At 40.4% G+C, this 144,179-nt stretch overlaps 2 protein-coding genes across 10 annotated transcripts; one reads left to right on the top strand and one right to left on the bottom strand.

Annotated features, from left to right (window-relative positions):
* Positions 37,686-49,175, bottom strand: ATP6V1G3 (ATPase H+ transporting V1 subunit G3). Its single transcript, XM_021405155.1, has 3 exons — positions 48,980-49,175; positions 41,485-41,585; positions 37,686-38,284 (listed from the first exon to the last, which is right to left on the bottom strand). The coding sequence occupies exons 1-3, from the start codon at positions 49,059-49,061 to the stop codon at positions 38,111-38,113; spliced, it is 357 nt and encodes a 118-aa protein (XP_021260830.1). The 5' UTR covers positions 49,062-49,175; the 3' UTR covers positions 37,686-38,110.
* PTPRC (protein tyrosine phosphatase, receptor type C) lies at positions 52,669-135,904 on the top strand. Of its 9 annotated transcripts, XM_021405142.1 has the most exons (35): positions 52,669-52,706; positions 54,208-54,350; positions 57,533-57,620; positions 72,601-72,707; positions 73,030-73,147; positions 104,464-104,559; positions 104,925-104,945; positions 105,358-105,495; positions 106,270-106,356; positions 107,181-107,213; positions 107,979-108,191; positions 108,681-108,803; positions 110,160-110,312; positions 111,145-111,276; positions 112,984-113,139; positions 115,690-115,895; positions 116,773-116,833; positions 119,436-119,544; positions 120,742-120,773; positions 122,538-122,653; positions 123,197-123,287; positions 123,383-123,459; positions 123,680-123,716; positions 124,334-124,431; positions 125,360-125,485; positions 126,879-127,036; positions 128,393-128,528; positions 129,224-129,373; positions 129,732-129,822; positions 130,831-130,964; positions 131,811-131,945; positions 132,262-132,384; positions 132,811-132,989; positions 133,652-133,787; positions 134,533-135,904. In XM_021405142.1, the coding sequence occupies exons 5-35, from the start codon at positions 73,081-73,083 to the stop codon at positions 134,800-134,802; spliced, it is 3,684 nt and encodes a 1,227-aa protein (XP_021260817.1). In that variant the 5' UTR covers positions 52,669-52,706; positions 54,208-54,350; positions 57,533-57,620; positions 72,601-72,707; positions 73,030-73,080; the 3' UTR covers positions 134,803-135,904. The 9 variants fall into 9 exon arrangements, with proteins under 9 accessions (XP_021260817.1, XP_021260822.1, XP_021260818.1 ...); XM_021405143.1 differs by lacking the exons at positions 52,669-52,706; positions 54,208-54,350; positions 57,533-57,620; positions 72,601-72,707 and adding an exon at positions 72,772-72,944 and having other exon boundaries at positions 104,467-104,559; XM_021405144.1 differs by lacking the exons at positions 52,669-52,706; positions 54,208-54,350; positions 57,533-57,620; positions 72,601-72,707 and adding an exon at positions 72,772-72,944 and having other exon boundaries at positions 122,571-122,653.

Here is a 144,179-nt window from a genome sequence, read left to right as displayed (position 1 = left end):
CATGTGCCAAAATTAGCAAACACAACTGGGTATTTTATGATGTCTTGGCTGCATAGTCTTCCTGAAGGAAAATCTATGATACCCATTCAAAGCATCACTAGTACCCTCAGCTCCCCGCTACATCTTGCCCCACAGCACGAGGTGGGTGTCCTATCGAACTTGATTTTCCATGTTCTCTGTGCATTTGGGATATCTCTTTTGTTCCATTTTCAGCCCACACGCTGACACAGCTCTCTCCCTCTCTCGCTCTCTTTCCCTTACGCTGTTGTTTAAGCATGCTGTAAACTTACTCATTCCCTAAAGGCAAGAGCAGCTATCTGAGCAACACTTTGTCAGCATAATACATTTACAGAATGCATATTTATGAACCTTTGAGCCTTTATTGTTCCAGAGGGCAAATAAAAAACATGAAAAGTAGCAATATAGTGTTTCAAAGGTCCCTCAAGGAAAACAAAAGTAGTTGGAAATAAATTTAGGAAAAAAAAAAAGTTCTTTTCCAGAAGAGAACCTTGAATTAGCACATACAAAATACAGGCTGGTTAAGACTATTTCTTTCTTCCATCTATTCCGGACTCTCCTAATCCAACTTTTGAGAAATTTTAAGCTTGAGAAATGCTTTCAACCTTTAGAAAATAGCATAAATGAAATAGATGAGACATAAATAGTAATAAACCAGAGATAGTTAAAGCAGCATGCTTTGCTCAATCATATTAAAATAAATTCAGCTTTTAAATGGAAATGATCGCTCTCCTTAGAAGCTGTGAGATCACTGTGGTATGTGCAACAAAATTACTGCACATAAAAGGTAGCTGGAGGAAGCTGAAAATTGATAAGATGCTCTAATTGTTGTTATTTTAATTGACTCTGGGTTCTTATTAACTTTACTGTGTATACCTCAAGTTTTTAAATGAATGAGTTGCTGCTCATTATTGCTGATAATAATGTAAAGCTGGTTATCCAGTGTTGGTATTCTTAGATGTATCCGTTAGCTCAATTACAATTAAAGAGTTGTTATGCCAGTGTTCTTGAATCATACAGCCTCAAAATTAAAAAAAAATATGGTGCTTTCTCCCTGCCAGGACAGCCCTCTGTTTTAAAATGGGAGATGTGAGCATGGCTGCCTGCAGCTTCCATCCCAAGCACAAACTGAAGGGTGGCCAACAGCAGAGTGCGCAAGAATTTGGCTTGACAGAAACTGGAAGTACTAAGACAAGGGAAATAGCTCCAGCAAGCAGAAGAAAATGGAGTCAAGTTCCTAATGGTCAAAAAAAAAAATGTAGCAAGTGCTGCCTTTTACTTCTACCGCAGTGGAGCTGTAGGGATTTGTACATTTTTCTTCTGGGATGAGAGTTTCTAATTGTGTTTTCTGCTACAAGGCCCTGAAAGCAGCGTGTGCAGTAGGGAGAATTCAGCCGGACTTGATCTCTGTTATTCTCTTGGTCCATGGAGAGCCATAGAGCTCCTGCGTGTGGAGCAGTGCTGAGCCCTCCTGCCAGGAGCAGGCTCAAAGCCTCTGCCGAAAGGCACTGGGCAGGACAGGAAGCTTTGTGTCCTGAATCTGCTGTGGTTTCACTGGTGAAGTGCCCTCCAAAAGGGATGGTGGGTTCTTGGCAGGATCAGTTGTCCTTGCTGCCTGCAGGCATGCTCTTAAACCTAAGGAGAGATGTCCCAGCATGCTGTACAGCTCACTTTGCTGCGTGTGTGAGCTCTGAGCTAGGGGCTGGCTGTTTTCTCAGGGGTATTGGATCCATTCTAGTGGCCCACCAGGAAAAAGGGAGATTGCTCCCAGGTAGGAACTCAGTGCTGCACAGGGCACGGTGCTCACATGGGGAGGGAGCACCTGAACGCTTTGAGCAGTTTAGTTTCTATGTATTTGGTGAAGTTATTCTAAGTAAGTTTGTGGACGATAGTGAACTAGGAGGAGCTGCTGCCTCCCTTGAGGGAAGAGAGGCCTTGCAGAGAGATTTCAACAGATCAGAGGGTTGGCGATTACTAACCACATGAAGTTTAACAAGAGCAAGCGCCAGTCGTGCCGTGGAGAGCACCAGGCCCAGCACTGCCACCCGCTGAGGGAAGGGGTTTTCCCGCTCTGCTTTGCGCTGTGCGGCCTTGCCTTGAGCGGTGGGTGCAGTGTGGGTACTACAGTGTAAGGGGAACGTAAAACTATTAGAGAACGTCCAAAGAGGGGCTACGGAGATGGAGAATGGTCTGGAGGACAAGGTGTGCGTGGAGCAGCTGAGGCCCCTGGGTTTGCTCAGCCCAGAGCAGAGGAGCTGAGGGGAGGCCTCATGATGGCTGCAGCTCCTCACAGGGAGCAGAGGGCAGTGCTGAGCTCTGCTCTCTGGGGACAGCGACAGGGGCTGAGGGAATGGCATGGAGCTGTGTCAGGAGGATCTGGTGTGGATTAGGGGAAGGTTCTGCACCTGAGGGTGGTGGGCATGGCCCCGAGTGCTAGAGTTCAAGGAGCATCTGGTCACTGCTCTCAAACATAGAGTTTGGATTTTGGGTGGTGCTGTGTGGAGCCAGGTGTTGGAGTTCCTGATCTTTGTGGTTCCCTTCCAACCGGGGATATTCTAGGATTTATAAATATGCTCCAAGCAAATGCTTGATATCCAAAGTGCACTTCTTTAGAAATCTGGGAAGCAGAGAGTGATGCATTTGCCCATCCCCTCTGCAAGGCCTCTGATGCCCACCTGTGCTGTGCAGTCAGTGATGGTGCCCAGGACGTTTGCAGGCCTACCCTGTAAGCATTGTTTCACTGGAGATCATTACATGAGTAGAATTTGCTGTAGAGGGCAGGTGAAGCTGTGAGAAAGCAGGATGGCTTGGGAGGCAGCGGGGCAGAGGGAGGTGCAGGGCACGAGGGCTATGGGGTGCTGCTGTATTTCTCAGGTTGCTGAGGATCTCAAAGCAGAGACGTTGATCAAATCCTTGGCAGCCCTGTGGTCCCCACTGATACCTCACCATGTCTGAAATGGGCCAAGCAGTGCTCGCTATCCCCAGGCTTCATGTGGGGAACAGAGGAGGCAGTAATAGGGAATGAGGGGAAGCCCTCGGCACGCATCTTTGGAAACAAGGTCTTGTCAGCCATCAGTGCTACAAACACAGCCCAGCTCCAGAAGGACAATGCGACACAGGAAGCTGAAGTGAGGTGAGTGCTTGGTTCCTGTTGTGCAAATTCCTATAGGCCCTGTTAAAAAAAAACGTATGTATAGAAAGCCCTAAACCCTGGCCATGGTGCTTCAGTGTGCAATGAGAGCGGGAACTCTGCTTTTTACTCCTACTCTCATTGCTGCTTGTCCAACTCAGGACTGTGCCTGTTCTTAGCAAAAGTGGAGGCTCTTGAAGAAGTGCTGTAAACAGACAGGTTTTCCTACCACTGTGAAAATCATCTGAAGTCAGAGATAATTTAATGAAAAAAGAGCAAAAACTCAGCTTTCTGATTCCCGGCCTTCTAAATAGCTTTTCAAAGCTTGTTTTACCATTGTGAAATCAAACATAGATTATTTACATTTTTGACTCATTGTGAGAAAGGCTAATGTGTGAAGAGACCTTCAATTCTAAACAAAACCAGTCATGGCTACGCTGCCACTTGTAAGTTCCCTACACCAACAAAAGTGATGGGGTGCAAGTATCAGGCATTCTAGATTGAAGCAGGACAAATCTGAAAGTATTTTAATCCCCCCAAAAAACAGCGAGTGATGTTAATAATCAGTATTTTAAATCTAGTGAAAGGAAAAATCTGTAGGAGTCTTTCTTTCACTAGGAGTTGTACAGTGCAGTTTTAGAGTTCCAGATGATGTGAGGTTTAGTTATAAAAAGAGGTCTCTAGCCCAAAAAAATGAAAATGAAACATTTTCTATTTTTTAGATGTGAATTAAAGAAATTAAAGAGTTGTCATCATCTTTATAATTACATTTTTGCAAAAAAAAAAAACTGGCAAAAATATGGAAAAACTGTGTTACTTGCAAGTATCTGGGGATCCTTCGTATTATACGGAGTGGGTCTATTTCTCTAAATTTTGTTCAAATTTGATTTAAATAATCAAATTAATATCTTGAATACTGTGCTGGAAAACAAGTTTTCTGAGGGTCAGGTCCAAAAAGCTAGGGCCAAGAAGCAGAAACAGCAAAATTTTGCAATGCATTAAGCTGGGACAAGCCAGGGCCTTTTAATTTACCCAGTATTTGTTTTGAGGGCTGCTATGCTCTGACCGTATTTAGAAGTTTAACATTAGCGTTAGATCTAGGAGAAAGGCATTGACTGATAGATCAGAGCAGGAGCTTCCCAATGCTCCCTAATGTGGCTGTGTGTCAGGTTGGTTGTCGCACTGGCTGTGTCTGGGAGCTGCTGAGCAGCTCAGTGCCCGGCCATCAGCCTGCTGCGTGCCATGCCTTGTGCCTCCCTTCTGCTCTCCACTTCTGCCTGGGCCACCGAGCTGAAAAGTGAACTTCATCAGCAGAGCATTTCCTGCATCCAGCCCCTGCCAAAAGCCTTTTTCCTTTAAAAAGAGTGAGTTTCTCTCTGCTCGTAATTTAGCAGTGCATTAGTGGCTTTGTTGCATGAAAATACGTAATTGAGAGGTTGGTATCTGAGTTAGGCCAAGCCCTAGAGCTGCCTGAGTAATTAGCCTGTGTGCTCGTTGTGCGTTACGTGTTCCTCTCTGAGGCTGCTCGGAAGAACTGGGACCTGCCCAGCATTAGCAAGGGTTTGCTGGAGGCTGCATGCCAGATCAAAGGCAAAAAAAAAGCAAAAAGAAAATTAGTGATGAGACAACATCTTTGTTTGAAACGAACCGTGCCATTTTTGCTGACGACATGGTAATACGAGATAGTAAGAACCTAAGGTTTTAATGATATTACACACCTAAGATATTAAAGAGTCCATAAAAGCGTGTCTTGTCCTATAAAACCATTTTCCTAGCGATGCTGGTACCAAAATAAATGACAGCCTTGAGTGCTTGTCAGCTCGGTGGTCTCCGTCCTCTGGAGTGCAGCTGGAACTGCCGCCCTGGGAGGGTGATTATTGCCAACAGTCTCTGCTGTGCATCTCCCTTTTTTTTTTGCCTTCTTTTTCCCCTCATTAGGTCAGTGGCTGCCTTTTTGTCTCCTTCCTTCTCATTTTTGTGCTGTAGGGATAAGTATTCAATGGACTGAAGAAACATAAGGAAGGGCATCGGTAATCCTGACTAATGTCCCCAGAGTACCACCGACAGGATAGACTTCTTCTGTGCTAGGAGATTTTAGGGAATTAGTGTTAAATTATTGTTGGTCGTGCATCTTCTTTTTGTTCAAGTTGGGTTAAAAATAATTATGAAGATTAGCATTTGTGTTTGGGGGGCTGTTACTAATTCAGCTACTTAAAAGCGGAATGAGTTCTGTTAGAGGGACAAAAGCCTTTAGTTGAAGGCGCTCTGTGATCGGGTCAGTAATACCGCCCATAGGCTACACCAGGAGCATCGTGCTGCTTGCTTAATAATTAAATGAGCTCCTCATTTCAGTTGCAGTATCCACCATAAGCTAAACCCAGTGAGCCCACCAGCTGTGTACTTGCTCACAGAAAGTTACCACTATGATGTTGTACTGAATTTCTCCCAGTCATCCCAGTCTTATTAACGCCTCAGTGTGGCATAAAGCTTCATTCATTATTCATAATAATCCAGTCGGAGGGCACTCTGAGACCTGATAAATTCTCACCTAAATGACAACAGCTGACAGGGCCTAGGGTTTTATAGCCCTTCTCTTGCCATAGCAAGGTGCTGTGGGCAAAGGTCCAGAATGATCCTCTACTAATGACCAGTGTGATATATGAGCAGCTGCTGATTTTCTGACACAAAGTCTACTCTGCTGAGCATCCAACCCGCCAGCCATGAGTAGTGGAAGAATATCTGACAGGCGATATACTTCAAGAACAGGTCACAAAAAAAATCTGACTCAAGTGGGAGGGAATAAAAGGGTTAATCCTGTGCTGGAGCACTGCAGTATCAACAATAACAAAAAATATCCTGGGGGCAAAAAAAAAAATCAGAAGTCTGTAAATTCTGGCCGTGCTGATGTGGAAATGAGCATGCGATCCTTATTTCTGAAAACTCTTCCTTTCTGGCACCCAGAGGGTTGAATAATCATGACTTTAGAAGCCTGTAAATTGCTTCATAAAAATCAATAATCATCTGCTGAAGGATATTAATTGCACTTTCTCACAAAGGGAAAAAGCTTCATAATATTTTACTGGTTTTTAATGGGCTCTTTGATACCGTAGGAGGTAAGTGAAAAGCCTCTTTCTTTTGTTCAGGCACAAACCTAGCCTTTCAAAGGAGCGTATGTACCTATGAGCTTTAACTTCTCCCTTGTGGTGTGGGCTCAAATTAAAAGCAGGTGGAGGCCTTTTATTTTGCCCTTCTGTTTTACATTCAACAGTGATTGATTCTCCATTATATCATCTTGCTTTCCCTAAGTAATATTGATAAATTTATATTGTATCTGGTGTTTGACTGCCATGCAAATTGAGGGGTTAATTCTGGAAGTTTGAGTTGGAGTTTCATTTTCCTGCTATACCTCCAAGTGCTTGCGAAAGATTCGGGACTGACAGTGCAAAGTCTGGTATCTTTTGCGTGTTAAAATAAGTGTAGCAAGTGCTTATTTTTCAGCGTGCTTCATCCTTGCTTTTGTAGAATGAACCTTTAGTGCTCTTTAAGGGTGCTGCTGTTGTATTTCCCACATCCATGGTATGTTCAGTCTAGGCCAAGAAGATAAAGTTATTCTGCACATGGGCTTTGCTCATCGTGAATTTCTGTTCACTCCATCTAGCACCACTCAAGTGGCAACAACAGTCAGCTTTGGCTTGAAATCATGGAGAGATGGAGGAGAAAAAGTGGCCATTGCATGACTTGAATTGAAGGTCAGAAATTAGATTTTTGTTGCTGTGTTCTGACCCTAGTCTTTCTGAGTGTAGCACCACAGTAACGAAGAAAGCCACAAGATCAGTGAGTACCTCTTCCCTCCTGCTGATGCTATCTTGTTAATTAACAGAAAAATGAACTCTGCCCGGTTCCTGGATGGTATCAGGCACCAGATAAAAGTCAGGTTGGTGGAGGTGAGCCAAGTCCTACGCCAGTTTTTATGGTCGCCTTGTGTACAGTACTTCGGGGCTGTCAGAGTACTTCAGGACTTACCAGCGACTGGAGGAAAGCAGAGTGTACTGCAGGCAAGGCAACCTTAAGAAAAGAAAAAAAAATAGACTGCTTAGGTCCCTGGTGCTAAAACCTCCTGCTTTCAGTGAATCCTACCAACTCTAGAGATAAAATTTAATACTTGCTTTGTGTGGGGACCACTTCGGGATGCATTAGTTCACTCTACATGCTGTGTAGAAACCTTGACCAAATGGAGACAGGGCCATCTAAAACTGGCTGCTGAGAAGCTCTTGAGGCACTTAGAACCTTTGGGGCCCCAAACCCCTTCCCAACTACATCCATGTTCTAGGGCTGCAATGCTGGGACATGCTTTTGGGGACTGGACTTTGAGGTCTGATGGCCACAGAAATTCTCGATTTACTGGAACGATAGGAAGGCTTTATTTTCATGTCTGAAGTCATGCTAACGGCCTTATTCGGACTTATTTTGAGAACAAGGATTTCGGTTAAAAGTGACACAGCCTATTTACAAAAGAGATGTGCCTGAACTATATGAAACCTAAACATATTCCAGACAAGTTTAGGCTTTGTTATGTGCAAGAGCTGTGGGTGAAGGCATTCCCGGAATCAGCTATGGTTGCCAGAGTGACCTGTGGCTGTAACCAAAACATTAGTCACTCTCACTGGCTTCCTGTTGGCTTCCTCAGACACTTCTTCCTTCTTTCCATTTTTTTTCCTGTAGAAATAAACAAGATTTAACATTTTCTTTGGGTGACCCAGACCAGTCAGAATATCAGCCTACTGAACGCAGCCTGACATAAAATTTGTCAGCCAGCTGTTGGATTTTGTAGTCCTCCTCTGTTGTCTTCACCAGTGCCCTTTTGTTTTGGTTCCTTCTCATTGCTGCTGCCCTGGTGGAATGCAGTTGGCCAATGAGTTCTTGCTTTGAGCAAGAGAGTGATGTGGAAGTGTTATAACGGTGTGGTGTTTTGCTTGTTGAGGTAGAATAGAAAGATATGTCACTGATACTCATGGGCAAAGTGAATACCCTAGTTGAATACTGCTGAGCATGTTAGATTGTCTCAAAGCTGGCAAACCCTTACTGAGATGTCCATCATTCAGTCATCTCCTAAGGGTCTGACAACTGCCCTTTTTGATGCTGGAGTTACTATTAAAAATAGTAGGAGACAAAATATGGAATCGTTCTACAAATGACCTAAAAAGCTTTGCAAAAAATAATTTTAGCAGAAGTTGAAACTGACTTTTAAGTCCATTAATGGTAGCCCATGAGTTTGAAAATTAAGTTGTGTATTCGGATGCGAACATTTAATTTAATATCTTTAAAAACATTGCCCTAAGAACTTAAGTTTTCATATGAAGTAATTTCATAAAAATCAGTGAATTAGTGAAGAAGAGGAACATAGACACACCAGAGGTGTTCTCAGAAAGAGAAGGCACTTCCATCTTTAATGCTGTCTTCAGGGCAGAGATTTCTGTCCCACCCTGGAGGCACCGCATGTACTGTGATGCGGGAAATATCTGACTGTAATTCTCTTGTTCTTTAGTTGGAGCCAGGATCTGACTTATGGTGGGAATCCCTGCAGAGATTTAATGGTAAATATTTAACAAGGAGAACTCTGCTTTCCTTCTATAATCTCATATTTTGTAAACTGATTAATTTAATAAGGAAAACAACGTTTCCATTTGGCCTCAGCTCCTCACAACTGGGACTTCTGTTCCTCAGCTGTTTCCATTCCAGGGCTCTCCCAGTAGGCAGTTTGCTTTGCCTCCAAGTGGAAAACAATTTATTTGACAGGAAGCAAGCCTCACAGCTAGTCCTCTCATGATTAAAGGGACAAAAAGAACTATTTTAACAAGTTGTAGGTAGTATTTTTAATTTTGTTCAGCTGTAGAGCTCCTGCAAGAGTAGTTAGTCATCTAATGCAGTTCATGATTTGGCCACAAAATCAATTGTAACGCAGTGGTTCCCACCTTGACATGTTGGTAGTAAACTTGAACAAGTGCCATGTAGGATCTCATGGCATTGCATGACTGCTCATCTTCATTTAAACTGAAGCATTTGAGTGAGATTGGCATGCCATAAAGAGTTGGAGTGTTTCTGGGTGTCCCCAGCTCTCCCTTTCCATATACTCTCTGTGTGGATTTTTGAAGACATTGTTTCCTTTGCTCCAGCCTCCTCATCTTGGTAGCTAAGAGCTGTATCTAGTTAAGAGACTAGAGAAATTCTTGGCGCTTGTAGATTGTTTCTGCTGTTTAAATGAACAGATTTGTTGTTTTCTGAGAAGTCGTTGCACAATTTGCACGCACAAGCTCCACCAAAGATGAGCATTGTAAGCAGGACAAGCATCACGTCGCTTCCAGCTTGCAGTGAACTGTTTAAGCCCAAGTTCCTGCCCTCAGCTGGCGTGGGCACATGGGTACCCGTGCACAGGAAGCTTACATGGACACCAGTGGATGCTTCAGCACAGGTAAGCAAATTGGTCACGTACAGGTCACAATATACCTAGCAAATTCTGTGTTCTTCTCTACTGTCTGGAAGAAAATGCAGAATAAAAATAGAATTCAGTAGAATTGCAGTAGGTTGACAGCCGGTCAATCCAAATGGGTACTTTCGTGACTCTTGGTCATTACCAGAGATGGGATTGCTTGCAGTAGACTGTGCAGTGTCATGAAGTGTGACTATCTATCTGGACAGCTGGATACAGAGATGACTCACTTTGGTGCTTTTGGGAGGAGTTGTGTTATTTTCTGTAGTGCAGTACCACACAGCATTGTGATTGCAGAGCTGTGTTTTTCGTGTGGTGGGTGAATGGGGACTTTTCATTTCACATTCTGGGAGATAAAAAGAAAGAAGTGTTTTTTGACAGTTCAGTGGTTTGTCTCCAGGCACATTGGGTGCTGATTTTCATTGCAGTACATCAAGGCAACTGTCTGATCTACAATCCAAACAGAAATCCCTTCAACAACAAACCACTAATATCACATGTAGTTCCAGTTGTTCACACTTTCTTGTGCTCTGTCTTTCCATTAAATCTCACTTCCCAAATCCACTGCCTTGGGCTAACAGTTTGTAACAAAGCTCAATCTCTAAAACATCGTATATAAATGGAGAGAAAAGGATTGTAAAAGAGAAAGATGAAAACATATACTACTCCAGCTCCCGCACTCTGAGTCCCTCATGAGGTTCCCAGTCCATCAGGCGGTGAGGAGGGCGTGTGGTCCATCATGTCTGCCAGCCGAAGGATGCGGCATTGCTGCTGGCGATTGATCCACAGAAACCTATCCCTGCTGTTGTGCCACACTGAGGGCCCTCTTCCTCGTCTGCTTTCCCCTGTAACTGAAAAATTAAGCAGTGAATGTTTTTATTGAGATTGGAGGAGTGAAAATAATACCGGTGTATGTGCATAGTGGGGAATTTTTGTGCTTATCCCAACCCTACGTCCTTCATCTTTATTTAAGGTTGTAAATTAGGGCAAGGAGGATATTTGCTCTCATCTAGCACTTCAGATTTAAAAGGAGTGGGATCTGTAGGGATTATCAGCTTGTAACAATATACATTTATACAATGAAACTGAATTACTCAGAAGACAAAAGAAGTGGTTGCTTGAGATACAGCATGCACATTTTGCATCGCTGTGTACATTCATGTGTTACACCCTGGGGCACATCCCAGGCAAGTGCTGCACTGAGCGCGGGAATCTTGCGTGTTCCAGAGCAGCAATCTTCACTGTGAGCATTGTTTCCAGTAATGTGGTGTGCAGTAAGCCTACCCTCTTGCATCCATAAGGGTACTCACGAAATGCAGTATGGCTAAGTACGGCCTGTGCTTTGTCTGGCTGACTAGAGCTGCATTTGGGAATCTGAGAATGGGAAAGGAAGTGTCCTGTGGTAATTTGGACTCCCTCGGAGTAGGGTGAGAAATACAGAAGCAAGCAGTCTTTAGGGCACCAGTTTAAGTTTGTTCCAAGTCAGCCATAGCGATGCGTGCTTTGGTGTCCATTGGCCAAAGTGTGTGCTTATTTCCAAGTAATTTGCTGAATCAGAACTGTAGGCAGTGTCCAGCCATTGATTCCATAATGAACAATGCAAAAACAGGAAGTTAGGCAATTTTGAGGGTTTTTCTTTGTAGGAAACTTCGCATTTTTATGGGGTTTTCATTTTAAAATCTCAGCAGGCTAAGTTACAGCGATTAATTAAATTTTACAGCTACTTTGTGTACTAAGTAAACACCGCATTATTATTTTTTGCTTCAATAAAGAGCAAATGTGGGGTACAGAGAGGAAAGGATTTTGAAATGTGGCCGATCAGCTGGGGGATTTTTAATCCCTGTTCTGACGCCTGGTAGGATCAGCATTGCTCTTTTGATAATCAGCCTCACATGGATGGTTTCATCTTCAGTGTACTGTGAATCAGAGGTGAATTCCTAGAAGACAACAGAGACAGAGGTAAATCCAACCCAGAGAAGAGCAAAGTCATGTTATAAATTCACCACAATATTTAGTTTGATTTCTTGGGTCCTGTTCTCCCTAAAATGACCACATTTTGGAGCATGCTGTAATCAGCATGACTATTTAGCCCCAAGGATACAGGCATGAGTGGCAGACGTTGGGGAGACCTTTGTGCTGTGTTGAACGTGGTCTGTACCTGTAGATAACCTGTCCTTGCTGGCTGCTAAGGAGAAAGGGCCAGTCCTTTATGTTCCTTGGAGGCAGTGTCTTTCTCCCATGCATGAGAGCTCCCACGCAGTGCGTGGATGGAGGAGGGACAGAGGCATCTTTCAGCTCAGCAGATCCTAGGTATAGAAGTCCTTGAGTAGTGTGCGCTCTTTGCATCTCAGAGAAAAGATAGCAGAATTTAAATTAATAATAACAGTAAGATGCAGAAGGAGGATAGTGAATATTTCCTAAATAGAACTGATTTTTTTTTTCCATAGCCTTTTTTTTTTTTTCAGATGACGATAAAAGGTGAGAACACTCTTCTAGTTATGGGGTCAGTTCCTGTGCTTTATGCTGATTAGTTAAAGAAACAGCAGATATTTTAAATAAGCATTATGATTCTGGATTGAGTTGGAAGGGACCCTTAAAGGACATCTAGTCCATCCCCCCTGCAATGAACAGGGACACCTACTGCTCCATCCGGTGCTCAGAACCCCATCCAGCCTGACCTTGAGTGTCTCCAGGGACAGGGCATCCACCACCTATCTGGGCAGTCAGTTCCGGTGCATCACCACTCTTACCATGAAAAAAACTTTTTCCTGATATCCAGTGTAAATCTCCTCTCTTCTAGTTTGAAACCACTTCGCCTTGTCCTGTCACAACAGACCCTGCTAAAGAGTCTGTCTCCTTCCTTCTTACAGCCCCCCCCCCTTTAGATACTGAAATGATATCAGAAGTTTGCATGGATGCACAAAAAGTCTGGGTGCAGTGGTGGGAGAAAACTTTTACTAAGGGCTGTTAAATGAAAGGGCACAAGGGCGGTTAGAACCTGGCATTCTACCAGATAGGGTGGTTCTTTACGTACGTAGGTAACATCCTGTACTTTGCAATGGACTCTGTAAAGTCCTTGCCTCCGTGGGGATAGAGTCTTAATTTCAGCCTCATTTTTGCAAGGAACAACTTGAACTGAACCTGCACAATAGTTGGTCTAGAGTAGCTTTATTTTTTTTATTTGCTACTTGCCATCCCCTCCTGCAGGCTCTGTCTGTGGAAAATGTTAAAAAAAAAAAAAAAGAAGAAGACAGGGAAGGTTCTGCCCCAACACGTGCTCTTAGTTGAGCTGCAAGAATCTTTGATTGCCTGTAGACACCTCTCTGGCTGTGGTCAGCTGTTGGCCAGCAACTTTGCGCAGCAAATTGTCACCCCCGGTGCTGCCCCAGAATGTTCCTGTTCTGCAGGTGGCATTTTCCTCTGCCAGCTGAAGGGAAGCCTGGCACAGCCTGCTGCGCTGCAGGAGCATGTCCTGGCTGGAAGCTCTTCTGGCATTATTTGCATGAAGCTCACTGGAACAACGTACCTGTCATAGATGGTGGTTTCTGTGAAACTCTGTCATGTCTGTTCGTACCCAGGCCAGCCTGGCCTCAGCAGCGTGCCTGAAGGCTTGTTTTCCCCACGTTGTTTGACTTTGAAGTACTTCCAAAAAGATCCATGTGCTGTGCCGGAGGAAAAGCATTTGGAATGACGGAAAAAGGATTTTGAAGTGCATAAGAAAGGTGAGACCTTTATCATTGCTGAGTGCAGCTTTGTCGGCAAGCAGAAAGCTGTTTATATTCCATGTTTGGGTGGTTCTCGCGGTTGATTGTAGGATATGGTTCTCAAAGTGGCTGCCTCCTGTGCTGGGTAGGTACAGGATTCCGTCCGTCTTCCCTGCGGGTGTGCTTAGGGGCTGAGCGTGGAGAGGTACGATTGCCTTTATGCGGCCATGGGATTTTTGGATCCGGGTTTCCCGGGCAGCTCCAGGAATGCCATGCCAAACCTTTTCACTTGCTTTGAATGGGCTTTGGCTGCTCTGAGCCTGGCGCATGGTGCCATCTGCCCAGCTTGTTGCACGTGAGAGGGTATAGAGCCGCTCTGGGAAAAAGGGGCATATGGAAAAGGATAACTGGTGAATCCCAAGACAGAGAAGTCACGGGAAACCACCTAATTACCAGCACTTAATAACTGGCGAATCAACAGTGAGGAGCATGGTTCTGAGGTCCCGTGGCATAAATGCGTGATTACGTTAACGCCCCGCTGCTACCAGGATGCTTTTGTGTGCTCAGGGCTTTCTCTGTTATTGCTAGAGGCCTTCAAATCCCAGATAGTCAAAATCTCTATTCAGTGCTGCCTGCTGGGCATTTAACAAGGGTCCTTGTAAGGGGATGCGGTACAAGCACAAACATGAATGCAGAGTGCAGGGGCCAGTGCAGCACGGCGGACTGCGGGGCGGCCGAATGCAGGCAGCCCCAGAAAGGCAGGGAAGAACAGACAATGACCCTCGTGCCTCTGGGCATTGCTTCAAAAGGTGTCAGCACCAATTAAATTGCAAAGGCTCCACCAGCTTCTGAAAAGTTATGGAGGCAATGACAGAAAGCATGTAATCCAAGGGCCCGTGCACAGCTCCTGCCTGTGTGGGACCTGATGGCAGAGCTGCACTGGCATGGGTAGCCCTGTGAGTGCTCGTGTGGGGCTGGCTGGGGTAGAGGCACCCTGCAGCCGAGCATCCCCCAGCCTGAGGTTGATAAGGCTGAGAGCTGCATGCAGTGTCTTCCCCGGTAACCGTGCTTTCTGTGGGATCTGAACATTTCTATTACAATAAATCTATTTAATGCTAATTAAAACTAGGAATTCACATTGGTGCTTTAGTCATACAGTGGACTCCTGAAGCATTGTTACGGCTATTTGAGTGGCTGAGTGATGTTGATATTAAGTCATCTTCATAGATATATGCAGCAAATCAGAGTGATTCATCTTTTTGTCCTGTCAGTGCTAAATGTGGTACTTTGCCAATTCCAACTTGCTACTGTAATACATTGTTTAATGAAAAATTGGCTTGGGAGGAGGAATCAGAGCTGGAAGGTTTGGGAGACTTCTTGCAGGCATCAGTGACAAAGCTTACGGTGTGCCACTGCCTTTTGGGAAGCCTTGTCCAGAAATGCAAGCACCTTGGTTGACCATAATATTAAAGTAACAGTGGAGATGCCTGACATACATTCATCTTTCTGGAGATACTTTTTTTCTCAGACTAAATGTCCGGAAAGTATTGTTTGTTATCATTTGTCTACAACTTTCCTCATTCCTCAATGTTCTGATGCCTTTGGGAACCCAACGAACACCTTCTGGCAAGGAAATGTCAGAAATATTCGTTTTGTCTGAGTATCAGCTCAATTCAGCAAATACAATCTCAAATGCTCAAGTACTTGAAGAAAAGAACTCTGTCTGTGGTAGTGCTGAGCCCATGTGCTTGCTGCCCTTGGTGACCAGCTGCCGGTGGGAGCTGGGCCCCAGCTCTTTGTAGGGAGACTTCTAGGATTTGTGGAGGAGTTGGAGGAGTTCTGGGGGCTGGCGCCTGAGGTGCTGCCTGCTCTTGGAAAGGAGGTGATGGTTTCCCTAATCCTAATCAGGTGAGAGGCAGCAAACAAGGGTGGGAGACCTACATGTGCTTGCCTCCTGGAAATAGGAGCGTGTTTGTTGATGAGTATTTCTCCATAGATAATGAAGAAAGGAGAAGCTGTGCTGTGCTTTGTGTTGGGAATGGAAGGGAGCGGCTGTGCTGGAGCTGCCACGTCTGCACTCAGCAGAAGTGCTGCTGCGAGGTGCTCCCCGTGGCTGCAACTCAATCAGAAGTGAGAGTGATGGGAGAGTCAGGCCAGCTGCAGCTCTGCACCAATTCCATTCTGGGCTTTTGTCAGCTGGGGCTGGGGAGCTGCCTGGTGGGAGCGAAGAAGCACTTTTTTTTTTTTCCCCTACCCTTAAAAAGGGCTATTGCAAATGGTTGTACTTCGTGCAAATAGGCTGAACGCCTCCCTGGTGTTCTGCAGTGGCCAAAAGCCAATGAGGCCACAAGCAGGGCTAGGTGCTGCTGGGATGCAGGGATGGTGCCAGCGCTGCAGCTCATGCTTGAGCTGCCCGTATGCAGCTCATAGCAACCTCCCCCAGTGTGCAGCAGGCAGGGATTAGTGTGCAGAAAGCTGCCTGATCGTGGCACGGAAAATGAGCAAGGTTTTGCTTTGGGCTGGAGGAGGCTTCCTCAGTGTAATGCTGCTCTGCTTCTTACAAATTCATTTTTCATGTGAAACAAAAGAGCTCAAAAATAAGATATCTCCATGCTGTGTATCCCCATTGCTCTATAAAACATACACATTGGAGAATAGGGGGAGTAACCTTGGTTCTAAGTAAACAGCACAATCAGCAGTGCCCGTTTGCACGCACCGAAATGATTTGTGCAAACAGAAGGAGAAAAGAGGGGGTGATTTCAAGCAGAGAAAACCAGCATTTGCTTCTTTAAAGAGATATCACAGTGCAGGCATTTCTCTAGATGTAGCCCAGTCCCTGCATGTCCCTCAGCCCGTGGGAGGAGGAACACACTCCATTCTGTGCTGCGTAGGGCAAGCGGGCCCTTGGCTCCTGTGGGTCGTGTCGACACTGCCCTGTGCAGCACAGGGAGATGGGACGCGGCCAAGTGCAGTAAGGGCTGTCACTTCGGGGACCGCCCACTCGAACAACAACCTCATCGTTTTTCTTAGGAAATGATCTGAGACAAAATATTGAATTATTTAGAGTACCGCTGGGAGAGGGAATTGATTCCTTGCTGTATCAGAGAGAAATAGCTGCTCTTTTGAGGCTTGATCCAAAGCCTGGAGAAGTCAATGAGAATCTTTCCATTTAGATGATGCTTATTCACTCATTAACTATTTCTCTTTAGCTGGAACAAAACATTACATCCTTTCTTTGCAGGATGCTCCATTTGTATGTAAGAGAGAAAAACATTGTCCCATTCTCTTGAATATAAAATCACTTATGGCACATTGAAATAAGTAGCGAACAGCTTTTTAACATGACTGAAAGTCGGATTTAGCCTCTATGCATATGAAATTCTTGTGGGATGTACGCAGCTGCCTGTGTGAGTGCTTCATATATGAACTTGTGAAGCTCTCGCATTTATTTTCAAGTAATTGCTTTTTGTTGTTTTTGGTGGAAAAAAAAAAGGATGTCCTACTTGTTACAGACTTTCACATATGTTTTGTACTCTTTGCTGCTGAAGAGCACCCAAGACGCTTTCCATCATTATGAACACCTGTTCCATTGCTGTGAGTGTTGAGGTTCACCTTGGGCAGTGTGGAAATTTCCCATTGTAATGCTGAGTCTTAAGGAAGTAGCTGAGCTAGGCAGGACTGCTGCATATGACAGCAGCTTTTCCAAAAACTTCTTGTAAAAAAAGAGAAGTTATTTCTTGAATGTCCAGCTCGTATTGCTTCCTTTTGTCCTGCTGTGTGTGTTTAAACATACGTTAGCCTCTAAAACACAGCACAGCTGCTATATGCGTGTTCACAAAGGAGCCTTAGACCTGATCGTTAATCCATTCTGTTTGTCATCTTTGTGACTCAAAGACTGACCTAACCTGAATTATAGCAGCAAGGTGAATAACAGAGAGTGCCACGCTTCGCTTGTGACCTGTCGGGTTGTGTCTGTGTCGCGAGCAAGGTGAATCCATTGCTTTCCACCCACAGCAGTGCTGCTTCTGAGCTCTTGCTAGATGGTTCTGAAGCTGAGGGAAGTATCGCTTAGTATAATGTTGGTTAAGAGATGACCATTCTGATGCATGGCTCGGTGCTGAGCCTGAGGGGCCTAGATATACGTGCCAGTTTTGATCTTTGCATCCCAGCAGCCAAACTCCCCTCAGCAGGTGGCAGAGCTGCCCTGGCGTGTACCAGCCAGCCAGCACTGCGGGATGGGGACTGGCTGGTGCAGCTCTCTGTGGAAGAGAGACGGTGCCTGGAATCACGTGCTGTGTAACCAGTGGTAAACCGCAAACCTTTGTGTAGCTCCCTATTAGATAGGTTTTCTTGTCATGCACTGTTTTTCATTAGAGCAGTTTTTTCACTTTAATAATTGAATGTTTCAGTACATTTCCCTTTTTATCTTGAAGAAAATGTTTTCAGCTATATAATTATCCACTCATCCGGAGGGACTCTAAACAGCAAATTTATACTACTCTCAGTGTTGTGATTCAGAAAATGGGCTGTATCAAATGGTAAACGTATCAAAATGTTGAGAAATGATGAAAGCAGGATGAGCTTATCAAGCAGGGATGGGGTACTGTGTGAATTACCACCTGCAAGGGCTCCTGCTTTGGGAGCCATCTCCACCATCAAATGCAGGTGAAGAGTTAGGGACCCCTTAATGGAGGAGGAAGGGAAAAGAAAGGAAATAATGTTTCTTTTACAATTGGATGCCTGCCTACAAGTAGACTAATGGAAAGACCAGACTGGGCTGAGGTTATTTTTGTTTTTAAGCTGACTGAGGTAAGAGTTGAAAGGAAAGCAGCAGAGTGTGGTTTCAGAAAAATGCCACTCAATTTCATAGCCAGAGGGTTCCTGTCAGGGAAGAGGAGAAATAATGGCTTATATAAAACTCTGAAATTGTATAAATATTTACTAATACTGAAATATCGGACAAAATTGATCACCGAATTGGTAAAAGGAGCAAATTTAAGCCTTGGTACATGTTCTACTGAAGGCAATCTGATTGCTTCTATTGATTTTGGGAAGGATGAGAGCAATCAAGATGTTGTCGAAGATTTTGAACAAGAAACCAAGAGATTGCAGCTAGCAACCCTTCCAACTCTGCAGTAACAGGGCAAGCCACTGAGGCTGTCCTATCAGGAGGCTTTGAGAAATTCTCATCGCCATTTGCGGGGAAATTTATCAGCTCCGTTGTCAGCGGGCTGCATCCCTCAGCTGGGAGTTATCCGAGAGCTCGTTTCATTGTTCGAATGGGATTTGGTCCTGCAAAAGTTGGATTGTATCTTGTTAGTAGGTTATAAACTTGCTGATATTTTATCAGTTTGCCAACATGCAGGAAGAGTATTCTTGAGGCAAACTGAATAATCTTTGAGAAGGATAACTAGTAGTTGAAAACCCAAACTTGCTGAGATGTGGTTACTTACATGAGGGAAGTGAGCGGGATATAAACTGTTAATCGGCACAGTAATACTGAAGATGTTTAATTCTTTAAAAGAACTGAATGCTTTTGTAGAAAATTCTGTAGACTTGGAGAAGATTATTTCTCTCAACAGTGCATGCTTTTTGATTGGTCTTTAAATTTAGAACTTGCTGGCAGGAGTCTGATTTCTGTAGTTGCTTAAATCCGCTTTCTGTTTAAGTAGGCAATAGTTTAGCAGATCCGTAAGAATAGAGTTGAATTCCACGAACAAGGACAAGAGCAGTTACTTCAGAGACTGCTGGATTTATTTTCCTGTCCCATTCCTGTGTAAGCTATCTCTTTCTCTTGCTTGTTCCTCCTTGCATTGCAGTAGAGATTAAGGAAAGCAGAAAACAAGGTGAGGAATATGGTCTTGAAAGCAGACTTTATTCTGAGGCATTTTATTAATTTTGATTTATTATTGCCTTGAAATATGAAGGTAGTAAGGTGACAAGACCTTAAAAAACAGACAGATGACAAAAAAACACGGCAAGGTTGTGTGCACAGACAGCTAGTAAAGAGTCCAAGTGCGCTTACTGAGAACCGTCAGGGCAGGCTGAGACTGAATCAGCTCAGTCATCCCGGCTCTGCTGAGATGCTTCCTTGTGTAAGAGCTTGCAGAACTGGGTCACTGATCAGTCTCCTGATGGCACAAAGGCAGCTCCCTGATTCTTTTGCTTGCAGAACTTCTTCCAAAATAAGAAGTTCAGGACATTCAGCACAGTTAAAAAATAAAAATAAAAAAATATGTCGTTAATTGATATTTTAATAAATATTGTAGAAAAGAAAGATGATATTAGACCCATGCATCCCTTTATTTGCCTGTATCATAGACTTTACAGAAAAAAAAAGTGATGAGCCCTGGCTACGTGCCCATCCTGTCAACCATAAATAGTTTTTTTTTGTTATCAATTTGTAAGCTTAAATATTTAGCAAATGAGCTGAAAATTAGGTACTTATGTTACTAGTGACTGCTCTCCATTTAAAAATGGGAAGATGAGAATCTAACGGATTTTTTTAATTGCAATTTGTTTTTTGAAGTGTTTCTCCCCATATTTGTAGAAATTAACTTCTTTTGGTTACCATTCTGATTTTAAAAGGAAGTAGTACTATAGTGGGTGCAGTTACTTACCTTTAGTTCCTTTCCACATGGAGTTAATTTTTCCTAGCAAGGATTCTTTCATAAAGATGTAAATACATCTGTAATAGGCAAAGCCATAATGATGCAGCTTTTTTTGCGTAGAGAAAATTACATGGGAGAGGTTTAAATAATCTCCTCGAAGGGGCATTTGATGCTTCACGATTAACAGTCATGCTTTTACCTGCAAACAGTGGTTATTTTTCTGAATTGAGGTCATCGCGAAAACAATTTTTGCTCAGTCATCCCTTTATTGTCTGATATGCAGTCATTGTCATTATAATCTACAGTTAATTAAGGGTAGTCCAGTGTTGAGATAACTTGGTCTTGGAAGGTATTTCATAATTATGAATGTGCATATATCCCACCTCCCATCTTTGGCAGGCTCAGCCTAAAATTTTCATCATTATTTGTTGATGAATAATATTGCAATTAGGTTGGGTCAACACTGCTGGACCCTCTGCAGTTTTCAAAAATAGGACTAAGATTTTTTTTTGCTGCTGGAGTCCATTTCTGGAAAGAGAGCTAGATCATTAGCGGGCGGAAAATGGCATGGCTGCTTTGAAAACAATTTTCACTAATTGATTAGCTGGCTGATTCAGTTTCCAGTCTTGGCTCTCACTTGTACCAGATGCAATATTATCTCTCAATATAACTCATGGTTGGTTAAATTTTACTGAAATTATATCCCTATGAAATTTCTATTTGTGCTACAGGCTCAGTATTTATCTATCTTATTAAAAACTAAAATAAAGTGGGGCAATCCCACATTCAAGTGGGAAGTGTCCTATTTTTGGTCTCCATGCCAACTCTCTGGAGAAGTGTCTACTATTTTGTACCATCATTATGAGTACATTCTCTTGTTGCCGATAATAAACCTGCTCTCCTTTCTGTCGTCCCTGTCTATTCATTTAAAGATAGTTTCATTTTTACAACACTATTGTTATTCTCACCAGCTTGGCAACCCTGGGATAATAGCATAAATCAGTAAATTATTATTTTTGTTTAAGGCATTTCTAATTTTTAATTAAAAAGAGAAGTCAGACTCTTGCTGATCACCTGCAGGATTGTGACTCTCCATGGTTACCTGTCACTCAAAGAGATCTAGCTCTGAGGAATGCTAATTAGCACTGTTAAAGCACTGGTAATTGAACTGTGGAGACAGCCTGCAGAAGGAGGCGGTTTGCATTCAGCACTGCTTTGCCATTTAAATGGACTAGTACAGTCATGAAGGTACGCGGGATAAAAGTGGAAAAAAGCACTCAGGCTGTAATTTTTCATTTTGACTTCAAAGTTGTTTACCAGTGCGTTTCCTAGAAACTAGTACCTGAACCAAAAACGTGTCATGCTTAGCAGCTTCACTGACAACCTAAGTCTAAAAAGTGCACAATGCCCTCCCTTCATCTCTCACTTTTCTTGTTGCCTGGAACAGCCACTTGTAGCAATGGAGCTTAAAATGCAGCCAGGATGACCCACACTGCTCCCTGTTTGTTGCTGAGATTCTAAGCAGGGCATTAAAGAAGGAGAGAGCAGGAAGTTTAAAATAAGCTGCCGAAAAACCCTAAAGGAAAATTGTGTTCACGCTACAGATGATGACTCTTTTTCCAGATATTTATCTGACTGCCTGTGCTGTGATATCCACATGCCCTGGAATAACACGCTTCCCATCGTAGTATTTTACAGGTTTGCCAAGGTGAGGCTGCAAGTCTCTTGGTGCAGCAGAGAAACCTGAGCCTTGTGTTGCAAGGGCAGCTTTCTTGTCTGGCACCTTCAGATAGGCTTGAATTTTCTCAGAAGATAAATACATAGCAACTCCTCGAGATGTAATACATTTTGAGAATATTTTGCACAAGGAGGCACCCCAACAGTGAGGTAGCCATGTCACGCTGATCTAATATGGCTTTGTCATCTCTTTGTGCAATCTATTTTCCCATTGTACTGTTTTATGTCTCTATTTGTTTTCTGTGCCTTCAAAGGACTGCATATTTATTTTGCTTGGTAAATATGAGTAATCTCTTTCACTTTCTCCAATATGAAGTTAGTTACCTCAGTTCTTAGACTGTGGTGTGACAGTCTCTTGTCACAGGTACGTTTAGATACTGTGAGAATAATGAGTACTGTTTTTAGAAGTTATTGATCAGGTAAAAAATGAACTGTGGATTTTTCTGTTCATGAGATTTGTGTGCGTTTTTTAGTATCTGCAAGGTCATCAATTGATCATTTGATTATGCAGAATGAACATTTGCAGCGTGTGTCATCTGTATGTTATTAAGCTGTGGATATCTGAGAGAGATGCTAACTTGAGCATTTCAGGATACTGATGACTTCTTATGTTAAAATGCAAATGTACGATAAAGCATAGAGCACTGACTATTATCTTGACCAATGAACTAAAGCAGAAATATCTTTTATTTTAAGTGCAATGCTCCATCTATTCTTATTGGATAAAGTTCTGGCTCAAAAGTTCAGTGAATCCAGGATTTCAGGCAGTCATTGCAGTGTACAAGGCTCCTAGTGTTAGATGGGTAGCACACAAGCAGTGTCATTGTGTATTTCTATTCTAGTGTTTATTTAACCCAAACTGTTCCTTTGTGAGATGCTTCCAGTGTTTTTTTGTTTTGTTCTTAGTGCTTAATGAGAAGCAGTATGGATGGAAATCAGTCAATTGTTTCATCCTCCTGAAGGATCATGAGTTGAAAGTTAAGATCACAGAATCGTAGAATTGTAGAATGATTTGAGTTGAAATGTACCTTAAATACAATCTCATTTTCCATCCAACCTGGCCTTCCAGGGAGAAGGGATCCACCTCAGGATACTTCTGGATTATGGGTATTTGTATTATATACTTGTATACGTATATAACGTTATCTGGTAATTCTGATTTAGGGAACTGTGCTATTGAATTTCCTCCTCACTTCATTACTGCATCCTTTCCCATCAGGTATATTTCCTTTCCTGTCTCCACGTTTGCATGTGTCAGCGGTGAGCGTGGTGCTGCTCTTCTCAGCAGCCTTTTGCAGGACACATTGTCTCTTCCAGCCTCCAGGACCACGTAGCCTGTCCTGGTTATGGGGAGAAGGACACAAACTCTTGCTTTTTCTTTTTAATATCATTTACGTTTTCTATTATTCAAAAATGCTAGGGGGAAAAATAGCATCCTAATGTGTACTCTGGAGTTGTATGACACATCGCTGGTGTTTAAACTGAATTGCCTCACACCAGTGCCTTGGGAGCGCTGGATTTTTTTTCCTTTATTTGCATGCTGGGTTTCAAGGGGTACCATCTTTCTCTTGTTTATGTCAAGCTGTTATCTGTTTAGCCTTTATGTTGCTTGTGGTCTTTACCAGGAGCGGGGAGCTGTAGCGGGTGCTGGATTGGAGTCTCCAGAAACACGTGGGCTCCGTGGCCCTGTGGCTGGCTGGGAGGTGCTCTGTGAAACAGAGGTTTCTGCAGCAGCCCACCGCATCCCAGAGCATCAGCACAACTCCTAGGTGGTGGTGAGCATTTCAATACACAGTGTGATTTTTGAGACAGCACTGACCTGTCAGCAAGTATGTTATAAGGAGGCTTAAACCGTGTGTGTCCCACTCACCTAGCAGGGTAAGATGCTGTTCTAAGGTCTAAGGACATCTGAGACGTCCTGCCACCATAGTGCATCTCTGGAGCACTGTAACATGTTGTGACAAAAGAGAAATCTTCCTCTGGGGCTTCAGAGGAAGTTTCATTCAAATGTGTCTTCATTCTTTCTCACCTGTCTCTGGAGAATTACATTGGTTAGATTCACACAGAAAAGAGCTCAGTTTTGCTAGTTATCTCTAAATATGCAAACCTATTGCAAGTGTCAGGATCAGATATGCTGAGCGAAAGGAGACCTATTTGTGTGGGGTATGTGGCAGGGTGTATCACGGGAGCGAGAGATGTTTTATTTTAGTCAGCATTAAGGAGAAAATGTATCAGAGTTGGGGAAATTACACACGGACTATGAAATTGGCATTTCTCCTTTCTCAGCAGAAAAAATCTTGGTGTTACCAACAGGCACGAAGGGAATAAGAGGTGACTTATCTGGTGTCACTCAACATGTGAAAACCAGATGCTGATTGTTTTGTCTGTGTTCCATTTGTTAGCCCACGCTGCTTGAAACACTGCCTACTAACAGAGAAGCAGAGGGAAAAAATAGCTGGTGATACATTATTAGCATCTGCAGAAAAGTGTTTCACTTATTACAAGTTGTTCACAAAGAATTATTTCCTTTTATGATTATGCCAGTGTAATAATTATATTGCATTCAAGGCTACTTAAACTGATCTGCAAATATTTCAGTGGTAGAGAATTGCATCAGTATGGCTGCAGAGGCTTAATGCTCAGTTACAGCCATATAACCGCATCATTAAATCTCTCCTATAGCCCATAGACGAGCAGAGTAGTATAGGTTCCCTGTAATCACACACATCTCAGAGTGCTGGCTTGCTTCCTGTGCCAATGACATTTAAATTTGGATTTGTAGTACTGTAGGATGCGTAGACACTCAAAACATCGCATGGCTCAATTCCATCTGTGCTGCACTGGGTATGGTTGGGTGTAGTGTTTAATGAATTGGACCAAGAAAATGCATACAATATGCTGTTAAAAAAAAAAATTAGTTTGAAGGCACAGCTGGCTGTAAACGACCAGTGATTTTCAGTATTTTTTATATCAGACTTGCCCTCTTTTAGCGTAAGGATTGCAGTGCATCCATTTCAATCTTGAAAGCGTAGAAGACCCTGGAGACTGGGTCGTTTGCTCAAGTAATCTAAGGTTGCTCCGTTCTTGTCTGTGCAGTTTTGCTGTACCGTCACCTGATAATATTTTCCTTCTGTGACATAAGACCTACAAATTCCTTCTACTGCTGCAAGTGAGCAATAAGTAATCATACTGTTGGAAAAAAAAAAAAAGCTTAATAAAAACACTAAGAAACCTTTCTCTGCTAACTGTAAACAAATTAGGTTTGCTTACGTATATTGTGAGTATATTTATATTCTCTTATCAGTGGAGTTAGAAACAGTTTGAGATGAACTATTCTTGAATGTAGGTACAGGGCTCCACTTGTCTGCAGCGTGTAGCCACACCGCACTGGTGCAGCCTTTGCAGAGCAGCTCAGCTCTCTCGGTGGCATCCTGCTGACACCTGGCAGGCTCCAGGGAGGCATTAGCCTCTGAGGCTATTGCCTCCCATGCCAACCTGATGTAGCTTGTCATCCTGCTCTTACTTAGTCTGCTCCAGCAGAGAGGAGAAAGTGCAGAACTTAGGACAGACTCATCCTTTCACTGCTGCTTTTTGGGAGCTTAATGCCATACGTTTACCCATGGTGCTGGGTCAATACACCCTGATGGGTAATTAGCTGGAGCTGTCACGCAGCCCAAGTTTATCATAGAGCACTGGGCGTTGTGTGCTGCAGCAAGGGTGCTGTTGACCTTGTGTGCTACCTGCTGCAGTGTGTGATGCTGTGTGCGGTGTGCTGGGAGAGGAGGCCAGCCCCACCCTCTCGCTGTTTTGTCTCCCAGGAGCTTCCCTGGGGCCTCATCCCTTACTGAAGTCAGCAGGAAGAAAGCTGTGACTTCAGTGGGTGTTGGACCATGTGCAGCTTCTCTGTGCAGGGATATTTTGTTGTTCTTCCTGTGCTATTACAGCCAATCTTGCTGCACCACCTTTAACGTTGAGAAATCTAGCTTTTAGATTTGAATATTATGTTTCCTCTTCCAATTATTAAACCTTTCTTCAAATAAGCTTGGAAACTAATTTGCAGTTGTTTCCCTGGAGCTCTCGCACTGGTGGTGGGACAAGGAGCTTTATGTCAAAGAAAGATGTCTACCTCCTGCACAAGGCTTGAATAGAAAATGGTAATAAAACACTTCTTAGAATGCATTTCACAGTTTATCCTTAGTGTGAATTGCTTCTTACACCGTGAACTTTTTGGACTGTAGGGCCGAGAGTTTTCCTTCAAGCCTGTCCTGGGGTACCAGCAATAAAGGTCTTGGAGGGGAGACGGCAAAGCTTCTGCTCCAAACTCCAGAGAATGTGAAAATGGAGCTCTAATGAGGACATCTGTCCTGTGATGGCTTTCTGAGCAAAGCAACAAACTGGCCGTACTCTTGTTGAGCATGAGAAGTCCTTAGGGGATGCTAATGTGGCATGTACTCACTTCCTGGTTAACTGCACCTGCTGAAAAAGCTTTTTTGTTCTGGAGATCTTATGAATTGCTCCAGTCTGAAGGATTACATTACAGAGCAGTTCATGAGTATGGCATTTCCTGGAGCATATTTAAAGAAATATGGTGCAAGTGCATATAGTGGCATACAGTCTTCAGCCTTCCTGTTAATGAAATATTACCAAAAACAGAACACCTCTACCGAAGAGGGGAAAAAAAAAAAAAGCAAAAAAAAAAAGCAACAAAAATCTAGTAAGGGTCTGTGAGACATCTAAGATGGGATATTTCATAATGTGCACTGTGTCAGTATAATATTCTTTGCTTCTGAGTTTTGAATTTAAATCGTTGTTACACAGCTGCATATTTTCTAGGTTGGTAGTAGCATTAGCTCAAGGTTAAATCTAAAGAGTTTGATGCTTCTTTGCAAGGAATTGCAGAATTTTGTTAGCCTGAAGATTATCTGGAACTCCATGGTTACGCAGCTGGAAGACATTCTTTCCTCTCAGGTTGAATCCAGCAGGCTCTGGGGCTCACCTGTGGTATAACTCCTACAGTCATGTGAGTGTACTTACAACGTCTGGCTGCACTACAGCCCAGTCAAACTTTGAAGAAGATTATTTCTATTGTACCAGTGGATGCATGCACATTTGTTTGTATCTTCTGTGAATGGTGGGATGCACTCGCGTTTGGGTCTGCTGCCAGCTGGCTTCTTTCCTCGTTGTGCCTTGTGGAGTCCTGTAAAGCAATGTAATTTCAAATGGTGAGTGAAGGGGAGAGGTGTGGGTTTAGCTCTGCTTCTAAGGGCTGCTCAGCAGCACTTACAGTGAGATCAGTCATGGCTACCCTGTAATAACACAGAAGCTGTCTAAACAATGGCCAGCTGCAGGTGCACATAAAATCAGGAATATCAGCAGTTCTGAGAACTGGAGAGTGATGCTGAAGGCCTGCCCACTGTGGAAGGGGCAGGATGGTGGCAGCTCTGTGCTTCCCTTTTGGAAGCAGCAGCCACAAGGAGCCACATGCTCTGGGCATCCCAAGGATGTATTTCGATCATTAGCTTTTCTCACTAAGTGAAATTCCTAACTGTATATTGCTAATATACTGCAGCACAAATAATGTTCATTTCTCTAAGCCGTGATGAAGAGAATAGTTTTCCCCTTTTAAACAGCTAGCTTTGAAAAGTCCAACTTGAAGCTGAGAGAAAATTGTATTGAAAAATCTGCCTGATGAGGAAGAAAGTCTCCGGAGAAACAATCCTGTATTGATAACAAATGTGAATGAATTGCATAAATTTGTTGGTATTGTTGCTGGCCCTTTCCTCCCTGCCATTGGACTGTGTAATGCCAACCCTTGTTTTTGTCTGAGCTGAGCAGCAGTTGCAGGTTGCTGTATTTCAGACTGATTTTCAAGCAGCTTGTTGTTTTTGTTTCATAACTTCGCTGCGTGGCCTGAGGTGCTGCTCAGCGTTCCCTGGCCCAGCTCTGTCCCCACCTGTGGTGAACGTGGCTATGCAGGTGCTCGGGCTGCAGCTGAGGCCACGTCTCTCAGGTGAAAATCCTGTCTCTCACTGCCACCCTCTCAGGCAAAAAAAAAAAAAAAAATTACCAGTCCGTGTAAACTGGAGAAGCAGCCTGAGGAAAGGGTGGTCATGCCCTAAGCAGTCGTAACAGCAGGCTGAGAAGCAGGCGTGCAGCCGGGTGCCTGGCTGTGGGCCCTGCTGTCCTGCAGCTGTGTCCGCAGGCTGCCCCTCAGCCAGTGGCTGCCAGGGTTCCCCAGGGACAGCTCTGGGCCCTCCTGCGTGCCCCTAGCAGGTGTTGCAGAGAAGCCTGGACTGTCCCAGCCTCTGGGGAGAGTCCTTCCTTGATTCAATGCTGTCATTTAATCTCCACTGTCCCACCTTTTTCCTGAGACTATGGCTTCTGACAGTGCAGTTGCTGCCATCTCAGGCCCTCTCACATCTTGCTCCAGGGACAGACAACAGACAGCCCTTCTCACCCTACCAGCGGGGCCTTTGTGCTGTGCCATTACTGAGCACTGACTGGAGGCAAAACCCAAGCTGGTGTTGCTCATGCTCAGTCAATGGTGTCACAACCAATGGTGCTGGTAATTCCCAAGCTGTGTCTATTGAGGAGTCTGGGAAAGCAGTGAGGGATGGCCAGGTAGAGAAATGGCTTGTGAACCCTGAGAGGACAGATGCATGGCACCTCCTCCACGGCCTGAGACCAGGCAGCTCCATGCTGTGGGAGGTAGGCTCCTCTTTTCCCTCCCGTGCTGCTTTGCTCTCTGTCTTCAAACATCACTTCTTGCCGTGGTTGGGACTGTTGTCTGAACTCTTCTTCTCTGTGGGCAGTATTTCCGTGCTTCATGTGGTAGAGCTATTGCTTCTCAGAGCAGTGCTTCTATTGCTGCAGGTTTAAATTACTGCTCATTGAGAGCAGAATACATGGAGCTGGAGGTCCATAGCGTTGAAGTTGTTACAATGCTTAGATGATGACCACACGTACTAGTTACTGATCCTACAAATTTCACTGAGGTGATTTGTGCTGCTGAAGGCAATGTGGGGAGAAATTCTAACATGCAGCAAAAGAAAGAAACCTTAAGTAACAGATGGGTGGACAGGATTTTCACACTCACTGTTCATATGTACGGGCATGGAGAGCCCACGTTCGAGGCGGTAGATTTTTGATGGGGCTGAGCACATCCTGCATGTCTCTGTCATGCTCTTGTGCACAGTACTCTATGCTGAGCACTTGCCAGCAAAGCCCTACAGCAACAGGGTGGGTATGGGGAGGTGCCAGGCAAGTGCCTCTGGCAAACCAGTTGTCCCATGGCACTGGTTTGGGTGAGCATGGCCAGGCCGGGAGCAAAGGGACAGCCGGGTGGGCCAAGCTGCTCCTCTGCTCACAGCTTGCCTCCTGGCTGACAGGCACTGCTGTGGTAAGGGCTGGCCTCGTGCGGTGCTCCTTGGGGTCAAAGGGCACTGCTGAACAGCATGGTAAGGGCTGTCTCTACAATTCCAGGTAGAAGTGTTGCAGTTTGTGCAGCAGAAAGTGGCTTATCAACTTTTCTCCACTTCTCTGTAGTCAGCCTTACAGTTGCCAGCAAGCTGTGGTTAGCTCACGCAAATGCTGCAGTATCGGGGCTAATGGAGAAGCCCCAGGTGAGGTCAACCTGTGGGGCCGGAGCTCCATCCTGCCTGCCAGCCTCTGACTCCTTCCAGCGAGGGGAGACCTGCTCTAGTGGTGCCGCTGTTCAGAGCTTGAGAGGACGGAGAAAAGGTTATCTTTTTTGTTATTAATCTCACAGAAAGTCACGAGGCAATGTAGGTCAGTGACAAGGGAAGCTGGGGACGCGTTAGGCGTAGCTGCTGATTGTGTCTCAGTGCATAACGCAGCGTGCTCCGCAGACTTTTTATTTTTTTGGAAGGGTGACATGAGGGGAAGGTGCACCTTCCAAATTTAATTCCTGATCTTTTATGTGTCAGATTGGGTGTATGCTCTTTCGCTGGGATGAAATTTTACTTCTTTCTGGCCTTCGTCCTGTATGATGAATTCATGGTGCCATCTACTGAGTAGAGACGGAATTAGCGCTGCGATATAGTCAGGAAGGGAATTCACTGTAGGCTTGATTTTAAGAGAAAATTTAACTCTGTGATTAAACGACAGCTGTAAAACGTGGAAAGTACCAAATATTTAGGGTTTATTATTATTATTTATAACTTGGAAGATTTCAGGCCCTCTAAATCACACTGAGCACTTAGGGGCTCTGTGACCCTTTCTGAAAGAGACTGAACAGGAATGGTGCTATTGAAATCTCATCCCATGTGTACAGCAGAGCCCCACACATTCTCCTTTCTCCACATGCTTAGAGGCTTTTTTACTCCTCTGCCACTCAAAATCAGAAATAGTTTTCAAAAGTCTTTGGAGCTTTTTGGAAAAGTGGAAAATTGTATTTTTTGTTCTTAAAAAGTAGGAGTAACAGCAACAAAAGGATCAAGATTTTATGTTTTGAATTTGTTTGTGAATCAGAAAAATAATGAAATCAGCACTGTTACCCAATCTGATCACATGGCCAATTCTGCAATTAAAACAGCCAAACAAATGGTTGGTGAGGAGGAAAGACTGATCTCAGCTGTCTTCACAGATGCTATTTCTGAATTTCAGTTTTCAGAAGACCCCAAACATTTTTGTCCAGAAAGTAAGTAAATAATTCACTGGTTTTGCAAGTGGAGATGATCTCTGCTCCTGCAGATCTCTCCTCCAGCTTTAACTGCTGTCTCATGCTATTATTGTCTCATACTATTCTGTGTTGACTGCTCCTTCTATCCCAAACTATCTTTTTCTTGCAAAGCATTCTGCTCCTCAGCTTCCCATCCCCAAGCAGATGCATAGCATCACCAACCTGAGAATTGGGCAGTCAACCTGGGTGGAAGGCTAAGGGGCTTGAGTTAGAGATCCAGCACATCTTTATCCCCAGGTGGCACTTCCCTTATGAAGAATTCTCCATGAGGAGTGAGGAACAGAAAGTGTGTGGAAAAAATGCAAGCAAGTAGAAACACCTTTAAAAAATATATGAGTACTTCACTGAATGCAAAACAGCTGAAAGGCTTAACTGAGATACACTGGCTTTGCTTCTGAAATATCTAGTTCATTTTCCTTCAGAAGAAATTCAAAATGTAGCCTAAATGCAAACAATTTCCACATACAGCTTTAAAGCACAGCCCCTTTTCTGTTCTCTTTCTCTAAGCACAGTGATTGCCTGTAATAGCTTGCCGGTGTTCCTGAGGTTAATAGATAAAATAGATAAGAGATAATAGTGTTTCGTGTAGTGGCGCTTTAGGGAATACTGTGAATATTGAGGTAATTGGGAAGTCTGCAAGAAGGGGGGTCACTGAAGAGGAGTCAAGCTAAGATTAGAAAAGCTGAGCTGCAGAACTCGGGAATACTTGATAAAGGTCAGAACTGGAGGCCATTGGATCACTCTCTCTTGAAATACCGAGTCAAATAAAAAAAGACAAGGGCAGAACTAGAACAGTACCCTTATTTCCAACATCTAATTATTTATAGACATTGTTATTTTATTAACATTAGGCAGGAGTAGTGGAAAAGCAGTAGACTGTCCCCTTCTTTAAGTATATGGTGGATTAGTCTGTCTGCCAATGGTGCAATGGTATGCTTAGGGACGAACATGCTGTAATTAAGCACGATACGTTATAGGTTTGCTGAGGAATAATTTTTATGGTTTCCAGCCCTGAGTGAGTAATTAGTCTCAGCTTTGTTCAGCCTATTAGAGGCAGATGATAGAGAGCTGTCTACAAGTTCAGAACTGGCTCAGATTGTGCTATAGATGGACAGCCAGTGTTAATATGAAGAGGGTTTGGAAGTTGGAGGCTCATAATTTGTAATCTGGGTCAGACCTGTTTTCATTAAAAACAGTGCCTGATCAATTTGATGTCAGTTAACATTTCCAGCCTTTCAGAATGAATTACAAAAGATTAAGATGGTTTTAAGTGCACTGATGATAGTGCTCTGACATCTGTGCTTCTGTGGTGCAGTAGACGTGTATTTTCAGGAATGACCCCGTGAAAGGGAGTTGAATTCAGTATCCTGGGTTACAGAGGGACGATTTCAAGTCTGTTAGTTATGGCAGCACCTCTATGTGATCTTTGGAAAACAGTCCTTCTCTGCCTCATGAATGTATTAGAAAAAATCCACAAAAAATACAGCACTGCTGAGGTCAGCAAAAGCAACTGCAGTGCAGAGGAGCTGAATATTACCCCTCTAAAATTTATTTAGGGCATTAGCTGGCGGTTTTAAGTCAAGTACTGAACCTCTTGCCAACCCGTGTCATTGCAGTGGACTTCCTTTAGTTGATAAGTCTCCGTTAAGATTGCTCTTTGAATTCCCAACTCTTTCACAGAGACGCTGAATTCTGAACTCCAGTAGTAGCCTATAAGGTCAGCAAACGCTTGTGCATGTACTACTAATATTTTTGCTGTGCAAACATTTGTAACTGTATCAGTGCCAATTTATTGGATGACTTCTGAACTTTGTTGCTGTTAGTACTCTGCGAGACTCCAGGCTCACAAGAGCAGCAAAGCGGAAGCGAGGCAGTGTAACATAAACTCAGACATGCTTGTTATGTTATGCACCTTCGGGCTGGTCCTCACCTCTCATAGACCCGAGGTTTACAAGGCAAAGGAATAGTTAAGAGTTGGAACAAGTCGCAAGGGGGTGAGAAAACAAAGAGGCTCATTAAACTTTATGCCTGCATCTCACCTATAAACAGCCAAGTACAGTTTTTGTTAGTGCTTTGAATTTTAATTACATGCTGCCTTGGCTAGTGCACGTCTAATCTCATCTTTTTCCAGCTGATATTAGAGAAATAATCTCAAGTTCAATTTAAAAACTGCACAAGATTTTGGGAAAAGCTGGAGTATGTTTGTATGTAGGATACGTGTTTGCTCACCATTTAAAGGAAAGGAAAGATATTTTCACTCCAAAGCCAATCAGGGACTCAACTTTACTATCCACAAAGTAATTAATATCACATTAGTAAATATGACTGCATTCCGTGTTTGCTGACGAGTCCACATGGTTCTGTGTAGAACATATTTTCTCTAGAATATGGCATCTTTCTTAACCACCAAAGAGTATAAATATTGGTCTTAGTGCTTGAGCTAATCATCTCAAACAAGTGAATCACAATTTTAAAGCACCATGCTGTACTGTGGAATTATTAAATTTCTGTATAGATCAAAGCTGTGACAAATATTCATGTTACATTGACCAGGGTCGTATCATTCTTTTCAGTTTAAACAACCAGTATCCTGGGGAGCACTGCATTGTGTTCTGGGGTAAGTTCTGCTTCTTAGTTATTCTCATTTGAAAATAATCCAGCACCGTCATCTAAAGCTTGATCTGACTGGAAAAAAAAATCATGGAAGTTTTCTCAGAACAAGTTAGTTTTATTAAGACTCACTGTGGCTTTGAGATTTGCTTTAATTCTGTGTTGTACTCTGCAGCCAGTTTCATTGACGGCATGCTCTGCTGTTTTGGAAGTTCAAACAGCTGCATATGAGCCCAGCAACAATAGTGACTATGGACATCGTTGCTTTTCTTGTGCCTTGTCAGTCTAGCAATCCCCTCCAGCACAAGGTGTTTCTCTTAATGATTCCAGGTTCCAATGTGAGAAACAGCACTGAGGAGCAGCAAAAGTCCCTGGGCATTCTGGAGCAGCAATACCTGTGAAGTACCTGAGCTGTATGTAGATGCAGAGCTCAGAAAAAGATAGCACAAAAATGAGTTGATTGCTGCTCTGTTGGTATTACCCGACTCGTGCTCATTTACAGCAGCTGACAGTTTCATCTAAGATGTTTTTCTTACCACGGTTCTACATAGCCTATCGTGGTATTTAATTTTAACCAAACTAGCTGTCTTTGGAGAAAAATTTCAGTATTTCTAAAAGCAGTATGGAAATTCAATAAGAAGATGGAGTCTGGTATGCTTGTAAATAAATAAAGTGTTTGGGGCAAGAGAAGACTTTCAGGAATTGCCCTGGGTCAGGTAATTCAGTTGTGGAGTTGTAGCCTATCTTTCTTGAAAGCAGTGAGGAATCTCAGTAAGTTAATAAGCTTGCAAGTAATCAGATTTTCCACATGCAGTCATGTCCTGTAAGTGCAATAGAGTGTATTAATAGTACTCCGATGTAACATTTTCCAAGTGTTTTGTAGTAATACTGGTTGGGTCATGTACTTCCAACAAGCGCTAACATTCCTCAGGGAAGACTCAGAGTTTGAAGTGCCTTATTCTGCCATAAAATGAGGAATAATCAAATCTGTGAAGGACAGGCCTCTGTGAGCTTGGCAGGAATATATGACACTTGTGTATTGTATAGTAGGCATTTCCTCTTTTCCTTCGATGAGCTGGAGGAAACCATTGTGAAGTAAATTTATTGTATACATGAAGAAGAGCATAACATGACAAAGTGTTCATGTTTCTTGCTTAATTGCCATTTACCTGTAGTGCATTCCTGGAACAGAACAGGGCTGGAATTGCTGCTCTCACACCAAAATTTTTGCCGGGCTTAGACCACCTCTGCCCACTGCCTACACTTCGTGATAGCATGCTTTGATGGTGCTCTGCTGACAGGCAGCAGGTTTCCATGGCAAGAACATGGCTGGAGAGATGGAATTCTTCATAAAAGCTCTTCAGGTGTTTTCCGAGACTCTGTTTTCAGAGATATTAATGAAAAAGAAATTACCAAGCGAGAATGTCGTCTATTTATGACTTTCTGTTACGCCACTTGTTGACATTATACCACTTCATGTGGGAATTGCATTGCTGCATGTCAGGTACAAGTTCATCAGAGTGCTGCAAAGGCTGGGGACTCCCTGGAACCTGCAGGGCCTCCAGCATGGGGGACAGCAGGCTGGGGATGGCAGCCAGGCCCTGACCCACCTCCCAGCACGGACATACAGCCCTGTGCTTGGGCTGGGGGTGAGCTGGGACCGTGAACCATGGGAGGAGTCAAATGCTGAGGGGAAAGGGCTGTTGCAGGCACCACCTAACTGATGTTGCGTTAAACCTCAAGGCTTGTTCCACTCAGTGGTGATCTCTATAGTCATTTGTGGTCATCTGTGGTAGGTAACTGATGATACAGAGTGTGCAGCTTTACATTCTGTTTATTTATTTGAAATGCATTTTAGAGTATTTTTAAATTAAACCTCATTTCTGTTTTTTCTTTGCATGGAATGAGTGTTTGCCATTGTTCTGAATACTTGAATGTTGCGTACGAGATATTTTGTGCCCTTGTAAATTCAGCAGACGTTTTCTTGGCTCCTCAATATTCCATTGATGTAACTCTTCATTTAAAAAAGAAACTTGTTTAACTTGCCAACTTGTTTAAAGTCTACTTTTGCCTTTACCTCTGCACAGCTAAAAGTGGCAATGCAACCACCCTGTCCCCATCCAGAAGTAGGACTGAATGTAGTAACTCTGTGCAAATGCACGGAGGGCTCAAAGCTCAGATTTCTCTCTCAATAGCACGCAACTAATCATAATGTGTGGTAGCTCTTCATAGTGGCCATAGTTCAATAAAATCACATCCAGAAAGCTTAAGCACTTTAGACCCAATTTACCTCTCAGGTATGAGGGATAGAGAGGCTATGGGTAGGTCATTGCTGTGATCGCAGTGTGACTGTGTGAGAGCTGGCATTGACCAGGCTGGTTCGGCTGGCATGAGCAGCCACATTTGGGCTTCACAGAGCCTGAAGCTGTTTGATTGCTTTAACTGTTCCCTGTTTTTCAGATGAGTTTTTTAGTGTAATTGGCCATGCCGACTTTAATAAAGCAGGCAGAGTGGGTCTGGAGGAGAGATGTGTGCATGCAAAGCTGCATCTTCCCCTGTAGACAGGCTGTCTCCTGCTGCTAGTGGCCTCTGCTGTGCCACATGCTTGTGTTTTCGGTCAAGGAGCTGCATTCATGGGAAGATGTGTTTTAGAGAAGATGTGTATGTGGCCATTAGAACCACAAGGGTACAGAACAGCCTTGAAAGGAGGACAGAAGCTTCACAAGAGGAGCAGCTGGTGACAGGGCAGATTTTCACAAGAATGGGAGAAAGGAAGCATGTCATAAGTAGGTGATCACTGGTGGAAAGCATGCTGAGGTAGTCCAGGAGGGCAAGTGGAGCAGTGCTGATTACATCAACAAGTGCTTGAGGAGATCAGTGTCCACCTTGGGTAGTGCTAACAGAGGTCCATGCTGTACAGTGCTACCTGGGCTGGCAGTTAAACATTCAGGTGGAGAAAAAGACAGCTGAAAAATTTAAGAAATAGCTTCTCCTGCCCCCCAAATGTTGGTACAGCTGCGTAAGACAGGAAGAGGGTAAGGAATCAAAGGAAAGTAATTTCTTTGCTATCTAGTGATGTCCCCCCACTGCAGAATCACTGCAGGATCTTGTGCCTGCTTTCTTGCCACGGGAGTAATTTTAATATTAGATCATCCAAGAAAAGCAGAAAGTAATGCCCCCTAATTATGTTGAGGTTTCCTACTGTTACTCATTCCGCACCTCAAAGCTTTTGTTTTTCAAATAAATTCTCTGTTCTACTCCTGTCTCTGCTTTGGCTTAGCCAAATTTGGAATCAGCGTGCCGGTCACTAACTTCCTCCATTTTGGAAAAGTCAGGGCATTTGTCAGTAACTGCTAAGGGGTCGAGCCTAAGCCATTCATCCTGACACTGAGTATTCCTTCTGTGTGGAGGATACTTCCTTGGTGTGTGGAGTTCAGGCTGTGTTTTGGCTTACACTGTTTCCCTTCAAAATGTTCACTTTTCAGTATTCATTTAATTTCACGGAAGACGTATGCTTCACATCTGAGCACCACGCTGGGACTGCGGCCTCAGTGCAGGCTGGAGGTGTGTGTGCCGAGGCCATTCTGGCTGCCCCATGCCTGTAGAAGGGTGCAGTGCTGGCTCTGGCTCCTGGACTGGGGCTCCTTCATCGCCTCAGTATGTCAAACCCAATCACAACTTGATTCAAAGCACTCCTAAGTAAATGAGCCTTTCAGCTGATGTCAATAGGATTTCTAGTCTCTTTCCCACTCCCCCTTATCCTTGTGTTGTCTCCAGAGAATATAATCAAGCACGGGAGCTTGTAACAATCAGGGCTGTGAGACTGTGTAGCATCAGGCACAGCCTTGAGGAGTCACATTTGCTGACATTAAGTTGACTACAGCTTAATGGTCATTTTACACATGACAGCATGTCAGCTGTGTGAACCTCCCTGGAACAAGAGATTGCCTATGACTGGCTGCTGTGAAATTGAAATGATTTGTCTGTGTCTATGTGGAGTGAAAATCGTGGCTATTGTTTGCTAGTCCTTGCAATTTCTCAAGCTTGTTTTCTAATTCAGTGTAATTTTGTAGTGAAGACAAGGCATATGTGGGGATCACAATGCAGGTGTGTGCCAACCCCCCCCCCCCCCCCAACCACTCCATCAGCGCCTTCCTTCGGCCTGACGTCAGATTTAATGGGCTTCACCTTAGAATCAACCAGACCATACTGCATTTTCCTAACTTCTGAAAAAATTATTTGAAGGTAAATCTGTGCCATTGTGGAGAGAAGTGTCACTCAATGTCTCTTAAGGTAAGTGAGCCCTGACCGACTGAATTTCCATGAACTCCTTGTGGATTAGAGGACTAGTTAGTGTAGCAGAGTTAGAGTCTAAGCTAATGGATTTCTGTGCTTTTGGTGTAACTGTATAGGTAACGATGGGCATGCTAGAGTGCACCTTGAACCAAGGCAAATTTATAAACAATGATTGGTGCTGTTGTCATTTTTCAGACTTAAAAAACCTATTATAAAGCCTGTGAGTTATTTAAACTACAGGATGATACTTTGAATATGGCTTTTTGAACATAATTCTGTCCAAGATATCTATATTTTGCTTTAAATTAGGATTAAAAAAATTAAGTGTTCTGTCCTCCTATTTTTACCGAAAACCAACAGTTCCTGTATATTCCATAACCTGACTGCTATATATGTTACAGGCTAAATAGAAATGCTTTTTATTTTTTGTGATATTCTATTTCACATGACGTGAAGTACACTAAAGATTGGGATAAACAGACATTATGCAACAACCTATCTAGTACAGAGCATTTTATATGAAAAAAGAGACTTCCACTGAAAAGCTGCTGGTGTCAAATAATCATTTCTTCTGCAGTTATTGACTTGCACCGCTTCAAATGACAGGGGCTTGGCTACCAACAGGGAACACTATTCCAACAAACGCTTGTGAAACCCTGCATAGTTCTTGTCACATCAGAAACCTTTGTGGAACTGTGCACTCTTGGCTTTAGTGTTCTCTCTCACACATTCAGAAACAATAAAGGAGGAAATATCTGTGGTTATGAAGAAACAAGGCTACTTTTTACAACCATCCTTCCCTAGATATAGTTGGTCTTAAGCTGCATATCTGAAGTTGGGGTGGACTTCGGGCTTGACATCATATATCATGTTCAAAAGCTTTTTCATCATGCTCTCCTTGTTCTTCTGGTAGCTGCTGGTGAGGTTTCGGACGGTTTCTGTTGTTTGCTCTTCTATTTGAGCAGAGAGGTTACCTTGGGAGCCCATTACCTGAAAAAGCAGAAGCCCTCTAAGCAAAATAGGCGTTATGCATGACTATGTTTATTGTACTTCTCTTTATCATCTAGCATAAACATAATGCAAACACATCACACTGTTTTCTAACAGTAAGGGTATGATCTAGGTTGAACCGTACACATGAAAACAGGATTAAAGGCAACTCTTTCATATGCTCATTAGCAATGGGAATCTCCCATGTAATGCAAATTTCCCAGCTCCCTGTGGGAACGGTGCTGTACGTGTTTTGTCTTTTAACCACTCATTTTAATTTTTTTCTGTTTTAATGACTAGTCAACTAAGTTTTAGCACTAATGTGCTTCATTTGGCCTCACTCAGAACGAATGTGAGCGCAGCTAAGGAGCAAAACATGGGAAAGCCTTCCTGAAACTGCATTATTAGAGTTTCAGAGTATTTGAAATGTCTTCAGCAGCTACTGATGTATAACCCTCAACAGGCCTCAGACAAGGTCTTTTAATGTTACATTTTCTTATCTGGCAAAATACCAGACAGCTTCTGGCACAGTTAATATCAGGACATTCGCTTAGAATTTAATTGACTCTACACTCGCTGAACATTTTAGCAAGGTTATGTTATAAACAGATGCACACATTCCAAATCTGTGGCTTTGTTCCTCCTCCCCCACTGCTCCAACATCCCTTGCATTCTTCCCTTATGGAAAAGTCCTTCAGATACTGAGAAAGAAATTTGTTTTCAGCTAGAGAATTCCATGGGGAAGAGCGGAAGATGTTTCTGCACACAGAGTAAGAAAGTAATAAATAACATATTCTTCTTGTTCCTGCAACAGTTCTCTGGGGTGGACTAGCAGCTGGACTAACCTGCGATGGTAGTAGGGGTACCTAGAGGATGACCTCAAACAAGGGAGGAGTCATTAGCTTTATTTTCCATGTGATTTCAGCCCAACTTAGTACTTGAAAGAAGGAGAGGCGGCTGAACTATGATCTCCTTTTGCACAAATCACATTTGCAATTATTGGTACCTGGCAATGTAGTAAGAAGTTTGTCTGCAATCCAGATATAAAACATTTTCTGATTTGGAAGAAATACAGGATGTAGACACGATAGTAAACACTGGGAAAAGATTATCATTTTCTATAGTAACTATTTTTAGCTGGCATTCTATTTTAGCTTTTAGACAAGTTGTAAGGGCCTCATGTGGGAAAGATTGTACAGCTTAAACCAGATTTATGAAGCTGATTTTTTCCACTGGGGAAAATAACTTTCTAGAGATCCCAGATGGCTGCATGTTATCCAGCTACTAAATATTTTTGCAAAACCTCAAGGAGAGTATTATAATAAGAAGAGCTTCTTTAAACTGGGAACCTGCTCTCCTGGTTTGTGCTAATACTAACCTGAGATGGTTGATTCTTTCTCTTATTTTTGATTTTTTTATTTTCCACCCGCTTCTGAATTTGAAGTTCTTTCTCTTGTCAGGATCCAGGCAATGTTCTGCTTAGTTAGTTTGTGATTTCTTCTGGCCTTGACAGTCTGTCCCTCATTTTGCCCATACTGGTTTTATGTTAATGTCATTCCAAAGTTGCCAAAGCATTGCCCTGTCTTTAAAAGCACAGATTTGGAGCGAGTGTTCACATCAGCAGAGTTCAATGACCTCAGACCCTGAGTGCAACACCATGAGCACTGTCAAAACCAATTTGGGCTCTGGGCTTAAATTTTTATGTCTTTAAAAAAAAAAAATCATTTAAAAAATTGCTGTTCGTTGCTCTAACCTCATATTAATTGTTAATTTTTATTTGTCTTTGTTCATTCTGGACTGATGTAGAACATCTCAGGGTACAAGAAAAATTACCCCAGTAAGGATACAGCAACACACAGTAAGACGAGAAACAGCATTAAATGAGACTGACAAAAATTGTATTGCGGTCTGAATACCTGAGCCAGCAAACTGAGCAGGGTGTCAGACCTTCTTGGGTTAGTTGGAACTCCTCACTGCCTTCCAAGTGCAGGTTAAAAGCGATGACATTGCTCTGGGGTAGGTAAATGTTCAGCATAATGGGGCCGGGGAACATGAGGTAGGACTGCGATGATCTTGGACAGCATGTTGTCATTTAAGGAGCAATGTGTGCTCTGGCCTGCTTGTGTAACACGCTCGCTTGTCAAACAATGGCCTTTGCTTGTATCTTGAGTTTTGTTTGTGATGAAAATATTGAGTGCACCAAAGCAAGGGTTTTTTCTCCTCTGCTATGTCAGACCTAAACCAAGAAGTTTGATTTGGTTGAAAAGTTGAAGACGTTTTAAATGCATTTTTACTTTGTTACGACCAGTAAAAATCCGAAGTTGTTTGTATAAGACAACTCCACCTGGGATGGCAGGGTGGTGGTGTGTCCGGGGGCTGACAGTGCATACTGGAGACTTGGTGTGAATATTCTAAAACTTTTCATCTCTGCTGGAAAAGGTATTATGTGAAATGTAGCTGAAATAAGAGATTTATACAGCAGTTTTTATTTGACCTCCTTGGCTTTTTTGTTGTTGTTGCTGCTTTTGAACACAGAGTTTTCTTGCCTTTGTACAAAACAAGCAGGGAGGAAACAAGAACAAAACCATAAGAGGAAGGTTGCCAAGCAAAAAGAGAATGGTTTGTGAAACTTTATGAAAATGGCAGAGATGACAGCAAGGTGCCATAAATGTATGATATGAACTGCAATTCAGATATGAAAATATCATCCAGACAGTTGTTACTAGGAAGATGTGAAAAACCCCAAAGCTTGGATGATTTCGGTTCATCAAAGATGCAGTGTTTTATGCATTTAAAAAGCTAAAGTGGAACAGAAATAGAAAGAGGGGTTTTTAACTCTTCGCTATTACTGAAACATCTACCTTACTTCAACCTCCAGTTTCAGGGCAGAAACAAGGTCTTTCTGGAATTAAAGGAGAACCTAAATGTATTGTTGCTTAAGGGAGATAATGCTTTCAAAAGGGCCAATGTGAACCAAATAGAGAATCTGTACAATTTTAGTGGTTAAAATCCACGATATCAGGTACAAATGCATTCCAAGCCTGAGAAAAAGTCAAAATGAAGTATGTGCACATCACGGGTGAGGCCCGTGTGACAGGTGTGTTTAATCAGCGTGGCTAGATTAGTTTGTGGGAGTGCCCACATCCTGCTCCTTCAAACAGTTTGGTTTACTGCAAAAGCCCATACAGGTCTTAACTTACGTTCATTTGCTTGTTCCTGAATTCCTTCTCCCTCTGCAACCGGTAATGGTCTATCTCAGCTATGGCTTCTTCTTTGGCCTGCTTCAGTCTCTTTCCCTTTCCTAACAGAGGAAAGAAACATAGATTTACTTGACAACTGTCAACATTATCCCAAAAGGTGCATCTCTAACATAAGAGGTACTTTACATGGGCAGAAGTTTCCTGGACAAAGTTTTGAGTTAAGTGAACAGCAGTGTCATTTGCACAGAATTGGCAGAAGAGCTGGAGGGATGTAGTAGGGCTCTTTTGAAGTGAAAGCACCCGTTTTCTGAGATCAGCTCCATGCATGAAAGCACGCATCTAAATTAAAAGCTTGCTGGTTTGCTAACAACAGAAGTCCTTTTGCAACTATGCATTTTCTCATAACACAAGTGATTTTTTTCATCACAGCTTTGTGTTTAAATAAATATCTATCTTCCCTTCATCAGCAATAGTAGCAGCCAGATAACAGATTTTAGTTGTCAGTGATTGGAAAAGACATTATTTTGTAAGATTTTCTGCATTGATTGGCTGCCAGGATCCCTTCATCCCACACCAACTGGGTTCTGTTTAGAGCTGGCAGGTTTCCAAAGTGCTGCAAGATACATCTTAACCACTACCAAACTGAGCTGCAACCTCCAGGCTCTGTCCTCTTTGCCCCCACCCTTTTTCCTGAACATCTGTTAAATGCAGAGGTGAGTGATTAAGAGAAAAAGGGGGCTGATGGTATTCTCTACTAATGTGCAGAAAACATGGAAGTTATTGTAAAGTCTTTTTTTTTTCTTTTAAATAAGATGATGATCCTTAAAATGGCATTTTAGGCTATAGTGAAAACTAGGCTTTTCCTCCTGAGAAGACTTGTGTTTACAAGCTTAATTTTGTTTTAGGTAAATACTAAGGGTATGTAAAATGAAACCCAGGTAAATCATTGCCGGAGCAGGTAAAAGGCACAGCCCGGGTCTCACAGGGATGTTAGGTCAAGGATGAAAGTAGAAGGATTGATGGGCATGTGATACTTCATTCTTTAGACAAAGGAAGTATTGAGCATCTTGTAACAATGCCATGGTTACTCATTGCTGTCTGCATGCTTTGCATGTAGAAACTTGGAGAAGTTGGGTGGATCTTGACAGGACTCTGCTATGCTCTTTTGTGCGGAAAATGTCACTCACCGATAGGGCAGCAGTCCTATTGTATTGAAAGTTGACGCATTACATTTAAGACTGCTGGGCTGATGCTGATTTTTTTTTTTGTCTCTTTCTGCTGTACAGCTAGAACGTAAAGGGTGGGAGAGGATACGCTTGCTCCAGTGGCTAGGAAATCCTCTGCTTTGTTGCATAAATGAGGATAACACCAAACTGGACAACTGAACATGGTTCCTTAATCTGATGCATGAAATGCCCTTTTATTAATTTACTGTAGCCACCTACTTGATGTCACTGAGCAATATCAATACTTTCAGAAAGCTTTTGGTTTGTTTTTAAATCTTCAAGTAAAAAAGTTGAAAACAGTATCTTCTTGGGAAGCCTAAAGAACATTCTCCAACTAAGCTGGAGAGCTGCGCATTCCAGTTTCAGACTTGTTTTCTCCAGGTGGCTCTGTCAGATTGGTTACACCTGTGCTGGGCTTCTGCAACCTTATCAGGTATGACATGGAGCAATCTGCTTCCCCTGGGCAGGGCACAACAACGGAGCTGAATGTGAGAGGAAGACCATTGTTTTTGATGTGTTTGTGACTCAGCAAAATTCCTGATCCAGTGGTGAAGTATTTGCCCAGCTGGTGGCCCCTTCTGAAGCCATTATCTGCACACCCGTGAGCAGGAGCAGCGAGATGCCTGAAACAGAAACTTCTTTCTGCAGTTTTGGTTCCCGAACCATTGGATTGCATGGATGGGCTTGTTGTGGGAAATGCAGAGAGGTGAGATTTAAGAGCAAGGAGGAAAATGGTGGGGAGCTCCACAGCTTTACTGGCTCTCATTTCATCAGTGGAGTACTTGCTTGTGCAGGCTATTACTCGTCTCCGAGTTCTCCTGCTGTGAAAGCCATGTAGTTTGTATAAAGGGATAATGATGTATTTTAACTCTCTAAAAGTTTGACTTTGCTTGTTAAGAACTGATGCCCTCAGCTTCTGTCTCAGTGTATGGAGTGTTGGGATCATTAACTGACAGATTCATGTAAAAGCCTGATATCAGTCTGGACAACAAAATTCAGGACCTGGTTGAGATCTGTATTTTGAAGTTACCCTTATTCTCGTCTCCATATTTAGAGCTGATCGGCCTAGTATAGAGGTTTTCCTTTAGAAATGGCGCTGGGAGGAGATTCTCTGGAACTGTGATCAAAGGGAGTGACTACAGTGAAGCTCTGCCAATTTCACCAGCTGAAGAATTGGATCTCTGTAGTAAATTAAATTATTTCAAAATTGGTGGGATTTTAATTTCAAATTCCATCTGGGGGGCCATCTGTACTAAATATGTTGCATATTTGGCCACAAGATAGATAAATGAATCCATTTCAAATGTATACAATAGAAAGAGACTAACTACGGAAATACAGTTCATCCACCTCTCACAATGCAGCTAGTGAACCAAAAAGTGGATATGTACATAGGTGTTGGTTCTTGACACTGGAGTAAGCACAATACATAGGGTGTCACCGTAGGGTGGCAACTATTGTTTTTTTTTTTCCATGATGCCTTTAGGATTGGCACAGCAGGAACCTGCTGCTTCCTATTTAATTAAGTGGAAAAGCTGTGAGTAAATTACTGCTAGTTCAACAACGTTGTGGACAGAATCAGCAACTGCCAACATATGTGATGGTGCATATGCTGCACCTGATTAAGTTAAGCAGAAACTAGAGCTTAACCTGCTGTTTCACTAGAGGCAAACCAAAATTAATTAATCAGTCTGTTATTAACCACTTGTCTGCCACCTTAGATGTACAATAAGGTATCACCTTTTTGAAGTCTTACTGAACTTCTAGATGGAATTCTCTGTCATACAGCTGAGCTAATATTAAACCTTACATCCTCATGGGTGGCAGAGCACAGCAATTCAGCCAAGATCATGTAGAAAGAGTGCTAGAAACAGAGGAGGAACGTGCAAACCAACCTGACTCTCGGATTTCCCTTAGGATTGAAAGAGTGAGGTGCAGAAAGTTCAAGGTTTGAGGAGACCTTTGCCCCAAGGGGCATACTGTGAGGGCCGGGTTTGCTGCTGCCTGCTTGTCCGTCCTTCCTTCCTGTCCTTCAGGGCAGTTAACAGGCTTTCCAGGCTTCATGTTAAATCAGGCTAATCTTAACCAACTTTCTGTAGCAAGTCAGCCCTGTATTAGATATTCTCTTATGTAATCTGTGGGCAAGAAGTAGTAGCATGAAGAAAGGTTGTACCCTTCTTCCTAGGTATTGCCATGACATTAATGAAATAGCTCTGGTTAGATCCAAAGCAACCAGAGTTATTTACTTATTCATTTATTTATTCAGATCTTGCAAGAGAAAGACAGTAGAAATCAAATCTTTCTGAAAATTTTATGTTCTAATTTGCTTAAATGCTACATTATCTTACTTCCCCAGAAGTGACTTGCAAAAATCGTCTTTCTGTTTTCAAACAGATCATCTGGGCTTCTAGCTAAATTTCGGCACAGAAATGTCATATGAATAAGCTGCCAAAATTAATGATATTTTCTTTAAATAGGACTGTTTCTGTTCTTTTCTGCTTTTTGTTTTTTTGCCTGCTAAATGGAATTTAGGAATGCTCATTTTTAAAGGCTATTTTGCAATTTTAATAAAATACAGCAAAACCAGCTGATCAGTGTATATATAGCTTTTTGCTAGATAAAATATGTTCTGGAAATTATCCAAGTGAGCACGATGGATGTAATTGATGTCATTCTTTTAAAATGTCTTACTTTTGTTAATATTTGTGTAGCTTTTTTAACGTGATTTCTTGAAAACTTTCGTATAGGCTTTCATTTTATTGGAAACTAGAAATTCAAGCCAAGATATAAAAATCTATAGGAAACCAAGTTTTGCTAAATCCAGTTTACGTGACACACTTGTTTCCCTTCTTTAACCTGAAAGGGTTTTCAGGAATTGACATTTTGGTTCTGACAATGATAAGTTATCTCTGGGATATAAATTATGCTTAAGGAAAAAAAGGATAGACAAAGCGGTGCAGTGTACGAAAGGATAGAGAACGGCAGGCTCATTTTTGTTCGTGTCTAATGGATTTGATGGTTTCAGCCTTGCATATGTGTATTTACCAACAGATTGTTAATAAATTGTCAGGTATAAATGACATCAGCTGATGATACGGAATGTGAGATAAGGTTATCGAGCAAGAAGTGTGAAAAAGCACATGCAGAAGAGCTGTAGTGCTATCCTTTTACTTTGCTTCGTGAATATAATTCTATTTATTTGTCAGTTTCAGTAGTCCAAATGGATTTTGCATTACAAACAACTGCACATGTTTCAGTAACAGCCAGGCCCGTTACCTGTTTATGTAAGATACTGTGCGTGTCCCCGCTGCATTCTGATCTGATTATATGAGTATCAGTGGTAAGAGCTGATGGTTTTGCATGAGCGTAGCTTTGTTAATTGTATTTCCTTGGAAATGTCTTTTCCTTGTTGTGTCCCTTGAGCAACCTGCCTTTCCGTCTCTCACATTACAACATCAACAGGATAATCTGGTTTACTCAGCCAGTGTTGTTGTGCAAAGACCGTTTGCAGTGACAAGGAGGTCATATTTAGGGTTCAGCAGGGCAGGGCTGCTCGGCATGGGCAGGATGGGTTCAGTGCTCTCACCAGAGTCTCGAGCTGCCCGGCCCTGAGCAGCAGCTGCTGATCCCAACCAGTCCAAGGTGGGCCAGGGCTGTTGTTTCTGAGGTGAGGAGGAATGCCCTCGCCTTGCTTCTCCAAACGGTGTGCGCAGGTTAACTGGTTACACTTAAATACATTAGTTCTGTTTGATGTGTTTCCTTCTATTTTAGTCTGTCTGAGACAAACTTTGCAGTCCTTGATGTTGATTCAGCTGCTGAATCACTCTGGGAAAGAGACTGCTGAAATTATTCTGGCTTGGCGCAACAGGATTCAGTGCTAGGAGAACCTCTTTAGCCCCTGTCTCACGTTATTTAAGCCATTGCTGGTTTAGTTAGGCATGTAAGTGGCACAGTGACATTGCCATGAAAACCTGAAGTGAAGGACAACAAGGAGAATTTGTGCCAGCACAGTGAGATCAGTCTGATGCGTGAAAGTGGAAATGAGTAACAGAGAAGGAAGTCATACTGATGGTGAAATATTTGTACTCTGTTTTTACTGATAACAAAACTTCTTATAACTTGTTTGCTGTTGCTGCTGAATAACTCTTCCCTTAGTGCTGCAGCACCGGTAGGCGTGGGCAGGGGTTGAACTCAGACTCAGAGGGGTCTGGAAGGAAGTTTATCTGGAAGAAGCCTCATGCTTATCACAAGTGCTGTGCGTGGGGCTGGGGTGTTGACAGAGGAATGCACTTGTATGCAGAGTGCAGTAAACGCAGCTTTGCTCACGTCTGGATTTGGCAAGATGCTCATTTTGGTCACTGCTTGTGTGTTATAATGATGCTTTTCATTTTGGGGGCTTCTTAACTTACAAAGCTTCATTTAAACTGGATGTTTCAGAAAAAGCCAAAGTGCCTATTTTGTTGTTGTTTAAAAAAGACCCCACACAAACACACAAAAATGTGAGCGATGTCAAGCTGTCGTAGCTGAAGGCCTGATTCTGCGGTCGGTGTTCAGACCTAACTCATTCCCTGCATGTGAGGCTGTGCCCTCACAGATCACCTGGTTTCTTGCTCCTTGCTCTGGGGAACCATGCGTTTCCTCTACCCTACGTCAGAAGGGGAGTACATCTCATTGAAAGCACCTCAGCTGACTGTAAAGGGTTGAATTTCTCCCAATTATTCCTTGACTTCAAGCTTGGAGTAGCAACCCCCAACACCCTTCTGGTGAGCCTTTTTTTTTTGTTTTTAACTGAAGGTGGGAGAATGCCGTTGCTTCTGCATGGCTGCAAGGCACAGGCAGTGGCTGAATGCTCAGGGAAGGGACATGATTTTTCCACTTTGCTGTATGCTGCTGTACAAATTAGCACACCACACAATTAATAACCACATAACAATGCTGACTGGTATGTAGAAGGAATACACAAACTACACAGACTATTTTTCTTTAGCTTCTATTTTTCTTGGAACGCAAAATCCTTTATCACACTCTCTTTCTGCACGTGACATAATTCTTCACTGGAACAGGTTGTCCAGCGAGGTTGTGGATGCCCTCTCCCTGCAGGCATCCAAGGCCAGGCTGGATGGGGCTTGGGGCAACCTGGTTTAGTGGGAGGTGTCCCTGCCTATAGCAGGGGGTTGGAACTAGATGGTTTCAAAGGTCCCTTCCAACCCAAACCATTCTATGATTCTATGATCTTCATCCATTTTACCTGAGTGCTGGAGGATGACGTTAAGCTTCCTGCTTCTGAATCAAGATTGTTCCATGAAACAGTATTCATGTGTCACGGCTAATGCAAGTTCATGACTCATGTAGTTGGTATCTATGTTCAGGAGACTGTGGCCACAGTTTTTTGAGTTAAATCACCAGGAGATGAATACAGAAAATGAAGGAGATAGGGAATGGTATTCTTGCTTGAATAATTATTTATTTCATTTGAATTATTAAAAGTTTCAAGTTGTTTAAAATTGAGATATTGCTTTCATTTTTTTCATGTTATTATTTTTTGCTTATATTTGATTAGAATAAAAATGTTTGAATTTATTATTCTTGGATACCTATGCATGCTTTCCCCAGGGCATTTAGGCGTTCAGCAACCAAGATATGTTTATTTTAAACTGAACGCTTGATCACTTGCTGGTAGCTCGTTGCTCATAATAAGACTCATAGAAACAGTCACAGTTCTTGTGATTGTACTGGGACTTTGATTGTTACCATTACTCTATCATCTCAATTTATTGTCAAATAATTTCTTTTGACACCCAGCTGAGATTAGAAGTCAAGATACTTGTTTTCATAAATAAAGGAGGAACACTAAAAAAATGTATATAAATAGAAATACATGGTCTGGAGTCTCATTCTTTGGTGCTAGCAGCCAGAGGCATTAGCTTAAATACCTAAAGAAAGCTGTAATGATGTTATTGGCATAGAGAAAAAGCAAGAATAGATGTAGCTGACAGGATGAATATAACAAAGAAAACCTTGTTTAATGTAAAGAGGCATGTGCACACACACAAGCACATGTGTGCACAGAATTTAAGCAAAGTATGCATCTGGTTAAATGCCTGCTGCAGTCAAGGCATGGCACTAATGCAAGTGAAAGGGAAGTGGCACAGAGGAAAGAACAGGAGCACATCTGTGATGTGTACAGATGCAATAGTGTTTTTCCATGAGCCACTGTACTTCTGAAAAGCTTACAGGAGAAAAAGAGTAAAACTAGGCCAGTTGCTTACTCTTTTTGGCTTCCTCCAGCTTGTCCTTGGCACGTTTTTCTGCCTGCAAAAGCTGCTGGATTCCTTGGGACTGGCTGGTCATGGTGGTGGCCGAGGCTGGTGTACTTCTGCAGGGCTCAGGGCAGAGTGAGCTTTATACAGCTGCCAAGCCCTTCCCTGTGCTTTTCGGTCTGTCAGTTATTACAGCAGCCTTCCAGATTACACCAAACCAGCCTGCTCTGTCCGGATTTCTTCTGACAAAAAAGGCTGCTGGTGTAAATGGGGAAACAGCAACTAGATTTACAGGGACCTTCCCTCCTCCTCAGAGTCAGTGAAGAGTCTGATTAACTCTCTGGGAAAAGAGGAGGAAAGCACTCCAGTGGCTTGTGATTGTGTTGGTGTTTTTTTTTAATGTTCTGTTGCTGAAGTGGAATATAGTTAACCTTGTGAGAGGAACTGAGGGAAAAATAATTTTGTCTCCTGAAATTTGCTTTCAATAAAGCTTCCCATGAATGTGAAGAATCAGACTTAAGTAGTCCATAAACAGTTTTGGTTGAACACATTGAATTGATTGTAGGCTTTTGTTTGGTATTACTCCTTGAAGGTACTCGTTTTTTTTCTTTTTCTTTCTTTCTTAAAGCAAAACATTCATAGGAAATGAACTCGTCAAGGACTACGGGTTAAATAAGCATGTGCTGGGTGGGGTGTGCTTCCCCAGGGAGCTGAGCGCTGTGTTGGGTGGCTATGGGAGTCGGCTCAGAGATCCACGCTCTAGGAAGGTGTAGACTCTGGTCTTGGTCTCCCCTTCAAGTCCTGCTAACACGCAGAACAGTCAGATGGGTGGAAGCCTGGCTGTAGTGCATGTCCATTCCTGTGGTGGGAAGGTGACTTGTGTGCTACTGCATGAAGGGGCAGCAGAATCATATTTAGAATAAGGATTCAGAATATATTAAAACAGAATCAAATCCCGCTGTCAAAGTTGGTTCAGGCATTACACAGGAGGGGAACACGTCAAGATTTGTAATGAAAATCTGTGATGACCTTCTTGCTCGCTTCATGCAAGTAAGCAACCTGGCCTTCGTGAGGAAATGCTTATTGTTTTGAAGGCTTTTTTTCCCCAAGTGGTTGTGGGTTTGAGGGAAAATGGAGGGAGAAGCCTCTTGCTCTATTACTGCCCTCAACTGTGCTCTGAATGACGGTAGCGTTGAGAAAAGGAAGTTTTTTGCTTTCTGATTTGTGACCCAGGCTCACTCCTGGGAAGGTGCCCGCTCCTTCTGGTGTGCTAACAAGCTTCATCCAGAAACCATGCGAGATGTCTGCCTAGCTCTAGTGCTGACATCGGAGATGGGCTCTCATTGCAAGGGAACAGACATGGCGCTATTTTTAGAAGATTTCAATGCATATCTTTGAAGCTTATTTTATTCAGAAATAAAAAAGGAAGTGGTGATCAGTTGTACAGAAAATGTGCAAGCTGCAGTGCTGGGAAGCCCGTTGTGCTGCTGGAGCTCAGCTCCAAGTAATCTGACCAGCAAAGAAAAGCAGAAGTGGAAAATGAAAGTATTAGAAAAAAAAATGGTTAACTTGGGACAGGAAACTTGGGCGCAGAACTTGAAAGCAACAGTTACTTAAAAATTAAATGGGAAGCAGAGGTGTGGTCAGACTTTTCTCAGACATCAAAAGTGTATTCACGGCAAAGGGTCTTGTCAAGCAAATCTCTGTGCTACAAGAAATGAAACAAAGCTGCTACCAAACTAGGCTGTTTTTGAGCTTCTGGGCTTAACTAAAAGAGCCAGGAGTGAGCTACTTCAGTTCCTTTGAGCTGTTCTCAGTGCTGTAATTACATTATGTGGACCTCTGTAGTGGTCTAAATTTTGATATTTAAAATCCGTTGATTTTAATATTTCACAGAAAACAGTTACATGTGATGAATTTCTATGGAAAAAATATCTACCTTTGAACTCATTACCAAGTTCTTCCATTATTCAAAAATGCACGCATTTCTAAAGCACACCATTTGAGCTGCAGATGTTACGTTCACATATTTCAGTGCTCTTTCTAAATAAAAAAAAATCTCAGTTTATAATTTGCCCTGTAGTTTTTGTATGGGTGCTCCAGCTATGCTGATGAGGACAACATGCCATCCTGAGATCCTTCGTGACAGGGCAAGTACTGGAACGTCTCCTTGGGGGAGGAAATCATTAGTTTTGACTGGTGCTTATATGCAATTTGTTAGGCTCCACACATACTGCCACCTAGAACTCATTCTGAGGTTCGTCTGCTGATGATGGTGATGATGTCAGACTATTTTGACATGGCACCTTGTGCATATGCTACTTCATGGATAATTCATTAAAATAAAGTAGTGTAAGCCACTAAATGACCAAACTCCTACTTCATCACCCAGGGAAATGAGTAACTTTTCTGTGCTGTAGTTGTTGGCCTTTTTTTTTTTTTTTTTTTCCAAGTCAGGTCCAGACTCATTTAATTAGAGAAGAGAAGCTGACGTGATGACTGATGATGTGGGCAAAGGTGTTACGAGAGGTTTTTTTCACAGCTGTCTCCATATCCCTTTTCAGCATCTCACCCAGCTGTCTCACTACCCAGAGTTTTCTGAGTCTTCTCTTACTGTTCCCACCAACATAAAGGAAGATGGGCACAGTTCTGGTATTCTTGCTCCTCCAAAGCAAAACTGTGGATCTATGAAATGATGAGTCATATGTGCGATGAGAGACCCTGCAGAGATCTCCCTGCTCAGCTGCAGCTTAGCCAGCAGAGACACTCCAAGTCAGATGTTCCTGGTTTAGATGGAGGCTGTGCAGCTGCTGTTTTCTGTCAGCAGCGGGAAGGTCAGGGGCAATGGGCAAATTCACCCCAGGTAATTCAGATTATTTTACATGGAAAATGGTCTGCTTGCTATGACTCAGATTGATCCTTACCTTGCATGAATGTAACAGCTTTTCAGTGCTTCTCCCACCAAGCAGTGCTTGCAGCACCCTTTTATTGTGGTTTACGTGTGCGCAGACTGTTCTCTATGTAGGACAGCAGCAGGCAGAGTTTCCGCTGAAATGTGTTCAAGCTGACGTTCTCCCATGCATTGTCTGTGTTGTTGTATTTCCCTAAGCATGCACATTTCTGTAACTTTTAATTATAAAAAATATTGTTTCTAAATCTTGCTGATATGAGTACTAAGTAGCACACTTTGTTCAGGCTGCAGCTTCAAAGCAGTGAATGATTCAGTGCTAAAGCATTAGAATAGCAGCATGTCAGGCAAGACAGCTGGCACAGAGGTTTTTGCGTATCAGCATGTGCACCTTTTGTTTCTTTGCTCTAGAAAGGTCCAAGTAAGGAAAAGAAAGCACTGTGCACACCTGCATAACTTCTTACACCATACCGAGGACTGCTTTTCTAATGAAAATGAAACATCTTCAAGTGGAGTAAGGGCTATCACTGAGAAAGAATAGATAGTGCATGGTTCTGCTGCTTCTGTCAGCATTGCCTTTAGAAAGACTTTGTGCATAACTTTGTGCAACAACTATCACATGCCTCTCAAAATTATGTCCTTTTCTCTCATAATTAAACAGCTATATTTAAAGAAAGATAGTTTTGAACTTTGTGTGGAATTATGTTTGCTATCTGGGATTCTCACTGCAGCGGTTCCTAGCAGTGATGCTCTCGCTCTGTTGATTTCAGCGCAGTTGACCTCAGCAGCCTGAGTTTCACCTGGAAGCCTGAACATGGGAACAAATAGGTAAGCAAAGATGCACAAATATTAGTGTATTGACAGGAGCAGGTTGCTGCCATAATGTCTGGCCAAGTTTACTGACAGAGGGCCAGCTCTGACTGGCTTAGCAGCCTCTGTACCTCGTATTAGGCATCTACCTGTTAATCAGCCCATGGTTTTTCCTAAATTTGGCTGATGCAGTCCGAATACAGGTAATTATGTTTGCTTCTGTAGTTGGATGAGCATTCAGAGAAAGCCCATGTGAGCTAATTAATTAGTTTTTCTAAAAATCTCTCTAACTACAAGGAGACCAATGAAGAAGAATATATATATATTTAATTAATCGTATGATTACTCAGGTACAGTAAATTAAAAAAAGAAAAAGCAAGAAAAAGGCAACTGTAGTCACCAACAATTTTAGGTTAATTTATAACCTGATCATTGGTGTGGCTGTGATTATCACCTTTTCTCAGTGTATGATGTGTTCACAGCAGCCAGCCACTAAGGCCCCACCCAGATTACTTCTCAAGAGTAACGTACGGGAGAAAACTGAAGGAATAAAAGCAAGAAAACTTATGGGTCTAAATACAGTTTAAGAAGTGAAATAAATGGAAAAACAAACAAGCAAAACCTAAGTATTGCAAACACAAGTCAGTCACCACCTCCCATAAGCAGAGTGATGCTGAGCCAGCTCCTGAGAAACGGCTGCTTTGGAAGGAGCATTTCCCCAGTTCTATTGTTGAGCCTTGTGGTACGAGGTATAAGGTGTCCCTTGGCTTATTCTGGGTCAGCTGTCCCAGCTGTATTCTCTCACTTCCTCTTGCCCACCTCAGCCTGCTCCTTGTTGGGGCAGAGAGAGAAGCAGAGAAAGTTCTGACACTGTGCTATCACTGGGTGTGTCATTAACACTGTTTTGGGCCCAGATCCCAAACACAGCAGCAACATACAGGCTATTGGAAAGAAATTAACTCCATCCCAGCCAGACAAAGCTCGCAGTTTCATCTTTAATGTTTCCTTCTCCTCCCCCCTTTTCCCAGTGCAGCTATTTACTGTTTTCTTTCTTACCCTTTGGCACACAGAGCATGCCTCTTCTCTTACCACATCCCCTTGATGACTTTTTAGCAATGCTGCCTTTCCAAAGAGAAGTCTGCAGCTTCACCAGTACATCTGAGCAGGCAGGCTGGGAGGAGAGGGGAAGTGGAGAGTCACTTAAATATATTTTTGAACTGCGTAGGCTAACCAAAAACTCATATCCATGTTGCAGCTCAACATTCACTTGAAGAAAGAAATGTAATATATCAGAAAAATTCAGCGCTGTCTACAATTAGATTTACTGAACTGAAAAAAGACATCACGAAGAAAGTAATTCAGCTTTGCTTGCAGTCTGGAGAAGCCGAACCTGTAATCTTCTGTACTGTACTTATGTGCTGCTGCTTCATATATAGCTCAAAGGACACTTAACCAATTTGCTGACCTTTGACAAAAACTTTAATTTTGTACTCAGTCATCTCATTGTATTTCATTCCAGCTTTGGGCAACACCAGCTTAAACTGAAAATGAATAAAGGGAATAAGAAGAATTTCCTTTCTTCTAGTGAAAATACTGATATTACAGTAGGAAGAAAGAAGGCTTTTTTTTTAGTCTACATAAAGCAAGTGAACATTTGGAAAGGTAAGGCACAAAATCTGAGGTATAAAAATGCTGAATAGTGGCAATCTGTCTTTAAGACCAGAGTAGACATTGCCTAGTTCTTATAACATTTCCTGATGTTATTCCTGATACTTTTATGAAGAAGATGGGATTTTTCTCATTTTATTTAAAACCTGCTTTTGAATTTGTGTTCCTGGCAGGAAAAATGCATGCATGCTCTTATGCTAGTACACTTACATATTTGCATACATGTGTTTGCGTATTTAGATTTAAAGTCTCTACTATTTCTTCACCTTTCCATACCTTCTAGGATTTTTAGTTTTTTTTTTTTTAAAAAAGGAACTTACACTCTCTTCATCAAAGAAATAAGAACACAAACTAATTTTAGCCCATTTATCACCACTTTACATAATGCCTCTAGTATTTCTTTTCTACATGTCTCTTGCTCCATGTGCAGCTACGAGAACAGGTCTTGCATGTCAGTCACTCCCTCATCTTAGATGAGGAAGGGCTATTCTCATCAAGACTTGATGCAGCAAATGCTTCTTTTAGTCAGTTCCTTGGCTGCTAACAGGGGTTTGAGTTTTGCTTTGCAGAAAGTAATTCTGCTGGTGAGGATGTTTGTATGTTTTATGTATAGCAGTTGTCCTCTTTCCAGGCTTGTAAAAAAGGTCAGAGTTCACCATTAGTTTGGCTTTTCTTTCCAAACACTTCACTTCTGAAAGTAATTTCAGAGCTCAGCTAATCTAAGCACAGTTACAATGTGCTGAACAAGTCCTGACTCTCAGCATCACACGTCTTTCTTTAAAAGCTGAATGATTTATGTTGGAGAGTACAAAAAGTTGTTTGTTTTTTAAAAAGTGAGCAACACAAAAGGTCTCTGCACAATGTACTTAATGTTTTCCTTGCTAGAAAATGCAGAGAGGAATTTTGCTATTTTAACTGGTAAGAGCATGCATCTAAGACCTTCCTGATGTTTTTTTTTCTCTTACATTTTCAGGACTAGCACTGCAAAAATCACATCAGATTATTTTCTGTAAGCCAAGTCTGGTGAATATTTTACGTTCTGGCACAATGCATCAAACAGTCAGTGTTTCTAGTCCAGAAGTATCATTTTTAGAGCATTCCTTTAGGCAGAATATCTTTTGAGATAGAAGTACTGTGGCAGAACTTGTGAAGAAAAAGCATGGGAGCTGCAATCAGTAAGACAGAACTCGCTAACAGTTAAATCTTACAGAAAAGCAGTGTTGTACATGGGTTGTCAGGCTTTAAGCATAGAAGGAAGCCATCTCCTGTGGATCTGCACCACATAGATAATTTCTTCTTAGTGAAAGGCAGGAGCCCACTGGCCCCTCAGCACAGCCTGGGCCCAGCAGAGAGCTCCATGCTCCTGGAGCTGCTTGCTCCCTGTGGGCCTGCTGCCAGGCTGGCACCAGGCTAGGTGGGACGGGAGCTGGCGGGCTGAGCTGCCTGAGGTAGGAGAGTAAGGCATGGCTTATGGGCTTGTCTGAGGCCAGAGGGTTGGGACAGGAGAACGCAGTTGGCAGAAGGCAGTTCCAGAGAAGCTGTGGCCCACATAATGCTTTTTCAGAGGAATAGTGGGAGAGGCCTCTAAATTTCGCTTCTGGCCCAGCGTTGCTTGAGACTCGTCCTTCACGTGGGATAGTGGGGATCCAGAGATTGGTTGAAGATAACGAGCACTGTTGTGCTGGAGGCGTTAACTTCTGGTAGGAATTATGGTTTTAATGGTGGCTTTGGGGGCAGGGGATGCTGTGGAAGAGCCCCTTGTACGTGTCTGGCAGAGTCCCTGTGTGGAGAAGTTTTATGAGTCAGATTTCACCTGGAAGGTGCAAAGAACAAGGAGGAACAAAGTACTGTGCAGCAGGAGTATTTTGGGAGCTCCTTGACAACCTGGAACAAGTGTTTTTGGACCCTGCAGAGAACCAGGAGATTGGTGGTAACACGCACCTCTTCAGAGAGAAATGTTCTGACCACAGATGTGTGGTGGTTCAGAGTCATCAAGAGGGCAAGGTGGATTACTTTTTTTTTTTTTGCTGGACAAAAAATTAGAATTAGGCTATTATGAAAGCAGGAAATGATTCTCTTGATCTCTGTCTGAGAATACTGTGCGTATTTGCATTGCTCTTTTTTTGATACTATGGGGAACAGGAGAAGCAGCATGAATTAAACCTATTCTCGCAGAGCATTGCACAGGCTGTAATAGAAGTCTCTCAAAAGAAAATCATTGCTTTGAAAAACCTCAAAAGATGCATTAAAAAAAAAAAACAGCTTCATGCTTATGATAAGATAACCTTTGATAAAAGGCTACACAACATCGGCTCTCAAAACCCTCTTGAAATTAAATTAAATCCATTGAAATTCTTCAGTAAAGGCCTAACTTGTAATACCTTTTATTCTGTCTGGATCCTTTCCTTCCAAGCCATCTGAGCTCCTCCTCTTAATAGCAGAGGTGATTGTAGATCTGTGTCATAGAATTCAAAATATTACAACAGTTCATCTGTCCTTTTCAATTCTCTCCCTTTCATAGGTAGGGATGAACACCTTATGCCGAAGTATTGAGACTCTCTGAAATTATTTTTTCTACCTTTTTCTGCCCTCTCCTTGTCTACAGAACAAAGACGATGCTGGCTTTATGAACTAACCTGTGGTAGTACAGAGAGCCGCATCTGCATTTTGTAGGTACCAGCGGTTCCCTGCTCAGTGCTGGCTGTCCAGTACAATCTTTGGGTAGGCTACTGCAGCCGTGTACACACATAGCACTGCCAGCTCTTTCACTATCACATCCAATCATGTTTTTATGAATCCCACAATGGAAGAGGAGAGAGAGAACTGGTGATGAAAGGGAAAAGCTTTGTTCTTGTGAGCTGCAGTGATTAGAGGGGAGAGAAGGAAAGGACTTGCCAGTGTACCCCATATAACTGTATTGTGCTACAGTGTCAAGCTCTTTGAATGTTGTGCATACTGACTCTAACAGCAAAAGGTTGATACATTTTTCATAATGCACGTATTCTATCCTACATGCTTAAGAAAAAAATAGGAAGATGCATTATTATGCTTTGAAGCATTGCAGGGAGAGCACTAAATTTTTCTTGAAATGGTGGAATACAGATTACTTACTGTCATTTCAACAGCTTTGATATTGGTGTTTTCTTCTGACCCTCTCACATTTCTGTTTTTTGCAGTTCTGCAGTTTGTGAAATGCTTGTTATTATGGCATTGATGATACTGAAGAAATAACAAAGCCCTGCAGTGTAGAAAGTTGTGTCATAGGTATGTGAATTACAGGGTGGGAGGAAAGCGGACGGTAAGAGGTTCAGAAACCTGATGCTTTACAGTAACTTTGACTTCCTCTATACAAATTTTAGCTGTTTTGAAGTTTTCAGATTAAAGAAAAAAAAAAAGGGGATGACTTAGTTGTGGGAGCTTCCCCCCTCCCCGGACGGTATCTGATTGGCTTGTAAACAACAAACCAAAGGGTTGTGTGAAAATAAATTTATGTCTATGTCTACATATGTCATGCTGGTTTTGGTCTCATAAACCTTCATAATATCTTAACAGATTCTTTGACAAAGGAATATGTTTATTGTAGAAAACTAAGCTGAAAAATAATTTTGCAAGGGAAACTTTCACAGTTCTCCGCAGGTACATGGTTTGAGTGTATTGAACGCTATTAGCAAACAGTTTAGTTTCTTGCCTACCAGCAGTTTGGTTGAGCTCTCAAGGAGCACTGTTATCTATGTGGGAAATCAGAGAGGCCTGAGATGGCTGTATTTTCACCTGTGAAATCAGTTAAATGTTTTCAGGCTGATGGTTTTCAGTAATATTACTAAATCACAGTCTCTGTCACAGAAACTTTAAAGTGGCAGGCCTTGACATATGAGCAAAGAAAAGTCTGAGTATTAGGAAACAACTGGAAGGTGTGTTTGTGTTTACTGCAATGATTACACAAATTCGTAGAGCACAGAGTTTTAGTAGAAGGTGAGTGGCGGTAGCCTCTGCACTTAAGGAAACTCACACTGAGAAAGAATATTTTGAAACAGAAATATTTGAAATTCTTGAAGGACTGAATGACTTGGAGGGGAAAGACAGAGTCACTCTGGAGTGTCATAAACTAAAACCTTTGCCGTAGAAATGGGAAGAACTTCTAACAGTTTCAGCATGGAGTGAGCCTAGGAACTCATGCTGACTTGGAAGAACATGCTACCTTATCTTTCCCTCTCCTTACAAAGTGATTATTATATTGTTATCTTAGTCATATGCCAGGGTTAAGAGATTAGCTTTCAAAGACTTTTTTTTTCCTGCTTCACAGTCTGTAGTATCTTGATCTTCCTCTGCTCTCCGTATATTATTATTCGTGGTATCGTTATTGATAAATATATTAATGGAAATTTATAAAAGTACTGAGAATATTTTTATCTTGAAATACTATTTAAAATAGACAGGAAATACAAATATTTTTCTGTTAAAAAAACATCAAAAGTGCAAATTGAAGTTTAAGGGGAAAAAATGAAAACCATAATATTAGTTATTCGGGATTTTGTTTCTAAGAAATAAGTGTCTCCAAATTTTCATGCACAATTTTGCAAGCACTTGGTGGACTGCTTTCAGTTATAGCTTTGCATGCAAATTCATAAACTCTAGGTATCAACAGAAAGTTACTGATTCATACCCATCCTCAGAATTCACCATCCAATTGTCCTCAAGAAACAATATCACTTCAGCTTGCTTATCTCAGAACTAACTTGATAATTACGCAGAGAATGATAAGGAAATGCTAATGTAATATTTTTTTCATCTTTGTTGGTACTTGTGGTTACAGAGTCCTCATTTCTCATAGAATTCATATGTTGAGTATGATGTATAGAAAAATGGATTTTTATATTTTTACTCTTCAAATAGGTAGAATGATTTTAAGCAATATGAATCATCTGGCTAGTGTAATGAAGTTAGTGGGAACTTACTGTTATTAATAGTTCAGAATTATTTAGGGTAGTTTTAAAAATGAATGATTTTTAATAAAATAAAAATTTTTCTTTCCAGTTGTTAAAGGAGATAAATAGGAATGATATTCAGTAGATACTGGGTAGCCTTGTCTTACTTCTTACTGTTCTTACGATTTTGAAAAGTGTTACTGGACTACAATATAAACTATGTTATTATGCATAGGCTGAATGATAATGTTGTGCTTACAGTAGTGGGAAGTGATTCCCCTGATGAAATATACAAAAATACCAGATATATGCTGTACCATGTCTTACAGTGTGATTTTCTTTGTTTGTTCCACTTATTACTGGCAGTTATTGGTCAGGGAAGAATTTGCAATGGAATTATGATTGTTGGTGGGTGGATGTGGTTGTGTGTGCGTGTGCACACACATTGGTGAAAAGCTCTGGCAGTCCTACTCCTTGCTCTAATAATAATTTAAGGTCCCTCCCCCTCTCCCCAAAGCATTCTAGGGCTAAGCTCAGAAATAATGAGAAATATAAAATGTGGGATGCGGAAGAATTTATGTATAAGCCAGAAGGGGACTTAATTTTTAAAGTAAAACCAAAAATGAGATGCAACTTTGAATTGCCTAGATAGACACAACTGTTTATCTACATGTTCATAGAATGGTTTGGGTTGGAAGGGGCCTTTAAGATCATCCAGTTCCAAGCCCCTGCTACAGGCAGGGATACCTCCCTCTAGACCACATTGCTCAAAGCCCCATCCAGCCTGGCCTTGAATGCTTCCAGGGAGGAGGCATCATTTTATCTTTTCTGGACTTCTCTTCATGAAATACAGTTCTAGTATGTTCACAAAGTTGATTTGAAACATGCAGCAATAAGAGACGGCAACTTGGGGAACTATTAGCTTATGATACCATGGAATGAGTAGGATCCCATTTGGTATAACTAAAAGTAAAATTAGTGAGGCTTTTTAATCTAGATGTATGTGGAATGAAGTGTGTGTATATACTGGTGCATGTACGTGCTTTTATATGCATACAGATGGATATATAAATGTGAGCAACAGTGTGAAAAATTCAAAGTTGCTCAAATACAGCATAATAGATCTTTCGTGTTTATTGGGTGCATTTTAAATGCAATTTTTCTTTCCATATGGACTGTGTTTTCAGTCTCCTTTCTGCCCTTCTCCTCACTGGACTATTCATTTTCTTTGTGCAGAAGACCAGCAGGAGGGTCTGTAAAATGACTTTGTTCAGTAAGAACGACAGGGTTTGGCCTATAGTTTTAGTGTAGATGAAAGAAATAATTGATTCCTTTCAGAAAACAGTGAAAATCAGGAATATTTTGTGCAATACTACAGTAGTGTTTGCAGTAATTGCCTTGTGCTGTTTGCAAGCCTTTCCACTTTATGTAAATACAGTCACTTCAGAAAAAAATCCCTTATAGCTTTGAGATGGGGCTTTTTGAGGGACGTGTTCTTTTGAAGGTTTATTGGTCTCTTAAACACACGTTTTTTCTTCAAAGTAAATCTTGTAATCTCCCTGTCACAAATCCTTCTCGCTAGGAGTTCTGCTTGAAGAACCATTTGAATTTCAGTATCAGATATTTCAAGCAAATACATCTAAAGTCTCAAAAAATTCTTATAGTCATCCAGTGGACCCAAATAAGAAAGCAAAACTCTGATAGTCTGAAACCTATTCCTAGCAACCCTTTGCAGAAGGAAAAAAAAAAAAAACAACAAAAAAAACAAGCCAACCAACCAAAAAAAAAACCTGAAAACAAACCAAAAACCTTTTGGACACTAAGAAAAGGACGGTGATTCTACAGTAAATGAAATAGTTTTGAAATCATATAAAAACTAACACAAAATTCCCTAAACTTCAGAAATGAACTCCCCAACCCCTTCCCCGCACACCTGGTAAAACCTCTCTGGTTCAGATTTATACAGTAGTGTTGTACTGAATAACCTCAGCTGTATATGATCTGAGAGCATAATCTGCTTGTATCCCTTGCTCAGAGCAGAGTCTTTTTCAGTGTTAGTTGTTTGTGGCCTTTTCTAATCGAGTTTTCACTCTCCCTGATGATGGTTGTTCCATTCTACTGCGTGATCACCTTTGTGAAATTTTTGTTCTTAAAATGCTGTCATAATTTTGCTCAGTGCAGTTGGTACTTGTTCCTCACCTGTGCATCTCTGAGGAGAGTTGTCTCTGTCTTCTTCCTCGCAACCCACCAGGCAGTAGAGACAGCAGTGAGATTATACTGATTGCAGTAGCTCCTGTATGGACAGATGGGGTATGTCTTGCACATTGTGCAGGAGTGAGGCCGTGACATTTGAAAGTATTTAGCTCTGAACTCTAGCTAACAACGACTGTTTTGTTTGGTATGGTTTTGAAATTTCTGATATACTAAAATGCAAATATTTGTTTGTAAGCTATAAACCTGAAGAAAAAGAATACTGTATTCTCAACAAAGCTTCGAAATAATATCTAGAATTTTTGCTCAGTGGATATAAACCATTTCCCTATTAAGGGAAAAATGTAGATTACTTGAAGGCTTCTCTGGCTTATATTTAATCACTATAAGATTCCAGGTTCCTATAGCTCTAGGACAACATCTCATTTTTAAGAAAACCAGAAGTGAACTTTATTGAAGTCAAGCTTCTTCTTTTTGGTCAGGGGCCCCAGGAACACTTTATGAGATTTTTCCCCCTCATTCAAGGTCTAGCAACAAATCTAAGTTACCAAGTCTCTTGTTAGATAAGATGTTTCTTGTTTGTTTTTGTCTTTTTTTTTTTGCTGCTCCCTCTGGTTCTGAGACCCTAAAGCTTTGAAGACATGGCCCTTTAAATGCTGTCCATGGTGATTTTAGTAGCAAATATGAACATTACCTTTGCTGGGCTAGTCAGTGTGAGTTGGTCGAAAAGAGTATCTGATGATAGATTTCTGTGTAACAGCCAAAAAACTGTTTTGTGACTTCATAAATATGTACATACTCATGTATGCATTCCAGTATATATCTATGTATATATTCATGATTCAGTATATCGTTGCCATTTTGGAACACTGCTTGGAACTCACAAATGTGTGTAGAGCAGTGAATGTAGAGTACAACAACCTCATACCTAGCTGGAGCTGGATATAATAAAGCACATAATACCAGCACTGCGGCTTTCTCTGCTGAGATTATTACCAACACCTTACTTTCATCTGCTGTGCTCTGAGTGATCTCAGTATTACTTCGTGATCTACTCTTCTCTGCTTTTCTTGTCCCTCTTCCTTCCCAAGCACATTTGCACTGTTGAGCAAGAACACAAGTGCTGCATGGAGCTGGATTAATCAAGGTGTACATTTTATTGAACAGTTGTATGATCAGGGGACACCTGGTGAATAATGCAATCCGTGCCTGTGCCTATCTTAGGAGAAGGACAACATAGATGTCTCTATGTGGAATATCATATGTCTTCCAAAGACAAAAATGTTCAAATCATGCCAAGGAATGCTGCAGAAATTGCTGTGAAGCAATAGATACAGCTTTCTAAATACAGAAATCCCAAACTCATGTAGTTTGGTTCCCTTACCTCACCATAAGGGAGTTTATGCAGTAGGTAGGTCAAATGTATGGTTAAACTACAAGCGAAAACACAGACTCATGCAGCCCATTGATTGTACGACTTAAAAGTGATTTTAGGGAGGGCTATCTAATGAAGCCTTTTGTTGAATACAAGGTATTCAACTGCTGTCTTGTTGACTGGAAGATATCAACAAGCTGAAAGCACAGCCCGAGGCCAGACAGAGCAGCAGATGTGCTCTCGGCACTTCGACTGGACAGAACTTCAAATTTCTGTATACTTTTGCAACTAAGTCAGTACCTCAGAACTGGATTCATTGGTCCTGCAGGAGTTGAGAGTTAGTGTGAGGTATGATTTAGTGCAAACTCCTAATCATCCTGCGCATCCTGATAAGAGCTAAGAAACCAGCTTATCCATTTAGAAGAACCTGAGGCCTCTGACTGAATAAGTTTTGCTGAATTTGGATAGTGATGATCTGTCACTGTTCTTTTCCACTTCCAGCAAGAAAGTACTGGCTCCTGTAGCACTTGGGTTACAAAGCCAGACTGGTGACGTTGAGGTTTGTACTTCCGATTAACAAAAGGAAACCTGAGATATTAATTAGATGCTCCTGAAATGACTAATCTTTTAATCCAAGCAGCTCAATGATAAGAAGGCATACACTGACATGAAATGTTTCAGTACGTTAAGTGAAGGCTGAGGAATGCAGCACTGGATATCAGTGTCTGTGACTGCTGTGTCATTTACTTCCAGGCTGTTTTCTTATCAGGGAGCTGGAGTGGGCAGCATTAAAACACCTTTACTCTTCTCTGGAGAGTCCCTTTTCAGAGAGATCTACTAGAGACACCACGAGAAAAATTGCGGCTTGGGTGGTGTAGCTTAGATTTTACTTAGCTGGAAAAGTTATGCATTTCATTTAGACCTCTGTTACAGTCTTTGCAGCTCTGCCGCATTGCTGGGCCTTGCTAATTATCATACAGGAACCAGAAAGTGAAACCAGCCTGGGAGGCTGACAGCAGCCGAGCTTTGCAGGCCAAGCTCAGGCAGAAAGCAGCAGTCAGGAGTTTTTATTGTTGCTCAGCTATGTTCATTTTAGTCACAGCATATTTGAGCCTCATGATTATAAGCAAGCAGTCTTGAAGATGCTGCTGCCGATCTTTTGTGGAGTAGAGATCAGCAAAGGCATTAAGTGCATCTCATGATGCAGTTAAGTAAAACTTGCTTTCAGTACACAGAGTGTTTGACAAACACAGTATAAAAAGTAGTATCAGCAGTAAAGTAATTTCAGTGGGTATTTGGATGCAAGATAGATAATTTGTTTGACAGGCTTTTGGTTTCTGTTTTTCCTTTGGAGCTTTAATTTGCTTCATAAGCACTTCTAAAAGGTTTTGAAAATTGGTGTAGATTATTTATAAAACCAGATTTACACAATCTAACAACTGAAGATCATGCAAAGCAAACTAGTTTATTCCTTAAATAATTTGAATATTAATGGAAGCATAACACTCTTTTAAATGAGCAAGTAAAGATGCATCATCAACAGAGAAATCGCTTGATTGGATGGCTGTACAATGAAGGCCTGCATTTTCAGCCTGTTCAGCTTTCCAATGCTAGCTGAGACATGCATCAAAACTAGGCTTTCTCAAAACACTTTTTCTACTTCCTGTTTCTCCTTGGAGCAGAGCAGAGAGCACTGTGGAAGCAACAGAGAAATCTCTTCCCATCTCATTTGAGTACTTCTCTTTTCTAGGCCTGCTTGTGTTCCTCATGCAAACAAAAGGGAAAAAACCGAACTCTCCCTCCCTCTCTTGCACCTCGCCCCAAACTCGGTGGTTCAATTGGAGCTTGGCTTCCTCAGTTGTAGTGATATACAAAAGACATTATTTGCAGCTAGAAATGTAAGTCTGATCTTGAAAGACTGTGATTTAAGAAGTCAAGAGCTCTGTGAACAGTAGTGAAAAAATTGGTGTGGAGAGATCATGGAGAGCAGGCTGCTCTTCCTTTGTCTTTTGTTATTCTTCTATCTTAAAATTATGCTTCTTTTTATGGCAGAATAAGGAAAGGAAAACAATTACCAAATTAGTAGCTTTTCTTACAAAAACTTCTGTGAGTGTGTTATCTTTCTATCAGTGTTGGTCTCCTCTGCCCAAAACATCAATGTGTGGACTGAGGAGATAAAATCTGTCAGAAACTTCTCCCCTCCAGAATGAGTCTCTGTGGATCTGTGTGGGGTAACTTGCTGATCACCAGCAAACCGAAAATGAAGCTTGTATCTTTCTCAGTGTACCACTGTCCAAAGGAAAAGCCCTAATTTTCGTTTATGGGTTTACGGGCCTTATAGACTGATGGCTCCAATGATAAGCTAACATGTTTTACCTGAAAAGAGTTTTAAATATTGCCTCTACATTTTAACACAGAATTTCATGAACTATAAAGGGGATCTTTTTGTCAGAAGAAGATAGAGCCTCTTGCCAAATAATTGTTGCACAGTTTCATTTGCAATATTTCCTAACTTACTAAATATGGGAAGTAACTTACTGCTATAAGGCAGTAAGCGGATGTGCAAATGTTTTGTGCTTATCTTTGGAGGGAGAGCGCATTACCTCAGTTATCAGCCAGCCTGAGATTGATGCGGGAAACAGAAGTATTCTTGCTATGTTAGAACTTATATTGCTAATCCTTTATCGATTTTTTAAAAAAATGGAAAAATCACCAGGCCATTTTCTTGAAACAAAAAATATTAATGAAACCAGTAGTTTTATTTCAGAGTGTTTAATTTCCCAATACTGTCTTTTCTCTTACTTGTCTTTAAATTATCATGCATTTCCTTGGCACTCTGCCATAATTTCTCTTGCACAAGACCTTACTGTTTACCTTGCTGTTGCTTTGAAAGCATATATTTCCATTATTTCCGCACCTCTGTTAGTTGACTTCAATTGTACCCATTAGTAAGAAGTGATAAAGAAGTGTTTGAAATTACATACACGACTTTTTATAATACTCATTTTAATCCTCTTAATGAAATTGAAGTGCTTAATTGAGTCTGCCTCGCTTTTGCTCAGATTTACCTTCTGTAGTTCTCAATCTGTCTACTCAAGTATCACGATTTTCATAGAGATTTCTGAACACTGGTAATTTGGAGAAGTACAAATGGATATGTGACCTAAAAAAATCAGCCAGACAATCTTAACTTGAGTAGGACCTAACAGTAGGTCTCATTATTTCCTTAACGAATCCAGTGTTATGTTTGTTGTTTTTTTCCTCTTCCACCATTATGTTTATCTGCAAGAAGTGTCGTCTTTGTCTCAGAACAGTAACATTCTTCATTAAGAGAAAGGATAAAGTCTATACGAATGTAGAAGAGATAAGGATAAGGCTGATAGTTTGGTAATTTTGGATTTAAATAATAATTATTGCAGAGAATTAACTGACTTGAAACATTTTTACTAAGGTGTATGCATAACACATGGCAAGTGTCCTTTCTTCCACACTATTTAATTCCATCCCATGTGTTTTCTACCTCTGTCCCCCGCTTGTTCCCATTTCTTACCTATACTGTGAAACTGCTCTTTTTAAAGCACTGACTCATACTGTGTCAAGTCAGGGAAGTTGTGTGGCAAGATCATATCTTTAGCACTTCTTTTAAAGGAGCAAATAACCAAGGCATGTGGACCTTCACAAGACTGTGAACTGAAAATGTTACTAGGACAATACTTTAAAAACATATTTCAAAAACACATGTTCCAGGATGTAGCTTCATGTGATTTCCACTATTACAGAAGACTTTATATGCTACAGAAAGCTCTCAGGAAAGTTTGTCTCAGCTTATAGTTTACTTTTTAAAATGTTTCTTTCCATGTTTTTTGATTACTTTTCTTTAAATAAACTTTGAATTTACTGTCTGTGCTAATTTTTGCTTTTGTAATGTGAGGATAAGCAAAGACAACCAGTGTATCTTTAGATAGCCTTTTTTCTTCTTTTTTGAGTATCAGCATTATACACTTGGCATGATTTATGTTGGCTTACTGCATGTGTGTAAACGTATATAAAAGGAACAGCTTTCAGGCAGGGAAACTGAGGGAAGAGAGCTGTGACACAGTGATGGGCAAGGTAAGACTGTGGGATCAGTCTGGTTTCCTAACTGTTTCAAATGCAGATTATGAATTAAGATCATAGAAATCTTTTGGGCAGTTTCTTGACAAGCCACTGAGGAAGAAGTAATGCCTGCCACATGCTTGTCTTTGGAGACATCTGTCTAAATCGTTTGGACAGCCCCAGAGAGAAAAATATGTCAGAGCAGGGTGAATGGTAAGAGATGGGCTATCAGAAGATGACCAACAGCATTACTGCAAGCAGACCAGCCTTCTAGGTAAATTTTTTGATTTATGCCTGTAAATACCTTGCCAAGAGGCTTTTTTATGTTTCTGTACCATAATGACTGCAGTCAGCTGTGAGAATACATTTTTATCTGCAAAGTAATCAGAGTTTGAATGTTAGAAAGACATCTGGCATAAAGTTATCTGGTACCTTATAAAAAAAAAAATAAGCACAAACACTCTTGGATATGAGCACCGTCATCTGACAGATTGCGAAAACACTAGGAGGGCTCGCAGTCTACAGCTAATAGTATATGACAATGAGTGTGGCATCCTAGGTGGGAAGCAGCCTGCGTGGAAGAACATGGTGCCAGAAATTAACAGCACAGCACAGAATATACCTACTTGGGAAAAGCTGATAAATGGATGGAGAGCTCTCAGAAAGTAAGCCACTCTACTCCTTAAAGGTACCAAAACACAGGTTCGGTAGCCTATCTGGCACTGGTCCTGGCTTGCTCCAGACACAGCCGCACTGTTTAAAAACAAACAAACAAAAAATCCCCATTCTGTTTGGTATATTTAAAACATCAGTACAGACATATCTTCATATCTTTAAGTATGCTATAGAGCACACAGGAAACCATGTCCAACAGGTAATAGAATATCCAGTGAACTGTGATAAAGTATGTGACTGCTCTTTTGAAACGCGAATGGAAGTAGTTTGGGAAAGCTGTAGGCTTCTATTTTATTTTCCAGTTTGTTGGGGGTTTTTGCTACTATTATTTTGACTCATGTTCTGTCAGTCTTTCTGTAAACGTGGCTCAACTCTGACTTTCCATGTGTTGCAAGTAAGGCACGTTTCTATTTTTATATATTATTTTTGTACATATATTTTTATATAGTATTCATATAATCTTGCGTATAATCTGGGCAAATTAACTAACAGATACAGATTAACTGATTGGAATCAATCCATTTTTCTAAAGGCGGAGTGGATTTGGTGAAGGTAATGGCGGATCATCATGTGCAGAAGGAGCTCTTTTTGTACCTCCAGCTAGGGTTCTTCTGCTCCTGAGTGTCAGTGATTTTGCAGAGCATGGTTCCTTGCCTGGCAGTCAGTTCACTGTTGTTTCAAGGCATAGTTGTTCAGGTACATTTGCTGAAACAAAGTCATGTTTGTCATGACCTGCACGTCCATGAGAATGTAGAGGTTACAACTAGGAGAAATGAAACTGGAAAAACGGAGAATCAATCTAAGAGAAGGAAATCTGTCATCACTGAAGGGATTTTCAAATGAGAGTTCAACAAGGAGTGGGCCAAGGGTAACATATTCAAATAATTTTTCTGCCCCTGCTATTTTTTCCCTCTCAAACTGGATGATGGAAGGATAACAAGAAAAGTCACTGTGGCTTAAAATGTTTATTTGATGCTACTTGTATAAGATGAAGTGAACTCATTCCTTGCACAAGGTTTGAATGCTATGAAGGTAAATTCTGAACACTTATCAGAATCTAGCACTCCGTCAAAGGAGGAGGAGGAGATTTTCAGGGAAAGCTGACACAATGCTTCTGGACACACTGCCACTGTTTAAGGAAGCCAAGTCTAAAGGGCATGTTAAGCATAGTGATTTAAGAATGCTCACTTCAGAATACCTGTGCCTACTGTTATCCCAGATTGATTTTAGTTGTAAGCAAGAAACAAGTGCCTGGCACTCCTGCGAACTTATCATACATACACTGCTCATTTGAGGCCAGACTGTGAATGGTGCCTCAGGGATACCCAAATCTGATCTCTGTCCTGAACAGGTACAATATAGATGTTGCAGGCAACATATGAAATGAAGATGTCGAATCATCGTTGCCTGAGGGTTGATAGCAGTATAGCAGTATAGCAGTATGCCTGCACAAAGAGCTGTATTGTTTACTCTTGAGCTTAAAATAATTTGACCCAATATGACATATTAAGTAAAAATGTTTTCTTTCTTCAAGAAATTGTTCTTGGCAATTGCAAATAAGCCTGAAAAGGTATGTGTGCAACAGATTCCCTAGCAAATACTCAACACAAATTTAAAAGCGGTATAATGTATATTCTATACCATGAACAATATTTTCAGAGAGATCCTGTCAAATTAATTTTATAGGATGAGATGTATTATGGAGGTGGCTCCCTTGACTTAAACAGAGTTGCTCTTGGGATGTGTCCCGTAGTGTTTGCGAAGGTGTATGCCTTCAGATTGTGAGATCTGCTTAATTCTGATGTGTAGCCATGGTGAATGTGAATGTAACTAAGTTGAATCATATGAGCTAGCTTCCATGTAGAGAATGTTATCCAGAGCAAAGTGCGCTCGTCGTTTAAATCCAAGTGATGCATGGAGTATCTAGAGAATTTTGATTTTATTGAACACTGTCCTCTGTAACTAGTACTTTGGGGGCCTCTGAACCAAAAAGAAAACAAAAGTGCGTTCTCAAATATACAGTTATTTGAGAAAACTAATTTATACAACATTCTGTGAACCTGACGTTGTTTTGTGCTAACGTGTTATGTACCTGTGGAGAATTAAAATAAATGTGCTGTAGTCAAAATTCTTTGCAATGAAAGCGAAAGTGACACCACGCAGAAATAGAAAATTGAACTTGGAAGTAGTGTAGACTGAGGAGTATTAATGCCTCATCATTATTTAGCTAAACTTTTAGGAAAAAAAGCACAGACTGAAGCCTAGAAGTATGAAGCCACATGGAGAACAAAAAGACTGTGGTTTCAGGGCTCATTTGTAGCTTATGGTCACCGTCCTGTTTTATGCCATTTAACACAAGCATCAGGAAGAACAGCTTTTTGTACGGCATAGGCCCTGTAGGTACCTAGTGTGCATGTTGAGCATGGCTATTATTTTATATGTCAGAAATAGGGTACCCCAGTCTTCTTGGAGGAAACTGTGACAATCCAACTGGAGATGGTAAAGCTGTTGTAAAGCAGGGAGCTATGGAGAAGTTTATCCGGTCTATCTTGATAACTTTTACGCTCACATCATTGCTCGTCCTTCTCGTTTCTTAGATGGGTTTGAAAACCTCATGCTCTCTTTTTGCATGTTGCCCACTCCAGTATAATTGCCTTCCTCAGTAACTTTATTCCTTGTAAGCTCCTGCATAATCTGGTACAGCCCAGGCTTTCCATTTGGTTTGGTTTGACAGTGGGCGAAATGCACTGGGAAAGGAAATCTGCTTAACCTTTACAAAACAGTAAGTGTAAAATCTCCATATCGCATCTTTCTAGTATCAGTTTCAGCACAAGTCTGAACCTCTCTGGAACTGAAATTTCCATACTTGTAGCCAGCTCTTTGGCTTGCTTACCAGTGCACTGTTCTTAGCTAACAAAACCAAGGAATCACTCTTTGGAGGAAAAGTAAAGCAAGACATCCTATATCCTGGACATAAGCCAGCTCTACACTGATTCTTCTGTAGGAAGTTCCCTTTCAAACCACCTTCTTCTTTTCCTGTTACTGGACCAGCTGCTTTTATGGACCTTAACTTCTCCCTGGCGAGTCTACAACAACCATTCTCTGACCTTCTTGTGGGCAGGAGGAGATAAGCTGCCCTGCCTTATTATCCAGCAGAACTCTTTTCTGTCAGCTCTCAGGTCCTTTAATGCGCATGATTTTATATCGAGAGTCACTTAAGTTTTTTCTGACTAATGTACATACTAGCAGAGTACATTGATGCCCTTTGGCTGATTCTATGTTTTTGCTTAGATGTGACATCCAGCTTTGCTTACATTTTTGATAATTACCTGCTTTTAAAGGCTTATTTTGAGGGGATAAAACTCGAGAGACTTTGCTTTTTGTCACACACTTCCTTCCTTCTTCCTAGGCCAGGTATGCAGCTGTGTTGAGAATCTTGTGGGTAAAATGCACATAGGTAGTCTCAGTAAAATATCAGCTTCTGAACTACAGCCTTTGAAAAGCTTGTCTTTTAGTACCACAGTATCCTTTATTTCTTCTTTAGATGTCCAACTAGAAAAATCTCAAGTAGACTTAGGCGATTTGTATTTAAATACATTGCAAGCAAATGAAATATTAAAACACGTGAGACTAGCCTAAAAACAAAGGCACTATGTAATTTTTTGAAGGATGTTTATTCTTTCTGACATACAGGACAATGGTTAAACTCATCGCCAAACAATGGTCACTGAAATAGATGTACTGACTGAGGGATCTACTCTGGGAATGAGAGGTTTTTCTTCCCGCTTTGCTAAGACTTGATGCATCATTTGAATCTGTGAATTCCCCATGAGTTTCATTTGTAACCTTGGTCAGCAATTTTAGGAATTGATGATTTATACTTCCTCAGCTGTTAAATAATGTACTCTAATGGCATGATGGCTAGAGTGAGTGATGCTTTAATTAAATAACATTTGTGATAAATGCAATATTTAAGTGATATGAAAGCTTTGTAATTGTCACACAGCCAGAAAAGGTCCACTGTGCTGGAATTTTTCTGAGGGAGACAGCTCCAGAATTCAAGCAGAGGTTGTGTAAAACTGCTGGGGAAGGTCAGGTAGAAATGGCACCGTGTTCTTGTTGAGAGCCTTTCAGTGAAATTCTCCACAGGATGCAGTGCATTATGTTTATCATCAGCTGGGACATTTCAGAATTATGGTTTTGTCCAAAATAACAGGGACTAAAATGTCAGTGATGCAGACAATGTATAGCTATAGTCCAAATTCAACTTAAAACAACTCCAGCATGATGAAGTTATTGTGTATCAAAACTAGGGTTTCTGGAGAGTTAGGCCATGTCAGTTTCATTCTGAACCCATTTACAATAATTATTATACCAGGTGGTATAGGCACACATTGTTTAACCGAAGCTAAGATTTTGGCCTGTGTTACAGGACTTCACTCAAAGTTGGACATGTAGAAGCTGGATTTAATCTTAGGAGGAATTTAGTTTACTTGCGTTCTCTGTAAATTATTGTGTAAATGTAGGTATGTGATGCTTAGGAAGACCTGAAAAATAAAAACAAATACATTCCAATGAAAGAAGCTATTCCAACACTTATTCCCTTTGTAGACTACTCTACAATGTGTATTTTTTATCCAGTTGTTGACTCTTAGCTCAGTGCATGCAGTGGCATAAATGTCTTTGGTCTATATTGGATCTACTCCGGGAAAGGGACCACAGTCCTCTGGCACTATCATGATAAGAGAATTGCGTGGAGGATACATAATTAAGAACTGAAGATAGAACTAGAAAACAGAATTAGATGGCCTATATGCATTTGTTGGATATAACTGTTAGTTGCATTCTTGCAAAAAGTAAAAAAATAAAAATAAAAATCAGAAATGTATCTTTTTATGAAGGTCTTAACACTTACAGTGGCAATTTGTTGACTGATTGTTTGCGTTTTCTTCTGTCCCAACAGAAATCTTGATAGTCCATAAATGAGAGGAGGCTCAATAAAATTTATGCAACAGAAAAGTGAATATGAAGAAAAAGAATGATGGTTTCCTGAGTCCAGTCCTTTGAAAAGTTAAGTCTTGATAGTTCCTCTGTAGAAATGGCTGAAAACAATCTATTTCATTTGAATTAAGGAAGCTGAGTATTACTGCAGCAATTTAAGAAAAACCCTCTGAACTTCCTGGAAACTGAAAGATTTTTTTGAAGAAGTAATGGTCTCTGACATCACTGTGCACAGCAAGTTTGCGAGTGGTTAGTTTGGGGCAACAGAGGAAGCCAACTCCTTCACAGATAAGCAGGCAGTGTAATGTATGTGCCTGGTTATTCTCCTTTTTGGTTCAAGTTTTGCTGCAAAATTATTTTACAGAGAGATAACACATATTTTGCTTTCCAGAGAGAGACACATGCTGCTTCATAAGGATACGCCTGATTTCCAGAAATAACCATGTTTTTGTGGCTTAAACTCATGGCATTTGGCGTTGCCTTTCTGTGCCAGGATGCTTTTGCCCAAGGTAGGTAGCAGTTGATATTTCCTCCTCTAATTTTGATCCCAGGATGTCTCTGTAGAATTAAAACAGATTCAAAGCTTTCTTAAGTGGGGATATAACGTCTTTATTCAGCAACTAGAATACAATTGAATGCAGTTGTGTTAGAACCTGGATCAGGAAAATTAACGTATGATCGACAAAGCTAAAATGTCTTCCATGCAGTTATGTGTGAGTTTTTTAAGACTTTTTTGTAAAAAGATTCATAGTTGCATTTAAAAACACATACATTCAGATCTCTTATATGAACATATATTATCTTTGTTTGGTTTAGTCTCAAAAAGCATTACTTTGTCTTATGTGCTTAGAAGCTTTAAGAAACAATCTTCCCATCAATTTAAGCGCTCCCCGATCTGAGAATCTACTTAAAGTTCCTCAGTTTGATTTTTACAGCAGTGTGGTTAAGAAAAAAAGTCACAACATTGTAAGTTAGTTTCTACAGTTGAAAAATTACATTTATAATTAAGTAGTTTATAAAACTGCTTCTTAAAGAAATTTCAGAATTCTCTGTAGATGTTAGCCCAGTGTAGGTGAATTTGCCACAGATACTGTAATTAGTAAGTAAAGCAATTAATTTTTAGTTAATACTTACTATAAAGATAATAATTTTACAGATCTACGTTTAAGAAATTATTTTCTTGAAAGTAACATGCAGCATTTTATGTATAAGTACTTTCCATCAGTTTTGGTATTTTATGTAATTTGTGATTACAGCAGACACAAAGTTGGTTTGTTTGTTTTTATTAACAAATGTTCACCCTAAAAATGGCTAATGGCATGTTTTCTGCAATAGCAGATTATACACAGCGCTGAAATATCTTCTTACATAAATTGAATGTGTATGTTTCTATCATACTATCACTTTAGTAACTCTCTGTTGCTGATGTGAGCAAGAAAATGTTATGCTTTTAGTTGATAACTCACTAAGAAGAACATTTAAAGTCTGAGCATTAGCTTTCCTGTCCTTCAAAATCTCTGAAAAGAGTCAGCACTGAATAAATGTTGTTAGTAGCTGCTGCATATTATAAGAAAACAAGTGAATGCTGTAAAGCAAAGGAACAAAATCTTTCTTTTCCTCTTTTTTTTTTTTTTTTTTTTTTTTGAATCCGCTGTCCTACTTTCCATTTTATAAGTGTTTTCTAAGACTTCCCACTGGTCCCTTTTTCCAGGAAGGGCAGGTAACTGCCTGCTCTCTCTGTCACCTCCGCAGTCAGTGGATGTGTTACCTAACAGAGAGGGCTGGAAGACTCAAAGAGGGCTAACGGTATTTTATTTCGAATAGTTATTTTCTCTCTCTGCACACAGCAGTCTAGCTTGAGCCAGTTCCTCTCTGTGCATTTTTACTAAATAGAGAACCTCAAAGAAAAGATATGTTTCAACTCCTCTCTAGAGCACTTAAATCAATTAACAGTCTGCTGCAGTGTCAAGTACTCAACCTCACACACCTTGCTTTCACTGTGTAGTTTGGCACAGGCTTATGTGAGAGCATGGAGCTCCTCTTTTTCTGTCTGGTATTACACTTCTCATGATCCATCCGCATATTTTCCTCTTTTTGTTGAATTTCGGTATTTGGGACTTCTTTATATAACCATGGGCAGAATTGGAAGGGTAGGAGCAGGAGGCTCAGAGAGGCTGGTTCTCCTGTCAGGGTGGAAGAACCACTGTACATCATCTTCACTGTGCAGATTAGTCTGCCTGGTGGCTAGGGGATACTGTACAGCCTACTAGGGAGGAATTTCCTATTGGAGGAGCAGCATTAGGAAGAGGTCACGTAGGCTTTGGTTTTATGGTTAGAACAATTTTCAGGCACTTACTAGTGTTGGTTGTACTTGGGGAATTATTTTCATATTTTTTTTTTTCTTCAAGAGACTTGTAAACATTTGCACTGCTGAAATATCCCATTAAATTCCTCAGTACTTTGTGCAACATTTCTTAGTCTCTCATCTCCCCCCACTTATAGTGGTAGGGTAAGATTAAATAGTGAGAAAATCTGTAGTTGCCAGGTGCATACTTCTTAAAAATGTTAGTGTAAAATCGATAACAGAATGTGTTCTAATGTTTATGCTTTCTAATCAAAGAAGTCATACTAACATACCTGATGCAATGCAACAATGATGTTGTCTTTGCAACAACAAAAACAGAGCAAAACACACAAAATAACAGCAAAAAATCCTTTGCTCTCTCTACATAGATAAAAAAGAAAAAAAAATGTTAAGCTTGCAAGCATTTTTTTCCATTAGCTCATTAATGTGGGCTTCTCCCCCACCCTCCACAAATATATTAGCAATTTAGCAGCTTTTGAAAAGCTTCACTCGCTGCTGAGCCACTTCCTTTATTTCAGGAAGCTAAGTAATTGCCTGATAGCTTTCAGTGTGACTTTTTTTATTTTCCATGCAAAAAGTACTGACTTTGAGTAGGCGCACAGAAATCTGAGGCTGTGGAGTCTCCATGCAAAAGAACTGTGGATGTTTCCACACACAATTTTCATGTTTTCCTTTCTCAGTCATCAGCTCCTGTATCACTCAGTCAATGGGTTGCTGTCTATCCCTTTGGAAAGAGGCTAGCAGACCTAATTTTTAAGTGGCAGAACTTAGTAATATTGGCTTGTTTTCTATGTATGGTAAAGGGTAAGGGGAGATTCTCAGGCAGGAGGATAGGCATTAGGGTGGAAGAAAATGAAGTCTGGTGTCTCCAGCACGTTCACTTATCACACCTTGCAGTCTTCACATGCTCAATTCAAAATCAAGAGTTGGTGTATGCATAGGGTGATATGCAGGGCTGTCTGCAGGCCTGCTCTCTTCCTAGGCTGTCCCAGATACTGACCAGTTCGAAACTGGAAGCCACTCAGTTTTCTTAACAGTGGTGTACCTAAGCAGGGCACATGTTAATCTGAGCACTGCACCACAACTGCATGGCTATGTGATTTCTGGACAAGAATTAGCTTGGACCAAATGTGTAATTTTATTCATTTGGTCTTACACAAACAGAATAAGATGATGGCTGGGATGTTGGTGTGAGATTTTGATTGATAATTGCAGATAAGGTGAGACGCTGATTAAAAGCTAATGGGGTTTTCTTACATAGTATGGAAGAGACATTTGCTAATCATTCTGTATTAACTTACATCACTGTATTAACATACTGAGAATGTTTAACCAATATAAACTTAAAGCCACAAAACTGCCATGCAGAGGCCAAAGATCCAGCTCTCAGTGGCAGGGTGTATTGGAACCGTTTCCTTTAGTTTTAGTTTTTCTTTAGCGAACAAGTTTGGGTTCTGAAGAGCAAACTAACAGTGAATGTGCTAGAAAGGTCACCCATATAATGGAGCAGAAGAAATAAGGGGAGGAAACGGCATGAAGTGACTTTTGAAAATGTTCCTTGCATTAGGAATCACGCTCTATTGGTCTGACTCCATGAGAGTGTGTGCACACAAGGAGGCAGCCTGCATGTTGAAGCTGTGACTGCATTGCATGTAGTGCATGAAAGTCATCCTGTTCTCTTTTCCTGTGCAGTACCATGCCGGGACCAAGAAAAGGAGAACAGCAGGCCACAAAAATATTCTGTCCTCTATTTATGCTCTTGATTTAGTTTTAAGAGTTAATATTCATAGGCATATATCTGCCCCCCCAGGTAGGCAGAGTGAATTAACTCACACTGAACTCTGCTGTGTTGGCTTGATGTCTCATCGTGCTCATTTAACTTCCTTGTTTAGCACTAGTTCAGGTGTCTGTGTTACCCTGCATTTCACAGTACACCTCCTCAGTCCTGCTCCTGTCACTCCCCTTTGTCACCATGCCTGTTCCTCCTATGCTGCTGGCCACAGCATGCAGGGCAGCTGCTGAGGGGACACCCAATCTGGCAATGGAAAGAGGCACTTCGGGAAGGCATCGTATGCTGGGCAGGGCATGCTAGCATGTGTTCAGCTCCTTGGGACTGGGAGTGAATGCCTTACAAACCCCAGCAAGAAGAGCTGTGGGTTACTGGAACTGAATGGGTTAGCTGGGGTCAGACAGAATGCCTGTGTGCTGCTCCAGGCAGAAGTGCCCTTGGGCTGGCTTCTGGGATCAGGACTGCCCACCCTGTCTGGGGAGTCGCTGGCTGTCCCTGAGCTCTGCTGCCTTCTGCAGCGTGTGCAGATGTCTGCTGTTGGCATTTATTCATCTTTAATTGCATGTGAATAGAAATCAGTTATTTCTTTTAAGCAGACTTACAAAGTACAGAACATCAAGAATATTTTGGGGGCAATTGTCTTTAAAGCTAAGACTGGGCCATGAATTTCTTCTGTGCAAACACAGAAGTAAAAAGTCTTAAAGTGGCAAAACTGACTTCCTGCTGTAAATACCAAGACTGAAGTTACCTAAACAATTTTGAAAGCTGTCTCCTGTCCACCCCCATTTTTACTTTACTTTTCTCAGACATTTGTACTGTGTGTCCTGATATATTTCCAGGCTATGCATACACTTGTAAACAGATCACGTTCACTGGGGTTTCTGAAACTGTTAAAATATTTTGTCTATTTCCAGGTTTCCTTCTCTTTCAAGTAAAGCAGTTTGGGGCCCTCAGTGCCAGGATTTTAGAAACTAGCTGTGAGCACTTCAGTGCCAGCTTACATTATCCATAGTGTTGTATGGCTAACAGAATCCACTTTTTTCTGCCCTTTCATGCCACTGCTTTGCAGTAAGTACTTCCACAATAAGTTGTTCCACTTACTCCCTCTGTGACAGTACCTCTTCAGCTAGCCCGCTAGTATAGTTTTCTATTCTCTAGTTTCAAAGACTTTTTTACAATCTGTGTGGTCTCCATTCGTGTTACCACTGCCCTGGCACAGAACTCTAGAGGTATCTCTTGTTGTGCGTGAATGATTTGTTTTTGTTGTTGCAAAAATGTGGACACTGCGGAGCGATATTTTTAATTGTCTTTTGAAATAGTCTTTTTTCCCTGATAAAAAAGGAGGAATGATCAAGCTAGCTGCCCAACAGAAAAATGAAGCTATACAAAGGCATTGTCTGTACAACTCATAAGCAAATAGCATTTTTTTGTATGAAGCATATCCATCTTATACAACCTGATATACTTCGTACTCAGGGAAATGTAGTGCGATGGGGAGTCTCAACTGAGATGAAAAGCAAGTATATGGCTACTAAGGCCTTTCCACAGAATCATGTGCATTGCCTGTGAAGGGAATTTTTAACGTGTTATTAGCTCCTGAACTGTTTCTGTGTGCTTGTGAGTTAAGGCATGTGTAGGTGGAGGGAAGGGTAAGACAAATGGCAGAGCGTTGTCAAGTTTCTGGAATAAGATGTAAGAGACAGAAATCAGCTGCAGTCTAGGCTGTTTGAGAAACTCATGGTATTGTCTTCATTTCTCCAGATCTCAGTTTCAACATCTGTTAAGCTGAAGCAGTAGTGGTATCTTGTTGCAACATACAATGTACACATTTCTGCACTAGTCTCAGTTCAGCATTGTACGGATGTTGTCAAGGGGGAGCTGATGCCTTTGTGCCAAGCCGTACTATGCTTAATGTCAGCAAATCTGAAATTCTCAAAAACATGATCATGTCAACTGTAGTTTCCATTTTAAACAATTCTAGATGAAATAACGGAAGTCACTGAGCACTTGTGAGACACAGGAACAGGGCCACCAGCTTTGTACTTCCACTGTCTGCAGATGAGATGAGACGAATGTGCCAAATGGGCCACAGCTGCAAAAGGCTTCACATTGCAAAGCATCCTCCACATTCTAGCAATGTAGGTGTTTTAGGAGTTTTAGTGGTAGCATTTATAAATATATGTCAGCAGTTCCAGAGAAGTGCAGGCCAAGCTGAATCCATTTAAAATCGTATGTTCACATAACAGAAGGAAAGATGAGCAATACTGCTACTGCAGCAAATAAGCAAATCATGAGATACATCTCAGAAGTCTTAAAAGATGTGCAGAATCACATGCGTGTGCACCTCAGAGAAATCTTTTGTTTTTAAGGAGTTTTGGGTAGAGTATCTGAAGGATTTCTTTCTTAGTATTTTCACTCTTTCTTGGAAGAATTTAAATGATAATGAAACACATTTTTTTTTAAATGCATGACAGTTTTTTTACATACACTGTACTTGATGGCAGTGATAGAATATTGTCTCTTCTAAGCAATATACATACTCCTCCATCCCCAGTTATGACCCCCATGTACATGAATATGCACACCTGCACAATGTATCTGAGTAGTAAAGTGGAGAGATAAAGTTTACAATACTTGAGGCTGCCCGATATGCAGACAAAGCAACTTAGCATAGTTTGGAGTTTCATTAATGCTTCTGTGCTCAACTGTGCTGGCTTAACAGAACTGAAAGACGTTTCTACATCCTCCACACCTGCAGTCTAGTGTTCTAGCCTGGAGTATGAACTGTGATTGGGGGAACAATGTGAAACAGCTGTAGTATTTACCTAGTACTTGATCTAATGGTTGGCAGCCCTGCCTGAGGCAGGGGGGCTGGAACTCGATGATCCTTGAGGTCCCTTCCAACCCAAGCCATCTATGATTCTATGATTAGTGCAACTTAGTAGCATTTCTGGATTTGCTGTCCTGGTTTGCTAATTAAAGGACTTAGAAATAAGCATTTCTTGAGAGCTACGCTATGCACTGACTCTTGCTCTTAGAAAATGTTAGGAATAATAACGGCTTAACCCAGTGTCCACTTGGGTTGGTGTATACTAACAGAACAGAACGATAAAGTATGGAATGGAATAAATAGCAGTGGAATAATGCTGAACACAGGGGATGTGGTTCAAGTAAATGAATGTGAGATCTATAAGTAGTTATTTAGCCTTCATACTGAGGGATCGAAGTTTTGTAATACTTAGAGAATACTTACAAAACTTAAATAAAATCCAGGGAAATTTGGCCTCCTGAATTTGCCACTTGATACTTTTCTGAAGGTTTACCTGTTTGCTCATGAAGATTTTGAAGTGATAAAATAGATAAGTTTTAGTATGTTTTTAAGATAGTGTACTGTTTATGGAAACTCACCTGTGGAAGCCTCTAAATGAATGCGGGGTGTACTAAGTTCACTGAAAATCACAGTCATGCTCAGGATAAAATGTTCACACAAAACTTCCAAGATTTGAAGGTTGGATTATTAAAAAACACAGTAAATGAGTCGCATTTGTCTTTCCTACTGTGATTAATGGTGGACTTAAGGCCCGCTAAATTAAGACGCTGGGTTTTTTTTGCACCATTCTGAATAAACAGAGAAGTGTTTGGAGCAGTGGCTGGGTTTAGTTTGTGTTTTAGTGTCGGGAAGAGAGCCATCTACAACGTGGAAATGATTCTGCTCCAGCGATGTCAACAAGTCTGTTGTCATTGCAGGAGTGTGCCTTAAATGGCAAGGGAAAGATTTCTTGCAAACCACAGCTTCTGAAAAACACTCTCCACTGAGCAATGAAGGCAGCCTAGAGGCACTGCGCATGCCAGAGCCGCCATTTGCAGCTGCTCTCTCTGCAGTTGATGCTCTTGGTTTCTTTTCGCAAGAGAACTGCTTCTCACCCAAGTTTTGCCTCAGTGGTGATGTCAGTGGAAAGTCTGCGAAGGCAAGACTCTGAAACTTTCAAAAGTCTTACAAGGTTTATTTTATCTTTGTGGTTTTCACTGTGGTTTGCTGATTTTTCTTTGGTTTTATATTAAAATAAAAAAATAGATTCCACTTTTTTTTTTTTTTACCTCAGATTGCTAAATTCTAAGTGCTGTTTTCCTGTTTGCTTTTCTGATAATGCTACTTGAGGAGACATCCCTGCTTCCAATTGTCATTGCAAAATACTTGAGATCAGTTTTTTCATAGGAGAAAATTATCAGATTTTCAGAAGTTCTTCACGTATTGATCACTGATGTGAAAAATCTGTGTGTGCAGCTGCAAGTTAACCTTCCCTGAAATTTTTGCGGCAGTTTTGAATACTCAACACTTGGAAAGTCAGGAGGGAGCTGCTCCTCTGTGTGTGTGTGATGGTACGACCCATGTTCTCAGCAGTGCAGTGAGTTCAGATATGATCAAATATACCTGGGGGGCGAGGTGCTGTACTACCATAGGATAAAAGGTGGTCTTGTCTACAAAGAGTTTATGGTCTGACTGTGGACAGCTGGGACATCTATTTAAAAAACAAAAAAAAAAGTTATAGAGGGATGGGGGAAAAGCAACAGTGGCACGTGTATTCCATCAAACAACTTGCATAACCCCCTGTGATATTTCTTTTTCTGAAAAAGGGATGCGCAGCATCTTATTCAATGCAGCACGGAACTCAATACATTATTCCGAGGATTCAAACTAAAGTCTCCTGCACAGATGTTGTAATTCTCATACTTAGTTCTTACAAATTGTTACTGACAACAACAGATGCAGCATATTCCTGGAAGATAACTCTTGATAAAATTGCCAAAGGTAAAAGCTTATGCTGTTCCAAAACTCTTCTCTTGCTAGATAGAAATAATAGAATCAGTTCACGTATGAAGGCACTACATTTATTTGTAATGATTATTTTTTCCAGCTGTTTAATCCTTTCGTTAGTAAATTGTATTCACTCACTGGTGAGTGAAATACAGTAAATAAACAACAGAATGTGTGGATGGTGTGTTACAAACACACACTCGCGCTTTTATTTGAGAGAGTAAAAGCTCGCTCCTCCGCTATTCAATTCCTACAGCAGATACTCTGTCTGCATAAGATGAGCTAAGATGAATAGCATCTGCATATGAAAATGAGAGACTGCATTTCATGTTCTGCTCAGTTCCAAAAATTTTTACCTTTTGAACACTCTGATATGTAAAGCTGAATACAAACAGTAACAATAAAAATAAATGAATTCTGACCTATCATTGTCCTGAAATATTTACTTAGACTGGAAAAAAAAATCACACTGATATTTTTTGAAGAAAAAATACCTAGAAAGGACAGAATACATAATTACCTTCAGGGGTGCACAGGATGACATCCTATTTCTTGGGTATCATATGGTGAACTTTGTAGGCAGGAGCTTGGAGAGTTGCCTGTAATGAATTCAAGTTTGACATGGATCCACAGTACGGTATAGAAAATGACCGAAATATTTGTTGAAGTGTATAGAGTTTTTTTTTAATGTGAGTGTTTGTGGAATTGGTTGTTGCTCATTTGCTGAGTTGGAGTTCTTTGGGAACCTTCAGGTTTGAGATGGCTGCAAGTGTGAGTAATAAGATTTTGTTGTGAAATGCTGAGGGTTTGGAATGGCTGTGTTTGCTCTAAAAATAGCTGGTCATAGGATATGGCTGCAAGTAGACTCCCAGGTGAAACTGATGTAATAGCTGTTTAGTGATATTGTCTTGCTGTAAAATCTGAGCTCTATTTGTTATGTCATCTTATCCCTATAGCAGTGAGCAACACAGGTAGCAGGAAATGGGTACATAACCTGTTTCTCTTAAAAAAAAAAAAAAATCAGTTAAAATCTTTAAAATAGTTTTTGCAAAGCTCTGTACTGACTGATAGAGTCATAAATCTTTTGATCTGTGGTTGATACCAGATCTTCACAGTATAATTGGATGCAGTCATCTTTTTAGTGAAATATTTTGTAGTTATAAGCAATGTTCAGAAAGCAGTTCTGATTAGATATGAAGCCAAATGATGCAAGTGGTTTAAGAGAAGAGATTGGGTGCTGGGACTGAGATGGCAGTGGGGAACAGGACAGCTGGAAGGAGTAGGTGAAAGACACGAGAAACTGATAGATAGCCAGGCCTAGACAAGAACAGGCGAAAGATGAGAATGCAAATGGTCTGCTTAGGGATCGGTGGGAAAAGGTGAGTGTGTGATAGGAATCAGAAGCCTGAGGAGCTGATTCTAACTAGATGAGAAAAGAAGATAGCTCTGTTTTGATAGAAAACATGATCTGAGCAAAGACAGTTCAGAAAGGGTATTTGTGGCTTGAAATAAGAATTGTTCATCTCTATGTTGTACTCTGCGAAAGTTCGAGTTTCAAAACTCTTCTGCTGTCAGACATTTCTTCAAGCCCTGCTGATAAAAGTCTTCTAGCACTGTCTTGCACAGAAGCTGAAAATGTACCAGTGCTGTCAGTATTCCCTTAGCCCCAAGAGGCAGACCTGAGCAAGGAGACACACATCTCAACCCTGCTGATAGAACTTGGGGAGAGCAGCCTTCTGCCCTTTCATGGCATTTCAGTCATTTTTCTGGTGGCTTGGATTGGGTTTTCTTTTTTCTTGAGGGTGAAAGATATTTTTAATAACTGCAAAATCACATGCATGAAAGTCACAAAGCTAAGCATGCACTTTTCAGGGAGCAGCCTTGTCTGTATCATGTATGGCAGCTTTTACTGTCACTTACTGTTTGCACATGATACAATTCTCTTTGTGTAGAGAATGAAAATATATTTGGTATATTTTTTTGTGTACTTCAATGAATTGTTCAGGCCATGTTTACTGACTCACCATTCAAAACCTTTTCTGCAGCAGAAATGTTAGTTTCCTTTTCAGATTTTCAGTAGTATTTTTCATCCATATTTCAGCGCTATACACAGATTTTCTTATTCATTATGACAAAGTGATCCAAAGAGAAAGCTTAACGTGAGACCGAACAAGTTCTATATTCTTAAAAACATCCCTTACTTCATTTAATGTGCTCTTTTGAAGAATTCCCCTTTTCTGTAAATCAGGTTCATATAGTGAAGATAAGAACTTGTTAAATGCAGAGCAATAATTACTAGTTGCCATTTGAAAAATGCAGCCAAAGATGGTTTTGTAGCATCACACAAGCATTCTGAGATGAGCTGGAATGTAATCCTGTCACCTAAACCAGCATTTTGCTATTTGGCTGTGAGATTTCTTTTGGTGGTGCCCTGCCACTCTAACTCTATGGTTCATGCGCAGTCAGCAGAAGGTATCTGCACCGCATGCCTTGGGGTATTTCTGCATGTGCTAGAGCAATCTGTGATCTTGGTGAATGTCCTTAGGTTTTAGGAAAGGAAAAGAACTAAGGCTTTGCACTGATAATGCAAATGTTTGTTTCCCAACTCTTTAATAATACCATTGCTTCCCAAACAATGTCTTCTGAAATCACTTGTGTCTGTAGGATTGTATTATAAAAACAGTAACTGTGCATGTAATTATATCACATATATCCACAACTTTGCTGGGAGTAATGCTGTGTTAGCTGTAAAACAAGCGAATTGAACTTTTTCATAGCTACTCTCTGGACACGTGTAACATAACTAAAGAACTAGTACCGAAATTGTGTTCTGATTGTGATGTTTTGTTTCGCTAAGACATCCAGTTCTTTGCAGTAGTGGAGTGCCAAACCTGCCCCATTCCTGCACCTCTTGACCCAGCACAACCCGTTGATAGCTGTCTTTCCTATTTACTCCTGAGGATTATGAATAATTTCTATTATATTTATGACTGATGAAACTGACATAGCTTTTTAGTGCTCTTGTTATTTTGTTATAGTTTTCTATTATTGTTCATCAAAATGAACATTGCATTTGTTGTTGTTATTTATTTGAAAAAGGACTTCGAGTGTTGTTTCCTGAGGTATTCCTACTGCCTGCAAAAAGGAGCAGCATTTTAAAGTAGGTTTTCATTTAGTGGAGCATAGAACTGACATGAAAGTGGCAGGGAGATCCTGCTGAAAAACATGCCAGTTTATAATCAAATCAACCTCCAGTACATTTTCAGTTGCAACCTTTGTTTTTATGTCTTTATTCAGCATTGAAACTTGCTAAGTTGAATGATGGTACAAAATTCAAGTGCCAAATATTGTATAGCAGTATCTTTTCTCAAGTGTAAGAGGTGTTAGAGGATAAAAAAGTTTTTTTTTTTTTTTTTTTTTTTTTTTTTTTTTACTATTTTGAGTATTTTAAAATTAAGGTGCCTAGCAAATTTGGTGTTACTGCTGTAATGCCAAAATAAGAATCAAGTACTAAAAATAATTTGATATTTTTGGTCACATTAGAATCTTGCAGCACAACACTTTCGCCAAGTTTCTTTGTGTCATTGTTGAAGCTAACAGAAGCTTTCTTGATGGATAGTGTGGGCGTTCTGAGGATCTCCTAGGCTCCTAATTCCCTTATGAGTTTTGGAACTTATAACCTCTGGAATAGCTTACACTGAATGCGCTGACATATCATAGGTTGTACTGATAATTGCAGTCTTGATGTCAAAATGAACTATAGGCATTTTTTGTTGCTTCTGTTTTCCCCACCCCTACCTACCCCCCCAAGGAAATAAGTGCAGTTCTTTCTTACACAGGGGTGGGATGCTTAAGGGCACGATCACTATTTTACATGTTAGTCTGAAGAGAATGAAAAAATGAAAACCTTAGTCTGAAGAGAATGAAGTTGTGACCAACTTCCAGCATTCTAGGATAAAGAGAGCTTTTTTTATCATTATTTTTTTCCTCACTCCTCTCCATGAAGCACTTGCAGTCTGTTGCTCCCCAATGACCTCAGCCAAAACTAGTCCAGAGCTTAGCTTTTCTGGTGAGTTACCCACTGCTGTCCAATTTGCTGCATGGTCATCTGCCTCCCATCCCTGACTCCATAAGATGTTGACTGGGAGCCCACAGTGGGAGAACCTGAAAAGACTGTAATTCTGAACGGGGTTATAATTATACAAATAATGTCCTTTGTTTTCTCAGTGATCATATCAGATTCATTTTGAGGGACAAGTACTAACACTCTTGAACTGGTTCATCAAGATAGGTAGCATCTTTATCTCTCTGTGAGTATGGAAAATTACCTGACCTTTGATGGATATTTTGATGAAAGCAGGCACACAGACCTATGCTGAGTTTCCAGGAAGTGTAGGCAGAATACTATTATTCTTCCACTTACAATAACTAGAGGCAATTGTTAAAGAGGAGGGGGAGGAATTCTTGCCCAAAGAAGTCACTGAGAATGTTTTTCTTCTCTGTGGAGTAAGCATGTTGTGCAGAACCAATGCAGAGGGAAATACTATCTAGTTACAAAAATTATTTTTCCAGTTAGAAAAGTGCATCAATAATCATTGAGATCCACTACTGTCATGATTATTCAAAAGTTTATATTTAAGAGACAATTTCAGTCAGATTCTTTTTGAGTGAGGGTAATATGTGTCAGCAGCAGGCTAAACACACAAGATTTGATCCCTTGTATGTATCTGTACAGTAACCATTCAGTATTCACAAACTGTTAATGGGATGATTGTTCTTTATAGTGTGTGGTTTTATTTAAGTAGAAAAACTGTAACTCATCCTACAGCGCTGAAGGGTTTAGAATAGGTTTCTGCATTCACGCATGTTCCTTAATCTTATTTCCTGTGTGTGAGTGGTTTTGAGTGAAACATGTCAGTGATTGTCATTATAATCTCAATGGTGAGAAAAAGAAATGAATTCAGTTTCGTCGAGACAATCGTGGAACATTTTTCATTACAATATTAGCTTGCAAAATGCTTGTGTCATTGAAGGTTATTGTATGTATTTACAGAAATCAGACTATATTGATTGTACTAAGTTCTTTTAAATATTAGTTATTTAAGGAAATGCAAAAGCAAGAGCCTTGGGATACCTGTTCATCCTCACAAATTGTCACGCTGTGGAGTTGATATAAAATATTTCTGCTTCAGAAATGGACTTGTATGAACCTTTATAAAAACCTTGCTTTTACACAGAGCTCCAAACACATTAGTAAAGAAAAGTCATATTCCCAGGCTAAATGAAAACAGATCCAGAGAGCTGACATCAAACAAGTCACCTAGGAAGATGGTGGAGGAAAATACTCTGGAACTTTTTCCAAGTAAGAAAAAGCAAAAAGAGGAGGGGAAACAAAAACATATGAACAGCAATTTTAAAAAATTGGAACTTTTAAGTTGCTTGTAACTGTTTTATTTTTATAAAGAAAGTAGCAAACAAGCAAAAAAATACTGAACAATGGAGAAGTGTCTAACACTGATTTATGTGCAAAATAGTCAATTCATTTAATGAATCTTAGCAGCCAGTCAGCCAAGTGGTACAAGGTCTGTATATCAGCTCAGCCAGCTGCAGAAATCCTGGGTTAACCTTCTGCATAAAGTACTTGTCACTCTAGAAGAGGATGGGCACAAGAACTGGTCCTGAAAATTAGCAAAGGCTAGTGGGGAATGACGCCATGGAAAATCCTTCTTTCTGAGAGAAGATTGCTGTTAGCTTCAGAGGAAAATTTCTGCCTGCTTTCAGGCAGAGGCGTCAAATTGGAGTACAAATGAAAGGGCTGCTTGGATGGTTGGGTAAGATCAAAGAGTGACACCTTGCAAGTGTTCTGCAGGCATAAGCAAGTTAGAGAGAAATGCAAAGTTAAGAGCAGGGAAACAATAATGCAAATAACACTGGCCATTTCTCAGCATTGGTCCATTTAGTAACTACACTTAATTTCATAGTCTGGATTTTTTATGGTACTGCTGGAGGCAAATGCAAATGAGAATTAGCATGATCAGGACTATAGTGATAGGTCTTAGCACAGTGAATTTCTGTTAAAGGTGATTTCTACTCTCCTTGCAAAAGAAATTCAAATCCAAAACCAAAATGGATCAGCCATGCCAGTGAAGTACAGTCCTGATCTGTGCCTTAGGTCAGAGTGATACATCTCTTTGAGCCCTGTCTGCATGTCAGTCTGAGTGCACATAATAGCGTTTTCACTGGGAGGTGGAAGCTGTTACGGTGTGCACGTGGTTGCAGTGGTGGTGCAGCATGGAGACAGATGAGAAGTCTCACTACAGGAAACGTGATCGTTAGGGAAATGATCTGTCACAGAATTCATTGTAATGCCATGTTTCAGAACAAAAAGGGCTTCAAAGCGTTTAGCTCAAAAACAAACTCAAAACCAAACCGCTATGACTTCTTCCCATACTGAGATAGGAGATTTCACTCATAATGAAGAATACTGGGAATGACTGACAGCACCTGATGCTGAGTATTTGAAGAATGGGATGCTGGTTTCTTGTTCGTAGGTTCCATCTAGAAGCTTCATGGTGCAGTTACTGGAGAAGAAGCCAGTTTGACTGCAAATAGATCCTAGCTTGGTTTCTATGCTCATTGTCTTTATGATACAGGGCTTTTTCTATACCTGCTGTTGTTATAAAAACTGAAATGCTTTCTGAATTTCAGTTCTTTGATTCTTTGCCTAAAAATAATTATATTTAATATGATTTAAATGTCCAGCGTATACAATCTCACTAGTGCATGTTTTCAGTATTGTCTTCAATACATTTATTAACGTAACGATCGAATTGGTGAGCATCAGCTGAATTGGTGCCTTCTTTACATGTGAAGTCTTGCTATAAGGAAAACAGAGCAAGTCAAAAAGGTTCCTGAGAATTTCTCGACTGGGACAGGAGTTTTCTGCACAGTACAGAAAAAAAAAAAAAGGTCTGAACACCATACTGTACCCATTCTCTGTAGCTGAGTGAATTTTGAGGATTCTCTGGAGACACAAAAAATTGTTCATAATCTGCAAAATCCATTTCCTGGCACTTTCTTGGCTCACAAGGCCAGAGGCATTTCAAGGACATAGCCAGGTCTGTTGCAGTAGCTCTGTGCTGTCAACAGACTATTAATTTATCAGAATGAACTTTCTGTCCATCTTTATATAAATATCCTTGTTTTCAATGGTACTTATGATCTGCCTATCAGAGAAAATTCATAAAAATCAACCAGTTTATTTTGCTGGTCTCTAACATTTGTAAATCTGTTAAGCAGGCAGAAATAATTGTTTTATTTTCTAAAAGTAAAGAAAGTATTTTTGTTTCAAGAGGAGGAAAGGCAGAAACCTTGTGGAAGCAGAAGGAGCAAAAATTTTTTCTCTATTTCCCATTTGCAAGCAACGTTCAGCCACTTCTTGGGAAGCAGGGCTTCAATACACATAGTGGTTGCACTTCTGTAATGAGTATCCTCTTTTCTTCTTGTCCCCGCAGGATTTATTTTTTGTCATGACATGGTGCAGTACAGGGTATCCTTTGATCAGTTTAGGTCAACCTTCCTGGCCGTGTCTCTTCCTCACCTCTTGCTCCCCCAGTGTAATGCATCTTGCAAGGTAGGAGGGTTAGGGAGTCAGCCTGGCTGCTGCGCCAGTACTGCTCAGCAACAGCCAAAATGCTGGTGTGACAATGCTGTTCTGACTACAGGTGCTGCTGTGGGGATAGTTAACTCCATCCCAGCCATATCCCCAGAAAATGTGTACAAAGGCAGTTTTGGAGAGACTGTATAATAAAAATAAGGAAATATTAGCTAGTTGAAGTCTTTGAAAGCATCTGTTAACTCAGATCTGGAAAGAAAATAGTAACATTAAAAAGCTTTCATGTAATATTCAAGTTCCAATCTCTTTCTCAAACAGCTGTCCCACTGATAAAAGGTTTTTTTTTTTTTTCGAAGGTCCAAGGAACAATACAGTGGGGAAAAAGTGACCAGACACCTTGTATGGCTAATAGATAACAGGCCATTTGGCTGTGTTGTCGTAGTTTGTGTTGACTGGAATATGGTTAGAAGAAGGAAAATATAATACATTTATTTTAGAAGTAATCTTGAACCAGTATATCTCCTTTTGATGTATGAACTTTCTCAAAACCAGGTCTACAAGGGTGTTTCTTCGGCAAAACCACAAAAGTGAATAGATGTTCTAGGCAATAGTGTGCACTGTAAATGGTATACCAGCCCTGAAACCTGTCTATCTGAAAGCCTTTGATTGGAAGAATCATCTTTTGGTAATGGTCAATTGCACTGCTAGCTAACTTGGAAAAGAAAGTGGAATATTTCACTGTTACTCTGTAGACCTGTATGTATTTAAAAAAAAAAAATCAGATTATTCAATATACTTAAATGTTTATTAGTAGGTTGTAAGCATTTTCTTAAATGATTTCCCAATCTCTAGTTATCACAGCCCACTTGAGTGGCCTTTGGTAAGGAGGTGCAGCTCTTTGTCCCTGCTGGCAGTAGTGTGGAGGATGTTATCGTGAGTAGGTGTGTTAGCCAGCGTACCAACTTGAAGAAGCCACAGCAGTATTGAGAGAAAAAAGTACATCAGTTTGTACTGGACAAATCAGATAGTCCTAGTCCGGGAGAGTCTCTGGATTTTCTGTGTAGAGTGTAATGCTCATTGGAAAAGAACCAGAAATTATGTTATTTATTAGATGATAACTGTCTCCTACTGTGATGTTTTATGAGGCTTGTGTCATTGTAGAGGCTGCTTATGTAGTACTCTGGAGCTAAAGCAGTGTGCTAAAAATGAAAAGTGAGTCATTAGGACAATTACTCCTTCTGGTAATTTCGTTCTGCAGAATTCTGTGTTTTCAAGTGATGTAGACTGAAGCATTAATATTTTTGTACATTGCTACTATTCACTTTACCTCACTGAGGAAGTTTACTCATTTGTGGGTTGACAGACAGCCTTGCCATGGGAACGGGAAGGCGCTAGCTTAAAGTGCAAGCTGAGAGCTAGTTTGCTAAGTACAGACCAGCACGCTGCAAAAGAGCGATAAAATTAAGGCAGCCACATCCTGTGATACCATAAAGTTCTTGCAGGCTGCCATTTACCAGGAAATGAAAGTAAGTCCATTAGTTCCAATGCTAAAACACCATGGTGCTTAAGTTATGCTTGATTTTCTGCATATAGTGGAAAGCATGCCCTGTGAGCTAGCTCATCTGATGCAACTTGGGCTCTTCCTGCTGGTGTCAGAGGAAGAGAAAAATTCAGTTCTGGATACTTGTCTGCCATATTAACTTTGCAAATGAAAGCGAGTATGTTCCTGTAAACGGTAGTTAATCCAGCTCTTCTCCTACATCTGCAATCATTATTTGCTCTTACTTCCTGTGTCATTTCTTATTCCTGATCAAAACCCATAAACTATCTAGCCTTAAACCATGAAAAAATTGCAACTGTCTTATATTTCTGGAGTACATATACATTTCAAATGTTACAGACTTAATGGAAATTGACATTTTCTTTCTATTCTTGTAGCTGGCAGGAACGAAGGTAGGAATTTGAGTTTTTATTTATCTTTAATAATATATGATTAAATGGAACAAAATGGGTGAACTTGGACATTCTTCTGGAATTAAGTTAGTTATCTTCTTAAAAGAAACATAAATTTTGATTACGCTTGCTAGTCTATCTGAAACCAAACAATATTCCCCCAGTGAAATCTGGTCAAAGTCAGGAGGATAATCAGGGTGCTATGGCCATGTCACAGGTTTGCTGTACAATCAGATCTAAATTACTTTATAGAATGCTGAGCCGTCTTTTAGATGGAAATATTTGTGCTGTGGCGGCATCATCAGTAGAGACAGAGACGAGCTTGACATAAGCAGATGCATGATGGTAAGAAAACAAACTATGCCAGGCAGGAAGAGATCAGCCCCTTGAACACTTGGGACCATTGCACCAATGAGGCAGGATGCTGAAGCTGTTCCAGAAGAAGCAGGGAATCAGGAACCGTCTGGGGAGAAAAAAAATAAAATGGCAAGAAGTAACCAAACACATACGGCTTCTGCAATTTTAGTTTTCCCACCTGACGGTACCATAGGCTGGTGCATGTGCACAAAGCAGCAGAGCCTTGCTGGACCTACAGCTATCCACGAACCCCTTGTATAAGGCCATTAGTGTATTAGCACATAATCATACGCTATTTTAAATGTTAGCGTTAATGGCCTGGAAAGGAACACATGAAAACATTTTGTTGGACAAAGTTACTCCAGTTTTGTTGTGTTAAAGTTCTCAAAGTTCTTCTTCCACTTTGTTGTGAGTTGGTGAGTTGCAGTGGGTTCTATTTACTTTGTGATAGCTCTAAATCTCTGCCAAACCAACAAGTGCAGAGCAAGCAAAGCTTTTGACTGAATAATGGGTAAACACCAAAACTAGTATCTCAGTTTTGTCCTCTGTTGTCCAAAGGAAGAAAGTTCACAAGACAAAAGGAATCCTTCTATGGTTGAGCCACTCAAATCTAAGCAGAAGTTGACTTATTCTGAAATGCAGCTGATAACCTACAATGACTTATAGCCAAATAGAACATGACTACAAGATACAGCTAAGGAGACAGAGATCCTTGTACAGACAGTAACACAGCTAGCTCCATAAGCAGAGTTTTTATAACCACACTTGGTAATGTGCTGCCAAAGCTCTTTACCACTGATGAGGTACAAGATGTTTTTAATTACTAACTGTGAGTAACTTAAAACTGTAAGGCAAGACACAGTCGGCTGTGAAGCCATTGTGCTATCTTTGCACAAGGTAAGGTGCCTGCGCTCCTGCCTGCAGAGCAGATGCTCTGGCATTCCTTATGTCGTGTAGACCCACGCTCACAGGGTGAAAGGCACGGTCAGATTGTAATTGGTCTCATGTGAGAAGTGGCCTGTGAGGCCAGTGCAGTGGGATCCCACTCAGCCATCAACCCCTCATCTCTGCAGGGCCAGCTCTGGCACTGTGGCTAGATTGCCAGCCAGCCATGTGAAGGATGGAGGATGGCAGCTTCTTTTCTTGTGATCTTTGGAGAATGATTTCACAGAAGTTCAATTTCTGTTCTCATTCTTCAGGAACCATATTCCTTCAGGATAGCTCTCTGCCCCAGGCATCAACCAAAATGAAGAGACAGCTTTTAATTCAATTTTATTTTATGCCTTCTGTGTATGCTGAGCAGAACATCATGCATTCCTGATCATGGAGCTTCTTACAAAACCATTCTTCGCAGCAAAACAGGAATTCAGAAGACAGCATTTTACTTTGTAATAGATTTTTCAAACTTTTTGGGTATGATGCTAATCTTAAAAGTCCAAAAAGAAAAGCTGGAGGTTTTTTGAGTCTCTGGGTATAGTGGTCTCAATTATTCTGCTAACATTGGGCACAGTTATAAATTATCTTTCATAATTTCAATATGAATGAAATTTGAAATTTTTAGTCACAGTGAAGATGAGTTGATGAAGTTTGGCTGTGGGTGCTGTAGGTTGTGCAGGATTTTGATTGTAGTTCTGCTGATCTAAGTAACTCCTAACAGCGTGCACGTCTGGTACAGACCAGCCTGCAGAATTGCCCGTCAGTTCCATTCCGGAGCTGGTCTATGCACACCAAGCAGAGAAAAGGCTCAGGCCTTCCCTAGCCAGTAGAGCTGAATGCTGAAATAAGCCCATCTGTATTTGTTGCTGAGGTGTTATTAGGGATGTGTCACATGCTTATGCCACAGACTTGGAGCAGTCCTCATTCAGAAGATCATCTTAATTTAAACTGCAGCCTTAATTCCTACTGTAGTAAATTATGAGTTTCTGCGTGGAAATGAATATTTACCAGAAATTTTGTCTTTTTTACTCTGTTCATACAATCAAATTTGTGAGGCAAATATATGCAGTGCTTTATAGATGTTCAGTATTCTCTGATCCATTCAGAATTTTTGATACATTCCCTTACTTAAAAAGGAAAAAACAGTTAATTTACCAGCTTGTGTGGTTGTAAATTCATCACTGTTTCAGCCAAATGCTGGAAAAGTATAGACCGTCAAAGAGCAAAATCTTACCCACGTTTGCACATACTGTGTCTTCCTGTGTCAGCTTTTCCACCTGTCCTCACAGGAGACATTACACATGCTCCTTCCAAAGTGCTCCGTCTGTGTACGTGTGTATACAAATCGCTACTCACTTTACTGCTCATGTAGCTTTTCTGACCTCCCGCTTCCAAGTGGGAGTTGTACTTGTGAGATGTGTAGCGCCACTACATACATCTTTCTTATTATTAGACATCAGAAATACTTAGAGGTTTGCTAAATTTCCTGGCTTGCACACTTCTGTGTCTATATGAAGAGTTTAAATTATTTGGAGCATGAAATTGGATGTTCTCTTGGCTTTGGCCTCAGGGCTTTGTCTAGGTCCCTATATATTGAAAGGTCCATAAAATTATTTTCCTAAATCAATTATTTTCCTATTTTTTTCTGGAATACTTTACCTAGTATCTTTGATTTTAATTATCTTCTCCGCTACTCACTTAGCATTTTTATGCTACAAAATTATAATCCAAAACAAGTAAAAAAAAAAAAGCAAAGATTTACGAAACTAATAAAAATTACTTGCTACACACAAAAGAAAGAAATGTAGACTGTGTTTCTGTTGCCCTGAATTATTTAAAACAATACTAAAATTAGTCTTCTTCAGATCCTGAGAAATGTGAGCTTTAGATTTCACAGGTTCTTTGCTGCAATTTGGGGCACTGCAATCCCCACGAGCCCAGTGGAGTCTTGTTCTGAGCCCATATTTTCATCTCCTGAAATTTTCAACTCACGCTGTCTTTTAGAAAAGAATGGTTGTCAGAGAATTGAAAGCGAAGTAAGATGAACTATTCCCTCCTACTTATTCTTAAGATTCCCAGACAGATTGCTAGTTTAAAACTGAGGCTAACATGTCATGGTTGTGCTAATGAAAATAGCAAATAGCGAACAAGAAAAAAAGGACAAATTCATAATGCTGGCAGAGCTGGGCACCAAAATTGGTGATCTGAACTTTCGAAAACAACCAACCAACCAAAAAGCCAGAAAAGAAAGAAAGAGGAATGGAGAAGCCCCTCTCACTCAAAGTTTTTGCTGGCTTCAGGAGGAGTTGCACATGCCCAACGCTGCTCTGTAAGCTGTTCACCTCCGTTGCTTCTGGTGTGACATGAGGTACGGGTCTCTTCTCCTGAGTGTTGGCTCTCTTTCCTGAAGAGGCAGAGCACAAGTTTTGCAATCCTGTTGTTGAGCAAGTGTGAGAATTTGTACAGATATACATGGCGTTCTGGGGAGCTCAAGTTCAAGGTATTTCAGTCTTTGTAGTGTTATGACTCTCTCTGTGCCATCAAACAGGTGTGGGCATAATCGTTTTTTATAGCTCTGTCAGGTCCTTGGACTGCACGCCTTGTGGTTCTTAGTGAACTTCTTATAACAATACGCCATCTTAGTAGGATAGTGCCATTATCTCTGCTATGCAGGTGATGTTACAGAGATGGAAGGTGTGTCTGACAGCTCACGCAGTAGAAAAATGTGGAATTGAAGCATCAGCATAATCACTGGGCAGGACCTGGTCACAGACCCGACTTTCCTTACGCTATCTGCAAGCTGGATTTCAGTCTACCCATAGACTATAGGAAGTTTTGACTAATTTCTGCTTTCACATAATAATAATAAAAAAAATCCATGTAATTTTCCATAGGAAATGTATATAAATAACTCTTAGCTGACAGTTTTTCTAAAGACTATTGATATGTTTCACTGAATAATTAACTTTCTGAGTTACGGTGGTAGAATTTGATCCATAAACGATACTTCCTATTGACATTGTGTGTATATTTTACTGTGATTTAAATTGTAACCTAGCAGGTGTACAGTTGACTTAGCTGTTGATTGGTGAATACCATTTATCATAATATTTATGAATAACAAAAATGTTATTCAGTAGTGTATTTGATGAATGGTGTTCATTTGGCTTTGCTGGTCATTTCTGGCCTAAATGTCTGGAGGGGAAAATAAAAAGAGGTTGGTGACCAAGTGAAATGACTCTCTCTTGAAACAATGTTTGCTGGCTGCAGCTGCAGCCCAGGGCAGTGAAGAAGCTACCTAGCAGGCAGTTGGTATGGGAATGGCTCTCCACTGAGCCAGCTGAGCATTTTTTCCCGCTATACTCTATCCTTTTACAAAACAGAAGCTAGATAGCTATCAATCATTGCTGGTTAGGATCTTTGTTAATGCTGGAAGAAATCTGGGTCATGGGAAGTGACTGAGGATAGTTTGGAGCGTTGCTGCTTGGCGATGTCTCACTGGAATTCTGGCTCTTGGGGCACAGGAACTGCTGAGGGTCCTGTTAATCTTGGAGCAAGAAAGTGGATGCTAGATCACTGGAAAAAAATGATTTTGTTTTTGTTGTGGGTTTCTATAGAACCCCTTTATTCTGATTTATGAATCTCTGCTCTAGTTAAGGATCCTTCAAAGGCCGAGGCTGTGCAGGCAGAGGAGCGGTGCTGCATATGGGAGGCATGGAGCAGTAGCTTGTGCATTGCTCTGCTGTGCAATAGGGCCGCTGGATTTAGCTAATGTGGGGCATCTCAGGCATGTGGATTTAGCTACTGTGGGGCTTTTCAGGCATGTGGATTGTTACTTGAGGATCCTGATTGTAGTGCAGGCTTTTTTTAAGAATGTGTGAACACTTATCTCAACTTTTGTGGTTTTTTTTCCTTTATAAAACAATAAATGTTCCTCTTCTCAAACTTGTCTAAATGAAACCTTTCCTGGCATAACCTGTGTTATGCAGCATCCATAGAATATAGCACTAAGCAGTTATTTTCGTGATGGATGAATGTTGATATTTCTGCTTTAGAAATAAAAGCTAAGTAGGAGGAAGCAACCTTACCTTGAAAGTTAGTCTTCCATCTAAACCTCTTTAGTGGCTCTGAATACAACACACATTTAATGTTAAAAAAAAAAAAAAGGGAAATGTTATTGTGTCTTTCGACAGCCTGAATGATTTATTTCCATTTTTGATTGTACTTTGATTGTATTTTGTAGGAGAGCTAAGTATTTGGAATGCTGGTGATGTCAGTTGGAGAAATAAATGTTCAGAGCACCTGAAAATCAACTGTTTAGTTCTGTAAGCTGCACTCAGGACCCCCAGGCCTGTTAGCTGCATTATATTTGTTTGAGTCTTTAACATAGCGACCAATCAGAAAAAAAATATTATTAAATAGAGGAAAGATCATAGGCAGGTCTTATTTCTTGAAAAAAATGTTCATTTGTATTTTAAAATTGCTGGCTGCATCCTTTTGAAACTCACTGATTAGAGACCTCGCTGAAACAACATTCCCAATAGGTACAGAGCTGTTGATCCAAGGACTTCATATTAACAAACCAAACAGGAGATTTATGATTTCAACTGACTTTAGATTATCAGTGGCCAAAATGCTGTGATTCATGTTATGTTAAACTGTTCATTGTTTGACATCTGAGCTGATTAGGAATAGTTTAGGGAAACATTTCCAGGGCTTTTTTATTCATTTTCTATTGCTGACAAAATTATAAGTAATTTGCAGTCTGGGAGAGATGTGCAATACAAGATAACACTTTTATCTTGAAACAGCACAGAGGTGGATAGAGAAGTTAGACATTTAAATAAGCCACGGTCCAATGAGATGGTCCAGGATGAAGAAGTTTGCCCTTACCTTGCGCTCTCACCAGTAGTCAGTTCTCAGTTGCAGCCTCTGTCTTTGCTCAAACCTCTTGGGAACTGATCTGCCTTCAACTGTGCTCAGTAACTCCCCAGAACTAACAGAGGTGGCAACTGAAAAAAACAAAAAACAAAAAAAAAAACGGACGTAGGAATTGAGAGTGCCAGAGTTGCGTATCCTTTCTTTCTTCTGCTTGCTACAAGCAATATGCACTCAGCGATTCCAGAACCAGACTACCTGTATCATTAAGCCATCAGTTTGGACCAAGTGTTTTTTTTGGCTCACAATGAATTTGGAAAAAGAAGATCAAGGAAGGGACAGCAGAACTGGAAGAGATGTAACTGAGGTTAGGTACTGGTCCTTGACAGCAGATCATGGCTCTTGGCTCTGTACATGCTCAAACAATGAAATTATACAAAAGGGGAGAACAAACGTTAGCACATCTTTTCTTTTGCACATATCACAAAACTGCCAAGCAAATATCCCAGCCAATCTTACATCCCTCATGGATAGGTGTTTTGTGATGAGTGTGGTGGTAGCCAATGCTTCATGATTAACTGTTACATCAGCATTTGATATTCTTCCCTCTTGGAGACAATTCACATTGTCACAAATTCTCCCTGCAAAGCATCCTCAGCTGTATCATGTTAATGATACAACTAAATGTACAACTAAAAATAATTATAAAATTCAAATGTGGTGAAAAGGAGTTTAATAGGGAAATTTCATGACTGCACTAGAGAAGTTGTGGTTTAGCACTGAGATAGGTCTGATTGCTTGAGCATGTGGGTGCTATGGTAACACAGTTTCACCATTTGGAAGTGCTTAAGCTCAAAACCACAGTATGCTGCACCCTCTTCCTTTTGAGCAGGGCTCTGTAGAAGAAAAACAGAAGTAAACAGCATGAGAGAAACCACAGAGCAGCAAAGGCGTCGTTAGCTGCAGTCGAACAAGTGGGTTACTGTAGCTAAAGTATTCCTATGAAGACCAAGGAGGGCATTTAAAATGCAGTGCAATAGATGGAAATGCCTTTCTTCTCCCTGATAAATGCATGATCTTCCTAGATATTTATTAGTTTACAAGAACTGTGCAACTGGCAAACTATATTTGAATTAGTGCCTTTGGGTTATGTTCTACTCCGCATTTATGGTTTTGTCAAACTCCAGATATTGTTTGTAACAGATGCTTCCATAAAATTAATATTTCTAGAGGGAAATTACTGTTTACCTCTGCATTTTTATTTATTTTTTTCTCTAGGAAAAGTAAATTAGAATCAGAAAATTCTGTTTTTGATTAAAAAAAAAATCAGATTAGCTGAGGAAAAACAATATTCCAGCATTCTTCTTATGTTTTTCTTCTTATTCTTTCCTTAAGACAAGCTGCGTATGATAGCAGAGTTATATTTGGTACTAACTTGGTGGATGTTGACAAACTCTGATGTTTGTAATTCCCCCTATTTCCTGAGCCTATAACATTGCGTTCCTTCTTGATCTGCCAGCTATAAATTCTTCTTATTTCCACCCCCTGCCCTTGTATTGATTTGTGGTCAATTTGAATTCATTGCCTTCTGCTTAGCGTTTCTGGTTGGCTCTGAAACTGTGATGGACAGAGGCAGCTCCCATCCCTGAAGCTGGAGAGCAATGAGAAGGTCATGGCTGTTGGCAAGCAAGAATAAGCATTAATTTTAAAGGTCAATTTTCATTAAAAATACAGTACTACATCCTATTATACTTAGCTGGAGTGCAGGCCCACGCTTACTCTTGAGATGTGGTTTGCAGAAGGTCTGTGCCTTCTGCGGTGGAATTCAGGCCCAAGCAAAGGTTTCGCTGTCATGGGAAGGACAAAGCCTATGGCTACCCAGAGATATACGTGTGGCAGGAAAGAGTGGCAGGATCACACTCTTGAACTGTGATTGCAGTACTGTAAGGAACCACAGTAGGGGGCAGTTAATTGATTTGTATAAAAGGAAACAGTCTGAGAAACTCACACCAAAACTATTTCGTTTAATTATCATTTTGGAGAGTCAGAATGAATGCTTACATCCTGATGCCAAAAGGATGTAACGGGCAATTTATGATCAACACATTTTAGAATTTTTTTTAGATTAAAATTTACAGTTTCAAATTTTTATCCCAAAGTTCTGGATGAAAATAAAGTATTTCCTGTGCAAATAGAAATTCTAATACTTAATTATTTTTAATTCTCAGCTACTCTTAAGTTTATAGCATTCCTAGGACTGCTATAGAGATATGACTTAATGTATCATTTAGGGTTATAGATCACTTTGAAGTACTTTTGTGTCTCCATCCACAACAAACAAAAAAATTAGCGTTTGTTTAAGGCCATCTGAAATGTCCTGGTTACCTGAGAAGTTTCTACATGTTAAATTTGAAGGATTAATTTTTATTTTCTTTTTAAACTCAATGCATGCAAGATTTCACATATTTTTTTTTGTGACAACTGTATGCGTCTTTATTTTAGTTAATTTTCAAAAAGCAGCAAGTTGTCCAGAAAATAGGAACAGCTTTATTTTTCTTCCCCAGCACACAATGATAAAGACTGAAGTGTAGTTCTGCACTCAGACTGTGGAAGCACTTTGGCACGCATGATTCTACTTTTAAGATTTGAGGGGTCCTCTGTGGTATAGAAATACTCAGATGTTTAAGTGTTTGCAAGCCTGCTCATAGGTTTGCCCAGATTTATTTATAAAGTAGCACTGGATCTCTTTATTTTGTGTTTGCGGCCAAAAGAAGCAGTAACATCTCTGGCCCTGATGCTCATTTACTTTAATGTCCCCTTAGCCGGCTCTGGCAGCAGAAGGGAGCCGTAAAGTAGGTGTGAATTACATCCTATCCCACTTGAAGTTTAAAAATAAATCAAAGAAGGGTGGCTGGCAGCATTTTGTAAGGCTCCTTGCCTTACTCACCCTTCACCTCCCACCAGGAACTGTTCTTTTTTTTTTGCAATTTAGCATTGGCTTGCAGGGGAGCTGACGAATGTCTGTGCTCTTTGCTTGAGGACCCCCTCAAAGAGCTCTGCTCCATCTGAACGAGACCACATCCTGTTACTTTAAGTGCAGGCGTGAAGAACCCTGCCCCTGCTGAAGCTGTAAAAACGGGGAAGACCTATTCTGGACCTAGGCTGGCTGCTTGGTGTGAAGCCCTGCTAGGTGGGGGATGTGGGGTCTGTCCAATATGCCAAAGGGTGGAGAGCACCTGGGAGATGGCAGCAGCTCTGCAGAATCACTGAGCTCTTCTCCTGGCAGAGGAACCAGGCTGCAGATACAAGGCCGAGAGGATTACTTCCTCTGCCCGTGCCCAGCTGGAGCAGACATGCAGAGTGCAGCTGGATGCAAAGAGCCAATAGGTATGGCACCACGCTGGATAAAATACCAAATGCACTGTCAGCAGAATGGGACCCTCCTTTCCTCATTTCTCTGTGCTGTGTGCACCAAAGGACCTGGGTACTACCTGCCTGCAGGCACAACCCTGCCCAGAACAGCAGTGCCCTGGCCTTGGGCACCTCTAGGGATGGGGCATCCACATCTTTTCTAGGCACCTTTTGCCAGGGCCTCGCCACCCTCTGAGTAAAGAATTTCTTACTAACATCTAACCCAAATATCACCTCTTTTAGTTTAAAGCCATTCCTCCTTGTCCTATCACTATTTCCCCATAAGGCTGCAGTGAGGTCTCTCCGGAGCCTTCTCTTCTCCAAGCTAAATAAACCCAGCTCAACCTTTCTTCATAGGAGATGTGGTACAGTTAATGTGTTTTTGCCCATAAAAACATTAAGTTTTCAGGCTTTTAATGAGGGTTCTTCAGTTTATGTAATCAGATGGAGTTTCCTTTAATTACATGCAAGCACATGAAGCATGTGCTGGAGAGTTCTGCTTGAAGAGGTTGTACCTTGAAGCACAGTAACTTTTAACATATCCTAGACCTCAGCTGCCTGCTCTTGTGTTGTTTGTTTTTTCCAAATTGTTTTCACTTTACTCTGGCTTTCCTTAGAGGACATCAACAAACATTCATTTCTTAGAAGAGTGCAACCATGGTTCACTACAGCAGGTCCAGAGTCATGCCTGCAGCAGTGACAAAGCTGCTCTTGGGCCTACAAATGTGACCTTACACTTTGTTCTCCTTGGGGTTTAAGATTTTTTTTTTTTTTTTTTGTAGCCCGGTTTCTTTCCAAGTTATTCCGTTTACTCTTGTTGAACACTGACAGACTTCTTCAAAATATAGCAGTTCCATGTTTCAGTCTCAGGGTCTGCATGCCTTCAGACTTTCAGGAGAAAGCGTGATTAGCTCATCCAGTTTAGGAGTATTTCTTTGATAAGCTGTCATCTCAACTAAAACCTTTCTGTTAAGCAGCAGCTGTACTCTGTCTGCCAACTGGTAGTGAGACATTAAAGAGGACCAAAGGAATCAGCCAAGCTGCCCATCTGCTGGCAGCATGTGCTGGTGGGATCTTTTTGCAAGGCACCTGGCCAAGGCTAGAACTGCTCAAGCACTACCGATGGGTCATAAGTCTTTTGGGTAAGTCAGTAGGAACCAGCCAGTGGCCAAATCAAGAGAAGACAAAGGGAAGCTTGCATACGTCTTCTGGTACTTTGACTTTTTATGTACTTTAATTCTTGCACTTGGATTATCTGAGGCTATCCTCTGTATATTATCTTAAAAACAACTTCTTATTAGATGCACTTTAAGATGAGAGAAAAGGTTTCCCTATTTAAACCCAGACCGTCTTGCTCAGTTTGGTAATCATCAGACTTTCATACTGCTCGGCATGGTTTTGGGGAGCTGAACATCCTTATTAATTTAAAAGATATTCTTAGATTTCAGCCTCCAAATTTCCAGAGACATGTTTTTAGAATATAAGTGTGAGCAGACAGTTTGGACTTTGCAGTTAACTTCGTTAACCAGAGATTGGCTCAGATGTATTTGAAAACAGTGGGACATTTAGGGAAAAGTAAATTAATTTTAGCAATGTGCCTACTCATACTGGAGTATTACAGTCTGTTTGTTGGGTTCGCTTTTGTCCCTTCAGTTTATCTAGTATTTCTCTATGAGTTTATATCTGCCTTGCTATTTGAGATGACTTATTTAGTGTTTTGGTGCCACCTATTGAATTCTTATTAACTGCATCCTATTCCATTGCTATAGTAAATAATGGCATTGAATCACAGAACAGGAGATTTATAAACTGCTCAGAATGACACAAAACTGCCACGCAGTTCTGTTAAAATGCCAGTGCTTACTACGAGGTAAAAAGGGTAATCTAGGACTGTAAGAACAGTCTTAAAGCAGTCCAGACTGCTGTAAGAAGTGATCTGCTCCAGCTGACCCTGGTGTGGGTCAGATTGGACGGGACAATCTCCTCTGTCAGCTCTCTACAAACTTCTTCAGTTCTTTGACTGTGTGTAACATGTAGCATGTCACCATCAGCAAGCAAGAAACTGTATTTACAGTAGTATCATTGTTCCTAACTTTACAAGGGAAAGAATGAGGAAAATGGCTTTCAAAGGAACCGTAAGGAAATCAATGACACAGGCAGAATTACAACACTGTTACAACGCTTTTGCTCCTACTACCTAACTTTACTCAAAAGAGGGAATCTTTAAGTATACGTTTTTGCCTCCATCGCATTTTCATTAAACACTTAGAAAAAATTTTAAGTTGTTCTATTAGCCATTTGCAATATTTCAACTCCTTTTATTATTATTATTTTAAAAGTGAAAGTAAATCTGTGTAGATGCTTTCAGAAAGTAAATTTTAGGCATGAAGTATACTTAATGCACTGAAGCAAGGTAAGGCTTGGGAAGAAGGGGGAATAATTGATTCTTTCACTGACAAGCCAGTTGAAGAAAGAAAAATCATACTATGACACTGAAAGTGACTAGCTGCCAGCTTTCAGACACTGAATTTAAAAAATATGAAGATGCCTTGAGACTGAATTGATTATGGCAAATAAGATCATACATGTTAGCGTTACGTGGTTCTTTGGCAGCTTAATCTATATAGCTAGATCATACAATTGCTGTTAACAAAATTTCCGGTCCTTACCTGAGATTACAGATGCTGAAGATACACTGATGGTTCAAAAGAGCATCTATATTTTTGTTTCTTATCTGTAACAGAAATATAGTGGAGAAGGACTAGGAGCAAAAGGGCAAGAAACGGAAAACACAAGTGACAGAAGAGAGATGACAGTTTGCAGACAGTTACAGTAAGAAGCATGTGATTAAGTGGAAGCTTGCTTGTTATTGGAAGCATGGCAGTAGTGTTAGAGAGAGATGTCTTTACGAAGTGAGCAGGGCTTTTAAGTTTCTTAATTAAACTGGAAGCTTCTAATCCTCAAAGTGAACAAAAGAAACAGAGATGAGGACAAACTTCTGTTTTGATGGTGGACGCTCCTGCAAGTTGTTCTTCTCCCAATTCCAGCCGTTGCCATTTATTTTTGTCTCTCTTTCTCCTGATAAGATATTACATTACACAAATCTAGAATGGTTTTGGTCGAGGTTTCAAAAGAAGTGTTAAACTGAGGTTTGTATTTATAGCTGTGAAAAAGTCACAGCTTCCATCTGAAATCAGGAAGCAGATTCTAAGAGGTTAAATTAGAGATAGCATTGTCAGGAGAATTTCTTAAATATCAGCAGGATGGTCCAGGAAGAGTGCTGGGATTTAGAAATGAATATTAGTGAAAGTGAAGGGCTTTTAGGAGTACCGAGGCAAACATTTCTAGCTTGTATATAGTTGAGGGTTCTATACAGGTAAGGTTTTCCTTGAGAAGAGACTTAACCTTGGTGTTTCTTTCTTGCTAATAAAGTCATTCTTCATTCATCCAAGTTAAGCTCTATTTGTTGATATTACTCGTACGCACTGCTTTGTGATGAACTGAAAGATTTTGAGAGTTTTAGTTTTTGTTTTTGCAAAATACGTTGAAAACTATGAAAATGCCATTTAAGTACTGTCCAGTACCTTCTGTCCTAAGAAACATTGCTTAGAGAAAGCCATACAAACTTCCAGTTTTTTCTAATGTAGGTGGGCTTCTCACCTTCATGCATTTCTCACTTGATGATATCTTTTTCTCACTGTGCAGCAGGAAATGATAATTTGACCTCTGCCAGCTCTCTCTCCTCTGCGTTACCTACACCTACACGCTCCACATCATTCTCACCTCCAAGCACCACTGCAGGTAACCATGAAATTGGGACCGTGGCACTGCTGCTCTTCTGTTTCAGCTGAGCTGGCATCCATCACAGCCTTCCTGAAGCTATGTCCATCCCTTAGGCTGCATGGCACAGACTCCCTCAAGACTCAAAAAAATGAAACTTGAATGTGGACAACATCAGTCTACATAGCATATGCTTGATATTTTGGGGTCCTAGTTGTTGCTACACATCTTTAAATGTTACTTTAGAATAAGTAATTCCTGAGGGAGAGCTCAGCTGATAGGAGAGAGGAATTATTTTTATTATTATTATTTTTGTTGTGTGATTATGTATGATTCACTGAAAGTGTAATTTACATTTTTTTTTTCTCTCCCTTTCTCTTCTTAAGGAGTTCAGCCAGCAACAACTGGTAAGTAATGTTTAATTTAAATTACAGAACTTTGTTGACACCTTTTATGGTTTCTTCTTCCCTTTTCCTGCTCGCAGTTATCTTGTGTAATGCCTTTTCATTCAGCCCAGTGAAATGAAATACACTTTTTTTAAGAGGGTAGAATGTCAAACAAATCTGCTTTTGAGTCATATAGTTGAGAATATTTAAACCCAGCATGTAGTATGGAAGATGTGCAACCGGTGCCATAATGTATTACGTTTGCTGGATATTCACTTGCTGCTTGTTCCCCCCCTAGCACTGTGAGCCTTGCACGTATATGGTACCTTTGATTCTTACCAAGTTCACCGTGCCTCAGCAGAGCTGTACGCAGCCTTGTGTCTCTCCTTGAGCTAATGTCTCTGAAGCGTTGACGCTGTGCCTCTCGCCACAGGTGCCTCTCCCGCAGCCAGCACACACCTCTCCACGCACACAGGCTCCAGCCCGGCCACAGGACTTGGCCACTCGCAGCATAGCAGCCCCGCTGCCCTCACCACACGCACTCTCACTGCCTTTCACCAGACTGCATCAGGTTTGCTGACTTCTTTTAGGTGCCATGTGCTACCCTCAGAGCTTTAGGGAAAAACAGAGTAATTCGACCTCAGGGTAACTTCTTCACCTGCGGTTCATCAGATAGAACAGGGACTTGCAATTCAGCATAGTGGCAAGAGCCAAATTGTATTTGGAATCTGGTGTCTGATGGACAAGTCTTGCAGTCATCTCAGTAGTATCGTAACTCCAGTGGGTGAGGCTGCTATCAAAGCAAGAACCACACAAATAGACCTAAGAGAAAAGAGGAACTTGTCAGTGGTTTGTAAGCAGGGGGATAAATACTAACAGTAGGTAACGTAATGAGCAATGTATCTTTTGTGCCAAATAAACCCAACTGGATTATTGTTTCTGAAAGAGCACGAGCACTATTCATAATTGTGTTTTATTGTAAGAACACATCAACAGGCTTTAGTTCCTTGTTCACAAATATTAAAGCAATATTTATTATGCTCTATTCTGTTGACTCTATCCTGGATTATGCGTAAAAAAAAAAACAAACAATGGAATAAATGGTCTCCTTACATTGCAAAATTCATTTTTAAATGGTATTTTCCTAAAAGTTTGCTTTCTTTTCTTGGATAAATTAGCATGACCTTTCTTTCAGCACTCTTCTGTAACTTAGAAAAACCCTGGATTTAAAAAAGAATAAAAAATGAGAGGAGGGAGTGTAGTGTATGTTATTACTGGTGACATAGCCATATGCAACAGTGAATTTTACTTCTTTAATGCTGATGTGTTGTTTGTTCCCTTACAGATTATTACAGTTCAACATCCTTGCACAGCACCACCTCACCAGTCATCATGCCAGCAAGCACTGAGACCATCCCCACTAGCACAATAGGTGACAAACTTGCACACAGTTGTCACAGTTATGATACTGCAAGCACAGAAAATGTGTTAGAATGAGAGAAATAATCCTGATTTATTTAAAATCAAACTTTAGGAATACAACTGCATTAAACTTAAGGGTTTTTTAAAGGAATGCTATTAAAAGCTCAACACACTCGATATACTATTTGTTGAGTGAATGAAGAATAGCAGGGGCATTGCTCAGACAGCTGGCTCCCAGGCTGGAGGGACGCAACTCCAGGGCCTTTCTTCTTGGGAGAAATTCAGATTTCAGTCTCTTTGGATAATACTTTTACTTTAGTACATATTACATAATTGGTTGCAGGATGAAATTCTTTCTTCAGGAATACTGGTTCTTAATTCCTTTTGGATATTCCAGTGTAAAAATAATTGTAAAATAATGTGTATGTTGAATGAATCTGTTTCTAGAAGCAAGAGTAGCTATGCATAAAGTAGGTAAACTTTCTGTAGTGATATTAGAAGCTGTCAGTTAGGCATTATGTAGCATATGTATTCTGGGAAACTGTTATAGCTTATTATATCTCACTGAGAATGAGTGAATTTGGAATATTCTGGTACAACTTTGTATGAAGTAATGTTATGAAGAAGCAGTGTGATACCATTTGAAGATGGTGAAGCATGCATGGTCTTTAAAAGAGCTGGCTAAGAGAGTGTAGATAGTTGATATTTTCTTCCTTTTTTCAGGTGTCAGTAGAGTTACAATATTTGTAGTGTATTGAAGTGTTTTGAGCAGTATCAGTTGTCCTCTAATGCTCTGTGAGAAGCATACCTTCATTTTGCTTTCTTTTCTTACAGAAAGTACCACCACAACAACAGAAGAACCTTGTGGTAAGAAAGAAACCCGTTATTCATCTCAGCCCTGGTAGCTGAGCAAATCAGTAAACTCAAAGAAAGCTGATCACAAAACCAAATTAGTCACCATCTGAACTGTCTTCCAATTCTGGAAGATTGGCACTGAAGTTCTGGCCTTCTCGTCTCCATTCAGAGCACTGGTAAACAGCCCTTGTACTAGGCTGTTCAGGGCTACAGAAGAATCTACGTTCATTTCACGAGGTCCTCTCTAATTTTTCCCCATCGTGCCAATAATCACACACTGCAAAACTCAATTCATAACTATAGCAAATCCGAAGCTTGGATATTGGTTTCTCTCTCTTCGAAATCACTCCTCTCTCTGATTTTCAGTAATGGCTTTTGCTATTTACTGGATAGCTATGAAATGTTTTGAACAAGAAAACCTTAAATTTCTCTTCAAACAAATGATTCAATTTATAAAAATAAGATACTTGTCTTTGAATCGACATTTTAAATAATAAAAAAAAGTGTTGTGCTGGAATGTTAATCTTTTAAATTCTTTTGGTTTCCCTACTAGAGAATGATTTAAAAGAATATTTTCCTAAGTAAATTTTCTGTTTTAACTAAACTATTTTTAAAGTAAAAGCTATATAAAAAATAAAAATAAAGTATAAAAAAGCAACCAACTTTCCTGTATTTTCTAATTCTTAGAACACGTATCATACTGCAGGTGCCAAAAAACATTTAACACTTAAAAATTGTCATAAAATTATGGTTGACTATTTTATCCTTCTCTTTTAGGTAATGATATTGATTATGTGAGTATAGTGGACAGGGATGACTCAACTGAAGTTATGCTAAAGAATCTCAAAAGAAACAGAGAATATACTATTTTGGGAGATGGTGTGAACGTCACAGTGAATGCCAGCAACAGCAGTGCAATACTTAAGAAATGCAGAAGATACACAGTTAAATCTAAAAATTGTGAAGACATGTATCTTACTATTCCACCTGGTAGGTATATAAGGGTTTTAGTAATTTCTTTTTTAATTTAATTTTTTATTCTTTTTTCTTTTTTTTTTTTGACATATGGTAGTTCAGCTGTAATGTGTTGTCTTTTCAGAGACTCTGACAGAGGTTTTCAGGTAAAAAATGTAATTTTCTCACTGTAGATGTAAAAAATGAACTTCATCTGTGTTGGCCACATGCAGCATGGCTAGCAGTAACAAGGCCAGCAAGCACTTGAAAGCTATTATTTATGCTGGAAGTTTTGTTCATTCATGATATTATTTTTGTTGGATTAAAAGTTTCATTTTTTCTTTGAATGCCGATGTCTTTTATTTCACTTAGACCTTTTAGTTTTCAATTTCAGCTTCTTGTTAAATTCTTCGCATGTTTTTCTGTGCTAATTTTGTCTTCATATTGCAGAACAAATAAATACAAAATAACAAATCAATATATATAACTATTATCACAATGATATTTAATATTAATCCTTTCTAGATGAAAAAAAATATTCTTTTGAAGCCGTGAAGATTGGAAACAACCTTGCAAATTTCTCTTTACGATCTTTATGTGATGGTTGCGAAAGTGCCTGTCCTAATATCACTGTAAGCTGCACAACAAGTAAGATACATCTAACATATTTTAAAAGCTTATCGGTTTTAATTATTTTTTAAGCAATGTAGGTGTTGTTTTTGGATGAGACTGGCAGATTTAAATCAATTGCACCAGTGTGAGGGAAGGGTTGTTCAGAATTTCTGAGGTCAGCAGGCCAGAGACTACCCTCTGGGGTTCGCATGCCTTGCAGGACATCTGGGGAGAGTTCAAGCCCAGAGAATTCACTTGCAGAGATTACCAGCTTCACAAATTGCAGACATAAGGAGCTTTTGAGCTCCTGCTTGATGGCCTGAAGGAAAAGGGAGAGCTTGAAAACCTGAGTGTCTGCGGTGAGCTGCTTCCTTGCAAACTACCTAGGCAGCTGTCTTTGCAGGCTCCTGTACAGTGAGAGTTGAGGCACTCTGTAGTTTAGAGTTAGCCAGTTTTGGAGCCTGAGGAAACATTGGTTCAATGGCAACTGATGTTGTAGAGAAGGTATGCATGCTGGATATATCCTCACATCCCAGAAAAATGCATAATGAATATTCTCTTCAATGTTTTTATCAATGATCTGGACACAGGAGTTGAGTGCAGGCTAAGTTTGCAGGTGATACTAAATAGGGAGCTATTGCTGCCCGTAACGGTAAAGCTGCCTTGCATTGAGATCTTGGTAGAATAGAGTGCTGGGCACTCACTAACTGTGTGAAATTTAACAAGAGCACATGCTGGATTCTGTACCTGGAACTGTGTAATCTTGCAAGTTCATGTAGTCTAGGGAACAAATTGCTGCAGCGCAGCCCTGCGTACAGAGGTCTGGGGGTTTTAGTTGATGGTAAAAGTTCTTCTCAGATAAGGTAGCCAAGCAGTGCAACAGTTCCCCAGGGAAACGGTTTGTTCCCAAGCCTGCTGGTGTTCAAGAAGTGTTTCAACAGCGCCCTTAGATGTGTGGTTTAACTTTTATTTTGCACTGGAGTTGGACTCGGTGATCCTCACAGTCCTTTCCAATTCAGAATAAAGTCTATGATTCCAGTGTCCTGGGATAGAGATTTTTGATTTGAGGGAGCTGAAGATTGTGATGGGTGATCTTCTAAGAAGCCACGACGCTCCTGGTTTCTGTCATGAATTGCTTTACTTCTGCGTTTAAACTGTTGGAAAGTCAAATCTTACCAGCGATGAAAAGTAAATATCTATGCAAACTGAATTGATTTAAAAGCACATAGAGCTCAGTCATCAGATTAGGTTGTATACTTTTCTGTTTGAGATACTGTGGTAGTTTACTACAAATTATATTGATTAAATGCAATAGAGCAAACCCCAGTTAAAACGGTATTATGTACTTCTGGAGTTGTGAAAAATATTCATACGACATTTTTGTGTCCACAGGTTCCACAAGTTTAAAAGTCCCTGGCAAATTAGTTGATAACAGTTTATTGGTAGAGCCTTTATTGTCTGACAGTGAGTACACGTGCAATGTTATAGTAAGTTTTTTTGAAAAGAACTTTACCAAAGAACGCAACATATCCACAGATTATGATCGTAAGTATAATGCCGATTTTTGCTTTACATTCCATATATTTCTAGAAAAACCCATTATGAATTCCACCATCTGTTTCCCAGAGGATGAATATATATGCTCAGTCAGTCTCACGTTCTCCACCAGCTCCTGCCACCCCATCTCCTGTCCTTTGTATTTTTTTACCATAGTCACAATCATCTTTTCCAGCCCCAGGCTCAGACCTGCAGTCTGATGCCATTCTTTTCTTCACTCAGAGATTAACTTTTTTTTTGAAGGAAGTGAACTTGGCTGAATGTCAGCAAGTTTCAATGAAGGTGCAGGCCTAGCCAAAACAAGTGTTGAATTCCTGCTTTTGAAGAAAGATGTGATAGAATAATTGCAAAGAATGTCTCCAGAGAAAATGATATGTTTTTCTACAGCATTGTCCTTGGAAATGGTTAAATGCTTTAGCTTTATTTTCTGAATTAAACAGAAAATCACCCTAAACCAAGATACCTGCATAGAAAATTTCGGGATAAAAAAAAAGCTATTGTTAAAATGATAAGGAATTTAAAATAATGCATTTTAATTGGAAATGTTGGAAAATTTTAGTAATATGTGATATTGCTGTATTCATCTGTATCTCAAATTTAATAAATTTGTGAATTTTCTCCAATGTTATGATCTTATATGTACTCTCTTTATAATTATGTATAATTTCTCTGAATGAAATGTACTGTGCAAAATCTTAAATGGTATTGGTATCTTGCTTTACTGTCTAATGAAATTTAATTTAATCAAAGTAGATATAAAAAGGAATATTTTGCATTTTTATTCAAACTTTTTCCTCCCACCACATTTTTTTTCAAACAGCTCCAGGAGCACCAGAAAACCTTGACGTGAAGTCTGCTGCCAGAAATGTAACAGTTACGTGGAAGAAGCCTAGCAACACTTCAGAAAAGCATATAGATGGCTATACTGTGAAATGCAATTACAGTAAGGGAAGTAAGTATTTTCCCTTTGTTATAGAATAATTCCATACGTATTTTAATATTTACAGAGCACTGAGCATGATGCTTTTTCCAAATGTCTTTCTTAAACCTGTCCAGTAAAAACAATTAAGTATATTTTTTGTACAAACATTTTTTAACATTTCTTTGAGGTTGCTCTAGTGCAGCTATGTGGTTATTCAGTTTATCATTTCAGGACATCACTGTCGCACTTCAGTTCTCATGTGTCTTGTAACAAAATTGTCACAATAAGATCAGTTACCTGGTAAGTTTTGAGCATGGTACTCTCTGCCTCAGAAAATGCACCTACAGCTTGTTAATATATTTTCTGAGAAGATATATTCCCAGTTAGAATTTTAATTTTTAACAAATCGGAAGTTTGTGAGAAAGTGGAATCATTTTTTTTCTAGAGAAAAACCTGTTTTTTTCTAGAAAGGTTAAGAACAATTAATAGAAAAACTTTTAGCTATTATCTTCCCTTGGGACTTTTTCCCTGTTTCAGCTTAACATAGTAGACTTGGTGGGTAGGTTGTAGTAAAGCAGCACTGAACCTGTTTATTCCTCCAAGGATGATAACAGGAATCGAACTTCTAAGAAGGACTACAGATCTTTGTTTACTTACCGAAATTGTGGAAAGAGCAAAAAGGGGGCTGCCTTCTGTGTAAAAATAATATATGTAAAAGTGGGGGGGGTCCTAAGAACAGGATTGCATATATATGTTCAGACGAGTAAATCCAGGTTCTTCTCACTCCCTTCATCTATGCTGTTTTAGACTACGTTGCATTTAGGCAGATGTGTCTGTACCCATTATGCTGGGACCATATATTCTGTCTGTGAGCTTTTCTTCAAGAGAATAAAAAACATGCTGGAAAACGATGTTTTGAAAAGAAAGAGTCTGATACGATATTTCAGACAATATGTGGCAAATTTAGATAGTCCTAATGGCAGCCGTGGATTAATTTATACTTTCTTGTCACAGGGGCTAAAGAGTGTCATGGTTCTGTGCCCCTTAGGTACAGATAATCTCTCCCTTTCTCCTTGCCTTGGATTTGACTACTACCCAAAAGGGCTGCAGCCATTTTCTGTGGTTGCTCTGGTTTAGCCAGTGTAGGAGACCTAGGCGGTACGCTGGGGCATGAGGAGATCTCATCTGACACAGCCGCTAGGAAATATGGAAAAGCCATTTCTTCTCAATTCCCTAGGTCACCAGAGCCCCAGCTGCAGTAGCTTTCCTCATGCTGCTCCTCAGGTGATTCCTTTCTGTCCTCCTTGCGACTACCAAACACAGATGGCATCTCCCACATCCTATCAGAACAGGGTTGTGCAACATGTGGAGCGACTTCTGATATTTATCTAATAAGCACTTCCCAAGCTGAATACAGGAGTTATTAGTCTCTCTTTGTCTAAATGCCTTTTGTTGTTTTTTTATTATGCCTGTTTTAATCCCTTCTTTTTTAAATGAAGATATAAATATGTAAGACATAAAAAACCACACCTAAACTTCCTAATCTATTTGATTGATTGGGAAATATATTTCTTCTCTACATGAGTTCTCCTGTAGCATCAGTGAGCAAGAGAAACCAACCAAGAATTTTAAGGCTAAAGTAATTAAAATGAAAGTACACAACAGTCGATTTGCGTAACTCTGATGAGGTGCAAGAGTTTGTGTGCATAAATCTTAATTTTGTTTTTCTTTTTTAAGACAATGTTACCAAGACTGAGACCAGCTTTACTTGTGGCGGTTTAGAACCTTATACCGTTGGTCACGTGTCCATAGTTGCATTTAAAGAAAGCAAGCGTAAAGGTGAAATAATTATAGGAAAACCTGCGGAACACAACTTTACAACAGAATCTGCAAGTAAGTCTCATTTACTAACTGTTGCAAACAAGGCTGATACTGACATAGGAAACACGTAATTTCTTATTGTACTTCATTGCAATTTTATATATGTTACTACTATTGCCCCATAAAATTATTAAAATTATTATTTTTTACCAACATTAGTGTTTCATTTTTGATTATTTAATATTATTTTAATTAAGCATTTAATATTTTTATCCATACTAATTTTTTTAATTGCATTCATTTGGAATTTTTGATAAGATTTTATAAAGCATTATCTCTCAGTGTTAAGAGACTATTCAAATTAAACAAAAATGCTTTCTATTCTGTAGCTGCCTGGTTGCTCTAAGCAGTCCTGCACGCCTGGTGATATGTCAATGCTGCTTCAGTTAGTCTGGATGTACACAGACACAGATGATTTATAAGACTCTACATCAGGTTATAGCTAAAAGCTTGTCTAGCCTTGTGCTATCAGAATGGTCTGTCCACCTTTCTAAGGCTATGCTTTGGGAAGCCTACTACAAATGGCTATTCTTCTTTATTTCCCATGCATGTTCTTTTGATATAACAAGAAGAACGGAAGAAACTCCCTCCCCCCCACCCCCCAACAGATTTTGAAGACATTTCCTGATGGAGACAGGGGTTAATATAGACATTACTGCTTCCTGTTTTATTGGTGGCAGCGGCAATGGCTTGGCTGTTTTGTTTCTTTCCCCCAGGGCCCAAAACCAAACAAGGGAGTCAAGGTGTGGCCTCACCTGTGCCACATACGTAATGGGATACAAAGCTAATATTTCCTCTAACTGCACAGAATGAGAAAAAAATTATAGTGAAAAATAAAGTATTATTTTTGTGCTAGTGATGTTACAGTAGCTTAAATTGGTGTGCTTTTTTTGTATGTGTGTGTTTGTTTTTGTGTTTGTCTTGTGTTATTGTTGTTGTTGCTTTGTGAATATCACCAAATCTGACTGCTGTTTTTATTAATGTGTTTCTGTAGGTCTTTGGGAAATATTTCTGGCAGGCTATTCTTTTGAATTTGAATTCTATCTCTCTTTGGAATATAGAGAGTTTTGCATATTATCCATGAAAGCATTGAAATCTCCCTATTAGTCCGGGTCATTTTGCTAACAAATTGTAGCTTATGTGTACAAGAATATAACGATCAAAATTATCACTTGAAGCTTCATGGGGATAAAAGAACATCAACAAAAATTGATAAATGAATTGATTGATAATGTAATGTGTTTGATCTGAGACTTGACAAAAACTGAAAAATAACTTTATTTTTTAAACACTCCTGATTAGAGGATGATCATTAATTATTTAGCTGTTTGTTTGTTTAAATTAAGATTAGTTTGAAAACTTTTGTATTTTGGAGCCCCCTCTCTCTTGGGCTCCAGTCATATTTTAATACATCAGGTAGAGATTAGGGTCCATGATATATTTAAAGGTCTAGGAAAAGAAGCTCCTTTATTTTTTGTGAAAACTGGAATTTGATTGTTTTCATGAATTCATGGTACTAAACCTTCTCCAGCTGTTACAACAGATGATAACATGATCAAGCAGACACTGTGAGAGCTTTTTGATTTCTTGAACAGGAGAATATGTCATTAGAGCACAACTCTTTGGGAATAGAAAAAACTACAATTTGGAAAATATCTTTCCATCTTCAACAAGCACATTCCCACAAGAAATGCTTTCTTTCTCCTTGTCCCAGTTCTTTCAGCAGCATGCTGAAACTCATAAACGTGCCCTGTGGATAAAAGTGAACAGATACATCAGGAACCACAGCCCGTCCAGCGAAGCAGTGTGTCCTGCTGCCCCCCAGATGAAATTGTCTGCTCATAAAGCCTCACACATCTTAACTCTCCATATGAAGAAAAAACAAATGCATATTTATACTTCTTAATATACTGGCTTGCAAGTTGAAGTGATTTTTGAAGGAAATTTCCATGGCAGTGTGGCTAATAAAGCTGTCTTATGTAGGTGGTTATTTACCTCTTTCTGAGGCTTTAACAGCTCTCAGTGAAAGGTCCCTTGGGCTGTGTCCCCATTCTTAAATCTTTTGCAGCACAATACAAAATTAAAGGTAGAAAACATAGATTAGACTTAATAGATGTGTTATGATTAAAAAGTAAAAAGTTTTTAGACCAGTTTTAGGACAGTGTGACACTTTGCCACATCAGTCTTGAAACCTCTATGCTCGAGCTGAAAACTTTGTTAGTTCCCATGGTTTCTCTTTTGTGCCATGTTCCACAAATGGGTAAGTGATGTCAAAGCAAAGGATAGTTGCCATCTTATTATCTTCGCAGTGCAACTTCCAGTGGAACTCTGTTCCTCTCAGCTCTTTCAGTTCCCTTTGGCAGCTTTTTCAGTTCAGATACGGCTATGATTAATCCCAAGTTGATTTTATTCATCTCGTTAAATCAAGACTGCAATTTTTAAGGAAGAAATTGCATAACACTGATAAGAGAGGAGATTTCAAGTAGACATTAACACACACTGTTAAAATGTTTGGTTTGAAACGATGAGAATGGATCCAGTAACACTTATTTTTGCAAACAGAACCAGAGAAAGTGACTGACTTCCAAGTAAAATTGATAGATGACAATGCCGTTGAAGTTGTCTGCAGAAGTCAAAAAGTGTATGGAAGGTTAACAAAATTTGAATTGTCTTGGAGTTCCAGCACTGAGAGTGGCAAGAATGAGAGCTACGATAATTGCCACTTTGTAGAAAAAGGTCTCTCTTACTTGACAAAATATACCTTTGAGGTAAGTAAGCTTATTAAGCTAAATATAAAGCAAAACTGCTATGTTTACATTGTTTAGGTGCATTATACTTGATTTTAGAGAAAAAGGCGAATCTGGTGGTGGAGTTCATCTATGGATCTACAGGCCATAGATGTAAAGAAGTAGCTGTTACTTAGAAAATAATGTCTCTGCATATGTTTCTAGTCATATCAATCAGTCCCTTATGTGCTACTCCATATAGGTTCTGACAGCATGCAGTATACAAGCTGAATAGCTTGGGACAAAGCTAAGGACTTTCTATAAAGAAAATGAAAAAGGATGAATAAGTGTACAATAATATAAAAGATGGGAACATATCTAGACAAAGCTGGTATTTTATTTGTCAGTTAAAGTAACCAAAAGTTAATGTTTCAAGAAAGCAACTTTTTCAACAGTTGTCCTTGGCTTTTGTAATCTAACCTTTTATGAATAAATTCCAGTACAATAATTGGCTTAGAAATATCCAAATCAGTTTACTATTTATATATTTGGCATTGAAGCAAATAAAATAATGACACTTTATTACACATTGTTTGGTTTCTTTTTCAGATTTGAGAGATTTGATTAGAGACAGAATTGATATGTAGATATTTTTGCAGAAGCATCTGTTTTTGACTTTGTAAAATGTCTCCTATTTCATTAACATTGTTATTCAGTTAAACAGTTATTTCTGGATCTAGATCTCCCTGTAACTTAGCTGGAAACATGAACTACACTATAACAGGCTGTCAATGAGATTGATTCATTGAAGAAAGATATATTTGAAAGACCTACAGATCTTTTCTTTTTAAAGAAGTTATGCAAGCATTTTTACTTGATATGTCTTAACATTTTTATTATTCTCACCCCCTATACGCAGGTCTCTGTGTTTAATGGAGATTATACAGGAGAGTCAGTATATCACGAAATAAATACCAGATGTAAGTAAAAACATACAACATCTTTACTTTTTGACTTGAGCATAGTATAGAGTAATAGTGTAAATTCTGAATTCTGTTACAATCTACCTATTTGTATAGGTAATAACTAACTGCAGTCAGAAAAGAAAAAATAATGTCCTTCTTCAACATCAGTGTAATAGACCGTGTTAACAGGTCATCGAACACAACTCAGAATAACTACCAAGCTGTGGCTTCCTTACGCAGCATTCAAATGTATTTAGAAATTCATTCCTCTAACTTAAATTACTCACTTCAGAACTATTTTCTTGCATTCAGATGTTGTGTTCCAGCAGCTGCATTTTGTGAGGGAATCCTCACTCCCACAGAGCGTATGTGTACAATTCCAAATATTTTGAGAAAGTCCAAGTATTGTAGACAGGAAAAGTGTTATAAAATCCCTCTGTCCTCTCCCTGATCGCTCCTCCGAGCTCTCCTCCTGAGCGGGGGAGATCCTTGTTGCGGAGGGGGCTCCTCATTAAGAGGAGGGGGATCCTGTTCTTGAGGGACATACGGAGGGGGCCAAAGGTATTCTTCCTCCTCAGATTTTCGTCTCCCCTTTTCCTTCAAGCTGAATAAAAAGGCCTGTTCTTCTGGTTCTATAATCCAAAGAGCTGCATACTCAGGCTCCTCGGGATCTATTTGGGGTCCGCTGTTTACCCATAGATTCAACTGTTGACACACCCAATCTTCAAATGAGCCAAATACTGGCCATATTATATGGGGATCCCGTAAGGACTTTCCTCCCCAAACTTCAGTGCAATAATACACCATTCATTCTTTACTTTTTCCTTTCCTACGGGGCGAATCTTTCCAATATCTGATCATGAGCCCCAACGGACTTTATGGTGGTATGTTGGGCAGCGTTCCCTTACCACCCATGGGAGTAGGGGGCTTGCTCTTCCCCTGTCCCATCTTCTGGAGTGCCTTCTTTCACACACACACACACGCGCCCCTTGGTCGTGGCTCGCTCCCTCGTGGGCTATGAGAACCGCACTACTGAAGGGTCCGTTCTCGCTTGGCCTCTCCCCGACCGAACGGATACACGCAATACTTACTCAATTACTCCTGAATCCTCGTTCGGTCTACATGCACGAATGATTATGGGGTTGCTGCAGGTTCTTTTGGTCACTTTCTGACTCTTTTGGAGGTTCGGAGGTCCAGTAGTTGCAGCGGGGGCCCCCCTCGGTCAGGGCTACCCGTGGCTGCGGGTAGGGCGCCTCCCGTCATGGGGAAACCTCCGCAGCAAGCGATCTGGATCCGAGTCACGGCACCAAGATTGTTATAAAATCCCGCAACAAATGAGATCGGTCTCAATTTGCAACACCGTGAGAGAGAATTTATTCAATTAAGCAAGCAGCAAAGTGAGCAAAACAGCGCTGGGCGGCCGGGGAGTCAGCGCTCCGCCAACGGCTCGCAATCTAAGCGGCGTTAGAGTCCTTTTTTTATGCAGCCCTTATCTCCTGTATACGTGGCCCTTCCGGGGTACTCTGCCTTGCTTCTGGGTCTGCGCAAGCTGTTGCTAGGGGGTCGAGATCTGCTTCCTGGTGGTCGCTGGTATGAGGGTTTGTAGTTATCTTCTCTGCTTTCGGCCGCTCACGTGTTTGAACCATGCGCAGTTAGCAAGGTCGTGGTTTTCTGATTCCTGTTGTTGCAACACTGTTTATGTTACCGGATGTCCTGACAAGGAGGGGGGGCTTTTACAAAGCAAACCTTGAGTTTCGATTTGATTAACAAACCTCACCCTTTTATTTATTACAAAAAGTGTACTAGACAAGAGATATAAATAAAAAAGAACTTCATATATTACTTCAGTAACTTATGTACCTGGAAGGCTTTTCCCATTGCGTCTTTCTGGGAGATGTACCTTTGTGTCTGCCAATGAAGTCTTATCAACAGTCAGAGTCACAGGGAACATGTCACTAATGCTTCCATGTGAGAAGTCCTGTTTTGAACTCAATTCAAAATGACAGCTGGATTAGAGTAATTACAAAGATATAAAGAATATCTGTTACTAAAATGTCCTGGTAGAGCTGGCAAGATCTGACATTTAAAAAAAAAAAAAAAAAAAAAAAAGAGATGAAAAAGTGGTAAATTAAGAGATTAATTGAGGAACAGAACTTTTTCTGACCTTCACATGTCTATTTGTGTAGTGAGCAAATGATGACAGGATGGGCCATAGCTGCAGAGGGCAGGCTGCACTTGCTGGTGGAGCTGCTGCGGCCCTGGGCATGAGGTCCCACATTGCCACCACTTACACGCGGGGAGCAGCTTTAGCTCCCTGCTGAGTGATCACAGCATGCAGACCAGGGCCATGCCTGGCCAGTGAGCTGTGGCACTTTGACAGGTGGACATGGAGGACTACAGTGAAAGCTTTCATAATGAGGAAGAAGTTGTTCCCTCCTTTTCTGTGAGCTTAATATTTTTTGACTTTGAAATACGCACACAAATAAATAAAAATCAAAGAGCCTTGCCCTGGTCTGTATACGTACTTTTTAAAGTCAAAGAGAGAAAAAATATGAAGTTTATATGCTGTTAATTATTTATCTGAGAAATAACGTATTTATTCTTTGCCTGCCCCTAGATAACTCGAGGGCCCTGATTATATTCTTGGTGTTCTTGATTGTTGTGACATCAATTGCTTTACTGCTGGTTCTGTATAAAATCTACGATCTTCACCAGAAAAAGCTTAGGTAAGCTTTGTATTTCTCTTCCTTTCTTAAAAAAATGTTTTGTTTTTCTTTTCTGTTTTTCAACTATATTTCACAAGCAGTAGTGCAGAAGTGTTAGAAGTCTCATATTTCACTAATCCTTGGAAAAGACATCCATTCATCTTTTCATTCTTTCAAGAGAAACTCAGAATCCCTCTCGATGGCTAGTCTGGCAAGGCAAATACAGTGAGATTTAAAATCTCCCTTGTGTATCTTTTTCTGAGATAGAGAGGGACTGATCTGCTAGAAGAAAATGCTTGTCACTACATTTATGAAAAATGTTCATAAGTTATCTGGAATACCTTTCCTAAATTATTTAAATTAAAAATATTGGAAATAATACAACAGTTTCCTAGGACTGTTTTGAATTTGGATTCACCCATCTCAGAGAAACTGTTTATTACAGCCATCTATGGGTTGACTTGGCAGGTCTGTAGGATGGTGGGCTGGGACAGGACAGCTATTGCCTTCCCTTAGGACTGTGCCAGAACCCCAAGCTGACTGCTGCTTCTGCTGTGAGAGGGGCTGTACAACATGTGAGGGGACACTTACTGCTGGCAGGGAAGGAGGACTTAGAACAGTTTCTTCAGAAATCTCTTAGCCCTCAAGCCACAGCAAAACCAGGGACTTTGTCTCTTCCAGACCCCCTCCTCTACTCTTTTCCCACTAGGAGGGCAGGGAATTGCTCTTTCTCAAACTCAAACTTTTCTAATTTGGGAAGTAAAATTAATTTTCATCTATATGACTCTAGAAAAGGCGGAGTTGTTCTGTGCTAATTTAGTACTTAATTTTATTACATTTTACATATGCGTAAGTTTTCTGTCACTTGTTTAACAAGAAGAACATTGGTGGTGTGAGGAGTTACTCCAATCAAGAAATTAAAGATGTTTCCTACAGGTGATAAGGACAGAATTATGCAAGCAGTAACACTGTTTGATGCAGCTCCCTTGTCTCTCCCTCTCGGTAGTGCTCAGTGCCGGACAACAGAGATCCCAATCACCTCTGCCCAGGGGCTGTCAGCCCTAGCTGTAGCATTTTTGTTTTACAATAAGCTTGTAATGCTGTCTGTTGGTTACTGAAAAGCCTTGGTGTTCCTATGTGAAACTGCATTTATTTAACTCATTATCAGATATATGTCATACCAGTCAAAGCTTTTACAGATTCTTTTGCCTCTTACAGCAATTCTTCTGAAGTCATCAGCCTAGTAGGAGGTGAGTATCTTTATACATTTAACAGATGGAAATAAAATTAGTCACATATCTTACTGCTGCTTTTGAAATGTTTACATTCTAGGTTATGTATGTAGATTGCAAATATTAGAATGATATAACCTAATCTGGAGAAATCTAGAAAAAAAAAAAAACTTCAGTACTTTCAATATATTGAAATACTGAATTTGAAATATGTTCCAGAAGTATTTATACTTAAATGAACTAGAAGTTTATCGGTTTGAAAAACTCTTTATTTATTATTTCATTGAAAAAACAATGGTTATCTCTGACAACAGTCATCGCATTTGTAACCCTGAAAGCAACTCCAGAATCAAATAATGCTTCACCTAGAATTTTCGTTACCTCTATACCTTCTTCAAAGCAACAATTTTAACATAAAGCAGTGCTTTATCGCTGTACATTTTTTAAGGCTTTCAAATTCCAGAGACTGAAACTAGATAATGTGTGCAACCTTTTGTACAGGATTTCAAAGCTTACGAGGAAAGACTGAATCAGTAAATACTAGAAAGCTTCAAGAAAAAATCATTTATTACATTTAAGCCCACAAAAATTGGTTATATATAGGTCACTCCAAAAGTAATGCCTCCTGTTTATTTTCATGGAAACTACAACAGATATGAAGAGCACGGTAACACTGTTTGAGAGAGCAAATTATAAGCTACAAAATACTGCTTTTCAACACAGTCACCACAATTGGGAATGCATTTTCATCAGTAAAGAACAAGAGCCTGCACGCTGCCCTCGTAACAATCTGCACCAGTGGAGGTGACCCACTGTTGCTGTTGCCACTGCTGAAACGCACCACCCACCGCCTCTCTGTGCTCACATCCAGTTTGGTCTTCATAAATGTTCAGCAAGTGTCAGTAAATGTCAGGGGGTGCCATTGTTTCTGCATGGAGGACTTCAGTGACACACCTTTGCTTCATATGCCATGTCAGACACCATTTTGTCAGACTGCCCCTCTACTGCCATCTGTCACACAGCAAAAAAATGTGATGGAATATTGGTAGGAATGTCCAACCCCTACTGCCATACTACCGACATCCGCCTCTGATATCATGGGCCAATATTATGAAATAAGAGGCATTCCTTTTCAGAGCAGCCCTTGTATTAAATGAGATGTTATACAGTATTGATATTCAAATCCATTTGCTCAGACACATATAACTGCATAAAAAAATGTTTGAAATGGAAGTGAAAAAATACATAGTTACATATGTTAAGCCTTGTTCAATTGTTATCATTAAATATAATATTACAGATAGTTACAACAGGATACGATAGTATGTCAGAGAAAATTTTGAAAACTAGGCAACATATGTTATTATATTTCAAGAGAAATGTTAACAGGTTCCTTATACAGTAATTCAATTTACCACTGCCAGTGAACAATTAGAACACCCACATAACTTCTGTGGGTGTTTGGGCTGTCTGTTGCAGTGACCCAAGTGTGACAACCGCCACTTTGTGCAAAAGCGCTATTCATGCAGAGGCCCTGCATGCGACCTCCTGCTGGTGCATCCCCAATTCCACAGCAGAGCTGGGCAAGTTCTGTTTTTCCTGGGACCTGTTTGCTTGTAGATCGCCTGAGGGTCACCAGTTTGTGAAAAATTAACATCCTTAGTTAAAATAAATTGGTTCATCCTTTTGTTAATACAGCTGACAATTTAAGAATCACATTTGCTGAAATGTGATTTACATTTTAAAAGCTAGTAAAGATAAATGTTCAACATATTTACACAGTTAAAGATGTTGAAACCCAGCTTTTGAACATAGAGCCAATACCTTCAGAGAAATTGTTGGAGACATACAAGAGGAAGATTGCTGACGAAGGAAGACTTTTCTTGGATGAATTTCAGGTTTGTCACTGGCGTGAAATATACCACATATTTGTGGCTGGGTGGTGGGAAGAATTTTGTTCAAGAGCATGTCTGAAGTATATGCACTGCTTACAAATAAAACCCAAAGAACAGAAACCTGAGTGCATTCTCATCAAAGGTCGTATAAGGCTCCAGCTAATTTTGCTACCGACTTCGACTTTTTCACTATGATCCTCATTGTGAGATCATAGTACTATTTCTCCTTTTCTTTCTGGAGATAGTTTTTAGCAAAAGTAGAAAATACACAGTTTAAATACTTCTCATTCAAAAGTACATTTTGAGGTAAACTTTCTCTGGTCGCTCTGACTATATAGGTTTAGGGATATAAATAATATTGTGGAGATATGTAATGAATGAACATAAATTTCATGACTGTTAGAAATGAAAGAAATATATGAAATGGTATTGTATGAGACAGAATGTTGTCTTCCAGATTCTTAGCAGTACCAATTTGTATTTGATTGTAAATAGGTGCTATTTTAAGTACGTGATTACCAGTTAAATAGACACTGCATTTTACAGAGCATTCCAAGAATTTTCACTAAATTTTCAATGAAGGAGGCTAAGAGGAGCCATAATCAGAACAAAAACCGTTACATCGATATCCTTCCATGTGAGTATTTTTGCAGTTTTTACATGTTGTATTAGTACTTCTTTTCTCAGTTCCTTGAGAGAACATAATTATTTTGTTTCAAATAATTTAAACAGATGATCATAACCGTGTTGAGCTCTCTGAGATTCCAGGAGACCCAGGATCAGACTATATCAACGCAAGTTATATTGATGTGAGTGAGTTTTACTTGTAAAAAATTATAGGCCTTATTGAAGAAATTTTGTAGTCTATGCATTTCGTGCATGAAACAGCTTTGAGGATATCCCCATGTGTTCGTCTTTACAATGTATTTGGGATTATTGGACTGTTGCATATGGAATTTATTCTTAAAGCTACAAATCTTATAAATTGTTTTTTTTTTTTAAGTTGAATAACTTTCTACATTTTTATAGGGCTTCAAAGAACCGAGAAAATATATTGCTGCACAAGGTAAATTTAACCTTAAACTATCTGTTTAATTTTTTCAATCACTCTTTTTGTAGGGATTAGTCACAAAGTAAATTTAAAGTACATTTCATGAGGAATTGAAAGTTTGATATTTTAAAATTTAATGAGAAAAAGCTTCCAGTAAGTTTTGCCATAGGGAATTTTGTGAAGGTGAGCAAATTGTACTTCAGAGATAGACTTTAGACCAGTAGTTTTCACATTTCACAGCCATGTACTGAAGACATATATGAAAATTTTAAAATGTTGTAGCCTAATGGCAGCGGTCCTAATAACAGCAAATCTGTGGCTGTTATTTGCATGGTATCCGCTTAGCGTTTCAGACTACAGGGCTAAGCACATCAACAAGGAAGCTTTTGGGTAGCTGCACTCTGAAAAAAATCCTTTGAAATATCACACAATCACAGAATCGCAGGAGTTAGAAGGGACCTCTGGAGTTCATCGCGTCCAACTCCCTGCTAAAGCAGGTTCCCTACAGCAGACTGCACGGGAAAGGATCCAGGCAGTTTTTGAATATCTCCAGAGAAGGAGATTCTACAGCCTTTCTGGGCACTGTTCCAGTGCCATGTAACCCTCACAGTAAAGAAATTTTCTTCTGCTAGGCCCCAAGGATGAAACCACGGATGATTTCTGGAGAATGATCTGGGAACAGAAGGCAACAATTATTGTCATGGTTACTCGCTGTGAAGAAGGAAACAGGGTGAGAAGTGCCCATCCATCCATCAGTTCATCCATCATCTATCCATTCATCTGTCTTTTGTCTGAAAACAGAATGGGTTGCTATACTGTGGTGAATTACATTTTCTCCTTAAGTCCTCTGTTTCCATTCTTTGCTGTTCTGGCTTTGTCAAAACCTATGTTGGATAGCATGCCAAAATAGTGTTCCCATATGGAATCATCACTCATCAGAAAATGTCACTTTTTTTACAGCTGTAAGGAGTGGAGGGTGGGCTTCCAAGTATAAGTCCAGAAAAGGGCTCAAGGTAGAATTCTGGCTCCTTGTAGACATGACAAAAAATGTGTGATTTGTGTTTTCCCCTGTCTAGTCTCTTCTGATATCCTGGCAATGCCTTCAGTAAGTCCTAGGCAGAGTATTTCTTATATCCACTGTTTTTTCCCTTCCTTTAATGGGAAAGTTGGATGCTTCTGGCTTGCTTATGTTCCTTAGTCCACATAGAGCAGGAAAGGTAACACAAGGCATTTTTATAGCTTTTAAAGATTAAAAGATTGACAGCATGCAGATTTAAAGCATTCCCAAGTTGTTTTTATCAGCAAGCATGAGCAAAGTTCCTCACTGGAGGCTGAAAAAGAATCCGCAGAATTAGCAACAAACTTCTCTACAGCCTTCAGGCAACAGCAACAAGGTCTGTGTGGAGGTGTTCACATTGTCACCTAGTATATAAGATTTTTTCCATCTTTGTGTTCCAAGTTAAATTCCACAGATATTTGGAATTATTTAGCAGTGGCATCCTAAGCTTTGACTGCCTTTTCAGGAGAGGACAAGACCTATGAGAAACTGGAAAACTATACTAAGCTACTGTCTATTTTAAATCAGACTTTGTTCTAGCTCTCTGCTGTCTGCCACTTTGCTGTTATTCTGCTCACCAGTTAACTTCATATCTTCATAGAACAAGTGTGCCCAGTACTGGCCATCAATGGAGAATGGCTCTGCAACATATGGGGACATTATTGTGAAGATCAACGAAAGTAAAATGTGTCCAGACTATATAATTCAGAAACTACACATCACAAATGTAAGTTGCCTTAGGAGCATACGGCTGACTGGAGGTCAGTCTGTGGAGTTTTGTTAAGAGATTATTTATAGCCTGAGAAGAGTTAGCTAGCAGTGGAAGATGCTTTGCTGGTGTTTACCAAGCAACGTTTTGTTTAAAAGAAAACTTGTCAGATGTGGGTGTCATTTCTTACAGGAAATGTGAGTTAGACATGTATTTTCCAACTTAAAAAATTATTTTCCATAGTATCTGGACTCTGTGTTTAAGGAGAAGCTGTTAACATGTTAAGTATGGAAAACTTAATATTCTGTGGTTTTCTTACAACTTGTTCCTTAATACAGAAATTGTACTGTCTTACATGTATCTCAGCATTATCTTTTGCAAAATCAGTGTGACTCATAGGACACTGTTACCTAGCTTCATGATAATTGTACAGTAGAACTATTACAAATTTGAGTGATCTCAATTGCATTTATAAATACAAACATTATAAAATTACCATTTGGCTATGTGAAGACTTACTAAGGCTGGTTAACCGCTCTCTTTCACACATCTGAAATATATTATTTGCTCTGTGAGTAACTGAGAACAAAATTTGCCATGTAAAGCTAAATGCTCTTCTCGTGCCCTTTGCAAATAAATTTTAGTGAGGATAAGTGGAACGTAAGTCACAGGTAGAAGCATTAAAACTCAAAGAGTTATTCCGCTGAGATATCTTTAGCAAAATAATGAAGCAAGTCCACCCATCTTGATTTGTTATTTCAGCTGGAAATTCCTCCTCTTCTGTCTCATTGCATTGCAGTAATGCAAAAATTGCAACCTAGTGAGATATCGTGATGTAAATAACTGTTCTGTGACTAATCTTAATAGGGAAAATTGCTACAGGCTGAGAACTACAGCTTTACTGTATCTATTTCTACTGTGGATTACAGTTAAACGTATGTTATTTATATTTTATTATTTTATTTTATTTATTATTCTTAATCTAAGGTACCCTCAGCAGACTACTTCTAGGAGACATGAGAGAATTACTAGCCAGTATCTCTTGAAACAAGTAGAGCTATAAACTAAGTTATTTGTGAATGGAGTGGGCAAACATACTATGCCCTGGATCATAGGCTAGCCTGAGAATAACATAATTGTATCACCTTTTGCTTGTCCTCTGCTCAAGTCATTGTGAATTCCCGATTCACAGCTCTTTACAGTTATTTTCTAATTAAAACTGAGTATGAAAAATGTTGTAACCTGAGAGGCCATTGGGAGCCTCACATGACACCAAACTGTTAGAAATTTCTGTTTCAATATTTGATGGCTTTTGTCCTTATTTTTCTTTTGCTTTATGTGACTGCATTTGATTTTGGCTTTCCATAAATATATACGTATATTTTAAAAAGTCACACTTCTCTTTGTCTAGGGAAGAGAAAGAACATCTGGAAGAGATGTCACTCACATTCAGTTCACAAGCTGGCCAGACCATGGAGTTCCTGAGGATCCGCATCTCCTTCTCAAACTCCGACGCAGAGTAAATGCTCTCAGCAACTTTTTTAGTGGCCCAATAGTGGTTCATTGCAGGTAAATTGTAAAAAAATTATAATTATTATGTTATTTTAAATGAATATGAAGTTAAGCTATTCACAAAAGGGAGCTAGCAAAGGTCAGTAGTAATTGGCTTATCCCAAATTTTATGCAATAATTACTTGAGACTGAGGTAGGTAAAGATGCAAAGAAAAGCCTTTTTTCTGATGGATCAATCCGTCTTCAAGCTGACTAAGCCTGAGGATACGTAGACTTTTGAAAAGCTGCCAGGTAAGTGCCGCACTACTCTGGATGTAAGCACCATGATTGACAAAATTGGCCTTACTGCTGTCATTAAAAAGCACTTGAAACTCAACTTGAAACTCAAACATTTTTAGCATTGCCAATTAATTTCCAGTGAGAACTGTTTTCGCTTTTGCTCTCTCACTGACCGCTCCTCTCTGAGGGAGGGACTCAGAGATGCCTGTTTAATATCTTTCTTGATGATCTGGATAGGAGGACTAAGAGCACCCTCAGTAAGTTTGCAGATGACACCAAACTGGGGGGGAAGCGTCGGTCTGCCTGAGAGTAGAAAGGCCCTACAGAGGGATCTGGACAGGCTGGATCACTAGGCTGAGGCCAATGGGATGAGGTTCAACAAGACCTAGTGCTGGGTCCTGCACTTTGGCCACAACAATGCCATGAAACATGATAGGCTTGGGGCAGAGTGGCTGGAAGGCTGTGCAGAGGAAAAGGACCTGGGGGTGTTGGTCAACGCTTGGTTCAACATGAGCCAGCGGTGTGCCCAGGTGGCCAAGAAAGCCAGCGGCATCCTGGCTTGTGTCAGAAATAGTGCAGCCAGCAGGAGCAGAGGGGCCTCTGTTGAGGCCTCACCTCGAGTGCTGTGTTCGGTTTTGGGCCTCTCAGTACAATAAAGGCATCGAGGCCCTGAAGCATGTCCAGAGAAGGACAACAAAGCTGGTGAAGGGTCTGGAACACAACTCTTACGGGGAACGGCTGAGGGAGCTAAGGTTGTTCTGAAGAAGAAGAGGCTCAGGGGAGACCTTATTGCTCTCTGTAACTGCCTGAAAGGAGGTTGTGGCAAGGCAGGGATTGGCCTATTCTTCTGGGTAACTAGCGATAGGATGAGTTGTGTCAGGGGAGATTCTAATTGGATACTAGGAAAAGCTTCTCCAAAAGAGTGGTCAAGCACTGGAACAGGCTGCCCAGGGAAGTGGTGGAGTCACCATCCCTGGAGGTGTTCAAGAAACGTGTAGATGTAGTTCTTAGGGGCATAGTTTAGTGGGCAATATTGGTAGCAGGGAGGTGGTTGGACTAGATGATCTTTGAGGTATTTTCCAACCTTAATGAGTCTTTGATTCTATGATAATCAAAACCCTTTGTGCTTTGCAGTGCTGGAGTGGGGCGCACTGGGACCTATATTGGAATTGATGCTATGCTGGAGGGGCTGGATGCAGAAGGCAGAGTGGATGTTTATGGCTACGTTGTGAAGCTGCGCCGGCAGCGGTGCCTCATGGTTCAAGTAGAGGTATCTTGCTAAAGTTCCTTTCTCTTAAAACTCTCCTTTACTAGTTCTTCATCAGTATTTCTCAGAACTGCTCTGCTCAGTTCTGGATACTGATAAAATTCAGGTGAAGAATTTCATACAAAATATAGCTCTGAAAAATATTAGGTGAGAGAAAAACTTTGAGTAGTTTTTAGTTTAGTTTAGTTTAAACTTAACAAGTTTAGGCTTGTTAAGTTTAGATGCTAGATAAAGAAGACAGCTACATTTTAGATTTGATAATCCAGCTTTTGGCATGCAGCTCATAAATGCAAAGAAGCAGAGTTGAACTTGCATGGTCAAACAAATTTTGTATTGAAGAAACTGTCTAGCAGGATTTTCAGCTGACTTGAGAGTACAATGACAGGCTTAATGGAATGTATGTTTTTAACTTATTTAGTTTTTTTTCTGATCTTTCAAATCTTAATTGCATGTTTTTTTATTGACATGACATTTATTTGCAGGACACTTCATCCAACGCATTGCGTGCTCCAAAATGTTTAACTTGGAAGTTCCTATGATTTAAATAGTTGAATTTAATGACTGTTTAATGATAATGTTTAATGTTATTACTACTTATAACATAAGTAATATTGGTTGATGTTTATTTTTAAAAATGATATAAATTTGTTTACTCATAAATAATTTAATTTTTAAACTCTTTGAATGGGAAACACCAGTCACAGTACATCCTTATCCATCAAGCACTAGTGGAATACAATCAGTATGGAGAAACAGAGGTCAGTCTCTCAGAACTACATTCCTATCTTAAAAATCTGAAAAGAAAAGATCCTCCAAGTGAACCTTCTCTGCTGGAGGCAGAATTTCAGGTAAAAAAACATTGCTTTCTAGCCCCTTAGGCCTTCACTCCCACTTAGATTAGAAAGTGCCTTGCACAATAGCCACTAGAAAGAGATACCATATGTAATAGATCACTTCTGTGATAATATCTTTAGTAAAGATTAGGGACATAGGATGATTACTTGTGTCTATGTGCATATTTTCAATGTTACTGTACTTGTTAGAGTTGACATTTTTAAGCTATAGTCCAGATGTGACTGAAGTTGATAGAATTGAAGTAAGGATGTGAAGCATTGGGAGATGAGGACAGCATATGGGTGTTCAGAGGGGACCAAGATACAAGAAACTATTTTTATCTCAAACATAACGTCAAACTTATTTCTTTAGAGACTGCCTTCCTATAAGGGATGGCGGACACAGAACACTGGGAATCGAGAGGAAAATAAAAACAAAAATAGGACTGCCAACACAATTCCATGTAAGTATTTTCTGTGAACCTTGTGAATTTTATCTGTTACCTTCTTTAAGAAAGCCTATTAAATTCTGAACAAACGAGGACAGCAAATTAGCTTGCTGAGATGCATTTAATTAATTTCCTCGAGATTGTAAAATTAGAAACTTACCCTTGTAATTTAAAGAAGAAATGATTTTTTTAAAATGTGAGTTCTGGGGAGTGATTTATTTCAAACAAAGTAGCCTTCATTCTTCAGTTTTTTTAGGTGAAAGACTGGCCCTTTTCTGGTTGCAGTTTACATTAAAACATGAGGAACCAGCTGTCTTTTCCGATGGAGAAAATGAAGAACTTGAACTTGGTGTCTGCCAAGCTAGTGAGGGATGACAGGCACTAAGTTTCAAAGAGCAGGTTGCTCTCTTACGTGTAAGGCAAAACTTTGTTCAGTATTTGGATGCATTGCACCCCAAAATGTCTGTGGCTCACTTAGGAATTGCACTGGGAGAGAGGAAGAGGAAGCCTGACGGGTAGAAACCTAGAGAAGCCTTTCTCAAATCCTGAGTACTCCAAGGTTGGCTTTTGACATTACCCAAGGTGCAGGAGCTCCTACTGTTCTTCTGTCAAACCCTTTTTTTCTGATGCCGCTGGCCTTCTGCCAGTAAGGACACTGCCTGGACACTACTGGTCATAGAGTTGGTCTACTACTGGTATGCAGGAGTTTTTCAGAATCAGTACCCAGTTCCCTGACTCTCTTCTACTGCTGAGAGAATGACAAATGTACACCTGGTAGCATGATCCCAAATTAAGAAATGGATACAGTTCAGCGTGAGTGGACAAACTTCTTTCCTCTACTTAGCTCCCAGAACAAAGCAAACAAACCTCAAGGAACCCAGGCCACCGTGTGTGGCCATCTTCATCCAGTAGCTGGGATTCCCTGGAGTTGGCAGGAGGGTGATGACACGCAGCGTCAGCCCTGCTGAAACACTATCGTATGAGCAGCAGTGTGGTGTAACCGTGACTCTTTGTCTCATGCAGATGACTTTAACCGAGTGCCAATCAGAAGTGAAGAGGAACAAAGTAAGGAGGGTGACCATGATTCAGAGGACTCCTCAGATGAAGACAGTGACTGTGAAGAATCAAGCAAATACATTAATGCTTCCTTCATAACTGTATGTATATACAGTGTCCTCTATAAGTATCTCACAAGCTTTCAGCTAAAACTTGCTTGTGAGAACTAAATACCAGCGAACTCATTCTCTTATTGACTTCACAAATGGAATAAAATTTACCCGAACAGAAAAGGAAGATCTGATACTTGATTGGCAAATCCATTTATAATTTTAATAATAAAAATATTCTAAACTTTGCTACAACATACTTATCCATATTAATATTTTCTCTGCAAGTGAAATGTGAGTGCAGTTATTCACATACACAAAACTGTACTAGTAAAGTTTGGACCATCAGCTTTATGGTATCATATTTACCCCCAAAGCAAGAGAGCCATTATCTGGCGCTTATGAAGATAACGGACGCTATGGAATTACTAGGGAAGTGAGATTTATCTGGATTCTTTCAAATGTGACGCTGTTACAATATCTATTGAGAGTAAACATAGCATTACTTTTGGATAGGTTAGTGTGAAGTGTCTGGCATACTGACTTTTTTGTAATAGTGTAAACTTAATTTCTTATTGATCCAATTAAACAGTTCTATAGAATTCAGTATTTGTTTTAGCCCTGAAAAAAATGCGCTTTGTAGGTAATGGCAGTGTGCGATCTCTCTCACTGTAGCATGAGTGCATCTTGTTGTCTATCTGGAAGTCACACTGTGAGTTGAATGTCATTTGACACTTATAATTCCTGTAAGATCATTGCCTTCTGTGATAGGCATATTTTCCCAATGACCAAAAGAGATAATTAGTTTAGTGTTCTTTAAATGACAATGAGTTCTGTTGCATGACAATCACATTTGCAATGAATTTAAGGAAAAAATATTTTACATTTCTTTTGTAGGGTTACTGGGGTCCAAAAGCCATGATTGCAACACAGGGACCACTGCAGGAGACTATCTCTGACTTCTGGCAAATGGTATTCCAAAGAAAAGTCAAAGTCATTGTTATGCTGACAGAGCTGAAAGAAGGGGATCAGGTAAGGGCGACATTTTCTCACTGGCATATTAAAGGTCATCTATATACACAGAAAACACTGACCTGCGCTCTGTTATTCTCTTCCTCTTGAGTTTCATGGGATGAGGAATTTGAATATATTTTTTTTTCAATTTTTTAAGTTCTTAATTTATCTCCGAATTTATTTTTGAGGGAGAGCAATGTTTGATGCTGTGTTTTAAAATATAGTGAAACTCCCTACTACTTTGAAGAGAACGCATTCTGTAAGTGCATGTGGAAGATAAAATATAAAGAAGTTTGTATGGTAAGCACTGAACTTGTATTTGTATCTATTTTAGGAACTCTGTGCACAGTACTGGGGAGAAGGAAAACAAACGTATGATGGCATAGAAGTTCAAATGACAGATGTCAACTGTTGCTCTAGCTACACCATACGCGCATTTGATGTCACAAACCTGAAGGTAGAAGTTTCTTCGCAAATTACAAAAGGAAGTTTTACATTTGTTCTTCTAGTTATAGATCTAGCCCAAAGAAAGAGAAGGGGCAGTTCCCACCACGTGTACTTTCTGCTGTAAAAAACTGAAGTATTTTTGTCTTATGGACCAGCTTCTAATCACAATAAATGTGACAAATTGCCTCAGATGTACCACTTAGCATGTTGCTAAGATGGTGGTAGTGGTGTCTCAGGAGGTCAGCTATCTTTTGTATTCTTAGCAAAGCTTGGACCTTTCCCCGCCTCATGTTTACCTAAAGGCAGAGCTCATATCACAACATATTTCCCCAGGACTGTAAGTTTTCTTTTTTATATCAGCTGCAATGGATGTACTACTACATGAACCTTTATTTTCAGCCTGACCATTAACTACATCTCCACTGCTGTTTTCCAGAGGAAAGAAACACAGAAGGTATACCAGTATCAATATCACAAGTGGAATGGATTGGATGTTCCAGAAGACCCCAAAGATTTAGTCAACATGATTCTAAGCCTTAAACAAAAAGTCCCATCCAGACCAACCTCTGAGGACAATAGGAACAGCCGCAGTGTCCCACTTGTCGTCCACTGCTGGTGGGTCTGAACTCAACACATACCTTAACCTACCTCTAAGGTCTGGGTATGCTTAGTAACCACAACTTTGTGGTACCCACCGTTTCCCACAAGCCTTCCCATGTCTTGAGGGAGAGACTCAGCTATCCCTAGAATGTTCCTTTTTGCTCAGAATTGATCTTTTTGATTGTAATAGTGTAAAGGTGAGTGCGCTTCTCTTCAGCAAGCCTGGATGTGGAGTTGGTGGTCAGAGCTAGCTGCTTTTGCTTGATACATGTATTTTGAGAAGTGCTAGCTCGGAGTGCTCTTATAGTGTACTAATAGTGAGGACCCAGCAGAGCTTGTAGTTTATCCCAGTGCATTAGTTGACTTATTTAGGACCGTTTATAGAAATAACCTTGCGTACTATCCCAAAAGGAAGATAGTCACGCCAATCATTGCTGGGACTGTAAGACTACTGCTTCTAATTTCTCTCTGGTCTATTAAGTGGCCACATGAATTCCAGATATAATCTAAATAAGCTGTGTCCTATGTGTGTCCTACAGATATTCTTAATGGTCACAATTTCTGTCCAGTAAAAAACTTTCAGATATGTAATTCGTTGTATAGACTTTGAAATAAAGCTATTGTTTAATGAGAAGTCTTAATGATTTTACATTTTAAAAAGGTTCATTTTCTTTTAGTGATGGATCTCAGCAGACTGGTGTGTTTTGTGCTTTGATGACCCTTTTGGAAAGTGCAGAAACTGAAGAAGTAATAGATGTTTTCCAAGTAGTGAAAGCTCTTCGTCGCAGCAGACTTGGAGTGGTCTCCACCTTTGTAAGTAAATCCTGTGACTTTTCAGGACAAATCACAAGGTTTCTTATCAGTCAAATATCCCCTAACCATATGTGTTGTTTCTGCGCAGGGAACACTAATTACAATCAGAATGTTCGCAGCCACTTAACACTACTTGGGAATTGGCCGTTACTGATAAAAATAAAGCAGTCTGTGAGATGTCTAAAGCTGTAATTCTAAAACATGTTATGGAAGGGTGCACGTTGTACAATTACAGATAGCATAAAATGGTGTTTCTGCTTAAGGGAAATGCAGGTACAGTGTCCCTTATCTGAGTGGTTAGGAAGCTGACTCCATTCAGGAGACACCAACTTGCTTTCTTTAAATCGCTCCAGAGGTTTTGTGTCTCTGTGACATTTGCTGCTTTACTAAGAAACCAAATGTTTTTGTTAATATGGAGCAGTTTATAAGATAACTCTCCCAGAGTCCGTATGGTACATGTTTAATGCTTAGGTACTCTGAAAAATGTATATTTTGGGGACTTTGCTTTGTAAACCAAAAGTGTACTGCTTGGTGCATCGGATAGAGGCAGTTGCAGAGACGTTACCTACACACTAAATCAGAATAAACCATAGAACCACCGTCCTGTTTGCCAGAAACTGTGGAATCTGTTTCATATATGCTCCTGCATGTCCAGCTATGTGCTACTTTTCTAAAATTTATGAAAAGTAAGAATGGGATAATCTGTGCGTTCCGTTCATACTAACCTCTTCTCTTTATATTTAAGGAACATTACCAATTTCTGTATGACACCATTGCTAGTACCTACCCTGCACAGAATGGACAAATAAAGAGCAGCCAGCAGGAAGATAAGGTTGAATTTTGCAATGAAGTAGAGAAAAAAGATCAGGAAACTGATTTGATCACTATTGATCTTACTCCATCCGCTTCAGAGGAAAATGAGGCTCCTGAATTTTGCGATGATTTGAAGGCTGCAGATACCACTAAGGGGACAGAAAGTTCTACGAATGGGCCCACAACTCCAGTTTTAACTTAAAAATTTTTTTCATAAGAAGTATATTTTTATACAAAAAAAAAAAATCTTAACCAAAGTAAGAAACATGATTTTTCCCCCCTCCCACCTTTTTGGAAAACATTTATATTGAATTTTCAAAGGTACAAATTTAAAGTGATACTTGAAACTTCTAGAAAGTGGCGAAGAACTGTGGAAGTTTAATTTTTGTGTAGATTTGCATCTAATACTTCAAAAACCTCTTCATGATCTTTGTACTTTTCCATTTAAAAATATGTACAGTGTAATACTATATTCTTATTTTGAGCAGTGGGAAGTTTTTTTCTTCACTTCTGTAAGAAGGAGAAAAGCAACTCAACACACCACGACTAGTGTGTTGCTAAAGCAGGTCTGTGTTCAAAGCTATTAGCAAGCAAAGCAACATAATCAGTAAGCATGTCTCCTATCATTTCAGGACTTCTGACTAAGTACTGTTTTAATAATACTCTGAGGAACTTGTGGGACAATTTCAAGAGCCTAACATTTACACTGAGTGCCAGTTCCAGGGGTTACCAAGATTCTGACCCTCCATCCTCCCGAATCAATGTGGATCAGAAGTTTTGCATTTTTCTATCTTGCCTCAAGATGTCCTTGTTGCTCCACAGAAATTCATCTGTGATTTCAATATTAAACTCAAAGAAGAAAGTTTGGAGATTTAAATGGTTGCAACCGTTCTGACAGAAAACGCATTCTGTTTATTCTTAGAGATGGAAATACTGCATGCTTGCACATTTCTTATGCTTATATCCCGTGATTTAAAGAGAATACTTCCACAAATGCACAGCTTGTTTTCAGAGCTGGAAAATAATTAAATGCTTGTCTCTGAACTGTAGATTTTGGCTAGTACAGGGATTTTATTTTATTTTTCAGATTTTGTATGTTATAGTTGTGATAATTTTACTGTTTCTTGCTGCATTTTAGCAAATTAGTTAACAAAGATTGTTTTGTTCTACTGAAGTCTCTAAAATGGTCATTTTCTTCTAAAGGCACAAAATCTTGCTCTATCCAGCATATAGATTAAAAAACAAACAAACAAATTTCAGTAGGAAAACACACCATTAAATTCTTATGAAATTGTGTGAGCCTGGGTACGCGTCATGATTCTCTCATTACAGATGGACAAAACTGATTTTCTTCTGCTGGAAGTCGTTAAAGAAACCGTTGCTCAATTGACATAGTGCCCCTCCACTTATCACTGCATGTTCATAACTCCTCCTTCAAAACAAAATTGAAAATATCTAGAGAGCTGTGTAAACAATAATATGGGGACTGTTAGGTCAGGGCCTGATGGTGAAGGGGTGTGGCCAGCCCTGGGTGCACGGGTGCAGGCAATTCACCCAGGGTTCACCCCTCCCAAACCTCACTGAAGGGCTGGCAGCAGAAGGGGAAGCATGTCTACTTGGAGATTGCCTTTTTTGGGAGTTTTCAGTGAGCTCTGATCCTCAGAAAGGGGGTAAGCTATTCCTTGTTTGTTACCAGATTGTGACCAATACCTTCCTCAGCTGATCCAAAAACCAGTCAAAAGGCAGTTATATTTGCTGCCTATCTTTACAGCGATATATACAGTCACACTTGGTTAAAACATTAATTTAATTTTAATGCTCATCTAGGTCAAATAATTCATTCACAATTATCAGCTCAATGAAGTGCATCCTTGACAGTCTTGCTTGAGTAAGTGGCAGAAAACAATCACAGAGGCAGCGGATTCTCCTCAGCAATGATCCAAATTCCCTTTCCAGCTAACTCTGTGCTAGATCATTAACAAACCTCTGGGGGCTTCTCTGATGGCAGGTCTTGAGGCATGTCTTTGGAAATCAAATGGGGAAGGAAAAGAAGCCTGAGACACTGATCTACTCACTGCAGCTCACTGGATCACGGAGGAGAACACTTCATTTCTGTTTCTTCTTTTAAGATCTGGTCAACATAGAGCCTTTCTGGCTATTTCAGTCAGTATCTTATTTTTAGGAATGACTGCAAATATTTCCCAGATCTTCATCCTGTGTAACTCTGGGGACACTCATTCATATTGGTTCCTTGAAAAACTGTCTTGCAGCCCTTCCAGTGACACCGGGGATGTAAGCACTGTGGAGGATTTTGTTTTGATTTGGAAGCTGTTTTCTAGAAAGATTCTAATCTTCTCTTGGCCACAAATATCAGAAAAAATAGCAGAAGTTCTCTTTGAGGCGATTTTAGCACTTATCACATTTTTTGTTTCGGAGAGCAAACCTCAGAATACAGATTTTTTTTAAAGTGCACGAACAGTTAACGATTGATTTGTGAATGCATTTTCAAAGAAGAATTCTGAATGGCGTGAAAATCTGCTGCATACATGTTCTTACTACTCACCAACTCAGGGAAACAGAGCCTTACATTAAAACTGTCCCCACGTGCCCAGTGGGAATGTCTTTCGGAGTATAATTCCTTGGCGGTAAACTGAGCTCTTGGCTTTTGAGTATTTTCAAATTAAACAATGCTTCACACAATTAAATCTCATTAAATCCCAATGTGACAATTGAGAGAGCCTGTCTTAATACAGTTTAGAATTTCTGATTGCTTCCAAGAACTTGCTATGCATACACCAGGGTTATATCTCTGTTGTCACCCAAATTTCAAAAGTCCACCAGATGGTGACACAGTGTTTGTAGAGGAGTGTTTGTATGCTGGGATGCTCCTTACAAACTCATAGTGATAAGCTATGGGCATATTTGCAAGTCTCCCAGGAACCCAGTGAAGTGTATTACAGGTGAGGCACAAAGCCCAAGCTAACGAGCTCTGCTCGTTAGGAAACTGACCTGGCTTTGTTAAAGCAACAGCAACAACACCGTTGTAGTGGGCTGGATACCTGGCACAGCCTAAAACCTGAGAAACAGTCATGCAAAGTATGGTGCAAAACTGCTGATTTTCTCAAGTAGAGCTAAGCTGCACAAAGACTGATAACCGCTGCCTCCAGCTAAAAGTTAGGTTTTCAAAAGTGTTTTATAATCTGAGATCTAGGCTAAAAATAAATGACAGGTACGCTGGGAGACAAGTGCAGCTAATCAAGGGCTAATGTGACCAAAGGAGCTGGATTTCTGCCACAATTTACTGGCTAGAAGCTGATAGAAAAGCAGAAGAATGGTGATGCTGTGTTAGTGAAGCCAGGTGTGGGAAGGTGTAGGAGAGGAAGAGTCCCAGAGCATTCACAAGCTTTTGCTTGCCGAGGTGAGTACAATGGGGGTTGAGTCATGTGTTCTCTTTGGTTTAGATTTTTACGTGTTTCTTGTGCTCTTTAATGAACAAGGTAGTTATGGTAAAACCTTTTGCAGAGGCAATATGTTATGATTATCAGCTGCAGCACAGTTCTCAAGATGAACGTTACCCAACACAGAAATATCAGCCTGCTGAGTGTGGGACGCTGGCCCAGGCTGTGGTGGTTGGGGCCACCACTGAGGGGATCACAGAAGCCCGATTGCTTTCCCATAGCCTGCTCCCTCCCATCCCAGCTTCTAGTGCTGTGTTTGACCCCTTACAGGGTACCTCTGTACCCGCTCCTTTTTGCACCCGTACTGCTGAATAAAGCTGTGGTTTTCAAGCTTTGCTGCAAAACAGGAAAACTAGCTTAAATCTTGTATGAGAAGCACAGCATGTATGGCACATCCTAGAATTTAATCTAGGTGCTATGAAGGGAAGTGAAATGCTAACACCATGACCTATTTGTTTGTGTGAGATGACAGAGAGAGTAAGAATGAAAAGCGGCTCAAGACAGGTGTTAAATTAAGCTGGAAATTGTACCCTTTTTTTAAACATTCCTCAGAAAAGCTCTCCAGTAGCAATGCTTATCTCTTACGCAAGGCATCTTGCTTTTGTACAGGCTCAGTGTTTTTTGACTCTGTACATTCCCCAGATTGCCTCTGTAAGAATATCAGAAATTCCCCGCGGGCTCTGCACAGCTGTACCACAGCCATTTTTCCATACATAAAGCAACAGTTTGCCAAGATCCAGAGTGCTGTGCTGATCTCTGATCACGTGCAAGGGGAAACCAAACCAGAAGGAACTTTTCAGTCACAGAGTACAGCACACTTCTGTGTGCGTCAGCTCTACTTCAGAAAAACATAAGGCTTCTGAGGAAGAATGGGACCCAATATATTATAAACATAAAGTAAGGTATACATAAAAAGGTTTATATGAAAGTTGTATGAGTTGATCTTTCAGTGCAAATGAGAACAAGATGACAACTTCTAAGCTAAACTTCTAAACTAAAGAAGTTTATTTTGGACCACTTTTAGCATTCAGCATCATGTTTTTTGTTCCGGAGAGCAGCTCTCCTGGCAGCCTGCCTGTGCCTCAGCCCGCTGCATTTTCCTCCTAGCTCACCCACCAGGCTGTGCTGGAATTCCTCAAACGCCTTTTTTCTGTTCAGAGCAGCTCCATTTCAGTGACCCGGAGCCACCTGGGTTAATGAGGATGACATTTGTTTATACCAACACGTGGATTGTGTCTGTCCAAGACCTGGTTCGAAGTGTACATGCTGTAACCGAACCCTCCGAACTCAGCCTGGACGGTTTGGTTGTGGGCACTGTTAATTGCCTGAAAGTAGGATTGCATTCCCAACACAGAATTCAATGAATTGTTGATTTGGTAACTCCTCAGGCTGAAAAAGAAAATAGGGAAGAAAGCAATGAAATAGTGTCCCTTTACTAACTTTTTTTGTGGAGCAATACAGCACAGAAATAATACTGAATTGTGTGACTGTTGAACTTCTGAAGAGTGGTTCTCTGAAGTGATTTTGCAAAAAAGAAAAACCAGAGGTGAGGTACAGCAGACTGCATGCCTGCTGTGTAAGTCAGTGAATATGAATAAGTCAGTGGTAGCATCAGAGTCTACCAAGAAATCAGTTCCCCTTACGTTGCAATATAAGTCATCTTTCATGATCTTCAACTGCAAAGAAGTACGGTTAAAAAAATGACAATAGTAAATTTTCACTCAAAAATGAAGTTCTTGCCAAACGCAGGCATTTGGCTAGTGTTAGCTTTGATTAAAAAAAAAAGAAAAAGAAAAAATGAAGCATTTTTCATCGAATTTTACTGACGTTAATGTCATTTTGAGTACAACCGTATCTTGTTCTAACTTTAGCACCGACTTTACTTTTACTCTTGTCTTTTATAAAATATTTAAATGTATTATTTTTAATGTCATATCATTTTGTCATTGAAAGCACTTGAAGACTAAAGCAGCTCAGTATCATTAAGTGTTTCCTTTTTCCATGCTGATTTTTAATATAATTTCTATTCAGCAATAAAAAGAAATTTTGACTTCATGTATTGATTCAGCATAAATACGCACAGAACAGGAACTCAATTTCTTAAGTGGCATTAATAAATTATTCCATAAGGAGCCATAGCTCCTTCTTAAGAGAGTGATTGCCACGATCAGATGGTGCCTTGCCGCTGCCCCAGCCGCAATGGAAAGATGTTCTGTGAGTGTGCTGGGCAGGAGCGTGCAGCACACTTAGCAGCAGACAGCCCCACTCTTATCCCCACAGTCCAGTGAGTCAGTCTGCCTTTTCCTTTGGTAGCTCTTGCTTGAATTTCTGAATTGAATGTCATTGAATGTCAAGGCTGGAAAGACTGCTAAGGTCATCTCATCCAACCATCAACCCATCACCACCATACCATTAAACTATTTCACTCAGTGCCACATCTACACCTTCCTTGAACACCTCCAGGGACAGTGACTCCAGCACCTCCCTGGGCAGCCTGTTCCAACGCCTAACTGCTCTTTCTGAGAAGAAGCTTTTTACTAATAACCAACCTGAACCTCCCCTGGCACAACTTGAGGCCATTACCTCTTGTCCTATCAACCGACTGGAATATCCTACCAGAACATTTACATCAGCTTTCGAGGTTTTCTCCTTACTTGGGACACTCAGTATCTAATTAACTTGAAGTGCTATCTGTTTTTGCCCGTGATCTTCTTATCCCATCCCCAGCCCTGCCACTGCCTGTGTTATGAAACAAGTCCACCCTGCATCTGCTTTTCCAATAGCCTTACGCCTATTTGGATTTACCAGCTGTGCAAAGTTCATGTGCCAGTGGGGTTGGCCCGCGGGGCTGACTTCCTGTCCCAGTGTGGTGTTGCTGGAGCCAGTGACAGCCTCCCTGGGGCTTGACGCTGCTGTGCGGTGGGAGAGGCTGGAGATAGCAGCGCAGCAGCTTGGTGGGCCTGCCACACCATGGTCTCTGCTTTAGCACTTCTGGAGATTGCTGAGATTGTAGGTCTTTCATGTTCAGCAGATAAGAAAAACAGCGACTCTTGTAAAACCGGTTGTGCAGGCTGAATATTTGGAATAAAACTTGGAACTTTATTGATATAAAATAATACTTAAAATGATCTGTGCAGAATTTAAAGTTGAGATAAACATACAGAGTTGGGAGAAAAGCAAGTTAGCTGAGTTCATTGCCTTACAGAGGGGATGCTCCTGGATATTTCCATTCAAGGCCCACTTCTGCTCTGAGCTCCATCTGCAGATTCTGCATCCAAAGTGAATTCACCCATCACCTGGGCAGCTGAGATTTTACTGTGAAAGCTTGTCCTAGAACAGGTAGGGAAGAAGTAGCCACAAACTAGATATCTTGTTCTCAACTTTTCCATCTAGCAGGAACAGTTTTCTGGTGGTGTTCTGTGAGAGTCAAAGTTTGAAGACAGCTATTTTTGACTTCCTAACTCAGTACTCCTTGAAGCGACGGGTTTTGCACTGCAACACAGAGATGTATTAAGAATCCCACATCTCATTTTCCAATCTCTCTGTAGCCTTCTAGTGGCCGCCTTTTCCTAGCAAGAAGCTTCACTAAAATAGCACAGGCATGAGGCCAGCCACGGTGCTTGCTGTGTGGCAGGAGGCACTGCTGGAGAGGGAGTAAGGAAGCTGGGACTGAGATGGCCTCACGCTCTTAACGCTCTTTATGTAAAGAAATACTCAGGAGTCGAGTGAGTGTTATTCAATAGCCAGTTCCATCTCTTCTCCCTTTTCTCCTTCAAAGCTTTTGGATGGAGCAGGTGGGGTTTTTTTTGTTTTTTCTTTTCTACATTTATGGAATTTTCTTTTGCTTTGGTTCCTTTCTGTATTGCACTTTGTTTAAATTGCAGCTAGCACTCTATTACTCAACTTCAGGCTTTTGCTTGCAACTTAAGATATAAATAAATCAAGAGTTTGTTTAGTTTAATTCCTGTGCTGCGATTTTTTTATCCCAACTGTCATTATGAATTAGTCATTTCTTTGCTCAAAACCGTCAAGTACAACAGCATCCAAGGTAAATACTTCAATAAATCAAGCCTGATAAATTAAATAGTAATAGCTTCAAAAAACCTAAGATAAATAGGAAGAAGGAGAATATTTTTATAGGGTTTATTCAGGTTTCCTTGGCAAGAACTCGAGCTACAGTAGACATCCTGGCCAGTGCATTCCCCTGCAACCTGACACTCTTGGCTGAGATACATCACAAACACAGACGAGTGACCGTGTGACGGTAACTGCTCCCAACAACTACAACTGCGTGCTGATGGCCCCCCTGAAGTGCTTCACAGGTAGGGCTCTTGTACAGGGGGCTGCGAGCAGGTAGCAGGAGAAGCCCAGCTGGAAGCTAGAACAGGACGCACCTCTACATCAGGGAAGTGGGCTTGTATGCAAGGAAGAAATGCAGATGCCCAGCTGTTCTGTTGGACTTCCAAACGGGAAAAGTGCATACCAGACTGAGTAACAAAGAATTTTTGGCCAATTATTTTATGGCAGTATTTACGTGAAAAAAAGCACCTTGGCTACTTACAGCCAAGTAATAAAGTCGTGTGGTAGGTAGTAACTTGTTCACTCTCCTTGCTCTCTGGTACTGGTTGCCTACTGTAAATCTGTGAGGCTGCTTCATGATTCCTAAATGATCAAGGCAGCTTCCTCACAGAGGACTGGTATGCAGGGCCAGCAGCACACCTTGTAACAAATATGTGGGCAGCTACAGCTCTATGAAGGAGTATAAAGTAATATTACAAAGAAAGGAGCAAATTTTCCAACTGTGATCACACTGAAGTAAAGGAAGAACCCCAGTGTTGGGGTTCAGCACCAGAAAAGACAGATCTGGAAATGGAGGGTGTCTTCCTTTCTTACGGAGACTGTCCAGTGTGGAGATTCTGTGATAGTAAGTGCATTATCTTTCTCCGCTGCTACAGAGTATGTCTGATGATGTTAGGCAGGCTCTGGAGGGCAGCTGTTATGCAGCAGAGCTCAAGAAACTGTGTTGCCTGAAGGCCCTGAAGCAGCCTTTTTACTTTTATGTCTTGGCTAATGAATAGACTGCCCTTTGGCATCTCTTACATAAGCCAAGAGCTTTTCAAGTCCAATGCATTTCACATTCTCTAGAAAAACAAATTTTGTGACCCAATTGGATAATGCGTAAGCAATTCCCTGGGTTGTAGCCTTCCATGAGTTTTCCCAGTGTGTGCTTTTGCTGTTCAAGGCACATCATGAGTGTAGGGGAAGCAGTTCCACGGACAAACTGCTATTGTAGTGTTGCTTAAAAGTGTCCAGTGATGTTGATACGATCACTCCATTCTTCTGAACCAAGGCTCTGTCCCTTACCACCAAAAATTAGTGGGGTTCTTTCCAGTGGTTTTGCTGTGCAGTATGTTGGGTTGTAAATAAGAGAAGCAAACATGAATAGATTACATTCAGTATATATTTTTTGTCCTTCTGCACCAGAGGTACTGATGCTCACAAATAAGGTCTCCCTGCAAAACAAGGGGAAAAGGGAGGTTATATATATGAAAACGTGCATTTTGCACAATAATGTGCCTTGAAACTGTTCAGTGTTTGGATTCTGCTGCCCTGTCGGTGGAGAATAGCACAGGATAGGTCTGTGGTGAACTCTTAGTGTTAACTTTTACATTCTGCTTCCTTAAGAGAAAGGGTACAATAATCAGTTCTGTTTTACCTGGAGCTTGTGGTTATGTTGGCCCCTAGCCAACAGAGATCTGAGAATATGCCTTTCCTGCTAATTTGGCTCAGTGATAAGACCCCTGCCAGCAGTAGGGAAACTGTATGTGGTGAGCCTTGATTCCTTGGCATACAGGCAGAGAATATGAACAGCAAGTGGGAAATTCCTATTGACCTGGTTATAGTGTTTTTCAGAGTCTCACACCTGTTTCATTTTCAAATCCTCTGTTCCATTCAGTTGGATTTTTGTGTGTTTGTGTGTGCAAAAGATCAAAGCAAAGGGTAACAGGAATTTGCCCTTAGAAGTGTTTTTTGTTACATCAAGATTCAGTCCAGCAGATTAAAAATCAGCATGTACTTAAAAAAGAAAGAAAGAAGAGAAAGAAATAAACCATCATCAAAG

Source organism: Numida meleagris, chromosome 7, assembly GCF_002078875.1.
Source record: "Numida meleagris isolate 19003 breed g44 Domestic line chromosome 7, NumMel1.0, whole genome shotgun sequence".
NCBI lineage: Eukaryota > Metazoa > Chordata > Aves > Galliformes > Numididae > Numida > Numida meleagris.
This window is presented reverse-complemented; position numbering and strand designations above follow the sequence as displayed.

What these genes read in the sequence shown, in the direction of transcription:
- ATP6V1G3 (XM_021405155.1), bottom strand. Translation starts at nt 49,061, where the DNA reads ATGACCAGCCAGTCCCAAGGAATCCAGCAGCTTTTGCAGGCAGAAAAA. An exon ending in GCTGGAGGAAGCCAAAAAGA is followed by an intron (nt 41,586 to 48,979) that starts GTAAGCAACTGG and finishes TTCCTCTGTTAG; the next exon opens with GAAAGGGAAAGAGACTGAAG. An exon ending in TCAGGAACAAGCAAATGAAC is followed by an intron (nt 38,285 to 41,484) that starts GTAAGTTAAGAC and finishes CTGCTTTTTCAG; the next exon opens with GTAATGGGCTCCCAAGGTAA.
- PTPRC (XM_021405142.1), top strand. Translation starts at nt 73,081, where the DNA reads ATGTTTTTGTGGCTTAAACTCATGGCATTTGGCGTTGCCTTTCTGTGC. An exon ending in AACAACAGAAGAACCTTGTG is followed by an intron (nt 107,214 to 107,978) that starts GTAAGAAAGAAA and finishes CTTCTCTTTTAG; the next exon opens with GTAATGATATTGATTATGTG. An exon ending in GCTGTGAAGAAGGAAACAGG is followed by an intron (nt 124,432 to 125,359) that starts GTGAGAAGTGCC and finishes ATATCTTCATAG; the next exon opens with AACAAGTGTGCCCAGTACTG.